The sequence below is a fragment of the Pezoporus occidentalis genome, unplaced genomic scaffold (assembly GCF_034315485.1).
Source record: "Pezoporus occidentalis ecotype Australia unplaced genomic scaffold, CSIRO_AGI_Poc_V1 ctg18, whole genome shotgun sequence".
Lineage (NCBI taxonomy): Eukaryota > Metazoa > Chordata > Aves > Psittaciformes > Psittacidae > Pezoporus > Pezoporus occidentalis.
Window position 1 is genome coordinate 10,497,135 of NW_026913640.1, and position 144,179 is coordinate 10,641,313.

At 40.7% G+C, this 144,179-nt stretch overlaps 2 protein-coding genes and 1 long non-coding RNA gene across 6 annotated transcripts; all 3 read left to right on the top strand.

The window, feature by feature from the left end:
• The first annotated feature begins 2,692 nt into the window (after positions 1-2,692).
• On the top strand, positions 2,693-77,547 carry CWF19L2 (CWF19 like cell cycle control factor 2). Of its 4 annotated transcripts, none has more exons than XM_062615347.1 (17): positions 2,693-2,838; positions 16,689-16,808; positions 18,696-18,803; positions 21,097-21,216; positions 23,598-23,691; positions 24,796-24,911; positions 26,441-27,147; positions 28,152-28,248; positions 29,813-29,902; positions 49,213-49,338; positions 50,588-50,725; positions 66,341-66,553; positions 68,280-68,396; positions 71,635-71,790; positions 73,139-73,219; positions 76,076-76,177; positions 76,960-77,547. In XM_062615347.1, the coding sequence occupies exons 1-17, from the start codon at positions 2,779-2,781 to the stop codon at positions 77,098-77,100; spliced, it is 2,586 nt and encodes an 861-aa protein (XP_062471331.1). In that variant the 5' UTR covers positions 2,693-2,778; the 3' UTR covers positions 77,101-77,547. The 4 variants fall into 4 exon arrangements, with proteins under 4 accessions (XP_062471331.1, XP_062471334.1, XP_062471333.1 ...); XM_062615350.1 differs by lacking the exon at positions 2,693-2,838 and adding an exon at positions 13,518-13,541; XM_062615349.1 differs by lacking the exons at positions 2,693-2,838; positions 16,689-16,808 and adding an exon at positions 17,457-17,618.
• On the top strand, positions 73,226-75,676 carry LOC134161969 (uncharacterized). Its single transcript, XR_009964152.1, has 2 exons — positions 73,226-73,965; positions 74,008-75,676. It is a non-coding gene; the product is annotated as an uncharacterized LOC134161969 (long non-coding RNA).
• A 36,372-nt stretch (positions 77,548-113,919) lies between the features above and the next one.
• Positions 113,920-114,365, top strand: LOC134161983 (vitelline membrane outer layer protein 1-like). Its single transcript, XM_062615380.1, is given in 5 exon segments — positions 113,920-113,976; positions 113,979-114,032; positions 114,034-114,159; positions 114,250-114,313; positions 114,316-114,365. Coding segments are annotated over 5 exon segments (351 nt in total).
• The last annotated feature ends 29,814 nt before the right edge of the window (positions 114,366-144,179 follow it).

Consider the following 144,179-nt stretch of genomic DNA (forward strand, 5'->3'; position numbering starts at 1 on the left):
ATTTTTCCAGTCAGGATCTGAGTCAGTATTTATGTCTCATTTTGAAAACAGCTGATTTGAAACTCCCTGACACGTGCACCTCTGGACCTCCCAGGTTGAGCAGGAACACATTTCCCTCAAAGAAATGATTTCTAAAATGGTGTGTTACCAGAATCATAGAATACTTAGGGTTGGAAAGGACCTTAAGATCATCAAGTTCCAATCCCCCTGCCATGGACAGGGACACCTCACACTAGACCATGTCACCCAAGACTCCACCCAGCCTTCCCTTGAACACTGCCAGAGATGGAGCATTCACAACTTCCTTGGGCAACCCATTCCAGAGCCTCACCAACCTCACAGTAAAGAACTCTTCCTTACATCTATCGGGCAAATCAAGGACAGGATGGGTGTTATCCCTGCTGTCAGCTTCCTATCTGATGAAAGTCTTTGGTTTTGACTTCTCAAAGGAAACACAGAGCATGTAAAAGCCCCACAAGAAATGAACTGAATGAGTTGTCATTTCACATGTGGAACAGCCTCCTCACAAAACATTTATTAGTAGTATTTGTCACTGAAAATTGAGAGTCTCTTTAGTACAGTTCTGAAGCTGAAGTGGAGAGAAGGAAAATGGATGTTTCTAACCCCCATACCCCTGGCCTGCTGAACTACAGCTGAAGAGAGCACTCACTTTTAGAGTAGCTGAGCAAGTTAACAAAATAACCCTCTTAGGGGCAGACAACACATGACTTGCTATTGAACATGGAAAAACGGGTGAATCATTCTTCGATCCAGCACTCTCATAATTTGTTTTCATTGCAAGCTGAACTCTCTCTTCCAAGGCAGGCTGTCAGGATCCTCAATGTCATGGGGGCTTTTTATTGCTGCCAGGGCACTCTTTATGACAGACAGCAGAAAGCTGGTTTTTTTTTCAGCTCAGGTACTCACTGCACAATTCAGGCATGACCAACTAATAACCCAGATATTGTCACTGCATTGATTTTTTGAGTAAGGTGTTCTACCATTTTATGGCACTAACTTCAGACACAATGTTTTTTACTAAGGCTGCCGCAAGTGGGGTCCCTGGTGATCAATACTGGGCCCCATGCTGCTCAACATCTTTGTAAGTGATCTGGATGATGAGACTGAAAGCAGCCTCACCAAGTCTGCTGATGACACCAAACTGGGTGGTAAGGTGGACATGTCAGAAGGGTGAGACATCTTATAAAGACATTGATAGAGGCTGGTCAAGTGTATTTGGTTACAGAGTGCTGAAGGCAAGCAGTGAAGGTTAGCAGCAGGTTTGTAACACAGGTCAGTTGGAGAGTCACCAGCTTCTTTCAGAGGAAGTGTAAAATCTGCCATTAAATAGGAAACCATAACTGACTCTGCAAGGTCAGTGCCTCCCTGCTGGAGTTCAGCAGAGATCAGTGTCTCTGAAGCATGGCTGTTTTATTAGTATGTTTAATGTTGGCACTGACAATGAGATAACTGAACAGAGGTGCCCAGCTGACCATTAAAATTGGTATACCAAGGACTTGTTCTTAGGCTCACTGGAGATTTCTGAGCATGTGAGGAACTCTCATACATAGTAAGATTTTGAACGGAATAAGACTAAACTTTCAGATCTGCCTGCTTCATCTGAGAAAATCCTCCTCTTGGAGGAGGAGAGGAAATAGTATTAAATTCTGTCACCCTTTCCCTACTTGCTGACTTCAAAATCAAAGTCAGGGCTCAAAACCCCCAACAGCAGATGATCATGTTTATAAAATAGCATTCTGGGTTTTACTGTTCTTCATTTTTTGAGATTCTACAGTGTACCTGCATTATGGTTTATCTCCTAAAACCAGGAGTACTGGAAATGTGCTTTTAAATGAAAATTTACAGTACTGCCTTATTAGAGATGTGGAAGGTTACAAATATTAAGAATAACACCAAATGCTGCATATAGCTAAGGACAGCATAGCATTAGTCAGTCCTACTGGAATGTCTTTTATATCTGTTTGCTTTGTAAATGGCTCCCCAAAGGGGCTTCACATGCTGCTTCTCCAACTGGTGACTACGAAGCTCCATCAGTTATCATGCTCTACCTAGTGGTGATCTACAGCAGGTTTTTCTTGAGATGATAACTGTCATAGCATAAATTGATCAAAAATGCAAATGCAATTTACATATTTAATACCGCCATGGAAATGATGATCAAATTACCATTATCCCTTTGCAAACACACTGTCGTTGTTTGCATACTGTCCATGCAAACAGCTAACAAATTACCCAAGCACTTGCTAGACCTTTACGGGAATAATTTCTTGCCAACTGTGAACACATTTGGTGTCAGACAGATTAATAATGCTCTGATCTAATCCCAAAGAAACCATGTCTCAGATAAACATTTGCTTCACCCGAGATACAGCAGCTTTGTCAAAAACACTGTTAGCCAACTGCAACTTACAAGTGCTTAAAGGTGACTTTGAATTCCCCTCCTCCCCGCCCCGGGCACATCCCCGCAGATGCGTAGGGTACTAGGGTACACGGTACCTGCTGTGACCTTAACCTGCGAGGCCGTGATACCCTCCGCAAGCTACCTTTGGTACTGAAGCTGTGATGGAAGTTGGGGAAACTGTGCCATGGGACCGACAGCGCTGGAGCCGGCCACTGCCGAAGCCTGCATGGGCAATGGCTCCGCCGCCTCAGCCGCTGCCGCCCCGCCGTTGTCCGGAACGCCGTTTACGACAGTTTTGCGGCTTCGCTGTACGGCGGGGTTGCTGCACGGCGGTTGGTTTCCGGTGTGGAGCAGCGATGGCGTCCGGGTGTGAGAGCGAGCAGAGCCCGGCGGCGCACAGGGAGCAGCGGGCAAAGGTGGGGGCACGGCACGACCCTTCCCCGGGTGCCACCTCCCCCAGGCCGGGGATGGGGCGGTCTCGGCTTGCGCAGGCCGCTGCCTTCAGCCCGCATCGGCAGCTGGCGGAGGGGACGCCCTGGGCAGAGCCCCTTCTGCCTCACCGGAGCTGGGCTGCGATACCGCGGGCGGCAGAGAGCAACGGGAATTTAGTTTTGAGTTAACCCAAGTTAATGTGTTTTGCCACTTGTAGTGATACTGATCCGCGTGGTGTTTTACTTACTGTGTGTTTCTGTGCTTACACCTTTGGAAAGAGCCAGGGTCGATCTTCCTTACACCCTCTCTTCAGATATTTGTATATATATTGAGGACACCATCCCCACTGCCCAGCCTTCTCTGCTGTAGGCTGAACAGCCCCAGCTCTCAGTCTTTCCTTAAACGAGGCATAAAAGGTAAATTGTCCTCCTTGTCGTCCAGGTCTGTCTTTTCTAAGGAGTCAGCATCCCTCCATTACAGCTCTTCAGTCATGGAGTAGTAGTAACTTGGAACAGAACTGGGACAGCTGGGTTTTGTGGAGCGGAATGTTGCTTGGTTATATGTTGCTGTAGAGTTAGACAAGAATTGGGAGGCCCTCTCTGAGAAGTGCTTTGTTGGTAGAGTTGTGGTGACTTGGAGACTTGTGCTAACCCTGGTGCATTGTATTTAAAATCTGACTATATGCCCTGTTTGGTACTCATAGGTAAAATGAATGATAATATAGGAAATGGCACATCAGTTAGATGACGTGACTTGTTTTGAAGTTTAAGGAGTGGAACTATATGGAAAGAAAGTGTAAGAGAAGGACAGGCTATGGAAAAAGTATGAGGTTTTGCTGATGGTGTTTTGAGTGAAGAAGGCCAAAGTAAGCAGCAACCAGATTTTACTGGGCAAAGATATTTTCAGAAAAAAAGCAATGGCAAAATGGCCTGAACAGTCTGAGGCTTACGTGGTAGTGGTGGCTTTTCTCAAGGCAACGCAGGAAGACACAGGATTGCACAGTTGTAGAACCATTTCCTGACAATAGAACTTCCCTTCAGTGACTTCAGAAGTGTGGGGTGATCCTGCTGTACTGTGCTTCCCCCTTTTTGACAAGCAGATGAAGGGAAATTTCTCTAACTTAATAATACTATCCTGCAGAAGTTTGTTGTTGTTTTTAAGATGTCTTTTGCTCTATGTGAACTGCTGTATGATACATTTAAGAGTGCTCCTTTGCTCAGTTCAATCTCTTGGATGTTCAGAGAATACTCTTAAGTAGGATAATGGCATCCTACATACTTTTTGCTTCCAGTTGGTGCCTTTTCTTCTCAGTTGGTGCCACTTGTACAGCAAGCTGTCTGGGGCATTGCAACTCTCTTAGAATCATAGAACAACCCTGGTTGGAAGGACCTCTGAGGATCACTGGGTCAGACACATTGTGGAAAGGGGACCCTAGATGAGATTATCTAGTGCTCTGTGCAATTGCATCTTGAAAATCTCCAGTGATGGGATTTTAATCCTTGTGATCTTCATGTGGCTTCCTCCTTGTGAAGAGAGAGCCTCCTTCCTCCTTATAACTGCCTTTAAGTACTGGAATACTGTGATGAGGTCCCCCTCTTAGATGCCTCTTCTCCAGGGAGAGAAGACCTACCTCTTTCAGCCTTTCCTCATAGGGCAGGTTCTCCAGCCCCTTGATGATCTTCATGGCTCTCCTTTGGACTCAAACCAGCCTGCCCAAGTCTTTCTTCAGTAGTGGGGACCAGCGCTGGACACAGTACTCCAGGCATGGCCTGACAAGTACTGACCAGAGTGGGAAGTTCGCATCTCTTATCTCTGTTAGTGATGCCTCTGCAGATGCAGCTCAGGATTGGATTTTCCTTTATTGCTGCAATGGCATGCTGCTGACCCCTGTGCAGCTTGTAGTCCTCCTGGACCCCAAGCTACTTTCAGCAAGGCTGCTTCTCAGCCACACAGATCTGAACCTGGACTGTGCTCTTTGGTTATGTCATCCATGATGCAGGACCTTGCACTTGTCTTCGTTAAACTTTGTACTGTTCTTGGTAGCCCATTCTTCAGCCTCTATCAATATGCCTGTAAGAGGTCTCGCCCTTTTGATGTGTCCACCTTGCCACCCAGTTCAGTGTCATTAGCAAACTTGGTGAGGCTGCTTTCAGTCCCATCATCCAGATCATTTATGAAGATGTTGAGCAGTGTGGGGCCCAGTATTGATCCTTTGGGATCCCACTTATGACAGCCTGAGTAAAAAACATTGATAAATGGTTGCTTTTTTAAAACCTTTTCACAGTGTCAGAAGTTGAGTAGTTTATTAAATAACCATTTTCCTCTTTTCTTGTTTGCTTCTATTTGCATGAACAGCTTAACATAAAACAAAAATGTTCATTGAGGATGTTATTTAAAAATTTTGGTATAACTTCCTCTTTCCAAATATCTGTGGATTTTTTTTTCTTACTATCTCTAAAGTACTTTAATTTGCAATAAAAGATGTAGCATTAAACACTTTTGTGATGATTTAATAGTAACTGGATTGTGGTATAAAATATGCTGCAATCTATGGAAAAGGCAATCAATTTGCATTTAACCTCTCATCGTGTTTAGGTAGGTCTCAATTTGGGGAGACAATAAACGTGAGAAAGGAGGTTTGGTGACAGTATGTTGGAGAAACACTGCAACAATGAACCAGAGCTACTCTCATAGAGAAAAGGTTGAAGTTGGGGTTGAGAGCACTTGTTCATGCAGAGGCTGTGCCAGGAAAAGGGTGAAGGTTGGTGCTGGCAGAGTTGAGTTGCTACTAGAAAGCATGGTATCTTGAGTGTGGGGGCTACACTTCTTCCTGTTAGGTTATGTTTCAAGAGCTCTTTGATGGTAATATGGCTTCATAGGTCCTAACTCTCAGTGTTAATACATTCTTGCAGGTTTAGATGCTGCTCATCAGCCTTGTTAAAGAATATTTAAAAACTGGTTTGGAGGTGTTAGGATGAAACTAAGTCTGGTGTGGTGTGATTTGTTTGCTTGTTTTTTTATCAATAGGATTTGCTTTATTACAATGTATATATATGGGAGCTGTGTTGAATTTTGTGATTTTCTTTTTCTTTGAACAAGAAACAGACCATCATTGTATTGTTTGGCATATTTTTAAAATGCCGTGAATACAGATTACTCCCAGTGGAAATCTTAAAACCACATCTGCAACTTTTGTATGATACTAAATAAAACCAAATGCAGAAGCCTAATTTCCTGGAAGAAGGCAGCCCTAATTTTCTATATATAGCAGTAGGCTCAGAGTTGACTTTTACCCCTCAAGGCTAAGACCTGGGGAGTAAATAGCTGCATAAGTATGCTACATCATTGCTCAGACAAGAGCTAATCAAGTGTTAGAAGTTACTGGGAAAGAAACAAAGAACAAAGGAAATGGTTACACAGATATATTACTGATTTTTGCATAATATCAAATAGCATATGCAGTCCATGTACCAGCGTTGCAAGGAGAACACAGCAGCCTTGAGAAGGTGGGAAGAAAGGTGCCAGAAATGATCTTGGTACAGACTGTCCTGGAAACTAAAGTTTTTAGGCTGGGGGAAAAATAGGCTGAAAAAAGTTAATATGAGTTGTGTAAAATCATAAGTATTACGGAGAAGGAATAGGGAGTTGCTCTCTGCTGTCTCTTTCAACACAAGAACTAGATCATAGTAAGGAATTTGTAGGTGGCCAGCTTAGAGCAGATGAAATAAATGCACTTTCAGATGATGCACAGTGAACTTGTCCGGCGTGTTGCAAATACTGACACTTCAGGTTTATACAAACAAGAATAAGCTAAAAGTTAAAAAATATATGTTAAAAGTTACTGTTTGAAAAGCTGCTGAGCATCAAATTGCTGGAGGATACAGGCATATTTTGGAGATGATATCTCACTTTGGGTTTAACCCTGTATCCACTTTCATAAGCTTCTCTGAATATTACTAAACATTTTTGAGTTGGGATACTAGTGTGTGAAGTTCTGAGAATGACAGAGCACTGAGAAATTCAATACAAGGAAGTGTGATGGAGTAAAATTTGTGAAATATCAGGTACTGTGGTTTTACAGGTGTGTTTTTTTTTTTTTTTTTTTTTTTGTACAGTGTTGGAAAGGATCTTGAGGCAGTGACATGGTTTTCTATGGGATTTAATCATTAGAGGTGCTTTGTCCCTGTATCCTTATATCATATAATGGTTTGTGTTCGAAGGGACCTTAAAGCTCATCCAGTTCCAACCGCTTGCTGTGTGCAGGGCCACCTTCCACTAGACCAAGTTGCTTAAAGCCCTATCCGACCTGGCCTTGAACACTACCAGGGATGGGTCAGCCACAGCTTCTCTGGGAAACTTGTGCCAGTGTCTCAGCACCCTCACAGAAAATAACTTAATTCCAGTATCTAATCTAAATCTTCCCCCTGTCAGTTTAAATCCATTCCCCCTCATCCTATCCCTACTTGCTTTTATAAAAAGTTCCTCTCCAGCTTTCTTGTAAGTCTGCTTTAGTTACTGGAAGGCTGCTCTGAGGTCTCCTTGGAGCCTTCTCCAGGCTGTACCACCCCAGCTCTCTCAGCCTGTCAGTGAGAAACTTACTCAGTATTACTTTTTAGCCTCTTACTGAAAGTGTGCACTCTATGAGTCTCTGTTACTTTTCCATGGTATTATCTTTCTACTTCTAAGCAACCTAAAGCTAAGTCAGACTCCATGACTTCCAGGGATTCTCTTGGGTGCATTGAGTAGCACTGAAAAGTGCTGTAAGGATCAGGGCTTTTTTTGTTGTTATTGCTCATGGCACTGTTGTCTTTATCATCATAGAATAGTTAAGGATGGAAAGGACCTTAAGATCATCTAGTTCCAACCCTGCCTGCCATGGGCAGGGACACCTCACACTAAACCATCTAGCGCAAGGCTTCATCCAATCTGGTCTTGAACACCACCAAGGATGAAGCATTCACAACTTCCTTGGGCAGCCCATTCCAGTGCCTCACCACCCTTACAGTAAAGAACTTCTTCCTCATATCCAATCTAAACTTCCCCTGTTTAAGTTTTAACCCATTACCCCTTATCCTATCACTACAGTCCCGAATGAAGAGTCCCTCCCCAGCATCCCTATAAGCCCCTTTCAGATACTGGAAGGCTGCTATGAGGTCTTCACGCAGCCTTCTCCAGGCTAAACAGCCCCAACTTTCTCAGCCTGTCTTCATATGGGAGGTGCTCCAGTCCCCTGATCATCCTTGTGACCTCCTCTGGACTTCTTCCATCAGCTCCTTGTCCTTTTTATGTTGAGGACACCAGAACTGCACACAGTATTCCAAGTGAGGTCTTACAAGAGCAGAGTAAAGGGGCAGGATCACCTCCTTCGACCTGCTGGTCACGCTCCTTTTGATGCAGCCCAGGATACGGTTGGCTTTCTGGGCTGCGAGTGCACACTGCCTGATCATGTTCATTTTCTCATCAACCAACACCCCCAAGTCCTTCTCAGCAGGGCTGCTCTGAATCTCTTCTCTCCCCAACCTGTAGCTGTGCCTGGGATTGCTCCGACCCAGTTGTAGGACCTTGCACTTGGCATGGTTAAACTTCATAAGGTTGGCATCAGCCCACCTCACAAGTGTGTCGAGGTCCCTCTGGATGGCATTCCTTCCCTCCAGCATATCAACCAAACCACACAGCTTGGTGTCATCGGCAAACTTGCTGAGGGCGCACTCAATCCCACTGTCCATGTCAGTGACGAAGATGTTAAACAAGACCGGTCCCAACTCCGATCCCTGAGGGACACCACTCGTTACTGGTCTCCAGCTGGACATTGAGCCATTGACCACAACTCTTTGCGTGTGGCCATCCAGCCAGTTCTTTATCCACCAAGTGGTCCATCCATCAAATTGATGTCTCTCCAATTTAGAGACAAGGAGGTTGTGTGGGACAGTGTTGAACACTTTGCCCAAGTCCAGGTAGATGACATCAACCCCTGTCCATCAGTTCTGTAACCCCATCATAGAAGGCCACCAAATTGGTCAGGCAGGATTTCCCCTTAGTGAAGCCATGCTAGCTGTCACCAAGCACCTTGTTGATTTTCATGTGCCTTAGCATGCCTTCCAGAAGAATCTGCTCTGACATTTTGCCAGGCACAGAGGTGAGACTGACTGGTCTGTAATTCCCTGGGTCATCCATTTTTCAATCATATATGTGTTCTTCAACTGTTTCTTTGTCTTGCAGTAGGAACTGAAATTTGAAGTAAGGAAAGGACATGTTGAAGGTTGGTAGTTTCCCTCCTGCCCCCATTTCTGCACCGGAGTTTTAGAATGTGTTAGCAAAAGAGTGTATTAAGCCCTACACGGACTATTTAAGTCCATGGGGGATAAAGGAGGCTATAGTGTTTCCTTTATCCCTATTTTGGCTGATAGAGAAATTTAGGAACAAAACTGTAAAATAAAAACATTTCCAAGGCTTCTTGTGTAGTTACTCTGTTATTTCTGTCAAAATCAGTTTAGAATTTTGTAGCATGGAAGCATAAGGATGTTGTAGTTGCCACATCTCTGCACTACAATACTCTGCTGTCAGCTCTTCAGAACTGGAGCTAACTTGCTGCCACCTTTTCGCTGATGGAATAACATTTCTGTCTTCCTTGAAGTTGAAAGACACTGTAACTTGGAAGGCCTACAGATGAATATATATTTTTAGTATGTATAAATATATAGGGTATAGATATATATGTAATATGTACTAATAGTTCAGACATAGTACCATTTAAACCAGCTTTGATAAAGTGGTTAAATCTTCTGTATTTAGCTTAAGTAATTGATATCCCGGTTAAGTATCACGCAGTTAGCAATAGTCAGTACTTAGCTAAGTTTGAACTCCATTTTTGCTTTTTATGTTCTGAACACAAGCAGGCATGAAAATCTGTCTTTTCCTCTCTGCATTCAGAAAAAGAAGAAAGCAGTAAAATGCAAACAACCTCCCCTTGAGGGTACTCTGCTTGAACTCTTACGCAGGAGAAAACTTGGAAATATATTGGTAGGGGGTTTTTCTTCCCTACTTCTTCCTGAAGAAGGAAAACCAGTCCTCATTTGAAGAAAATAGACTATTTCTAAAGTTTATGAACTCCTAAAGATGTTAATTTGTTCATTAAAATATGTATATTACCGATAACATCAGTAAGTGAGAATGGGTTAATGTCTTAAGTGTATTGTTTTTCTCTGCTTTGCTTAGGTTACTTTGATTATGATTAGACTGCCTGCTGCTATAGTGGTTAACAGAACTGGGAGAAAACTACTGCAAGGCTTTATCTCTGTGCCTTTTGATCATCTTGCTTGCAAAGGCAAAAAAAGAGAAGTGCAGGGACTTTTCATATGTGGCTAACGTCGCCAAGACAGTTATTTGGTGCTTACAGTCTTGGAAGCTCCTGCTTTTTGCTTTGGGAGAGACGCTTGGGAAGCTGCATAGGTCTTTGCTTCTGATGATCCAAGAAGTTTGCAGAAATTACTGACTTTCGCACTTGTGTTTCTGGAAAGATGAGATGTTCAACAAAATCGCCTTAAGGGACCTTTTTATTATAAAATATTGGAAATTATTAGTCTGTCTTCTGTTCTATAGAGTGTATATTTGGGGCATAAGATAAAAGGGAGCACTTTAACTGTGTCCTTGATACGTAGGACAGTGAGGAGTCTGAGAGAACCTTCTTTATCTCTTCAGAAGTAATTCTTCCCCAGTCACCCACAGAAGAATCGGATTAGATCACGCTTGCAGATTCCATACCCACAATAATCAAGAGATTAAATATATAGTAGATTTTGAAACAGTTATAGAAATAGATTTATTTAGCATCTTTTACCTTTAAAACAAGCTGAACGGAGTTGCTTCTTTTTGTTTTATTTACTAGTCATGTTTTTTACCAGTTATGATCTTCCACTTTTGAAGAACTAAAATACCCCCCAACTCATTTATTGAGATTTCTCTTTTACATTTTGGGAACATATTCTTTTATTTATATCCTCTGCCCTCCCAACTGCACTGGTAGAACCCAGCAGCTGGTAATGTTTATGATAATGATTAGTAATCAAATAATTAGGTGTTGATATGTAAATTGCCATTAAGCTCTAGAAATAGAGTCTTGTTTTGATGAGTGCAGTAGCTCATGACACTACTGTTTTAGTTTGCAAGTTTAGAACAAGAAAATAATTTGCTGGGTGTTTTGGGAAGTGCACAGATGTGTGCTTTTCCTAGACATGAATGCTTTTAATTAAAAATAACCCCTTATAATTCAATTTTGAATTATTTTTGCATCTGTGCTATGATGTATTTTTCTCCTTTGGTGTTGCTCTTCTGTTACTTGTTGGTTTTCACATCGCTTTCACTCAAGTGTTTTCCACTTGAGATTTTTCACTCTTTGGCCTCTGAGAGTGATGTGATTTGACCATTGCTTGTGCAGCAGATCCCACCTTTATTTGTTAGGGATTACTGATAGATTACAAGTTTTTCCTGATAGCGGTACTTACTGATTTAAAGAAGAAAAAGCTGAGTGTAGGTAGATAAGACCTCACTCAGTATTTCAAATGAATAAAATATATTCTTGAAACAATGTAAATGAAATGATATCTTGGAACAGGATCATTGCACAAACAAGAAACTGTGTGTTTAGTTTTACTTATTTAGGTTTCTGAAAAAAATTGATTAGAGATCTGCAAGCCCATTATTTTTTGAAACATCTTGTTTGATGCCTTTGACTTAGACCTTTTCCTTTATTGTTGGTTTACATGTTTTGATTTATTTTCTTTGAAAATACAACATAAAATAAAAAAAACCCCAAACAACAAAGTGTATCAATATCACTGAGTTCACTGTATTTGAACTCTAAACAAGCTGTGAAGTCCGCATGTTTTCCTGGTGAAGTACTTGTCAGGTATTTCCTTGTAAAAGCCTAACCATTGGGCTGATGCAGTGATCAGTTTTGCCTAGGTGATGGAATGCTTTGTCAGTATTTTACACTTCAGTTTTCAGTGGAAAATACAGAAATTAGTAGCAAAATATATCACTGGTAAAGGTTATAGAGCTGGTATTTGTGGAAATTGCTTCTGTGCTGCAATACTAAGCACCTTCCTTTTTGTTCTTTCCCTTTTAAATCCTTTATGAAGTGTTACATCCTTGACTCTCTCTGTCAAAGGGAATAAGCATGTTAGTATTACTATACTCATATCTTTGAGTGATGTTAGGAGAGTAACAGCCCTGAGAAGTGAATACTGCAGGTTTTCAGACTTCCGACAGAACACCTCTGTATGCATTTTTGTAAGCAACACCTTTGGTTTAAAAGATAGGTAATTTTAGAAGGTAAGTGATGAAGACATGTCTTCACTGTTATCTTCTGTGAGTCCTTCCACTACAGTTTCTGCTGCCACAGGAGTGGAGACATCCTACATTAATGTGAAGTGTCTGTCTACAGTTTCCTAGCAGTAGTAGCTATCATAGTGTATCTATTTATCTGTTGTGTCTGCAGGTGTACCAGCAGAAACAGTTACTGACTTCCAGATGTTTCTGACTGAAGGCTGACATCTCCTACAGTCTACTCGTCTGACTGTTCTTTAATGATTATTTGTCGCAAGAAGCTTAAGTAATTTAAGCGGTGATCTTTTCAGTGACCTGTGTTCTGTGCCTTTTGGCAGGTGAAAATGACAGTGGTGGCACAGCTGTGTATGGAGGAGGTGTAGGTACAGTCAGGACTCTATTGTGATTCAGGTGGAAGCTAAGCCCTTACTTGTATTGCCACTCCTATCCTCCTTCATGGATGTAACAATAATGGGAATATTGAGGGTAGAAAAACAGTCTAAGCATTCACAAAAATAAGTGTGTTACTGAGAGAATTGATATAAAAGCATCAAAACTGCAAGGAAGAGTATGCTTATCCTGAAGATAAGCACTCATGTAACCAGAGCTTCTGGCCCTAAGCTTTGGGGCGATGGAAGCTGGGAGGGTAATGCAGGCCACAGCAACCTTTCTTGTAGCTGAGCTGGTAAATGAGTAGAATGGATTGTATGATAGGATGGGAATTGATCCTGAAATTAGAAAGAAAAGCTAATTGTTTAAATTTTGTGTGCCTTCTGTTGATGTCTGACTGCCATCAGGTGTTAGATCTTTTGAACTTGTCTAACAGTAAGCTGTTGCTAAAATGAGTTTTTTCCCTGTGCTTCTTCCACCCTGAAGTTCACATTTTCTCCCTTGATCCTTGTGTTTAAACTAGCAGCCTTGATGACCTTTCCAGAGGGGTAGCTTAAACGCTTGATCTGCAGGAGGCTGCACCCTATTTTTGGGGGATTCACTGTGTCGGGGTGGTCCTTGAAGTGGCTTCCCCTGAGGCTGGAGTACAGTGACAGGCTGGTGCAGGCAAGGTGGTGGGAACACACAGGAGGGGGAGTGTGGAGAGGAGAGCTATGGGAACGGAGCCCTGGCCTTCAGTGGCAGGTAGCCATTGAGCAGTTTGTTGGATATTTTTGTGGTATCATAAAGTGTTAATGAGCCTTAATGTGAATTAAATTCTTAAGCTCCTGTGGGTTGAGAGATGTGAAACTATGAGAGTTGGCCTTCATAGCATAAACCAGTAAATCTGACAGGGGACTTAACTAGTTTTAATTCCTTTTCAGCGTAAGATGCTAGCAAGCCCTGTGTCATAAAAGACAAATAGAATAGAAAGGTAAGGTTTGAAGCTAGTAATGTGTCATAAAAGACAAATAGAATAGAAAGGTAAGGTTTGAAGCTAGTAATGTGTACAGATTTTCCTCCCTTCCCCCCTTGAAATAACTCCGTGTGTGTGTGAGGGCAAAGTATTCACTACAGTAACAAATGAATATTGCAGTTTGATGGTAGAGGGAGCTAGATAGGTTTTAGAGATAGAAAGGATCAGTATCGCTGATAACTTTCTAGTCTCATGTATAAGTGATAATTTAGGTGAAAATACAGCTTCTTTCACCTTTTAAAATATCTAGGCAGCTTTAAAAAAAAATTGCATACAGATATTGTTAGGAGTCTTTTATACTTTGTATTTTTGTCTAAGAAGAAACAAATTTTAACCTAATGCTTTTGTGTCCGTCTTTAACAATCTGGTGGTATTGCCACTAAAGATTCATCTTGCCCAGTCCTGTTTCATTTGCTATTCAGGAGACAATAGGCTGCAGTTTGATGATGATTTCTTATCATTCTGTGTTCTGAATATGTGTTTGTATACTTCAGCCAAACTGATGATACACCTCTTTTATTAGGATCATGTATCTCAATTACCTAAATACTTGCCTATTTTGTGTATTCTTAGATCTAATAAAAGATATAACATCTTCTTTTCTACCTTATTTATAATGTTAATTTCATTTTATCCAATATATATTTGTAACTTTAGTAACAGGAAGGAAATAGTAATTAAAAAAAAAAAATTCCTGTTATTGTAGAGAAAGATAAAAGCCTAGATCTTCCTAGGCAGGCAAAGAGCAGATCAGTTGTAGACATATTGACAAGCTGAGTTTGGCCTTTATTTAAAGTGTAAATAGATATGTATACCCAAGAACTGCTAAAGGGGTGGAAGGGAACTGTTTGATCCATCTGCAAGTCTTTTTCAACCAGAAGTGAAATGGAGTATTGCAGTATGCAATGAAAGCCTGCCCTTTACCCAGTGTAACTCCTGGCAATGTGCTTTGCGTTTACTTGCGAAGCAAGCATTTTTGGAGTTTGTTTTTGTTGCATTTTCCCATCTAGAGCTATGTTCAAGATCCCTTTATCTCCACTGTTTCATCTCTGTGCAGTTATAAGCTTAGGCTTTGTGTATATGTGACTAGTAGGCATTTTGTGAGGGTTACGACCTTTCACTTGCACATGAATGTGTCATGCTCAGTTACCTAATTTTAGTCACAAGAATGTATTTTTTAAGACAGAAGGGCCATTGTCAACTGTATGGACTAGAACAGAGAATATCAGTCAGTGATTTCCACATGAACTTTGAAGGGTGTTGTCCCAGATGGACAGATGTGTTAGGGTGGCCAGAGTCAGCCAGTGAGCTCTCTGGATCATGGGGAGGTAGCAGGAAACACCTGTTTTTTTTGGAGTCCTGTGTGGTTTTGGTGACCCTACATTATGCTCAACTACTATTTCACTCACTGAATTAAGGTCCTGCTTATTCTTTTGTTGTTTTCTTTATTTATAAACGGGAAAACTGTTCTGATATTGGAATAAATTTCCCAATGTGCTCTTAACTTATTCTTTCTTAATCCCTGCCTTTTGAATGTTAAACTTTAGTATTCACCCTTGTAGATTCTCAGCTTCATTCTAGAGGTGGAAGTCCGTGTCTTGGCCTCTTTTTTTGAGCTGAAACTTTTGGGTGGTTTTTTTGGTGTGTATTTTTTCCCCCTTCTTCAAAGTCCCTTCTTTCAAAATGAAGACATTTGGGTAGCAGCCTTGCTTGCATTTCAGTGCATTATCTTATCACCCGGAGCTTCTAAGAAAGTAGATGATGAGGGTTTAAAACGGTGCTTTGTTTGGGCATAGATGTTTTGTTTGATTTTTTTTTTTCCTTTTTTAACTTACTTTTTAGCATGCATTGCTGTTCATTGAACCCTTACAGTGTACTGGTCATCTTCCTGCAAGCCTTGTTTTCTATGGATATAAAAGCTGCAGGTTTCCTTCTTGGCTGTGTCAAAAAGAGAAGACTGGCCTGTGGCAGGGAGGCAACTGTCTTGTGCAGTGCACAGCCTTGCATCTAGAGTCTATTGCAGACAGCTAATAGCTGACCTGGAGGAAAGACTTCAACTGGTTGTCTAATCTCCTCAGATGTTGTTTGTTTGTTTTAAATATTGGTCTTTTTAAAATTGCATGTGATTTTTTGGCTTACGATTGAACACACTTTTTGGTAAAACTTGGACTTTGGGGGTGAAAAACAAACTGCGTCTTTAGTTTTTGCTCTGACTTTAGTTATTAAACCCCCCCTGCAAACAAACAGCACCACAAACAAACAAAAGTCAAAAGCAAGCTCAATCTTGCAAGACTTCTCACACAAAATTAGGGTTGTAGTAATAAAAAGTAGCTTTTCTCCTGTTTAATCAGATGTGATTATTGGGATAAAGAGTTTTCTAATGGCAAGTTATATTCAGCATTAAAGTTGCTTGAGAAAGTCATGTTTCTGCTGAAAGTAATTGAGGGGGCTTCTGAGGCTGTAAAGTTTGTTATTTATGTGGTTTATAAAAATCCTTTTCAGGAACTGAAACTCTCTGCAGCGAGTATTATTTTTTTTCAGAAGTAGTGCAAAAGTGTTTCTGGTCATTAGCTCCATAATGTTCTTTTCAGAAAGGAAAGAACATTCTGCAGCCCCAAATGCTAATTCTTTTATACTTGCATCGTCCTTGAGAGTATTTATATGGAAGTTCCAAGTTTTGCACTGGCTGAGATACTTTCAAAGGTGAATGTGCACTAAGGCAGGTTTGCTAACTTCTCAAATTAACAGGTAGTGAACTGTGCTTTGCAATGGAGTAGTTGCCTGGAGAATTTTTTTCAAAGAGAAAATCAGAAGTTCACTCTGTCATATCATATGCAGTTCACAGGGTTGTAAGAACAGAAGACTTCTCAGAATGAAGAACAGAAGTTTACTGTCTTCATGTCACTCGTGTTTAGGATGAATGGTTTGAGCTGGAAGGGATCTTAAAGATCATCTAGTTCCAAACCCCTGCAATGGGCAGGGACACTTTGCTCAAAGCCACATCCAACCTGGCCTTGAGCACTTCCAGGGATGGGTCAGCTTCTCTGGGCAAGCTGATTTTCTTTCATCTGGGTGGCTTACTTGTTTACAAATATTTACTTGTAGGAACATTCTGTGCAGAAAAAGAAGAAAAAGGATAAGCATTCAAAAAAAACTAAGAAAGAAAAGAAAAAAAATAAGAAACAAAAATCTGAAAAGAAGGATGACTTACTCGATAGTTCTTCGGTAAGTAAGACACTTTAAAATGCTTCAAACAACATTTTTGAAACCTGTGGCATTCTAGCCTCTGTGGGCACACATGGTTAGTAAAATTACTCCTTATTCTCACCATTTTCTTTTGGGAAAAATTGTGTAAAGTTTGTCTTTTTAATGTACTATTTAATCAATTTAAAAATTGCTGTTATAAGTGCTTGTGAATTTTATAATACTGAATTCATTCATTAGGATCTAAGGAATTTATAGTTTTTCAGCAGAGAGAAATTGAAGAAAATCTTCATTCTAAGATAAGAGTGGAAAAATTTGTGGGTTTCTTGTAGTCAGTGGTACATGGCAGAATGAGGTGTCTAAAACTGCAAACGCTTGCCTTCAGTTTTAAGCATGAGTTACTGCTGCATTTTTCCATGGAAACACTCAGCAGCATGGGAGTTGTATGTGGATCTGAAGGAAGGCTCAAACTTGTGCATTTGTATCTGTAAGCAGATGCCTTCATATGGAGAGGCATTCTGTCAACACACTATAGTGACTGTTAGAAATCTGGATGTTGCTTTCTGGCAGCATTGTGTCAAGCACCCTCCCAGTATTTCTGTGCAAGTCAGCACTGTGATATTTATTTTATTTTATTTTATTTTACTTTATTTTATTTATTTTCTCTTTGCAGACAGTCTCTCTTATTGAGTGAAGGAACATGCAGTATGAAATCTGTTTTCTAGGGACTGGTATCAGAGGTTAACTATGCTTTTCTGTGTGGGAAGTAACCTAAGGCACAAATGTCCCACATTTCCCATTGGAGTCATCAAAATCCTTCAGATCACATCAGTGAGTTCCAGGCTGTCACTGGCTGATACCTTCAATCCAAAGTCTGCTATTCCCATGACAGGTTCATGTGAATAGCAAAGAAACTGTTCAATACAGTCCTATTTGCTTCAAGTGTAAAATATCAGTGCAGTTTGCAAGTGTAGGAAGTTGGATATGAAAATAGGAGGAGATAGCATGTACAGTGCTTTATATTGTACTGCTACTGATTTTACATTTTAATGTAAAATATACTTTGTAATGAATTTAGATTTTTAAAGTTTTTGGGTTTTTTGTAATGTCATAAAAACAATTAGTTTGGGTTTTATTTTTATTCTGACATTTTTAACAGTGTTATGCTAATAAAAAGTCAGTATAAGCTAGTGTTACATACTGTGATATATGGTGTAATGTTTTGATCATGAAGGAGCAATCTCCTATGGGAATATCAATATTCTATTTTTATTATCATAGAATGGCTTTTGTTGGAAGGAACATTAGAAATCATGTAGTTTCACCCCACCTGCCGTGGACAAGGGCACCTTCCACTAGACCAGATTGTACCAAGCCCTGTCCCACCAGGTCTTGAACATTTCCAGGGATGGGGAAGCCACAACTTCTTGGGGCACCCTGTTCCAGTCTCACCAGCCTCATAGTGAAGAATTCTTATGTCTAATCTGAATCTACCCTCTTTCAGCCATTTTCCCTTGTCCTTATGAAAAGCCTCTCTCCAGCTGTCTTTAGGTACTTTCTCCAGCCCCCTTTAGGTACTGGAAGCTGCTTTTAAGGTCTCCCTGGAGCCTTCTCTTCTCCAGGCTGAACAAACCCAACTCTCTCAGCCTGTCTCTGCAGCAGAGGTGTTCCAGCCCTCTCATCATCTTTGTGGCCCTCCTCTGGTCTCGCTCCAACAAGTCCATGTCCTTCTTATGTTGGGATCCCCAGTTTGTCAGTATTTCTAAATAATAAGCAGTATTATATTAGTAATGCTAATCAGAATCAATATTGATTATCAGTATACTTGGTAAAGTATTGCACTTTATCAACATATAATAATATGTTAATGTGTTATTATTATTCTTTCCATTTAACTCTTATTTTTAGGATTCTTCAGTTGAATGGGTTGAGTCAAATGTGTCACAGTCATGCAACACAGAAAAGGCTTGGAAGGTCAACAAACAATCAGATGCTGTAAATGAACCCTCCCTGCAGGTGAGCAGTATGATAAGTACTCCAGAAATAAATTCAGCATGACCGAATGTGAAATGTGCTTAGGTTTCTTGACAGCTCTTTTGCAGTCCATTGAACAAAACATATTTTATAGACAAATGTCTTTGCTTAGCTAGGTAATGTTACATTTCATTTGTTGGATGACTTCTCTACCTAATAGTTGCTTAGTATTTAACTACACTTAAAGTTGCCTTGCACCAGTGCCTTTCATCATGTTTTGAGGCTCTAGCAACTGAGCTTGATTTTCTTGAAGAGGTCCACTTAAAGACCTTGACTAGCATTTTGTTTTTTCTGCAAAATTTCAGTGGCTGTTCTACAGTTGAACAAATTTTTGCTTCTGTGATGCTTAAACAGATACAAGGAAGAGAGGTCTAGAACTTTCAGCAACAATATTGATGGAATCGGTGCTTCTTTTGATTATCCTAGGTAAATCCTGTGCCCAGTAAGCAGTGTTTATTCTGGAAAATGGAGTCATTCTGAAGTGGAATGCTGTGATTTTAGTAACATAAATATAGTCACATATCATGACATTCTCAGTTGTGTGGAAATTATGATTTTTAATTTAGTGTTCAATTCCACTCCTGAAAAAAGTCCGCTTTTCTCATTCTGAATTTGTGCAACTTGTTGAAAGAAATAAAAAGGATCTCTGAATCATATCTATCTTCTTGGAAAAGTATAAAGTAATGCAGTACAGATCCTTCTGTATGTCATGATAATTTATACTGCCAAAACAATTTTATCCAAGCGTTTCATGTATAAAGTGTGCCTTGTCCTTTTCTATTTTTGGATAAAGAGTTTGCTTTTGAAAGCAATATCCTGGTCATTCCTCCTTCTTGTATTTTGGCTCACATTATGAAGAAGTCTTGTTTTGTTGGATTAAACTAAATTAGAAGATACGGTCTCAAAGTGCACCCAAGATGCTCCACAGGACCAGTCTCAGACTAGTCCAGAATGATTACTTAAAATAGAGAGAGAGAGACACAGACACCCCACTCCCCATCCTCCCAACTGCAGATCCGAGGCCTATATAGGAGTCACATCCAGACTCTTTTCATTGGTACTTGACAGGCCCAGAGGCAATAGGCAGAAACTCAGGAGTTTCTTCCTGAACATCAGGAAACAGGTTTTTACTGTGAGGGTGACTAGGCACTGGCACAGATTGCCAGGAGAGCTTGTAGAATCTTCAGCCCTGGATATTTTTACAGGCTGTCTGGTCATGGTGCTGGGCAACTGCCTCTAGGTGGCCCTGTTTGAGCTGGGGAGTTTGGCCAGATGACCTCAAGAGGTCCATGCACATCCACTTCTGTTGATCCACGTTGCTTACTCGTGTGGGCATAGACACTATTGAATCACTTGAAGATAGATTATTTTTCAGTTCCTTCTCAGAGGACAGCTGAGAAGTGGAATGTTGTGTTTCACGTCTGAAAATCTCTGGTGTTTGCCTAATACAATTTTTAAATAACAGAGAATTCGACATATAGCATCTGTTTGGATTGACGACTCAGATTTGAATGCTACTGAAGATACGAAGAGTCTTCTGCAAGGACATATTTCAAAATAGATGAAATCTTGCCATTTTGATTGCTTTACTGTCCACTGAATTGTTCCAAATACTTATTTTTGTATAGTAGTTGTTTATAGTGTGTATGTCACTGCTTTCTTTTGAGGCTTCAGGTTTTGTGTGCATAAAGGTAGTAGGAATATCTAAGCTTTTTATATGTTGCTTTTCTTCAGAGAGTGGTCCTCATTTTTAAACTATCATTGGTTTTGTAAATGCAGTTTTGTACCTGTTATTATGGGTACAGTTCACAGAATTTAGATGTGTAATTGAGGGTGCAGTTAAGGCCTAGATGCTTGAGGTATGAACTATGCTCAATTACTGATTGTAGATTTTGTATATGCTAGAAGGGTGGAAGAGGTCATGAACTCAGAATTAGCGAGATGAAAGGGAATTGATCTAGATGTACACTGTTTAGGCAAATAGTAAGCTTTTAGATGGTTTGCTTGTTTACTGGTATCTTAAATTCATTGTGAAGATGTATTTCAAATTACAGAAAGACATTTATGAAATTTGTGTAAGTGAATATTAAAAAAAATAAAGATTTGGCTTCCTAAAATCATGTTTGCTTTTCATTGAAGTATTTAATATATGTTTGTAAAACCTATGCTGTTTACTTTAAGTAATGTTTGTGAGTAGTTGCACTGGTTTGAGTTGTACTGAAGCCATGTTTTTTGTTAGAAGTATGAACACTGATTCTTTGTGTTTATTTTAAAGAGAGAAGAATGGATGAATTTAGACTTCATGTTGTTGAAAACCACTTCATCCGCAGCTGTCAGAAGTGAACGGCACAAAGAAAAGATCTTGGAACGGCAGAAAACTCAAGAACTTGAGCAGGTAGGAGGAATTAATAGAGCAACTTTTTTCTGCATCTTTCTAAATTTTGTGTGATGAATGAACCAATGAGTTGAATCAAATATGTAAGTCTTTGTATAGTTTCTGAACAAATGCCTGATGCATTGTGTGATAATGATTTTTAATTTAATTTGTCAGTTATTTGTTCTGTTTGGGATAGGAGGGGTTCATAAAGCAGGCTTATCTTGTGGAGAAAAGCCTTTGAGCTGTCTTCTGGGTCAGGAGAAAGATGATTTTGTTACTACTAAGTTCTGTGATATTAGAAGGGCTTTTAGGATGTTTTTACTTAATAACAGTGACAGACTGCTGGTCTGGCCTTATCTCCGTGTTGTGTGTGGAAGGAGCACCATTCTTCTGTGTTGTAAAGCTTACCTCATAGAATCATAGAATCATTAGGGTTGGAAAGGGCCTTAAGATCATCAAGTTCCAACCCCCCTGCCATGGGCAGGGACACCTTACACTAAATCATATCACCCAAGGCCTCGTCCAACCTGGCCTTGAACACTGCCAGGGATGGAGCATTCGCAACCTCCCTGGGCAACCCATTCCAGTGCCTCACCACCCTAACAGGAAAGAATTTCCTTCTTATATCCAATCTAAACTTCCCCTGTTTAAGTTTTAACCCATTACCCCTTGTCCTATCACTACAGTCCCTAATGAAGAGTCTCTCAGCATCCCTATAGGCCCCCTTCAGATCCTGGAAGGCTGCTATGAGGTCTCCACGCAGCCTTCTCTTCTCCAGGCTGAACAGCCCCAACTTTCTCAGCCTGTCTTCATACGGGAGGTGCCTCCAGTCCCCTGATCATCCTCGTGGCCCTCCTGTGGACTTGTTCCAACAGTTCCATGTCCTTTTTATGTTGAGGACACCAGAACTGCACACAATACTCCAGGTGAGGTCTCACAAGAGCAGAGTAGAGGGGCAGGATCACCTCCCTCGACCTGCTGGTCACACTCCTTTTGATGCAGCCCAGGATACGGTTGGCTTTCTGGGCTGCAAGCGCACACTGCCGGCTCATGTTCATTTTCTTATCAACCAACACCCCCACGTTCTTCTCGGCAGGGCTGCTCTGAATCTCTTCTCTGCCCAACCTGTAGCTGTGCCTGGGATTGCTCCGACCCAGGTGTAGGACCTTGCACTTGTCATGGTTAATCCAAATGCTGAAAGGCAGCCTGCAGCCTGATCAGCATGCCTGTACTCTGCTGTAAGCCATCTTTCCTACTGCAGGTAAACCTAATTTACTGTGTTAAAGTGTAGGGTGCTGCAGCTTGTTTTTTTCTGAAAAAAGAATTCAGAGCAGTTGCTTACCTTTCATGCTGCAGTTGTGAACACATGGGGAGATCAGGGTCTGGATGGGGAAGTGGTTGCTGTCACTAAATTAGTTCTGTTTACATACAGTTCCTGGCTGCTTCATTTGCTCATTCAGCTCCTTAAATGCAATGCAGTCTGATAGGAAAACATAGTTGCTGATCAGTAATAGTTACTTGTCCTCACATCTTATAGTAGGCCATTTGTTGCTCTTAGGTTTTCCAGTTAGTTCTGTTGTGGCTAGGAACCAGACTGACTTAGTGTGTATAGTATGCAGCGCTATTGTCTCTTGAGAATGGATTAATCTATTTGGGTTTATTTCCTCACATAAGTTTTTGCTGAGCACTTTGTCTGAATTGTTGAAAGATGAAAGAATGTGGAGATATTAAATCACAGAAATGTCAGCATGTATTATATGGTTAATGACAATTTATATGTATTCTTCATCCTGGAAGAATATGATTTTTGTAGACTCTCCCACCCAACTACTTGTTCTCCATGCAGGTTTATACTTCTGTGCTTTCTTCACCAGAATGTCTGTCTTTTTTTTTTTTTTAATACCCAAAACAATGTGGAGAACAAATGCATGCAGCATGCCAGCAGTGGTGATGAATTGAAGATAGACCATAAACAAATACAGAATTTAGTGCTGGAATGCCTAATCCTAATCCACTGCCTTTTCTTCAGTGGACTTTCTTGCCTGGTTCCAGAGAAATCAGTTGACCGAATCACAATAAGCAAACTTGTTTGAGGGTGAAAAGCAGGAACTGAGATAAAACTAAGAGCCCCAAACAGTGGTCCTTCAGATACAAGTGCTACACTGGCAGTGCTGTCAAACAGTAAAACTACTTCTGTGTATCTTAATAGGTACCAACTAAGCACATGTTTGAGAACTTTGACTCAGGATGGAGAATTAGGTTTATTTCCACTGACTTCAGATAGCAGAAGATATGAGTAAGCTGTACTATTCCCACACTTGTCTCTTACAAATATTTATCAAATATTCTAGAAAATACAAACCACATGCTATGCACACATTAAAATTATTTCTGTTTAGGCCATGCTGTCTGAGAGAGAACTCAATCCCTATTGGAAAGATGGTGGTACAGGTTTGCCACCAGCGAAGGATGAGGCAACTTCAGTTAAGAAAGGTAAACAGCAACTTTTATTATGAATATTAAATTTTTATCTCCAATCTCTGTGTTGCTAACAGGTTACTACTAATCTTAATGTAAAGGAATTATAATAATGTGTAATAAAATAAAATCTGGGTGAAAATTCCATAGTGAATATTGGGGTTAATATCATAGTATGCTGTTTTGCAGAATTACTTTTCACTGCATTTTAGTCTTGAGTGGTTTGACCTTCAACATCTTTACAGAAATTCTCCATTTTGAACTAATTAAAGGAAAATATGATTTAACCAAGACAAGATAAATTGTTGTCATCTCATTTGGTTCCTTTCATTCCATTACACAAATTATAATTTTAAGATATTCATCCACAGAAGTCTGAGTCACATTAAAATGAAGTATATTACAGATTCAGTTTGTGAAAAATGTAATTTCTGTGACCTTTTCAGTTTTTTCCTTACCCTGGGGCTATTCTGCCTATTGCCAGCAAGAGCAGTTAGAAAAATATTTTCTATAATGTCATGAAGTGTTTAGTATGCGATAAGAAGGGTGCTTGTATTCTGTCAACAGGGAACAGTGGGGTCCCTGGATTTTCTCTCTTTGGGAGCCTTTTCTTGCGGATAGGCTGTCCTGCAATCTATTAGCCTCATGCCCGCTTCTAGGAGTCAGAGAGATCAGTGATCTGTAAGAGGTGACAGGTATCAGTGAATCTGTGTTCCAGTGTTAAGATCTTTGCTAGCTTCTCAAATGGAATGCACATGTTTGTAAGTGAGGGGTAAGCCAAAGAACGGATGGAAGAAAGCCCTCAGAACTTCTCATATGCCACTCCTGTCTTGGAAACTGCTTGTTGCATTCTGTGATAAAATGGAGAAGCTTAAATTAAATCAGTGTACTACTAATGTCTATCCAGCATTGGCTTAAATTAAATCAGTGTATTGCTGAAGTAAATCCAGCATTAACGTATATAAACATGTAATTGTATTACTATATTCTTCTTATTTTTCTTTTGCATCCCTTCAATTTTTACATTAAATTAAGGCTTAATGTTTTGTACAGAGAAAGGTTAAATAGAAGTAACTATGGAGATCTAACGCTACAACCTCTCATTGTTTTCTACTTTAGTTACTGTGGTAGAAGATGCTGGATTAAGTTGGTTACAAAAATCATACCAAAGGATGAAGGAGCAGGCTGAGAGAGAGAAACGAAATGTTGAGGAAATTGTAGTTGAGAGATACGGGGTAAGAATCTTCAGCTAAATCTTTTTCATACTGTTAAATGCTTGGAAAAGGTTGCTTTCATCTAAAGGCACAAATACTTAACATGTAGTACAACACATATGGAAAGGAGTAGGAAAAAGGAGCCTCTAAAGCTTCTCTTGAGTGATGAAGAGTTTAAAGCTACCCAGCCTTTTTTATCTTTTTTGTTAAATATTTTTTAATGTATGGGATCCTACACCAAATTTAAAACGCGTGTCTTCTATATTAGGAGGTTCAAATGATCCCAGTTACAAAGTACCTGAGTGCTTCCAAAATTATTATATATGCTAGAAAACATATTTTGTTCTTGTGCACCTACCAGATAATAATGCACATTGAGAATAACAATAATGCCAGGATAATTTGGAGAGCTGTGTCAAATTTTACTGAATATGATTCTTCTGGCCACTTGTGTTCTGCTCAGTCCAGATATACAGAAAAAGCTGCTTGCTTCTGAAGGGCTTAAAAGTTTTCAAAATTTATTTTTAATAAAGCAGTCTGCAATAACAATATTAAGTCTTCAAACTTGCCCCTCCTACATATTATATTATTGTTTTTTAAAGCATTCATTGAAGGTGTGAGGTGTTGAATTTTGGCCATGGTGTTACATCTGAGTTTTCTGTGGGCTTTTTGGTAAGGCTAGGTTGGTTGTGGAAATGCTGGGTAAGACGCTATGACTCCATACTACTGTCTTCAAACTGAATTGTAGTCACTCCTGAGTGATGAACCTAACATAGTCAGTGCTGGTAGAAATTATTCAATACCAGTGCTTGAAAAGAATTTTAATGTTAAGAATCTTTCTCAAGAAGCTAGAGTTCAAACAGTGTGAACTGCTCTGGCTGCTGAAGTGCAGGACAGTGATCAAAAGAGATCCCTGTCTGACTTGCTTTGGTTTGTAATGTTTTGAGGGGAAAAAAAATAATTGGTGGATTTTCAGCTCAAAAGAGGGAAGAGGAACAGTCCCTATTTTGTATAATTGCCTAATGGATAGAATATTTATCCAGAAAGCCAGAGACAGTTGTTCAAAGACTGAAGCTAAAGATTTTGCACCGACTCTCCTCTGTTTTTAACAGTTAAACTAGATTGTAAAGTGGTTCAGTGGGAATAACCATTGCTTCTGTAGAATCTGAGCATCTGGTGAGCATAAGTGCAACGTTTATGAGTAAGAAAGAGGAGGCCTTTCTCCCTGCTCAAGCCTCAGGTTTCCAGCTTGCCAGGAGGAGACAGTTCTGGGGCCCTGGTCCCTGTTCTCAGGAGGGCTTTAGCACTTTAGAGCCACGGGATGGAAGTTAGAAATCGTCCAATCAGAAAGCCTTCCCAGCAGAGTATCTTAGACATGAGGTTCTAAACTCCCTTTTTCATGCTGGTCTTCCTTTCCACTCCATGCCTTGCCCATTGCACTGTGATTCATTTTTACAGAATGGTGCCTTGCTTGTAATACTTTGTAGGAAGCTTCACAACACCCCATGACCTGAAAAGCAGTATGACTGTTCTTCTATTCTTTGTTGCAGTCAATGGAGATATTTCAGTCACGATTAGATGAAGCTGAAAAGATTGCATCGAGAAAGGAAAATTACTATGGAAGTGGAAGGTGGAAGAAACCTTACTATTCAGAAAGTGAGAAAGAGAAGAAAGAATGGTATATGAAAAAGGAGACACGAGATGAAGATGGTAGGAACAGGAACACTTTTGGCAGCTATACTAGGGAGAAGTATGGCAAGGGATGGGCGCAAGAAGACAAAGATCACAAAAGAGATACGCCAAGAGAAGACCAAGAACGTGGACACAGTAGCACAGACTCAGTATTGAGAGGCTCCAAAGCAGAACAATATTCCCATGAAAAACGAAGTCAGGGAAAGAGTTCATCTCTAAGCAACATGAAACACAGATTTCTGAAACCCTCTGAAGATGATTTATCATCTTCACCTAGAGTCCACGAGTCACAGCAGTCCTCTTCCAAACTGACAGTTCATAGCTCTTTGAGTAGCCGTTTCCAAAAACCTAGTGAGGATACTGCACTGTTTAATAAAACGCACAGAGAAGATAACAATGAGAAATTAATGTCTGATCAAAAATCATCAGGTACTAAGGAACAAGTTCATGACAATAATAGGGAAAGAACTCCAAGTAATGTAAAAGAGAAGTTGCATCAGGAGTACCCAAGCAATATCTCTGGGAAGAAACAAACATTATCTGACAGTAAAGCATCCGGTTCTAGGTATTTGACAAACATCTTTACTTGTCTTTGCTGTATTTTTCATGGCAAAATGTACCAGAAACTCTGTCTTCTTTATGACAGTATTAGATCTGATTAAATGAGATCTTTTTAGTTAGGAAGAGGCTAGCCTTCCAGCTGAGACAGCTAAAATGGACCACTGTAGAAGTGATGGACCCCTACTTAACTTGTCTCAGCATATTTGAGAATTGCTAATGATTGGTTATTTTCTGCTTCCTTCATGCTGCAGTAAATTAATCTCTTAGGTAAAAAAGCCTACAAACTGATGTCTTAACTGTTGTTGAATTTATAAAATTGAACTTGAAATGTAAGAAAATACTGACTATAACCTGAAATAATTAATGCAGCAGGGATAGGTTTGCCACCTGTGATATGAACTCATATGCTAAAGTAGTAGCATTTGAAAAATAGTAGAAGGTATTGACTACAAAAGTGCATTTCTGTGGAAAAGAGGGAAGATTAATAGGAGTGGAAAGGGAAATGCAAACTAGTAAGTGGTAGGAAATACAACCAAGAGTGGTAAGGAGGGGTTGTCAAGAAAGTAAGTGGTAGAGAACTGAGCTTTTGTCTACTCAAGGACTCATGTTTTCCAGTATTACCAGCTTGCTGGTTCTTCCAGTGATATGAACAGTGGGATTATTACTGTGAATGTTTTCCTTCAGATCTTCCCAACAATAGGTAGGCATGTGCAAAAGTATTTTATAGTTAGGATGGTGTTATTTAGTTGCTTGGGAAAGCTGGATAAGTAAATATTCTTGGTTGGAGTATGTAAGGAGGATGATATCTGGAAGTGTTCAAGGCTAGGTTGGATGGGGCTTTGAGCCATGGGCAGGGTCACCTTCACTAGACCAGGTTGCTCAAAGCCCCATCCAACCTGGACTTGCAGAGATGGGGCATATATATCAGTACAGTAGGCATATAATATTTGATTACACAGGTAAATATGACTGTTTTTCTGTGGGTTTAGTGCTGCTGGTGTTTTACAGAAACACATCAAATGATGAGCCACCTCGGATCCTTACTGAAGAGGAGATGAACAAACTGGGAGCAAGGATTGTGAAGGCAGAACTCATGGGAGACATGGTAATGCCTATGAAAAAATTTAATGATTTACTGCAATTTTTCTTGAAAGCTGATAGTGATTTAGTTGTTTAAAGAAAAAAAGTATTCAAGCAAATAAAGTCCTGCAAACTTTATCAGTTAGGACTTGAAGGTACTGCTTTTACTGTAACTTCTGTTTTAAATGCAGTGGTTCTTGGACTAGAGTAGAGGTTCAGGTTGCCAGGTTTTGTAAACTAGGCAGCATAACCAAACCCAGTTGTTCTGTGGTTTTGTTATAGTATTTAATGTATTAAGCAGGTAGCAGGTGAAAACTACAAAGCTCCCAGTCTGTGTCACAACATAGACAGTGTCTGGAGCTTTTGTTGTTTCATCAGCTTTGTCACAAGTAGATGTTTGTGGTCCGTAGATCTGCTGTATAAGTATGGTTACTAATTATGATATGGAAATGCAAAAACTGAAAGTAATCACAAAGGCCATTACATCCAGCTCTGCAATGAGAACAATGGTTAATAATACTGTTAGTTTTATATATGCAGTTTTTCAAAATATGCACTCTGAATTAGCCTATGTAAAAAAAAATAAAAGCAAGCAAAACCCCAAACAAAACCTCACAAACGCCAGTCATAGCATACATAATAAATTAACTAATCTGTGCCTTGTTGCTCTTTAAATAATTTTTTCATGGCCTTTCTTTGACCAAATTGAAAATGCAGCTTGTTTAAACAAGTTCATCCACACACACTAGAATAGATGGTGATGTAACAGCATGTCCTGGTGGCCAGAGATTATGGTTGACCATGTAGGACAAATTAATTCTGAATCTACTTTTGTTACTGACTTACTGCTTGGTGTTGATCAAATGATTTAATTTTGGGGCAGCAAGTATTGGCTTGATTGTTGGAGTCCAATCAATGAAACGGCAAAGTGGTCAGAGTATAAATGGTTGTGTTTTGTATAGGCTGATAAGTTGTGACTTAGCAATTCTTAGCAAACCAGCGTATTCTAAAATGATTTTATTTACTTGATAAACAGATGAATGAAAAACAATTTACACAAGACTGTAAACAGTTCTTGTTTTCTACCTCTTGTCCATTTTAGTGCCAAAAGTAAGGTTTTAAGTGCCAAAGTTGAGCATGTGGGGTCAAGAGATAGGAAGCTGTATAGCAAAAATGTCTGAGGGATATTTCCTTAGTCTCATTACAAAGGAATATGTAGAATAGCCTGTAAAGGTATTGACTTGATGTGTTCAGGCTTCCTTGTTTTGCTTCCTATACACCTAAGCTTAGCTGTACAAAGCATTTGTTAGTATAACTGAATAATGTTGAAGCATAATTTTGGTGGGTATTTTTATGACAGTGTATGTTTCTGTACTTTAAATGCTTCCATTATGAACATTATTTTTTATTTTATGTCCAGTAAAGAATTGTGTGAAATATATTGAGATGCTTTCTTTAGTCTTTTGTGTCATTACAGTTTAAAAAATATAACCAAACCATGAAGAAATGGAATGAGTAGTTAATTCAGATACAAGGTTTCTATAAATTTTAAATGGTTAAACTAATGGAGTACTACCACTTCTTTGAAGGAGTTAGCTTCAGAACTTCAAGAAGAACTTCAGAACGCTCGCAAATTGAGAGAAACTCAAGGGCAGATTCCAGCAAATTCTGGCAGAGAGGTAAGGGGAAAATATTCTTCTTTTCTTTGTGCTACACAACGGTATAGTACAGGTAGCAGCCAAATTACAGAGAACACTAAATGTACTTAGGAAAATTACAAGGTGTGATTTTAGGTGAGTTACTTTTCAAATTGAATTGTACTTTTTGGTGGTAAACAAAACCTTCTCCATTGTTCTTTAGCAACTTCCATAGGAATATTTTTACTGGTAGTATTTTGTAAGTAATGATATATCTTCCATTAAAAATAAACCTTGTATGTGCCATGTTGACAGCGCTGGCTGTTACATAACTCTGATGTTTCTGAAGAAGTTGGTGCTTCAAGTATTGTTCTTTTTGAAGAGTGGTATTCAAGGAATGTGATCTTCTTCCATACCAACTTTGATATAGCTACAAGGAAACAGGGTTAATATCTTCATTTATGAACTCTGTCCTCAAGATGGAGAAGAGACTTTAAGGCAAAACCTAAAGTTTTAACAATCTTTAGTTTGTGAGAACCAGGACTGTTGCCAGTCCTGCTGTTTTGGACTTTCCATGGTTTGCCAATTCAAATAGTCCAGTGGAAGGTGCCCCTGACTGTGGCAGAGGGGTTGGAACCTTTAAGGTCCCTTCCAACCTGAACCATTTTATGATTCTATGATTCCCTTACAGATACAGCGGTGTTGTTTATGTTTGTAATTCTGTGAAGGTTGGGCTCTTGAACTGCATCATGCAGAACAATATCAACCTCTTCACAACTTGCTGTAAAGTTGCTCTAACTTCCTAGGCTTTCACCAAACCATGGTGGAATCCTTGAATTCTATTTGAAGTCATTTGGGTTTTAATTACTGCTAGGGCTTGCTTTCCAGAGGGTGCGGGTCTTCCTGTATATTTTTGCGGCTTGCTGGCTTTTATGAATATGCTTTGTCTGTGCCTGTTTCATGGCTACTTCTAGCCTGTATTATGTGATATCCTATCCTGTGATAGTTGCCAGGGCAGTCCTACTGGTTTTACAGCATCAAATTGAGTTTGCAGTACTGGGACACAAGCAGAATGTGTATTAAGGGTCAATTATATAACACCGTGTATCTGAACAACGTAGATGTTCCGAAACCATCTTGTAACACCAGGGGCTGATTTATGCAGATGTAGTTGATACTATACGATTGAGTCTTTCTATAACATTGACACCCCCCCCCCCCCAAGTGATAGCCTCAGTCAGTTCAGCCAGATGTGTTGCCAGTAAAATACTTGGAACAGTTCCCACGGAAGTGGTTTTCCAAATGGATGTCTCACTGATCCCGAAGTTTGATAGCTTTACCTCTGCTACGAATAACAAATAGGAAGCATTTTGTCTCAGGCAGGTCTATCTCTAGTACCTTGTAGCAGCATGGCCAGTGTTGTGTTATGAAAGGTCCTGAAATGTGGCTTTGCTTTATTTTCGCTTCTGTTGGGAGAACTGGGGAGATAAATCAGGAAGCATGGAGACAATTCTGAATACATCTCCCTAGGAAGGTTTTTTTCCTTCTTGACTAATTGAGCATGGATCAATTTCCCAATTCAGTTCATGTTGTGACTGAATGAAGACTCATGCTAGTATAAGGGGGTGTGCATGTATGGCTGGGGCTTGTACAGAGGAGACAGGATCAATTCGTTTGACATCAGTGCTGGTTTATTTTGTGTTAAAGTGATGAAGAAACTACAGATGAAGGGACTGTCAAGTGGTAGCTTAAATCCTGGTTTTATTTATTTGTTTGTTTGTAAATGAGAACAGAGGCAAATCTAGCTTTTATAGTTAGTTTGATTTAGGCAAGAATTCTAAAACAACGAAGCTGAAAAATGTTGTTTTTAAGTACAGCTTTTCAGATACTGATGTTTGATTTTTAAAAACCGCACATTGATCAGATGATGTATTTCACCAGTTACAGATCCTGGTAAGAGCACTTTGTTACTAGTTTACATTTTGGCTAAAGTTATCTGTGGTTTGAAGACCTGTGGTTTGTGATGCATTTAGATGTTGCAAGCAGGTATTTTAAGATGAAAGAATCCAAAAAGCATGATGTATGCATCTTTCTGAACCTAGAATACAAGAAAATTGTAAAAGACACTGAAGCAGAAGTCCATAGCTGTGTTGTGAGTAAGCCCCACTGGGTAATTTTATAGCAAAAATTTTCCTTGAGGAAAAGTTGTTTTCTTTTTTATTTTGATTTTTTTCTTTGTTCTTAGTAGTTAGGCTCATATTTCTATTAAATGAAGTGAACATCTATGACTAATAGTGTTACAGGTTTTCTGTGTATGAAGGTATCCCGGATTAAAATTCCGTGCAGGCTAAAGGATGTTTGGATTCTCTTGATACTGAAAGAAAATAGTAACTTTTTAGCCTCGAACCATTTTCAGTGGTATTGAAGTGTTTATTTTATGCATTACAAACCATTTTGCCTGTCTAACATTTGATTTGCTGGCCTTCTGTGTGTCCAAAGTGCAGAAAAGATGAAAATTTATTAGCTGTGCTTAACTTGTTTGCAGCTTTTGAGTAGCTTCATAAATGGAACTCTTGCATGAATTGAGAGATGAATTTTTTAGTAAATTTTGGGTGGGATTTTTTGAAGAGGTTAGTTTTAAATCTTTTTGAAGAGAGTTTTTATATAAATTCCTCTTGAAGGTATCTTGTTTTTTTGGTATTTCACAAGAAGTACTGTGGAATATTGTTTGGGGATATTAGCTCACTGAAGTTTTTCCACATTATTTCCCTCCCCCTCCCCCAATTTCCAGATCATCTAAAATATTTAAATTCTCAATTGTACTTTTTCCTACTTATTTACTGTAGCTATTTTTTAAATAAAATATCTATAAATAAATACAGGTGTGTATGTATAGATATATATATATGTATATGTGTATATATATACGCACATATACATGAAACCTAAATAGAAGTGATTTTTAATAGCCTCTGAACTGGTGTGCTATTGTAAGTATTTTCTTAGTTAATTGTGCTAGGAAAGCTAAGAAGCATTGCTGTTATCAGGCATAATGCCTAAGGAGATAGAAATTTTCTGCTCTACAGTAAGCAGAAGGACAGTGGGAGGACACCACAGTATGTATCAGGCTACCCTAAGTTTTTCCCTATTGAGGGAAAGGCCCTCAACAACAAGGCTTTGTGAAACAGAGCACAAGACTAAACAAGAAGATAACTGGGGCCACGAGGTAGTTATTAATATTTCTTCACAGCTCTAAATGTTTCAATATTTGATGTCCTTAAGCGCGTCATAAATTATTTTCTGTATTATTAAGTAAACATTTTGATTCTAATGTCTCTAGATTGAAACATGAAATTAGATTGGAACAACAGTTTAAGTGCTCTAGACACTGAACAAGCCTGACTTACGGCACATTGGATTGTTAGAGGCCATCTTTGTGTTGTAAATGGAAAGTCTGTGACTAAAGGCACTAATGCAAATGCACGGGTGTCTCAGCTGGTTTTGTGTGCTCAGCTCTAGTGAAAGACATCAGCTTGTCTGAATGTACCATCCTGACAAAGTCCACAGACAGAAGTTAACCGACATGGTATGCCTGCTGCACGCTGCCTGGATGTCTCAGCTTGGGTAGACCTCCTTGTTGTTCACTGCAGGTTACCTTAAGCATGTAGTCCTATGAATTTTAATATGATTATGGTTATATTGTCTGTTAAGTGAAATTTGGGGCCCTAATGGCTACTCTACCTACACACTTGAGTTGTATGTTGTCACAAGGGTGAATTAATATCTAGATTGTGCTTGTTTTGCCTTTACGCTTAGGCAGGAGACAACCTTCAGAGTCTACTGAAATGAAAAAAAAATGGGTGAATATGCAAAAGAGGCATCTGGGCTGCATGAAAGGCCCAAACCGGAATTAAATATTTTTATAGATAGGAGTACGTGATCTTCAGATGCTTATGTCATGGGCATTTTGAGAAAAGTGAAGTTACACTTTGAGCCCTAGTGAAGCTGTGTAAGAGTTGGCTGCTGTACCACAGGGTTTCTGATTTAGGATAGGTGATGAAAATGAGTATTTAATGAATTTAAGGAGACAGAAAATTGTGGAGATTTCAGCATTTAAAAAAACTTCCATGTGTTCATGGCTTACCTCTAAGTACAGTTTGTGTTTCTCTTATCTGAAAGTGTTACACAACTCTGGATATGAGTGCATTGGTTATGAGGATGTCACCTCTACCATTGTCAGTACCAGTCATAACTGATGTAATTTATGTTTTTATTGTGTATTATTACTTAACTGAATATATCGTGAACATTAATAGTCCTTTGAGGCCCATCATTTGCAGTGGTTTTTAGAGGTACAAAAGATGGGAGGTACAATTTAAATGAGTAAGAGGCAGAATATATAATATTTAAGTTAGAAAGGACCTTTAATGATCATCTAGTCCGACAGCCATTTAGTCCAAATTGAAAAGGCAGATTGAAAACAAGTGGAAGAAAAGGTGATTCTTCACAGAATTGTTGCTCCAGGAAGTTATGGATGATGAGAGCCTAAATAGGTTCAAAGAGAGATTGGACAGTGTTTATGAAAAACAAATTCCTTGAGAATTGCACAGAAATGATGTCTGGCTTTTAATTGCTGAGTTACAAATGCTTGGAGGCATCCTTTCTTTTTGTACTCTTCATTAGGCATTCACCTTTGGTTGCTACTGGAAAAGACATGTTGGATTTTGGTTTGATCCAGTATAACTGCTTTTATGTTTTAATCTGCATGTAGAAAGTGTTCTTTGTGTCAGTTCTAAATAATTTATGATGTGCATTATTTGTGTGCTTTGCTTTTTCTTTTTTTTTCCCCAGAATTTCGTTCGTCTTATGCTTCATTTAGTACGGTCCTTGCATAAGAATTAGAGTCAAATCTGCTAAATGAAAAAGAGTTTGCTTTTGTGTTGCTACAAACTGACTTAATTGTGTTTATTTTTTTAATCAGGAAGTATATTGACATGATGCAAAATTAGGTAAATCTACGCTCAGTCAATAGTGGTGGATAAATGAAGTGTATGCATCTTTTAAAACTGTTTTCAGTTTCAAATGAAGTATGACCTATAAGAAAAAAACTTCTCAACACTAAGCTTGTTACCATTTTCCATAGCAATTAATCTGCCTGCAGGAAACAGAAAGTAGTCTCTGCCAAGAAATTGATAGAGACAGTTCTTAATAATGATGAATTGTGTTTAAAATAAAAAGTCAATACCAAATTGAATGAAAGGTAGAAGGTAGTACTTTAAACACAATAACATGGTAGAGGATATATTGTCATAGGGTATTTAAAAGAAGAGAGCAAAGTTCTGAAAAAGTAAAAAATGTCCTGCATTTGAGAAATTGCAAGGCACACAAGAATGATTTCAGCATAGCAAATCTTCATATGAATAACTGAATTCTCTATAAAAGTTCATCAGCATTCAGTCTGATTAATTTAATAAATGTGTTTGAAACATAAGGAATAAAACAGTGATTGTGATACATATATATATACAAAAAATAAAAAGAAAAATAATATATATTCTACAGGATCTATACATTCCTCAGTGTAGAGCAAAAAAATCAGAGCAAAATCACCTGAAGGGTATGTAGTGCTTCTGTGAAGCCTCTTGGTCATGAAAGATACCTGTAGTGCAATAGTATTCAATTTTGGCAGGCATTGTATTTCACTTTATAGTAGGCATCTGACTGACGTGGTGCTGCTTCAAAGGAGAAAACTTTTTCTAGGTTACTTGTTCCAGCTGTAAGAGTAATACTCTTCAATCCATTGCTTGTGCATCATGGGTGGAGAAGATTTCTAATGCAAGGAAAATACAATTTAGCTAGTTTTATGGTATAAGTAGGGCTCATCTTTTAGTGAAAACCTTGGTAATATCAAGTGTTTCATGTACTTCAAATGTTTCTGTTTTATTTAGTTATTCTTCCTGAGTATAAATAATAATGTTGATTAGGTTTCCAACACCTCCTCTTACAAACTACATCTGAACACAAATTTTAATGTATTGAAGGTCGGATATTTAATTTGGATCCCTAAGATGCATTACAGTCCAGACTGAGAGAGAATTCTTAGAGAACAAGCTCAGTATAAATTGTTTTTTCTTTTTTGAAGAAGTAATGCTAACCGTTTTTCAGAAAGGAAACTGAATCCAGTGGCTTGGCTTATGCCTCATATCCTATTTATGATAAAATATCATTCATTGCATTCCATTCTATATAGTTCTGCATTAAGAGAGATAGGATGGAACATGCTGCATCTTTATCTAGAGGAAGTATTTGCAGCACAGTTATTACCTGAGACAAGTAAACCACATGACATGAAGAGTAGTTGAGAGGAATCTACTGTGGAACAAACCTGAAATAATGTTCTATTGGTTCCAATAATGATAATAGGGAAAAATGAGGATATTTATCATGTTTTCATGATTTGCCTTTTCAAAAACAGCTTAAAAATGACAGTGATTTCTTGGAGAAAGAGCCAGTTACCTGAAGGTAAAGTGGTGTGTATGTGTGTGCATATGTGGTGATGTATGTGTGCATGTAAAATTTAGAATCATAGAATCATAGAATCGTTAGGGTTGGAAAGGACATTAAGATCATCTAGTTCCAACCTCCCCTGCCGTGGGCAGGGACACCTTACGCTAAAATTTAGATAGTGATTAACACTTTGGATTAGGAAGTGAAAGAAAGAAGAAAAATAATCAGTGCTTCTGATATATATATATATATATATTTGGTTTTGTTTTTATTTACAAAACCCATGCCCAACATCACAGAATACCAAATGACCCTGAAAATTAACATTCAAAATCGCAGGTGTTCCAACATGTTCAGTTTTAGGTTTGGGAGCTGAGATTATAAACACAGATATTTTTCTGCAATAAAAATATTTGGCTTTTGAAATTTACGTGTAATATATATTAATAACACATGGTTGGGTTGCCTTTCACAGACATACCCACTGCAGTTGTAGTAATGTTTTTAGACCTTTAGACCTGATATATAAAGAATAATAAAGATTATTTAAAACCGCTTCTCAGGAAAATACAGCTGAGACATTTGTATGAAAAATAGAATGCTGAGAATTAATGATCCTCGCTAAATGCACAATAAAAATCTGTGCTTTCATTTGGAACTTCAGATGGTGGGGAGATACAGCAACAGATGGCCTGTTTACTCTCAGCTGTTTTCAGCTCATCATAATTTCTTAATTCCGGCTGTTCCATCACACTTGAATCTTGTCTGAGGAATGGTTGCACCATTCTTTCTTCTGCAAAGCATGTTTTCCATACAAAGAGTTGACTAGCTGTGACAGGAACAGGGAATAATAAAGTGGGTATACTTTTGCAGAACAGCTTTAATATCATCAGTGCAAACTTTTGTTGCTGTCAGTAAGAGAACAGTAAGAATTATTTATAAGACAAACACATATTAAGACAAAGTGGCTTAACTTCCTTAATGTAATTTATAAGAAATTGGTTTTCACAATTTAAAAAGTACTGGAGAAATTGTATCAGTAACTAGATGCCGTTAAATATCTTCCTGGTTTCAGTATATATAACAGTATAAAAGGACAGAGTGGATAAAGCTTCTTAGAGTTCAAACTGATAAAAACTTTGGAGTATGCTTTGACAGTAGAAGCAAAAGCCATATCAAAGTGCCATGCAGCACTTGTAGCTGGTGGTGCCATTTTCTCTAGCTCTATTTTTCTCCTAATACTTTGTTGAATTTCTGTGTATTTTTACTGCTGTATCTACCCTTTCACTGTGTTTCCTCAGAGTAAATTTTGGTTTTCCTAACAAATTTGACACCTCCCCAAACCCAAGAAAAAGCCAAAGCAAAAACCTTTCTGGAAAGCCTTTCTGGTGCAGTGGAATCTTCCAATCTGAAACGGAAGGTTAGAACCTCACTGATTCTTCTCCTGATCTTGGCACAGCCTTGCTAAATAAACGGTATTAAACATTTATGGACTTAAAATAGTTTACATGTAAAGCCATTTATAAAAGTGTGAACCCTAAATTAACAATTTTTTTTTGTATGTGTAAGCAATGAAACACAGTTATTGTGTTCAAAATTAGGTTTTGAAAGGAGAATTTGATCAACCAATGACTATTGGGACCACCTGGTCTTTAGTGTAATTACATGTTAGGTCTCGTTAGCTGTTGCTACCAATGTAAAGCAGAAGTATTTTATAGAAATAGGTTGTTTAAGAGGAGCACTTAAACTATGCACCCATCCTTCAAAAGGAATAAAGTATTTGGTTTTGGGCCAGCACATCTGGATAATGAGATATGGTTTGTGAGGTTGCACGTATGGGATTTTTAGAGGTTCTTCATCGGTTCTGCACTGACAGCTGTGGAGAGTGGGGGCTCTCCACTGGTGTGTGAAATGAAAGTGCCACTACTAACATCAGTATTAAATTTGTCATTCTGTTCTGCCTGTCTAGGTAGGAAGATGTTATAGGCTTCTTGCTTTTTTAAGTCTCTCACTTTCTTCTGATGTCTCACAAAATACATAGGAATGATAATGGCTTGAGGGTGTGGATATATGTGAGTAGAAGCTCAAAAGGATGCAACATCTAATTGTACTCATTCTTCCTCTGCTTTTTTTTTCTTTAACCCTTTTTTACATATGCTCCTTTAATAATATTTTTTTTCAGGCTGGACTGCTTCTCTTTCTGATAAAAGTACAGCTCCCTCATGTGTCTGAATTATTATTTTTATTTGGGTTAATCTGTTGCTTTCAGTTTTTCTGATACTACTGTCTCTGAAAACACTTTATATACCAGAGCTGCTTCTTACTACCCTCTGGGTTTTATGTTACATTTCTGTCTTGGATAAGATGAAATAGGAATTTGTGGACTTAAGAACCAGCATGCTGCAATCTTTTCTTTTTTTTGTGGTCTGAGTATATATGTTGTGTATCAGATGTTCTTGCTAGATAAACAAACTATTTGGTGATCTCATTTAACAGATTTTCTTACACCCCATGCCTACATGGCTCATTGGTGATCTGGTTAAGTGACTATCCATTTTGAAGTGTAGCTGACAACTTAAAATATCAAACTGCATGTTTAGACCTTTTTTTAAAGTTGTAATTGCAAAGTTATGTGGCTTCTTGACATCCAATATTATTATTGTTAGACTTTTCCCATTACTAGGCAGATCACTGGACACATTGCAAGCTCCTGTAAGTTACACATTACCAGTTCCAGTCTTAATTCCACATGCTGGCAATACAACTCTTAGTGAATTTGATCTCAGGTTTTTGTGTGTGGCCGTTCTACTCTCAGGATGCTATTCTGATCACCCTGTCTCAGAGATGCTCTAAGAAGGATTTTTGAGTGCAGGATGATTGAAGGTATCCAGTATAAAGAGGAGATGAATAAGAAAGCCAGGTATTCTGAATAATAAGCAGTTTAGCTAAATAACCTTTTTTTTGTAATACAAGGGAAAAAAAATGTTGAATTTAAAGGGCAACCAGTTTTATAATGATAAGACAAAATTATTTACATAACATATTACTAACCTGTGTCACTCACTGACCTGGGGAAAGAAAGGATAGAACCTAAACGACGAGTGGTTGTCTAAGTAACTAATGTGGTTTTTTTTTCGGTGTCTTTTTTTTTCTTTAGTCTCATGCTTTATAGATAAACCTAGCACTACCTGATGAAGATACTCTTATGTAAACTAGTTCATTTCTGTGTTACAGGCTGCATTAGATTTTCTAATGCTTCTCCTCACTTTTAAGCACAAGGTCATGATTATGGCAGACCAACCTTCTGATCCTGTAAAACCTTTTTTTAATCCCATTTTTGTTATTTTAATATGTTTTGATGTTGTAATAGTGATGCTTATTACTATGTTTACTGAGTCTGGAAATACTCAAATTTTAACCTAGACAGAAGTTTACTCTTGCTTTCCTTCCACATGCTATTTCTCTTAATTTTCATTGCAAATCAAAGAATATGAGTTTTATACAACGGATTGCTGCTACAGACTTGTGACCGTTTTAACTTCATCTTGCTGTGAGAGCTAGCCCTTGGTCTTGTTATAGAGAATGGTCTACCTACTGATTTTATAAGCATTACCTCAAGGTTTACAGTTCCATTATTCACAACAAAGGGCAGAACCTGAAGTATATCTTAGATGCTTTGAAGATGATGTTACATGGGGACTCCAGATACTGACTACACTGATTCCTCAATTGTGAGACATGCCCTTATATCAGCACTGAAGGAGGCAGACTGCTCTTTCTAGGTGAAATTGACTCATCCTTTTGATAATGGTGGTGATCATGTGTAAATGCAACCTGAGAACCTACCAGAAGGGTAACAAAAATGGGAGAAGAAAGAATAATGGAAGAGAACAGGAGATAGTGAATGTAGGAAATAACAATGTGTGACACTCTGAGAAGTGCTAGATGTCTTCTAGGCACTTACTTGATGTTATAAGGGTGGACTTCTCCAGTAGAGGATAAGTCAGTATTCCAAGCATTTCCATTTGCCATAGACTGTAAGAGAAAGTAAGCAGGCAGTATGCCTGGTCCAGCATCTTAATTTGTCCATAGCTGGTATTTGGTTGTAGAAGTTTGTTCCTTGCTGAAGACAGTTGCAGAGCTTTGTTACTCCTTCATTAGCTTATACCACTTTGATGAAGCTGTCACTAAACGTTTGCAGACAGCTCTCGACTCGCGTGGCCTGCAGCTTTCTGTTGGCTCAGTAATTAAAAAAGACATGTTTGTTTCTATTAGCTCTAGTTGCTGTCCCACAATATACTGACTCTTAAAAATATTTTATTCTCTTTAGCTATTAACACTAAAACCCAGTTCCAATTGAGTAGATCCTACCTCAGATGTTTGGCCTGCTTACTCCCTGTGTTCAGCTACTCCAGTGTCTGTTCCTCAAATTAAGCTGTGCACCTGGTGGCAGAGCTTTTCCATTTCCTCCTGCTGGATTATGGAACAGGCATCATCTCTGGAGAGTTCAAAAATCTTTTTCAGAACTGCATTTTATTTATTTATGTATTTAATTTAAAACATTTATCTTTTAAAACCAGACTTGTCTGCTTGCTTTTGTTCAGTTGGGTGTTAATTGCTGTGTAGTGGTTTGTATGTTTGGTGAGAACAACTGTGTACTTTGCATATCTAATTGGCCTGAAGTAAAAATTCGTGTTACTTAAGTAATGGCAACAAACAATTCCCCTGTCATTCTGTAAATACACACCATCTTTGTTTGTTTCAGACTGTAAATTACAGTTTGTGTAGCAGTCATCACAAGATTATTGAACCTTTTCTCCAGTTTCAATATTTAATAATATATATCATATTTAAAGTACATTTTCATACCTATGTTGCACTTACAGAAGCAGAGATAATATTTATCTGATTATATTTATTAATGAATAATTAGATGACTATCACCAATATTTCTGTTTATAAGATAGCTTAGTATGTTTAATATTTAATAATATTTATACGATGTCATTAATTCAGAAACTTGTTTAAAGTAAGCTATGTAATGCCATGCTACTGCATGAAGAAATACTGCATTCTCCAGTTATTAAAACCAAGCTAAAACAGAAGAAAAAAGTCAGGTTCAAGTGAATCTCTACATAAACAGAAAAAGATTATTATTGCCTCTTTTATGAAAGATTATAACAGTTCCTGGAATATTTGTAAAGCTTCCCTGGGCAGTTACACAGTTTGGTAGTAGTAAATAAAGTAGTTACTCCATTCTTGTGTAAAGAAAATATCAACAGATAAAACATGACTTTTAAGTACACTCTTTCAGTTAGATTGGTATCCATGATCCTCTAAATCATAGAATCATAGAATAGTTAGGGTTAGAAAGGACCTTAAGATCATCTAGTTCCAACCCCCCTGCCATCAGCAGGGACACCTCACACTAAACTGTGCCACCCAAGTCTCTGTCCACCCTGGCCTTGAACACTGCCAGGGATGGAGCATTCACAGCTTCCTTGGGCAACCCATTCCAGTGCCTGACCACCCTTACAGTAAAGAACTTCTTCCTTATATCCAATCTAAACTTCCCCTGTTTAAGTTTTAACCCATTACACCTCGTCCTATCACTACAGTCCCTAATGAAGAGTCCCTCCCCAGCATCCCTATAGGCCCCCTTCAGATACTGGAAGGCTGCTATGAGGTCTCCACACAGCCTTCTCTTCTCCAGGCTGAGCAGCCCCAACTTTCCCAACCTGTCTTCATACAGGAGGTGCTCCAGTCCCCTGATCATCCTTGTGGCCCTTCTCTGGACTTGTTCCAACAGTTCCATGTCCTTTTTATGTTGAGGACACCAGAACTGCACACAGTACTCCAGGTGAGGTCTCACAAGAGCAGAGTAGAGGGGCAGGATCACCTCCTTCGACCTGCTGGTCACGTTCCTTTTGATGCAGCCCAGAATACGGTTGGCTTTCTGGGCTGCAAGCGCACACTGAAGCTGGCTCATGTTCATTTTCTCATCAACCAACACCCCCAAGTCCTTCTCTTCAGGGCTGCTGTGAATCTCTTCTCTGCCCAACCTGTAGCTGTGCCTGGGATTGCTCCCACCCAGGTGTAGGACCTTGCACTTGGCATGGTTAAACTTCGTGAGGTTGGCATCAGCCCACCTCACAAGCGTGTCAAGGTCCCTCTGGATGGCATTCCTTCCCTCCAGTGTTTCAGCCGAACCACACAGCTTGGTGTCATTGGCAAACTTGCTGAGGGTGCGCTCAATCCCACTGTCCATGTCAGCGATGAAGATGTTGAACAAGACCGGTCCCAACACCAATCCCTGAAAATCCTTCAGAAAAGTTTAATGTTTCTGTCAGTCATGGCTTTTCCCTGCAAAGGTTCTTGCCCAGTGTGCCACATTTGTTCAGGTATGGAAGAATACTGGTCTTTATTACACTTGTGTGAGCTTGTCCATTACAAATTTTAGATGCTCCATTGCACTGTAATTCCCAGAATCAGCCTTTGGCATATGTTAAAGGTTTCTGTTGTAATTGCAACCCTCCATTGTTTTTGTAATGAGACCTATTTAAATGATACATTGCATGCTGAAGGATTTGGACATGATGTATTGGAATTCTTTTTTGGGAGCTCTAGTGAAGATCATCTCTCATGGCAGTTTGCTTGAAAACTCTTTTTACTGATGTTTCAATTTAAAGAAGATTCCTAAAGTTTATTATTTTTTTAAAGAAGGGGGGGAGGGGGAAGTTGTTGAATAGGAAAAGCTTATATTTGGAATGAAAATAATTTATTATTCAAATGTCATCTTCTGATACTGCTGTAACCATTTGAGCATGGGTTGTTTTGTTTTGTTTTTTCTACTAGAAAGCTCTCTGCATCTGATGTGTTTAGAAATAGCTTCAGTAATTATTGTTAGTGAGATCCTCCTCAAAATCAACTTTTGTCTTGCCCTTTTATGTGAATACATTTAACTTTCTATATTTATGCTGTGTTACATTCAGTTATATTTAGTCAGGATTTTTACTTCTGAAAGATGGCATTACCTCTAATAACACCTTTAATCTGAATAATCATGCCTGAATCGTTTGGTCCATTGGATTCATTTTGGTTTGCAGTATTCATTTACTTTTAGTCTCTAGTATGCCTTCAACATTAGTCTTCATGCTGTCTGTAATCCATTATTTTATCCTTTTATCTGCCCTTTTTACTTTCGCTTTGATAGACCACTTCCTTTTTTGCACTTTGTCTTCTAAAGCTAAATATTACTATGATTTTTTTTTTCCTTTTCCTTTTCTCTGGAATATTAAATCTAAATATGTTATGGTCACTCTCATATGCCTCATGCCAGGACTTTGGACGCTTTGAAATTAGGAAAAAACCCCAAACCCTCACAAAACTCATAAAACCCTTGTAGGGCTCTGACTCAAAGAGTTTAATATGTATTGTATCCAGATGTTTTATTCTGTGTGATTCCATGTTGAGTAACTGAGAGCCTGCTGAAATCCCTCATTAGAACTTTCTATTACTATTTTCCTCTATAGTTCCATTGTACACATCCGTGGTTCTTTTACTCCATCTTGGCTAGAAAAAAAAACCCAACCCAAAACCCAACAAAACCAAAAACCAAACCTCAATCCCCCCCATGATGATGATTCCATATTCTTCATAGGCAACTGTATTGTTGTTCAACAGTCGTTAATGTTCAAGAGCCTTTCTAATATGCAACTTGCATTTCTTTTGCAATTTAACCCTTTTTGTTTTCCTCCTATTCATCACATACTATATTTTGACAAAACCTCTTCATTTTTTTCAGCCTACCAGCGTGTGTTCCCTAATTTTGTCTTCATTCTCTTCTAACTTTTTATGTGACCTCTAGTAATTCTTGCTTTTTTCCAGTTTCTCTTCTGTTACGTTACATCTTTCTTGAAGTGTAATGCCCCAAATAGGATGTAAGGCCAACTGAAGTCTTGCATGTGGAGAAATGGAAGCACTTTGCAGCTTCTTTGGCTTTCCTCTTCCCCATCTCCTTCAACCTTTAAAATTGTTTCTACTGTCTGTCGCAGTACTGAGCCTTGCTAAGTCACAGGTTGTTTAAGCATAACAGTTTCACAAAAGTCTACCTATTCTGGTTGGTTGTTTTTTTTTTCATATGCCAAAATAAATAACGAATTCCTTAGCAACCTGCATTGGTTACCTCTTTGTTAATATATCCAGAATACTCCATTTGCATTTATATCCCATTTAAAAACATGCTGTACAGTCTTTTTTGCTCCTAGTATATTTTTTTTCTGTAACCTGTTATCCTCTTTTTCATCTAATGCTGATTGTTTTTTTTTTGTTGTTATGTTTTCAGGTTAATAGTGCTTTTAATGCTGTAATGATAACTAGGTCTCACACCTGTCTGAGCAGCACAGTGATAACACGAAAACCCAGTCGTGCCCCCCTCTGGCAGTCTGCATCTCTAGCCAGGTTTGACCTTTAGCACGTAGCAAGAGTGGGGCAGAAGCATACAGCTTTTTTCTCATGTTGCAATGAATTACCTCTGCACCCGCTCTCAGTAGAGAGAAAACACCTTATCTTGTACAAAACTAACATCTGAGTCACATATCAGGTGGCTGCAGAAAAAGTAAGTAGTGTTGTATGTGAATTCTCTGAAAATACCATTGTTGTTATTGGAGCCAGACCAGTGTTGAACATCTTGGTTTCCTTTGTAAAAAGAGAGTTGCCTTTGGTGATACAGAAGAGAGAAGTTTGGCTTACCTAGACAGCTTTTCGGTCCATAACTACTGCCTTCATGTGATGACTTTTCATGGAAAAATATAGTTAAGCTGTTGAAGCTAGCATATTTCAATATCTACAGAATTCTCAGACTTCACTGGGGTTTTTGGGACAAGCTTTCATTAGGCAAGGGTAACAGATGTAAAGCAGACATCAGTTGTTTGTTGGAAAATAGCTTCAAATTGAGGTTAATAAAGTTGTTTATAAGATCTGACAAATCTGATAGTGCAATCAAGAAGCTCTCTGGCTTTTTAAAGGTTTTTCTTTTTTTTTTATAGATATGCTTTTAAAAAGTTAAATACTTATTTTTTTCTGGTGAAGAATTTCTGCCTTTTTAAAGTATTATTTGGGGGGAGGTCAGGGCATATGCATATATCCTTATTTAAGTCTGAGAATAAGTGGGAATGTACTGTTGTCCCTGTTTTGGAAGGAGCTGAGCTGACCTGGCTCTTGACAGGACATCCATCATCTGAATGGATGTCTGTCAGCTTGAAAGCTGAAAGGTGGTAAATTCCATTCCAAATGAGAAGGTAGTTGGTGGGATGGTATGCCCTGAAGCATACCTTCATCTGCTGATGAATGAGGGCTGGGCACATAAAAGGGAGCGATATGGAACAGCACGTGGGACATGAGTACTTCACTGGTAACAATTTTGTAAGCTGCAACTGTGAGTTTTAAACTGTTGTGGTTTAAACCCAGCCACACAGCTCATTCACTCACCACCACCCCCCCCCCTTCCTCCCTCTTTCTTTCTTTTCTCCCTTCCCTGCTCCCGGAGGAATGGGGAGGAGAATCGAAAGAATTTAACTCCCATGGGTTGAGATAAGAGCAGTCCAGTAACTAAGGTATAACACAAACCACTGCTGCTGCCACCAATAATAATAATGATAATAGAAAATAACAAGGGAAGAGAATACAATACCACCCACTGAAACGAGTCCGACCCCAAAAGAGAGCCCGTGCCCTTCTGGGTAACTCAGTTACATACTGGGCATGACGTGCTGTGGTATGGAATACCCCTTTGGCTAGTTTGGGTCAGTGGCCTGTCTCTGCTTCCTCCTGGCTTTCCCGCCTCCCTGGCAGAGCATGAGGCTCAGAAAGTCCTTGGCCAGACCAAATATTTGAGCAGTAACTAAAAACATCGGTGCTATCAGCACCGTTCACAGACCAAAAGTCAAAAACACAGCACTGCACCAGCTACCAAGAAGGGGAAAAAATGACTGCTACTGCTGAACCCAGGACAACCTAGAAATGGAGTTTGCAATAGTTGAGATGTAAGGTTTAATGAAGTATTCAAGGAGTCATTTGGGAGATGGATATATTAATTCTACTCCCTCGTGTTTTGTCTGAAGGATTGTAATCCATGAGAGTGCCTTCATCACTGAGCTATATGATAATGCTCTATTTTCATACATGCTGATAAATTCTGTCTGGCTTAATGAGTCCTCCATGTCTATTCTTCACTCCTGCTGTACAGCTGTTCCAGGCTGTTCCTGCTTTCTCTGCTTGATGGCTAGAGAAGTCACGGGAGATAGTCTTGTAATCTTCCTGAGCTGCAGTGAAGTTAAATGAGTGGATGATATTCCTCCAGATTATTTTTACAAAAGGGTATATTTTTCTGAAATGAATCTGTGATTGCAGCCCTTTTTAACAAATTCAAGAGTGTTAATGAGCCCTGGATATGAATGAAGTCAACCAGGGATAAAATGAAGGGATAAGGGTACTTAGCCCAGCATGCCATTGTACAAGGAAATTGAGGGATCTTCTCTGTGCTCAGATAAGTGATGATGATTTTACTATCCATTCATGTGTCACTGGCTGACAGATTGATCTGAAGCCAAGCAATTGGCAGCTTGCTTCTTGGGTTCTGATAAAGAAAAATCAGCATTACCAGGAGTTTTCATATTGACCTTTTGTATCTCTGTCTACTGGTAAGGACCATACTGTGAACTTCTTTCTTTCTGATATCCAGCTTTTAATATGTTCACAGCTGCTCTGTTTTTCATCTTTGTAATATCATCTCAGAGGAACTGTCAGTCATAGCTATCAGGGGGTTTTTGTGTGTGTGTTTTTCTTCCTCACCCTTCAACTGAAGTAGAGATTAGGAGCGTAATGCAGAATGGACACGCACTTTTTTATATAAGTTGTGACATGGATCTTGTGATACCTCTTCAGTTAACAATATGCTTGAAATCAAGTTTGAAATGAAAGTTTAAAAAACTCAAAGCAGAAGACTAGTTCTGGGTCCTGTCTTCTGTGTAGTTTGGGTGCTGGAATGTGGTGCTTTGTGATCTCCAGTATTGCAAAAAAATCCCCCAAAATTATGTTCAAAATGCTGACAGGGATAATGAAAGGAAAATAAGGAAAATAACACCATTTATCATTAATTTCCTCTTAGGCTTTATTCAGTTTAAATAAAAGATGTATCTCAGACAAAGGATTCCATTGACTGATTGCACTATTTCTAGATCAGGTGGCTCCTACTTAGAGTTTTTGAACTCTTACACCAGTTGTAAGATGGTAAAATGTACATTTAGTGCTGTCTCATTAAAGTGCTTCTGTGGTCCTCCTGGGTGACTTGTCTCAGGTTCCACCTTCTGGAAGCTTCCATTTTGGTTTTGAGCTTCATTATTATTTGTCCTTGAAGATCAGCCAGCTCTCTTGGGCACCTTTGTTTTCTTTGCCCTGTTACTTGCCTTTCTCACTTCCCTTAGAATCTTAAGCTCCACTATCTCTTGGTTGCTGCAGCCAAGGCAGCTGCTGACTTCCGTGAGCCTGATTAGGCTGGTTTTTAAAATTTCTTAGTGGAAGATCTGGTAGAGCAACACTCCTAGCCAAGTTTGTCAGCATTTGTATCAGTACTTGCCCTCAATACATGCAAAATCTGGGTTGCTTGTGCCCTACTGTGCTGCTCTTCTGGCAGATGAACTGGTGGTTCTATTCTACCATGAGGACCAAAGATTGGTGTGTGAAAGGTTTCCTTGTTGCTATGTCCTGAGTATGCCTCTTACATCTCCAGAACCTCAAGAGTTTGGTTTAGTCAGGGTAGAAGATAATTCCTCATAATTCCAAAATTTCTTTTTGGTATGTAGAAGCAGTAACTATGTATGAAGGAAATTTATGTGAGACTGAATATGTTTGCCATCCAGAGGCATTTAAATGACTTATTTGACATATATGTGAGGTGTCCCTGCCCATGGCAGGGGGGTTGGAACTAGATGATCTTAAGGTCCTTTCCAACCCTAACTGTTCTATGATTCTATATCAGGTAAACGCTTGTTTTTCTTTCTGTATATTTTGGCACATCAACAGATGATTTAAATGTTGTTACTTCTGCCTCAGTCTATAATTTAATACAACCTAAATAACCAGTGCACATCTACTCATCTCTCTTCACCATAGAGAGAGGTACTTGTTGAGCTGTTTGTATTTCCTCTTCTGCATACCCTATAATCAAGATTAAAATATTATCATTATTACACTGTGATGAAAGCAATCTGTATCAGTGGTAGGTGCAGTATAGGAAAAGTCAGATCTAATGGAATCTGTTGAAAATCTATAGCTAATGTTTTTTTGTTAGCTGAGTTTTGGAAAGAAAAAAATACACTAAACCACACAAAACACAACACAACACCCACAGACCACAAAAAGCCCAGAAGTGGTAACTTGCTGAAATTTCCAATGATTTTCGGGAATATCCTGTTATAATGGTGGCAGTGTATATTAATTCAATATTATCTATTTGAGTCTTCAGAAGCATTGTATTTCTTCTGGGGATAAGGCTTTATGGGAAAGTACCAAGAATACAAACTTGGTTCTTTTAGGAAAAGATTTGTTAACTCTGCACTTAACTAGCTGAATATATGTTTAATATTCTGTTCTTTTTGAAAGTGGAAAAGGAACCTTGTGTGAGGTAATAGTGTCTGCTTTGAATTGTAATGAACACACAAAATTTATAACACAAGAATGTTATTTACTGTTTAGAATTTGAAATATTTAATTTAGTGTGGATTAGGTGTTTCTTTTGGTTTTGTCTGTGTCAACTCTTTTAAAATATGTTTTAAAACCTGACACAGCCTTCAAGACATCAAGAAGCAGAACAAGTGGTCCTTGTCAGAACAGATCAAAGTGGAAGGGCATGGCCTGTGACCGCACCAGATGAACCACAGGAGTCCAAAGGAGGAAGGAGAAAGCGACAGATGGTAAGTTTTACAAATGTATTAAAGTGTAATTCTAAAATGATTTTATAGTTTTATGATGAGTAATATGAGTGTCTTACCAGAATGTCAATAGGTAGTTAAAACGTTCCTGTCAGAAGATGATTGTAATTAAGTGTTAGAGTATGTATTTATTAAGCATAGATTAAGTTTATTTTCAGGCTGTGTTTCCCTAGGGATGACTTTAGGATGTATTTAAATACACATTCAAGAAAAAGTAAGTTTTTCAAGTTCTCACAGTCTCTTCTCCAAGGAGTTTCTATTACGTAAAGTTATGTAAATAATGAAGATTAGCAGAGGTGAACATTTCCAAAATATGATTTTATTGAGATATTCAAGTCTCAGGGGCTAATTTTCTTCTGCTTTTATTTGATTCTGATCAAAAATACTGCTACTGCTGATAATAAAAATTATTACCTAATCTTTGCAACAGTGGTTTTGAGGAGGAACAGTGAGAAGTTTGGAAACTGGAACACTGTTTGCTTGCAACAGTGAATAACCTAATATTTTGATCTTTTTGCTGTAAGAGGAGATAACAATACTTACATTTCTAGCAAGCATGTTCTTGATTAGTAGGACAGATCCGTTTGTAACACTGCTATGGAGGAGTGAAAGGCACAAGAGGGTGAGGAGTAGCTTGCCATCCTCCTATTGTTTTCTACTTTGGAAAAATATGATCTTGTTTTATGTTAATGAGCATTCCCTATACTCCTTCAGGATTTAATTTAGTCCTGCTCTAAAGGACAATCTCTGTTCTTTTGTACACTCTAAGATGGCAACATTTCCCAGCACAGGTACCACATTTATCAAGTTTTCAGTACTGTGATTGCTGTGTTTCAGTAGTGTCTGTGACTTGACAGTTCAAAAGCTTCTGTAAATAATGAAGATTACTTTTTGGAATAGTCTGTTTTTTGTGAGCTGATCTACTGTTTCACTTTTCTTTCTTTGTTTTCATCTTTCCTGAATGGTAATATTGTAGCTCTGGTAGCTTAAGGATATGATAGATATAGCAATTGTAGGAAGAGGCTATATTTTTATTTCAGTGTACTGATGCAACTGAAGAAAGTGGGAAATGCTCTTTTCCTTAAGTGAAATGAAGCAGCAAGCCCAGTTGTTTCAGATGTGCTTAGCTTGATTCATGATTCTTTAAACTTCCTGAAATTAGTAGGATCTGAATTTTATAGTTGATCATTCTCACTAGTTTAATATTTATTTTCAATATGTTTGCTTCTAGATCCCTACTCATGTAGATAAAGAAAGAGTAAGGTATTTTCAGGATGATGATAGTATGAACCTGAAGGATTTGGTCAAAAATGAGAAGATGAGGACAGCAGAGGATCAAAACTCACTGTTCATGCGTATGGCATCAAAGGTAAGGTGTTGTGTGTTTGGCTTTTTAATTAAATATTTTATTATTTGAAATGTCAGGGAGGACCTGAGGCCTCAGTGCTCTAGGTATGTTGCTTTTGGTTGAGAACTCTGTCTTGAGTAATAATCAAGTCTATTGTAAGATGGTCCTGGTAAATGTTATCAGTGGTGGCAACCTGCATGCACCTTCATAGAGGTGATTATGTTGTTCTGCCTGTAAAATTCGACACTTTTGAGGTGACTACTCTTAGAGTGTTGTATATCAATAGGTTACTTGTGCCCAACAAAGCAGGTTTTCCCCTAATTAGTTACAAATACAAGAAGCATTTTCTTAGTGTGTAGCATAACTCTTCCATCTAGGAGTTATAAGAATCAATGAGATTTGCAGAAAACTAAAATTCCATCAGGACATCCTGGTTAATGAGATAATTTACGCTCACAGGCCACACAGATTTATACACCATGGTTCCATGAGTGATTCTACTTAAAAGAGGGTCCAACTCACAGATAGTGCAATGCAAATGGAACTGTTAATTTCTGTCATCCAAAGTGAGTAATAAAAATACGCTTTCTGTGCTTGGTATTGAAGTGTTTGACAGAGGTGATTTCCAGTAGCTACGACACACTTTCTCTAGCATGCTTCAGATTTTACTGGGTTTGCTGCTCCAGTATTTTGTGCACTGTTGAGCAGGTTTTGAAAAAGCTTATTAGCATGGAATGAGTATCATCACAGACAGAATTAGCTTCTTCCATTTATTTAGAAGGCAGACAGGGTCCTAGAAAGTAGATTTTGGTTGGTTTGTTTGTTTTCCTTTTAAAAATCTCCTCCCTTAGCCAATACTTAGAACAATCGGGAAGACCACGACAGTGCCCAGTAAAAAATATTTAATCTGATGCTATAAACCATGTGGCAGGAAATCCTTCTGTAGAGATTATCAGAATTTAGTGTGGTTTATGCATTTTAATTCAGCTGCTTCTGGGAGATGTTCTTATTCACTGGCATACTCAAAAAAATGATGCCCTTGGGGATCAAATTAAATAAACACATCTTCTTGGCAGTATTTGATTTCCTGATTTACCTTCCCTTCAAAAAAAAATGCGCAAGCACATAAAACTTTGCTTCAAGACGTGTAATAGTGCAAACTATTAACTAGAATTAACTAGCATATCTGCCATGGAAACATTTACAAGTAAATGAAAATATAAGGACACGATATTAATGTGTCTTTCTGAAATCGGTATTAATGTGCTTAATCAGTCCTGTGTTTGGTCTGATGTTTTCATGTGACTACTTCCAATGAGCAGTTTACGGATTGCTTTTTGTGCTCTGATTCTTTTCAGAGACGTGAAAATAAAACCAGGCTTATTTGAGGCTCATGAATTTGGCAATAGTAAATGTTTGCTGTGCCCCTATGAATACACAGTGGAGAGTGCTCTCAAAAAGAGAACTATTTTTTTGCTTGGATTTTTCAAACTGAAATGAAAGGCCATTGGGGCTTTTCTGAGAAATGTGTGTGCATTTATGTGCTTGGCTTGCCCCTGAAATTTCTAAACTTTGTGAAAAAGTATTATTTGTGTGTTCATGTATTTGCTGATTCCAAGCTTCAAACTGGAAATAATGTTTGACTTTTTGAGCATGTTCAGTGCTCAGTGCTAATTGCACATGTATGACTCTGGGGAAAACATTCTAAGGGGGTGGACACCCTCCCAAAACAGGCTAAAATTATATTTAATTAATTAAAAATAAATTGAAGGGTGAGTGAACAGAAGAATAAAGAATTTCTGGAGGTTAAAAGAAAAATCAAGTCCAGAACCCAGACATTATTTAAAAAGTACTTGTCTTATCCAAGTAAGGAGAATGGAAAAGAGTTTGAGCTTTGCAGGCCTAGAAGTAAGCTTTCATAAGAAAAATGATCTGGAGAGAATCGCTTTAAGTAATTATTTTGAGTTTGCTAAAAGCATAGAACTAGGAGCTAAACTCATTGGAAGCAAAAAGCCTCCAGGAATGTAGTGTTGAAAAAACCTGATCAAGGCATAATTAGAGCGTTTAGGAAAAATATGTGCATACAAGAAGAACTAATGAACTGTTTGTATTAATGTCCTCTATAAATGAGGTCAGAGAGATTCTTTTGCATGAGCAATTATTTACAGGGAATAAGTAAAAAACTATCTCAAGTTAACAGTGTCAGTAAAATGAATTTTAGCCCAGACTTACAGAAATCCATTAGCTTAAAAAGAAACTTGAATTTGGGATGAACAATAGCAGATGTCTAAAACTGAATGGTCCTCCTCCTTAAGTTGTCTGAAAGAAGTCGGGTGTGACATGAACTGCTGAATATAATCTTTATTCATCCTGAGGAACAGAAGATGGCAAGTGTAATGGCAATCTTTAAGAAGAAAACAGAGGGCAGAAGTAAATAGTTATTTTTTATTTTAAAAAGAGGGTTGCCAGTGGGTTAATAACATAATTATTCAGGGCTGTCAGACACAGAGGTCATTCTAAATTGTAGAATTTCAGAATAGAAAGCTGGGATTTTTCTAACACTATGAAACTTTTATCTGAATTGATTCTTAAGGCGTACTTTAGAGGGTTGCTGGACACACGTACGTATTTTAGTGGTATGAGTCATCTGTCCTATTTTGAATGCCGTCTGAAAGACATTATGGGTATAAAAGTTATTAAGATATCTAGCTCAGACGCAGGAGATTATGCTATAGACCTTTCAGATAAGGAGAAAGAGATCCCACCATAGGTATCGAGGCAATAAATTCAGGTGAAAGACAGGGTCAAATAAATGCAGAATGATGGTAATCATGAAGCCGAGTGAAGCCATAGCTGTGTATCTGCCACAAGAGGCTGTTACTGCTTGTTTTGAGAGTCATTGCAAGTCTGCAAACGGTATCTCAGTGCTGGTGTAATTAAAAGGAGAAACAGAATTTTGGAGATTGTGGCAAAAGGAAATTTAGGACCAACCTGAAACATATGGTACCCATAGCCTCAGTGCTAGCCAAGCCTGTAAAGCATACTCTGTCATAGAATGGTGGCAATTTGAAGTAAACCTAACTAAGCAACATTTCTTCAGCCTGGGAGGGGGGAATGACTGCTGGTACACTAGAACACAATTACCATAATAAGTTATGTGACTATTTTTGTTTCTCATATGTGAAGTGTTCCCAGGGCAGAGTTTAACATGAAGGGTTTGGGGTATTTTTCACTGAAGGAGGAAATTGTAGAACTTGCACTGTAGCTAAAGCATGAGATGCTGAGGAGGCCTGAATTGTGAGGTGGAAAGAAAAAAAGATACACTGACTGTGAAGTACAGTTTCATTGGTAAATATTAAGTAAGGAGATCTAGACAGGCTTTTGGTGCAGGATTTCCACAGTGAAGTGCTGAGAGCTGCAAGTATGTAACAGAAGTGTCAGTTCTATGTGCTTTGTTTATGCTTTCCCCCATACGTTTTAGCCATTGCTGGAGATTGATTTTGTAACATAAAATGATCACAGTGGTTGGAGTGAGCAGCTGAATTTAGTTATGTTGTATTCTAGAGGCTTTCCTTTGTTTGGTTTTGGTATTGTTTTATTTAAGGATAAAATTTCTTATTAATGTTACAAGAGTGTATTGTGTTTCCTGGCTTATGCAACTGCTTTATATTGTAGTTTGGGAAGGCTCTGAAGGTTCCTACTGACTTCAGTAAACTTTGGGTCAGATACTGTGTACCATATGTACTGTTTTTCTTTTTGTGTTCTTTTTTTTGTGTTCCATTACATTATTTTATTAGAACCAAACCTCTTTTGTCAGTTTTACTGGGATAACAGTACACAAATTTGACACAGATGAATTACTTTCTCTTTGTATATTCATTTGAGAAGTGGAAAAAATATCCACAAAAAATGAATCTGCCATCTTTCAGAAGAGCTTTGGGAGAAAACTGCTGGACGTCTGTAAATGATATCCTACCCAGGATAGGAGAAGGGAGACCCTATCCCTTAAATTCTGTTGAATAATTTAATTTATTTTATCAGTCTGAACTGATTTTGTTGAGTGCTTGTTATGATTTCCTGGGAGTGGCTACTGGGATAGAAGTTATCTACTGCAGATGAGGGAGTTGCTTTTGATGAATAAAATTTAGGGTATATTTTTTACCACAGTCTTCCCGTAAGGATCTCTACTGCACTAATACTTTTTGTTACAGTGGTGGTTTTGCTTCCCTGAATTCTAATGTCAAATCTGGTGGCAACATAATTTGTGGGAAAACAGATATTCAATGGGTGGCTCATCCTTAGGTTCAGTTGGATGCCTCTTTTCAGCTTAACGGAAACCAAAATAAAATTTGTTTGAATTGCTGAAAATAGTATTCTTTTTTAAAATCCATTGTATTTGTTATTTTTCTTAAAATTGCTGACTGCTCAGTCAAGTAAAAAGAAGAGTTAGACTAAAAATTTAAGGAGCTTCTGCTGTCATAATATAGTCAAATATGTCTGTGTTTTTGTCTTAGAGCATCTCTCTTATGGTCAGATGATATTTTTCCGTACTGGCTGTATCTTGTTCAGTCCAGTGAGTGTTCAGCATTTGTCAGCAAGGTGGCTCTCCAGTACTTACAGCTCTTTGGTTGTGCAGTGTCATCACCCTTTCTTGCCACGTTTAATCCAATATGAATCCATCAATTTGAACAGAGGATCCTAAATCCTCTCTGCCTTCATCACCTCGGTCTTGGGTGATGGGGTTGCTTCTTCTGTGCCAGCCAGCAGTGTAATTCCCCACGCAGTTGTGGCTGTGGTTGCCACTAAGCGTATAGACTACAGCACTGTTATTTCCTTCATGGATTTACCCAGGGCTTTATCACTTTCCCAGCTATGCCAAAAAGAAGATTCCAGAAACATAGCTGTTGAGGATGGAGGAAATTACACTGCTCTCCCAAATGGGAATGGAAGGAGAAAGATGGACCAACAGGTTTTCTGGCTTTTATGCAGCCAAATGCTGAGCTACATGTGAATGATACTTTCCCAATATTTTGCATTTTAATGCTATTTTAAATTATATAAAGGCTAGTTGTCATGAATCTCTGAAGAATTTTACAAAGTTGCAGTTTTGTAAAGGGACATCATAGAATGGTTTGGGTTGGAAAGGACTTAAGATCATCTTGTTCCAACCCTGCTGCCGTGGGGCAGGGGCACCTCGCACTAGACCGGCTTGCCCTAAACCCTGTGCAGCCTGCCCTTGAACATTGCCAGGGATGGGGCAACAACAGCAATGGGGCAACCTGTGCCAGTGCCTCAGCACCCTCATGAAGAATTTCTTCCTTATATCTAACCAAAATCTCCTGTTTAAGTTTGAACCCATTGTCTCTTATCCTGTCACCACAGTCCCTTATGAATACTGTCTCTCTGCATTCTTGTAGGCCCCCTTCAGATACTGGGAGGCTGCTATGAGGTCTCCCCTAAGCCTTCTCTACTACAGACTCAACAGACCCAACTCTCTCAGTCTCTGTTAGGAGAGGTACTCCAGCCCTCTGATCATCTTTGTGGCCTCCTCTGGACTCGCTACAAGGGGTCCACATCCTTATTTTGGGGGCCCAGAGCTGAATACAGTACACCAGGTGGGGTCTCATGAGGGCGAAGTAGAAGGGAAAATCAGCTCCCTTGACCTGCTGGTCACGTTCCTTTTGATGCGGCCCAGGATACGGTTGGCTTTCTGGGCTGCGAGTGCACAGTGCAGGCTCATGTTGAGCTTCTTGTCAGTCAGCACCCCCAAGTCCTTCTCTGCAGGGCTGCTCTCAATCCATTCTCTGCCCAACCTGTAGCTGTGCATGGGATTGCCCCGACCCAGGTGCGGGACCTTACGTTTGGCTTTGTTGAACTTCGTGAAGTTGGCATCGGCCCCATCTGTCCAGAGTGTCAAGGTCCCTCTGGATGACATCTCTTCCCTCCAGCGTATCAACCAGGCTACACAGCTTGGTGTCATTGGCATGTCAGCTGCACCACAGGATCAGTCCCAGCACTGATCTCTGAGAAACACCACTGATCACTGGTCTCAACATGGACATTGAACCTTTGACTACAGCTCTCTGTGTGTTGCCCTCCAGCCAATTCCTTATCCAGCAGGTAGTCCATCCATCACATTCATGTCTCTTCAACTTAGAGACAAGGATGTTGTGTGGGACAGTATCAAGGTGGGGATATTGAAATAGGAAGATAGAATTCAGAAAAAAAATTATTTTCTTAAATGGGACTTGGAGGAAATGTCGGTACGTAGACCCAAAATCTCTATCCATGAAACCTCTGTCGAATTGTATTGGCCAATGAAGGTCTGTATAATGTTACCTCATGCCTGACTCCCTTTCTGTTTCACAGACTAAACTTCTGTTGTGGTCAAGCCATTCTCATCCTTAGAAGTCTTTTTCCAGTTTGTAAAATTTCCTTTTCTCAAGAGCTCCAGGAGATCAGATGGAGGCACTGTGCCACCTCTTAGCTATTTGTTTACCTTTTGAGCCAATGTTTTAAATTTATATGAAATGCAAGTTCAGATTTACCATTCCCCTGTTGCTCATTGTTCTTTTTCTAGTTGTGGTTCTAACACAACCTTGTGGTACTTGACGTTCTTGAGTCCTGTTACTTTTGGCTTCTGTTCAAAGCATGTTGATGTGGATGTCAGTTTTCTTGGAGAGTCTGAAATACAGCCTCTCCAACAGGCATCCTATGCATGCTATTTTGTCAAATTCATGACTCATGAAAAAGCACCAAATCTTTCATTTTCACTGGTGAAAAAGATTTTTTTTTTCCTTGTTTAAAGAAAATATTAAAAGCCCAACACTAATCTTTTTAACATATGAGGAATAAAACCCAGGCCTTAAATCTGATTCTTTCACTTCACTGTTACGCTTAAAGAAAAAAAAAATCCACCTTTTTGAAGTGACTGCATTTTACTTTTTACTTTCTTCAGCTTGAAATCAGTGCTGCAGAAGCATGACTATAGGATACAAGAAAAGTCAACAAAATATTTGAAAACTGGTATTTTTTTTCCTGACAATTTTAGAGTACAGAATGAGTGTGAAATCTTAGGTTATCACTACTGATAGCTTTAAGTACCCTGTCTGTAATTCCTTCTGCCCTTGACTGTTGTAAGTAGTTCAATTTTCCCAAATCCGTGCTGTTAAGACTTAGGTAATCCTTTTACTTATGTCAATAGATGCTTGTGGGTGTACAAAGACTGATTTCTAGAACATTACTTCAATAGAAATTACCTTCTATTTGTACGGATAAATTTTACTAAGGCTTTTTTTCTTCTTGTTGAGTACATTTCACTAAAAGAAAGCAAGAAAGACTAATTGGTGTTGTTCATCAGGCCATTTAAATTTTGTACATAAACTGCTTTTATTTAAGAATCTCTGAAGTCATCCATAACATGAATTTAAGCAGTGAAAAAATACAGAACTATGCTAGTAATGCTGACCTTCATTTATGGATTTAGTAAAGAGATACGCTGGTATTGTAAGTTTGCAAAAAGCAGATTTGCATGTTGCCTTTCTTTGATTTTGAAGGCTGTAAAATGGAAGGTTGTTTTAAGCCTTAATCATTTTTATTTGCTGTGCAAACCTACCTGTTACATCATAGAAAGTTAGGATTGGAAAGGACCGTAAGATCATCTACTTACCACTCCGCTGTCGTGGTCAAGGGTGCTTCACCCTAAAGCATATCTCCCAGTGTTCTGTCCAACCTGGCCTTGAACACTGCCAGGGATAGGGCATTTACCACTTCTTTGGATAACCTGTTCCAGCGCTTCACCATCCTTACAATAAAGAACTTCTTCCGTATATCCAACATGGACCTCCCCTGTTTAAGTTTAAACCCATTACCCGTTGTCCTATCACTACAATCCGTGATGAAGAGGCCCTCTCCATCTTTGGATTTCCATCACCATAACCCAAAATAATAGTCTAGAAGCATTTAGAAACTAAAGTGAAAAATGCAGCATGTTGCAGCTGCTCCTATTATGTAATGAACCTTTTTTATTTTTTCACATGGTGAAGCTGTTCTAGCACAGTGTGTAATAAATGTGATAAAACTCTAACAAAGCTCTAGTGCTCTGTTGCTGTGAAAAAATATGAAAACCCAAGATAAAAATAATTCTAAAGTTTTTGTTCTGCCTTCTGCTACATTTCAGTTCAATGCACAAAACACCTTTCTGTGTATATTGTGTGGACACAAAGTTAAAGCTCTTCCTGCATGTAGAAATAAATCAACAGCAGTGACAGCTGGATTAGGCAAGAAAACCTTGGAACAGGAGAAACTGTACAGATGCAGCCCGTAACAAATGACTGCATGAGCATTTGGCATTCTTCCTGAATTGTGTTAAAATTACAAGAGAAGTTACAAATTAATATTTGTGCTGGACAGGCTTTTCTAAGCATTAAAGTTATGGCCAGGAATAACTTTAAAGTTAAATGCTAATGAGAGCTTTAATAGCAGAACTCTGTGACTGAAGGTGTTTTGTTTGGCGTGCATTTCATTGACCTACAGGTAAAGTTTTGTCTGTCCTAATAACTAAATATAGCAAAATCTACAGCCTTCATTTCAAATAACTGAAACAAAAAGGAGATTGGTCCCTAACCATTGAGCAGTACTCTGCTCTAAATTTGTTGCTTGACTTCGGCTGCTCAAAGGTAGTCCTGAACTACCTTGCTCGTCAACATGATTCATCATGTTTACCTCTCAGTGCCATAGGCCTTAAAGCATTTTGTGGATTCGTACTATATGTTCAAAATATTATTTATTTCACTGTGATGGTAGGCTTGGGAAATGCCTATATGCTGAATGTTATGTTGAATTAAACCTACAAATTCAGATGTCTGTGCTCATACAGAGATTGGAGTTACCATAAAGCTAGCATGATAAAATTCTGCCTTGTTTTGGCTTAAGCAAATGATATTTGAGATCAGAAAGACTCTTTTCTGAGGTGATTTTTGTTGTAAACTCTAGGTGCTAAATGCTAAATAAATTTAAATGTGATGAGATGTATTCATGTCGCCCAGGTTCATATTCTAAAATAATATTTATTCTTCTTTATTGCAGCTTCCCAAAATATATTATGAGTACAACATTCCACAAATATTAACAGTGTCATTTCAAGTTGAAGACGTCAGTGTTGCCATGACAATTTAAAACCAAACTGATACGTTTTATAAAATCTATAGACTTTTTGTTTTCACAAATTTGCCAAGCAGATGCACTTTTATTAGCTTATGTGGAAGTAACTTCAGCTATGATTGCGTTAGCGAGAAAACAGGAAAAGCAGAAGTTCAATAGTTGCATACAAAATGGAATAAGAAATTAAACAGAAAAGTAAACATACAAAAAAGCTGAAAATAACCCACGCTAGAAAGATGCAGGTATGTTTTGCTACTGGGCTAATTGTGCATAATGGAATTTCCTGTTTCATCCCCAAATTTCAGAGAAAATTTGAAGAGAGGGGAAAAGTATACTCAGGGTATTATTACATTGTACTAATCCCTGATGATTAGGAGTTCTGTTTCTTGAGGTTTCCTGTAAGTATTACAATGATATTAAATTCTTTAGTAGGGCTTCCTTTCCAAAGGGCACACCAAAAGAGCAAGTAATAGCAGCTGAGGGAGAGATAAGAGATACAGCACACAGCACACTTCAGATGGAGTGTGTAGGCATCCAGTGATGTATAAGACTCCAGGGGTTTTACTTTGGAATAAGAAAACCAGAATTGGTTTAAAATTCAGCCATGAGACACAGTTCCAGTGATCTGCACACGTGTTGACGGAAGAATGAGGGTGACCCTGGAGTGTGCCTTGCACAGATCTACAAGGTTCACTTAGGAGGTAGCCCTGTGCCAAGGTGCCTGATGGCTTCAGTAATGGAAAAAAAAAAATTACACCCCCCCCCTTATTATTTGAATAAAATGTTATATCATTAAATTATTTATGTAATATATTCATGTTATTCATGGTAATTATCATGTTAAGGATTTAATTGGCAAATACAACATTGTAATTTTTCCCTCTCTCAAATCATTCTCGTTTATGCATAGTCAGATGCTCATCTCTTTCTGGATTCCTGTGCTGAATGGTTAGAGATCGCTCTCCTTTCCTGGGGTTTTGCCACAATTGCACTGTATTTGATCTGTCCACATGAGAGCCCAAAGGCTGATTTTTATCTGCTCTTGAGAGAAGCTTGGATGCCTTCCCTGACTGCTCTTTAAATGCTTGTGTATTTCAGGCCTGTCTTGGCCAGAGCAAGCAAAATTGTGATGCTGTCTCTATTAGTTAAACCACAACTGCATCCTGGTTGTGGAAAATATGGTCCCTGTCAGATGGATGGTGGAAATTTCACAGTTGCACAATTACACTGAGGTGTAGGAGGCTATGTAATTTTTAATTTTGCCTGGTGCTTTGAGTCCTGAAGCCACCTGCGTGTTCTCTGGTTAATTGGTGCTTGCCAGAAGAAAAGGGAAAGTTAGAAAATAGAGGGTGCATACAAAGGAAGAATGTGGCAGATGAGCCCAGAACAAAAAAGTTAAGTGGGAAGAGAAGGGGACTGCGGAGATGATCTGTCTTAGTAGTACACCAGCTTAGGTCAGCTCTTCATTTTGGCCAGTGTCTGGTAGAAACAAGGACTTGAGGTCCATTGCCTTTATAGATGTCTGAATTTCCTGTGTTAGGAAAATTCAGTGATGTTTTGTAGGATATAGCAACTTAAAACTGATTGATCAAAGTGACTTCTTGCTTCTTTCTGATCTCTGCAGCACTTGCAATACAGTGAGGGCAATACTGGGCAATATCGAGCATGATAAGGGAACTAAATACACAACTTCCAGAATGCATTGGCTTCCACATATAACAGCTGTGAGGCTTCAGCTGATGAAGAACAGCAGCTTTCCAGCAACTCTAATAGATTAATATAGTTCCATCTTTGGTTTTGTACTAGCTCTGTCTTTTGTATAGAGAATGATATGTGTGAAACAAATCAGTTTTGAAGTGATTATTTGCTTTCCTTCTGGCTTTTTGGCTAATACTTTCTTCTTGTTCTTTCAATTTTTCTTTAACTTTTTTTGAGAAATTTCATTATAGCCAAATAATGCAATTGGCAGAATACGCTGGGCACCTTACTGTAAAAGAATATAATTTTTTGAAAGGGAATGTCCATTTTCTTCCCAAATAACTTTTCAAAAAGGTCAATGTTTAGAGTAGCGCTTGATGAGTGTTCTCTAGTCTGCCATTGTAGCAGCTACATTGTGTTTTATTTCAGTTCTGACACACTGGTGTTTGGCATTTGTAGGATTCAAGGGATAATCTTAATCAAGGAATTATGGCCTTAAAAAAACCTCCAACTTTTTTGCATTGCTACTGACAAGGAACGTATTAGTGATATTCATTGCTACTATTCCAATATTGCATATTAAATGTCATTAGTGGGTTTTTTGTTGTTGTTTTTTTTTAAGACAGAAAACATTGGTAAGTGGATTTTCCCACTTAGTTACATTCGTATCATATCTTATTTCAGTAGGAACACTCAATTCTTGCTGGATGATATTTTTGTCTGTTCTTAGGTTTCTGTATTCCTGAACTGTCTTGAGGTATGTTGGAAGGACACTGTGGTAATAGGAGAGTTGCAATAAAATTCTTACTCCTTTCATAGCTGTTGTTAATAGAGCTGAATTTAACACTCCTGTTTTAACACTTTTTTAATATCATCTAAAAGATGTGATAATACATGGCATGAAATGAAGATTCAGGGATGGGGTGACCATCTGTAACTTGATCTCTTTGTCTCAGAACTGCAGTATAATGGCCCTGCGCACTGATGCGTTAGACTCTACAACTTGAATAAAAGTCTCGTAAACTTCTCCTTAAAGGTATAAAAAGGGGGGAAGGAATAATCCCTCATTTTTCTTCAGCAGAGGAAAGATATGGAACTTGAAGAACATCCAACTGGGCATGGATTATAAATGACTAGGCTTTTTTATTGCACAAGCAGGTTGAAATGCTTAAAATAATTACTTTTTTGGTTTTTTTTATTTATTTTTTTTCTTAGACCCTGCTTATTTCAAGCACTTATTTAATGTTTTTGAACCTGGGGTGTTGTTTTCTTGAACGGTCTTGCATTCCCTATTAACTTCTGGGTTTTGTTGGTATTGCAATAGGATCTATAATTTTTGTGCTTGTAGAGACTCTATGGTAGAGGTAACCTAAACCTCATCTGTGAATACTCCTTCTCTAAATGTCTCTTTACTATGGCTTCTCTCCCCCAAATGCTGCACTGCTGCCTACCTTTTTCTTCTTTCTTTACTTCTGCCAATAATCTTACGTTTATTTTACTTCCCTCCCCAGTGTGCTTCATCTGATTCTGTTGACCATCATATATCTTAAACCAGAAGTGCAGTGTTGTCTGACTGCCATGAACTATAGCTGTATGAAGAAATCTTGTACACATCTTTGTGTGATAATTTCCACTGACTTCTGTAGCCTGATGCACATACCTTAGGTGGGATCCAGGCTCCGTTAAGAGTTTAAATTGAAAGGGCAGTTTATGCACATGATTACACTCATGTATATAGCCTGTTTAGTAATATTAGAAGTAAAGGTGTTATTTATTTTTTTCTACTGTTTTCCTTTGCTTTTGAGAACTTTTAATTTTGAATTCTGAAATACTACCATTGGATTTCCAAGAAGCACTAGGAAAATACTGGTGCATCTGGGGAATCTTTTTCATCATTCTTTTGGGTGACTCCAACTTTTGCCAGTAGCTGGTTGTCTGTTTTTCTTTCCTTTTCCTTTTTTTTGTTGCATTTGTAGATTGGTTTTTTAAGCCTCACTCTTAGAGGACTCAAATCATGTATTGGATCTTCTGACCTATTCTTAAATTTGAGTCATTGAATTATGAGTATCTTTTCACATTGTGTCAAATACGATGCAGAACAGTATGACTCCTGAAGAACAGCAACATAATTTCTTTTTGGTCTTACTGAATTACCATTTGAAATGTAGTGATCTTCTGTTGGTCATGACTGTACCATGAGAAACCAAATCTGGTCTTTAGACAGCACTTCCTTTATTAAAGTTTACTGCTTTTGTGATGAGCATTCTGAGTTTTGTCCCAAATGTCTAATAGTATACAGCATTTTACCCAGTGTTGAAGAAAGGCATAATCCAGCCTGTTTAATAAGATGAGTACTTATTTCATCACAGTAAGAGAAACTTTAGAGTGTTTTGAAAAGTACTATTATTTAAAAGAGGCCATGGGTAACAAACCAGGAATTTCCCTGACTAGTTCTAAGTGCCAGTGGAGCAAAATAGTAATGACATTCTGTGCTGCACATGATAGTCCCGTTAACCAAGGTGTTTTGAATTTCACTCCTTCGTTTGTTTGTAGTCTGCTAGCTGTCTTCTTTCATGTGTATTTGCGGACTTTTTATTAAAAAAAAAACCCAAAAGCAAACCCAAAGCAAATAGTAAACCTTTGCTTCTGGTAATAACAAAGTGGTGCCATTCTCTAGGTAGTCTTATATGTGTTTTTTCTACCAAAGCTCTAATTTTACCTTTCTTATGTTTATATGGCAAGAGAGCAGAGACTTTATTTTTGGCACCCAAACCACTAAATATTTTTTCTAAAGCTCAGGAATCCTGTTTATTTTAAATATAGAATTACAGTATTACAATAAAACAGAACAAGAATGGAGTTGAACTATTGAACTGTTGATTTTAGTCTGCAGTGGCTTCCAGTAGGAAATGCATAAGCAGTTAAGTGTATTATAGCTACATAAAGTAATATTAAGGAGGCTGCTTCTCAGTTGTTTGTTAATGAAAGTACCAAGGATATTCAAAATAAGCTGTTGGTCTGTGTTAGAAGATTGCAGTATCCAGGAAAAGCAAGAGCTGTTTGTGGTTTTGGAGAGGCGAAGTTACTTATCTGTCCTACAAAATAATGTGTTGCTTAATAAAAAAAATGAGATTTTCTACACAAACTGTGCCTGGGATATTGGGAAGGTTTTATTTTACTTTGAGACTGTGCTTCAATTATGCTAATATGTCTTCCAGATGCCTTCAGCTGACATTAGTCCTTTGCTAGAGCTACCCCGGTCAGTATTCTAAAATACGTTAGGATTTGCTGTGAAGGCTCCTCTGCCATTTCCTTAACAGTTCTTGGACCAAAACTACTCGCACATGAATCTGCCAAGACTCTAAAGGACCAGCACCTCTAATATCAAGAAATCTGTATAGCACTAGCTTCCCCCCCCCATCATTTTAGTAAAGAGATTACTGAAACTATTCAAGGGAAATTACAGTCAAATATATCATAAAAGTATTGCAGCAGTGGGATTTCATTTCAGGATAAAAACCTGAAAAAAGCCCTTCTGAATGCTTTTTGCATTTGCTTTAGCTGTATGTATTGAATGTTTAGGGTATTAGTGACATAAGTTTAAAGTCATGTAGAGCAACCAAAGCAGGAAATGGAGAAATGCTTTCTTAAGTCCTTTAAAAGTTAATCTTTGCAACCATGACTTGTGAAGTCTTTATTTAGACAAAATGTCATGGGGTTTGTTTCTCATAAAGCTGAAAGATTGATAAAGCCTAATGCAATATATATATATATATATATATATATATATATATATATACACTCATATATATGTTTTCTATGAGTTAATGAAGCTTAGTGAAATCTACTGATATTTGCATGTGTCCTGTGACCCCCATACTTTTCTTGCTTTCTATTCAATATCTCTTGCTGCTATTGCTGTAAGCCTTCTTACAATGTCCTCTGTCACCTTGCGTCACCTTCAGTTCCTCCAGTTCCTGTCTACTGACTTCATCCCTCCTAAATATTGTCCAGGTGAGACTTAGACAGTTTGTGTAGATTTCCACTGTTAAGATCCTGTAAGATACCACTGACTCTCAAGCTTGTCATCATAAGAAATCTGGTATTTTCATAGTTTAAATGTGGCACAATTAATTAAAATGTAGCAATTAACAAAAAAAACCTTTGGATCATTCAGCCTTGTGTCTGGTAATGTGCTAATTGTGTTCATTACCCATATGTAGCAACAGGTGCATTGAAGAAAGACTAAATACTGGAGACAAAGAATGTTTTCTTCACAAAATGGCTTAGTTTTGTTCACTTGGTAAGAGTAGCTGTTGGCCTGTTTTCACAGAATATGAATGAGGTGCAGAGTCAGGGTCTAGTTCTTTCACAAGAGATGATTTAATGGATAGTGATAATAGGAGAGAAGGAGGAGGGGGAAGACTGAAAATATATGATAATCTCTGATTTAAAAAATGGTGCATCTGTTTAAAGCTGAAGTTATGCCAAGATAATATTGAAATGTCTGGCCCTTAACTTGATATGGAACATAGTAATTACTTTTCTCACTGCTGTCAGACATCTATATTTTAATATGTATGCTGTCTGAGATTGTGTATGACTGCTCTCAGGAGAGATACCTGATGACTGCATATGCTACAGATGCCATATGGAAGGAAACAATCCTACTGCTTACGTATTTCATGCTTGTCTCAGTAAAGGATACTGCAAAGAGCTAATTATTTTTTCTTGCTTATTTTCATATCCACGTAATTTTTCTGTGTATCTTTTCAGCTCATGGATAAAACTGACAGGGAGTACTACACTCTGGATGACATGTTTGTTTCCAAAGCAGCCAAAAGAGTGCGCAGTGGGGAAGAGGAAGAAATACAAAGAAGAAAAGCAATACGTGAGCACCAGCAGCTTGCTGCACGCATGGAAAAGTGCCCATACTGCTATGATAGTAATGAACTTTCTAAACATCTTATTGTTGCAATTGGCACAAAGGTAAGAAAATAGCAATTTAGCACAAATGTAAAAATAAAGAAAGAAATAAAGGAAGGCAGTGTTGGTGCTGGAGTGCCTAACGTTAAGAATGAAATGATTTATTTTTCCTCACCTTCTTTTCCTTGCCCTTCCAGTTGATTTCACAAATTCCTCAAGGGTGAGGGAGAAAAAGATATAAATCTGTCATGAGTTCTAAAGGTAATCTTTGATATCAGAACTTCACACTTGTGGATCTGTGGAAGACAGGAGCAATAATGAAAGATCTGAGTTCAGAGATTAAACTGTAGGTGGATTTGTGGGAGACTAAATCACACTGCACTGGAGGAAATTTGAACTGGTGAAGAACTGTATCTTAATGATATCAGAGAAAATTAAGTGGAGAATTCAATTTTTAAGCCTAAAATCCATTGAAACAGAAGTTTGCTTTGGGGAACCTTCCTGTTTCTGTGAATGCTTTTAAAAGTTCCATAAGAATTTGGATTTACAACATCTGAAATGCTTCAGTGTAGTTTTTTTTGTCTTTGTTTCTCCAAAATTTTCCTTTATCATTGATGTTTTTCATTTGACTTTTTATAGGCCAAGAAATTGAATGCATAGATACATATTATAATGCACTGCGTTTGTATTTTTATATAGATAGATGATATGTATAATGTGTATAGATGTATATCTGTCTCTATGTATGTGTATATGTATAATTATAGAACCAACTAGGTTGGAAAAGACCTTTAAGATCATCAAGTCCAACCTTTACCCCAGGACTGCCAATTCTACCACTAATTTGTGTATTTATATGTATTTATATATCTAATATCTATATCTGTATATTCAGAGTGTCCTGATTTTGGCTGTGATAGAGTTAATTTTCTTCTTAGTAGCTGGTTCAGTGCTGTGGTTTGGGTTTAGGCTGAGAATTATGTTGATAACACACCAGTGGTTGCTAAGCAGTGCTCAGGGACTCTTCAGCTTCTCACACTGCCCTGCCAGGCAGGCTGGAGGAGCACAAGAACTTGGGAGGGAGCACAGGTAGGACAGCTGACCTCCAGTGCCCAAAGGGATATCACATATCATATGACATCATGCTCAGTATAAAATCTGGGGGGAGAACTGGCCAAGGGCTGGGAGTTGGCTGTGCATCGGTCAGCAGGTGGTGAGCAGTTGCATTGTGCATCACTTGTTTTGTGTATTCTAATACTATTATTATCATCATCATCATTAATTTATATTCCCTTTCTTTTCTGTACCATCAAACTGACTTTATTTCATCCCAAAACTTCTACTTTTTTCTAGGTTTTATCCCCTATCCCTCTGGTTGCGGGGGAGAGTGAGTAAATGGTAGCTGTGTGGTGTTCAGCTGCCTGCCAGGTTAAACCACAACACAGCTATATCTGTGTGTATGTATTTCATTAAAAATACATTGGATGTACATCTAAATTCAGAAATTATTGTAGTGGATTAAACAGTATGATTTCATAATAGCTAGGATACCAGTTGGTCTATGGGGCTGATATTACTGCCTTGGTGTTGCCTCTGGATACTACTAGTTCACTGGAGCTACTGAAGGATGATTGGATCTTTTTAAAAACACTGAAATTACTAATACCATGTTATAATTAGAAGGTAATAACTTCTATTGGTTTGAATTTAGCAAATGATGTACCTCAGCAATGGGAAGGTTTTTATGCTAGAGAAATGAACACTTCAGTTTTTTGTTCACTTTTCATAGGTATACTTGTCTCTGCCAAGCAACCAGTCCCTTACTGAAGGTCACTGCCTGATAGCCCCTCTACAGCACCATACTGCAGCCACTCTTTTGGATGAAGACATCTGGGATGAAATCCAGGTGAGCTCAGAAACTGTCTCATGTTCTAACAGTTTTGTAAAATAATGTTATTTTAAATAATAATAGACTTGTCATCAGCATCTATTTTAACAAATTCCAGCCTGGCAGCTCCTCTTGAATTCCACTCTTCTTGAATTCCATTCTTGCATTATGGATGGAAATCAGTGGACAGATACTGAAAAGGGAAGACACAGGGTAAACACAGAAGTTCCCATTTATAAACACTATAAAAAGTTGCCTGGAATGCTGCAGAACCTCTGTCACTGGAGGCCTTTGAAACCAGGTTAGAGGAATATCTACCAGAGATGATGTAGATAGAGCTGTTCCCTTACAGAAAGTGGAATAACTGGCTTAACAGTTAAGATTTCCTTGGGAAAAGGATTATCAGGACAGAAAGATCACTTATAATGTAACACAAGTTGGAGGTCTTTTGTTTATGAAGCTTCAGGCTTTTTAAGCTAATCTTGGGTTTGGCTGGATGTCAGTTGAGAAAAAACTCTTAATTCTTCCTCAAATCAGTGAGATTGTCCTAACTTTTTTGAAAAGAAATCTTAGAATGAAGTGCCAAGAATGATGGGTCATGCTTTCAAACTCTCTTATGAAGGCAGTTTGAAATTATTGAGGAAAATCAAGGGAGGCATGTAACAAACTTCTGCCTAGGAGATTGTGATTGTCAATCTTCTTTTCCCCCAATCAGAATTATTGCAAGGGGAAAACAACTTGCAACCTTTTATATCAAAATGTTGGGGACTACTTCAGACTACAGAAAGACGTTGTTGGTTGCAGTTGCTTAGATTAAAAAACAGAGTAATTCTTGAGTTTGAAATTATTTAAGTAATGTTGGTCTTGCCTCAGGACTGGCAGATGGATTCTCTGACTTTCCAGGTTTGTTCCCCACATTAATTCTCATGGCAGATGTAATTTTTATCCATTGTTTCCTAGTAAATTATGCTTCACCCAAGCAGGAGGGGAGAGGAATACTTTTGTATATGACAGAAATGTCTGAGAAAGTTGGATAAGAAGCAAGTTAAGTCCAACAGGTGGGATCAAGAGGAGCAACAGAGCATGGGAAAAAGTGATGAACATGTTTTATCTACAGCTTCTATTTATCCCAACTTCTTTTAAGTAAATAAATGATAGTTTTTCTAAATCTGTATGAGAAAGAAAATAGCATAAAGAAAAGCTAAGCAAATGCAGTTTCTGTATTCAGCACTAGTCTTTTCCTTGCTAAAAAATGCAGCTAGTTGGTACAACCAGTATCCATTGATGCTGTGACAGTTTAAGCATTTCTTTGCAACAGAATAATTTGGAAGCTGATGGACACAAATTTCTTTTTTTTCTTTTTTTTTTTTTTTTTTGCTTATATTTATTTCAGTAGGAGGAGTCTGGAAGGCTTTAGCATTCAGACAGACTATAAGTATACAGTTATTCAGTGACGAATTAACATTCTGATGCCAGAGCCATATTTGATATTGCTGTTGAGGGGAAAAAATTATCACACTTCAAATATAAAATGTTGTATTGAGCAGATCTTTTAGCTAACTATTTTTGCTGGGATTTTTTTTAAGATAGGTTGGAATAAAGCAAGAAGGGTTACTATATATTGTGTGCCTTCAAGCGCTTGAATGTAACATTTGTGTGGTTTAGACTTGTGCTCACTTGCCAAAGTAAATATGCATGTAAATTTTTAATATGAAAAGATAAATCTTTACATATTCTGTATTGACTGAACTGTTACATGTATCAGTGTGTGCATCTGAGCATGATCCAAACACTCATATTTGCTCCTATGAATGATTTTGTTGTTTCCATTTGGCCCACTCAGAATTTGGAGGAAAGTGCGATTTTTTTTAAAAACAGCAAAATGCAATCTGGGAAACGTTAGCTAACATCTGCAGATATTCTAGGCATTTCAATGGCTTTGAATTTCAGTTGATATTACAGGGTAGCAACTGTCTTTCCCAGCCTTTGGTTTATTGTTTCTCTTATCTCACCACAGGTGTTTGCTTCCTTGTATTTCAGATGTAGAGTTCTGGGGGCCAGGTTTGAGGGGCCCCAGAGATATTAATTCAGAGTTGTCTGTCACTTTGTGCAGTTAAGTCCTATGTTAGTTGTGGTACAGTGATATATGAACTAGGCAGTATCTTCCAGCTGTGTTTCATCAGTTGTGTTAGGTGGATGGTGGTAGTGTCTATGCTGTGACATAGAGCACCTTATTTGTGAGGAAAAATTCATGGCACAAGGGCTTTGGAGAGCTTAAATGACCTCTCTGCTGTGAAGAGAGGTTGAGAGGGGTTGTTCAGCCTGGAGAAGGCTTCAGAGAGATCTTAGGATAGCCTTGCAGTACCTAAGGGGAGCTTTTACAAAGGTATGTAGTGATAGGACAATGGGTGTCGTGGTTTAAACCCAGTCAGCCACACAGTTTCTACTCCTCCTACTCTTTCTTTCCTCCCTCCCGCCCCAGTTCCTGGAGGGATGGGGAGGAGAATGGAAAGTATGTAACTCCCACGGGTTGAGATAAGAACCGTCCAGTAACTAAGGTATAACACAAACCACTGCTGCTGCCACCAGTAATAATAATGATAAGGGAAATAAGGGAAGAGAATAAGATACCCCCTGCCGAAACGAACCCGACCGAGAAGAGAGTGCCCTTCTGGGTAACTCCCAGTTTCCTCCCTGGGCATGATGTGCTGTGGTATGGAAAACCTCTTTGGCTAGCTTGGGTCAGGTGTCCTGTCTCTGCTTCCTCCTGGCTTCCCCTCCTCCCTGGCGGAGCATGAGCCTCACAAAGTCCTATGCCCAGTCTAAACGTTTGAGCAGTAACTAAAAACATCGGTGTTATCAGCTCTGTTCCCAGGCCGAAAGTCAAAACCACAGCGCTGCACCAGCTACTAAGAAGAAATAAAAATGACTGGTACTGCTGAACCCAGATCAGGGGGAATGGCTTAAAACTAGCAGAGGGTATATTTAGATATTACCAATTTTTTTACTGTGAGGTTTCCCAGAGAAGCTGTGGCTGCCCTGTCCCTGGCAGTGTTCAAGGCCAGGTTGGACGGGGCTTTGAACAACCTGCTCGAATGGAAGGTGTCCCTGCCCATGGCAGGAGGGATAGAACTAGGTGATCTGTAAGGTCGCTCCCAACCCAAACCATTCTATGAGTCTATGAATTAATATAAAATATTATACCTGAAAGCTTTGAAAAGTTAATTCAAATGATTTTTTTTTCTTCTTTAAACAGATGTTCCGAAATGCATTGGTGAAGATGTTTGAAGCTAAAGACTTGGACTGTGTGTTCCTAGAAACAAACCTGAGTCTGAAGAAACGGTATCACATGGTATATGAATGCATTCCTCTTCCAAAAGAAGTAGGAGATATGGCTCCAATCTACTTCAAGGTATGTGCAAACATTTTTTCTTAGGTCATTTGAATGTATGTATCATAATTCATCTATTTCTGGAAAACTTCTTGATATTCGAATACTTTTTTTGAAAAGATAGATTCTTTCTATCTGAAAAGATAGATCCCATTTCTTGATCTTAAAACAAGCCCTGTGAGGTGATTCTGTTTCCCAAGTTTTTCACTTAGTCAGTGGAAGAGCTGTATGTTTCTGTGCAATTGTCTCCAGTCTGACTGCACTGACAAATAGGTGAGGAAGATAAGAGGATAGTAGTTTCTTGAGGTGTTGTAAGCATTGCAGTACTTCTCACTTAAGTCCTGTAATATAAACTAAAACCACCATACATGTGCCTAGGCAAGCATAAAATGAGAAAATGATGTCGACTGTTTTAAGAAATACCAATATATAATGTTCCACCCTCATTTGATTTCACTAAGCCCACGTGTTACATGTGTCTTAGGTCTCCAGTGACCATTAAACAGCATGGTAGATATCTTTTCTAAAGTTTTTCTGGTCTCTTGCCCTTGACTCTGTAGGGAAAGGTTACATGAAAGCTTTTGCTGGAACTGAGGCCTATTGGCTTTCAGCAGCTGGATCCTGATTAGCCTTTTATAAGTAAATTATTTTACTGGTTCTTTGAAATATTATTTTTGTTTTCTGGAAATGATGTGATTTTTGATGAAGTGGAGCAGTCAGTATGAACATCAGTGTAGTAACTTTTACCATATTTGAAACCCTCCAGCTGGTAGATGTCATTGCTATGCTTCAAGCACTGGTAAAACTCTTGTTTTCCTAAAGGAAGGACAAAGTACAAGACTTAATGCAATTCCATTTGTGTAAAAGTTTATTTCAGAAGTGTCCACCATTAAAATACAGAGAAAATGAAATTTAAAAGATAGCTACACTAAACCCACTTCCCATACTATGGAGAATACAGAGGCAGACTTTGAAGGTTTTTAAGTGCAGGCTTCTAAGCTGGATTCTCCTTTTGGTATTTAAAAAAGGAAAATAAAAAAGACTAATATTGTGTAATGAATTCACAGGAGGATTTGTATGAGCTTAGAAAAAAGAGAATGTGACCTTTTAGTTGGAACTTTTTGGAAATAATTTATGTCAGGCAAGAGTTAATTTTCAGGAAAAAAAAAGGAGCAGAATTAAGTGAGTTTGAAGATACTATATGATGCCTTTTTAAGTTGTGGAAATTAGAAAGGTTTCCAGAAATAAAGTTACTTTGTTAAGAGATAATTGGTACTTGCAGTGCAAAGGACTTGACTACATCAAGAAGTTAGTTCTTTGCTTGCTGTATAAAGGACTATTTTCACATTTAGATAAAATGATTTTACAGAAAGCTATAATGGAATCTGATGAGGAGTGGTCCATGAACAAGAAGTTAATTGATCTTTCTTCAAAAGACATTCGGAAATCTGTAAGTAAAGAAATGTATTGAACACTGAATTTCTCAGCAAATTCTTTTAATCTTTTTTCATTGTTAACTGTTTCAAAGAGAGAAGAAAGGGAACACAATTAAATTAGTGCATCAGGAGATAGCATAGGTATGATGAGAGTTAAGAGTCTGACTGAACTCCTAACTGACATTAGGGAAAATAATCCCATTCATTTCAACAGTTGATGGACGGAGCTGCAAGCATTGGTTAGGAACAAAGCTGGCACCTTGAGGACTTGTACCAGCATAATTTTCTTGATTAAGAATTAAGGTAGATCAAAGATCTGCAAATTACTTTCCTGGAAAAAAAGCACCCCATTGATGTATCTTTTTCATTGACCTAAAACAGCGTTTTGTGTTGCTAAGTCTAAGAAGCAAAAATATAAATAGCATTATGAGTCTTTTTTTTCTAAAACAAGAGAACAGAGCTCTGTCTCCGGGGTACTAAACTGAAACATCTATGTATATGCAAATGTTAAAGGTCTAGTGCTGAAACTGTTCCGTATTTTTAACACTAAAGTGAAAGATGTGTGGTATGTAGGCTTTACCACAAGTAGTTTACTACTATGTAGCAATAATACTTAATTTTTGAAAGAGTCTTTTAGTAAATACAGCACCTTTGCACTAAGAAATCCTAGCTTAGAAGAAAGAGGAGATGGGTTTAGCTATGAGACGTGAAGCTTAGTATGACAAAGAGGGAGACTAGATGCTAAAGGGTAAGGGATTGGGTGGCTGTATAGTATTACTACATAGTGGCTGTATAACAGGAGGGGTTTTGCATACTGTGGTGAGTCTTGAACTAAACTGACAGTGGTAGCAAATGTAGCAAAAAGACAATTTCTTCTGCCACATAAGCTGAATGTCATATAAATGTAATGGGAGTCAGTTACGGGTCACCTTGTTCAAAGTGGTGAGGCTTCAGCTGGAAAATTCAGGTGTGGTTTTGGGCTCACTATTTTAAGATGCTTAAAGAAGGAGAGTAGAGGTTATAAAACTGAAGAAGCTGGTTTAGGGGTTAGTGCAGACTAGGAAAGAAAAGACTGAAATGGGATGTGATAGTAGCTTTCTGTATATAGGAGGTTGTTTTAAAGAAGATAGTACTTAATTGTTCTCTAGCACTATTGGGTGCAGACAACAAGGAATTCAGTTAATATGTAGCAAGGACTTAGGGAACACTTTAAACTTAAGGTGGATGTAAACATAAAATAGTAAGGTTTGAGTATCTTTTTCTCATTGGTGTTTCAAAACAGGGAAAGCCAACATCTGTCACAAAATAAGGTATAATTTTTTGGCACATAGTAGGGCATCAAGACATTTGATATCTAGAAGTTTCTTAGCTATACATAATGTGACTACTGCATTGCCATTTGGTGGTAAACCACATGAAGATTAAGATGCGACAGTTTCTTTAAATTGCATCTTTAAATGCATCTGAGTGTAAATTGTTATACATTTGTGTGATTTTAACATTTTTTTAGGGTAAAAGAAATCCCTGTAGCCTTCAGGAAGATATGAGTATAGCTTAAGTGACGGAGATAAGGTTTGGGAAGTTTGGATAGTTGTATTGGGATATGGGGGTGCATAGAAGAAGGGTCAGACGAGGCTGAGATGTCATCTAATGGGTGGATTGTGTGCAGAAATTGAGACTGTGGTGTCCAGAAGCAGAGCCTAAGCATTGGACCCTTGCACAGCATCAAGTCCCTCTGCTTCTCCCTCTCCTCCCTGCAGTGAGGGAACTGGGCAATGGGCTGGGAGAGGGGACACAGCCAGGAGAGCTGACCTGGCAGCAAGCATTGTTCAGTGACAGCCACAACACTGGCAAGTTATCAACACTGGTTTAGTCACCAGTCCAAATCTCAGCGCCATATGGGCTGCTATGACGAAAATGAACTATCCCAGCCAGACCTGACACTGCTAGACACAGATAAAGCTGACATATTTCTTAAGGTGTCAGCTGCTGACCCATTTTTCCTTATTTATGATTCTTTTTTAGTTCATTTAAAGTGTTTTATGTTTCTTGCCTTGCTACATCGCCCCTCTGTGTTAAATCTGAATTATTTTTAGAGTGAATTTTCAAGCAGTATATCGAACATGTCTTTTGAAAATTGGACTGTAGCAGAGGAATTGGTTATGAATTTGTGACTTTGTAAATCTTATTGGGAACATCCTTAACAATTAAAAGAGTGGAAAATAATGTTGCAGTGAAAAGCAGGAATTACTTAAAATATGTAGCAATAAACTAATCCACTTCTCACTCTGTCAGACTGAAGGGTCTTTTGTTGTGGCAGGATAACCAGCATCTCCTCTGTAGACCTACTGAATTATTGAATTATCTTATTTGGCAAGTTAATGATAACTTCCAGTCATGTAGTGGTGTTTTTCCTTCCCTGAGTGTCAGTGCTTCCCCTGGGTAAATATTTCCTGTTACCACAGAACACTTTAATAAATGCAACTTGCTGGTGGTTGTCTTAAAATTTCTATTCAACCCATTCATTATAGGAGTGTGAAGTCAGGAAGGCATTTACTCAGTGTGCATGCTGCTATCTGGTCCTTCCCTGTCTCTTACCTGGTGCCGCAGTGGTGGCCTCTGGAGGTTTTGCCACCTTGTAATCATCTTCTCAGTTTAGTGCCTTTTCACCTAGTTTCTGTGTGTTCTTTCCCCTTACCTGCTTGGTTTTTGTTTCTCTCTTGCAATTTTATATTGCATGTCCTTTGTTTGAAAGATGTTTTAAAAGAAAATGTGATACTGTAAAACCACTTTCAAATTCATTAAGTTGTGGGGGTTAACTAAATATTTACAGTCTTCAAGTGTCTAAAAATGTGGTTTTGCATGTATAGGTTCCTAAAGGTTTACCATACTTCTCTGTGGACTTTGGTCTTCAAGGAGGATTTGCTCATGTCATTGAAGATCAACATAGTTTCCCTCATTACTTTGGAAAGGTATTGTCATGTAGAAGATCAATTTACCAATTATACTCTGTTTTGTTAACTTTAGTTAAAGCAGATGCTGCCAGAACAGTCACTTTGACATATCTTATCCTAGTTCATTAGCTGGCTTTTCTTGTTAAGTCATTATAACTTTGCTCATTGATGAGTAAAGGAGTAATCTGATAAATGGAAAATACTCGCACCTGTTTAACAGTTTTTGTGGCCATAGTGTTCTCATGAACTGGTTCCTGCTTGTCTGAATTAGGGTGCCTACACACATAGACTCATGGACAGCTCCTAGTAAAATATTTGTGTGGTTAAATTACTCCACGTGGTATAGAGAGTATAGTATATACAAGAAGAGCTGCAATAAATTCTTCCTTTATTATGTCACAGCAGTAATTTATTGACAGAATTAATATTGCAAAAACATGAAGAGTAATTGGGGGGAAATATAACTTCAAGAGTTAAGAGCAAAGTGGGCAGCTTTTTTCTGAACTTTTCTTACAACTGTACTAATACATTAGCAGTCTTGCAATGTTAGGATATTTATTCAGTGCATTGCTCTGCTCTACTTACAAGAGTTTTGCTGAGACAACTGTCTAACAACTACAGTCCTAATATTTTAATAGGTATTTTTTTCAGAATTTCGATTTATAATAACCAGCACATGAAGAAAACAATGAAAAATAATCTCACATTTTGAAAACTCATATTTCTTTACTCAATGGTAAAATAGCATTAAGTAATATTCTAATTTTGTATTTATCATTCTCTTTCTTCTACTTGTGAAGGAAATTATTGGTGGCATGTTGGACTTGGAGCCACGGCTCTGGAGAAAAGGAGTCAGACAGAACTTTGAGGATCAGAGCAAGAAGGTGTTGCAGTTTGCACAGTGGTGGAAACCATATGACTTTACCAAGAAGAAAGAATGAATGCATCCCTGCAGTCAAGGACTGTATATAAGCCATAAATGTTATGAATTATATGTTAAGAATAACATATGTTAACATATGTTAAGAATAACACCAGTGTGTTATGTATTGCTAATATATTTTAAAACAGGATATTGTTTAACTGCTGATTACCTGTTCCTGATTTGGACACTGGACACTGTGGGTCTCATCAACCTGCAAGCCTGACAAACCATAATTGTACAGTGGTTTTAGTTTTTCATTTTTTAGCTGAGCCAAAAGAATAAAATCCATGTGGCCAGAAGGAAGATTCTGGTTTTGGAGTTTTACAATCTTTGAGGCAACTGTTTTTTTTTCTATATTGTATTCAGCATAGAACCAGTGCTCAATTATCAATGTCCTTTTGTAGAAAATGGTGTATATTTTACAAATATTTTGATTCATACAAATACATTGTTGCAGAATGAAGCTGAACAGAAACACTTTTTTTGATTTTGAGTCCTTGTATTCTTTAAGTTGAGGTCATTGGAGTAATACATTCACATAGGATGCGGTTGATATACCTGCTGCTGCCCCCTGGACAAGAATGAATGCAGTATTTTGTACTTTCAATATGAAGTAGTATTTTTCAAGCTTGTCTGTTGCTCAGAGGATGATAAGACAGTCCCTAATTGTGGCAAATGACAGCTTTAATGGTAACATTTATTTTTGATGACAATAAAAAATAAAAAAAAAGAGAGTGGAAGAACATTAATGGAAAACTCTCCGATGTCCTGCAAAGAAAATAATCCCAGGGATTTCCCCAGGTGACTCTTCTACCCCAGGCTTACCCTCCAGTGTGGCAGGTGGTCCACCATAATACTTTTCCAATAACTATATTGTTTTCATCAGGACCTGCTCAAACTCTCTGCTGAGTCTTCCTGTTTGTGATGCTCTTAGCACTGATTGGAGCAGTCTTTCATCAAAGGCAAGAGTTGCCTGTTAATTGATTGTTAAGCTTTGTGCATGGATATCACTGGGAAATGCCTGTCCATTGTTAAGGGACTACTGTCTACCGTGTTATTCACTAGGCTTTTCTTTTTCTTCTGTCTAAAAGTTAGCAAATGGGGGTAGAGAAGCATGAGGGTAAGAAGGATGATTTCTTGCATCAGTGTTAATCACTTCGGTGGGAAACCAGACATAGCAGCTTCAGGCTTTGCAGGTGCAGAGCTGGGAGAAAAGGACAAGGACAGAAGGACACAGATGAAAACATTGCCACAGTGTCCTCCCAGTGCATAAGGGAGAGGGTGCAGACTTGAGAACAAAGCACTGCAGTGCTACAGGGAGAGCCTCCAGATGGCAAGTGGCAGGCCTGTAGCATAGGAGAAGTTAAGAAATTGTGTAAGTGTCTCAATGTGCATCCTGATGAACCATTGCTCTGTACAGCTGTTAACTACTGCAAACTGCTCAGATTAAGAAGTGGAACACTAAATATTACGTGGTTCAATAAGTGTTCATTTCTAGTCCCTTTTACAACTTTCCTGAAGAGACAGTACTTTCTTTTTTCTTCTTTTTTTCTCTCCATTTTTGGCAAATAAGTCTGGTAGAGATAGAAATCTACCATGCTGTGAATTGTTTTCTGTAGCATCTTTTGTAAGATGCTTTGTAAATTTGTGTCAGTGCAAGAGAAATAACTTAAAAATAAGCTATCATGATAATATCAGTGATTTAATATCTGATTTATACTATTTTTTACCAACAAGCCGTGGATAAAAGGGCCGGTTCTACTGTTCTCCAGTAAGTTTTGATCTTCCTTAGGATACTGGGGAAACTACAGAGCAAATAGGACATGAAATAGTAACTGCTGAGTCTGGCACCGGTTTCAGGGAGGGTGTGCTACTGCACCAGCGTAGCACCATTACTGCTGGTCCATCAAAGCCTGGGTGAGGTCTGAGTAGGAACTTAGACTCTAGAGCATTTTAGTCAATTATGTTTGCCATCAGGTTCTCTAGAGAGAGCCAGGATGGATGCTATAGTCAAGTGGGTCATCTGCCTCAGGCCCTGATAACTTGAAGATTCCCAGCCTGGGTTTTTCTTGGGGAAAATGAGCTAAACAGGCTCCTGTGAGATGTTCACTTGTTTGCTTTTTCTCAGGCTGTTCTGTTCAATCTCATATTCCCAAGGCTCATGTGATTGCTGTAAAAAACTGCCTGAAGCATGAGGCAGCTGTTTTCATATTAAGGACCCACATTTTGAAGTTGTTATTTTTGCTTAAATTGAAGGAAACACCACTACATTAGCTAAAAAATTAAGTAAGTGCAAAAGCTGCCACCGTATCTTTATTATATTCTTAAAGTAAGACGTTCTGCTAGTTGCTGGTGTTCTTCAGACAGGTAGCTCTCATTTATAGTAGAGTCATAGAATGGTTTGGGTTGGGAGGGACCTTAGAGCCCAACCAGTTCCAGCCCTGCTGCCACAGGCAGGGACACCTCCCACTAGGCCAGGTTACTCAAAGACCTGTCCAGCCTGGCCTTGAACACTGCCAGGGATGGGGCAGCCACAGCTTCTCTGGGCAACTTGTGCCAGTGTCTCACCACCCTCACAGTAAAGAACTTCCTAATACCTAATCTAAGTCTACCCTCTTCTAGTTTAAAGCTCTTACCCTTTGTACATAACTCCACCGGCTTTTCTCTTCTTTTGTGTTTTCCTTTGACATAAGACTCTGAGGTGCTGCATTTAGTGCAGTTTTGGTGTAACAGTGTTGGATTGTTGCTTTGTACTTGTTAAAATACCTGGCAGAGAACAATGTGGATTTTTGTTCCTTTGCTATAAAATGAAAATAGCAACATTCAATCTTAGGTTTATTTCGGCTGGTTATTCTCAGATTGGTCATGAATCTAAACAGTGAATTATTCCCGGAGTCGTAATCAAATGTGATTTAATGGGATTTTACATATTGAGTTAAAGTAACTTGGTTTAAATTTCATACAAGTTTTGATTGGAAAATAAGTTAAAATAAACAGAAACTCTAATGGCAAGAGATCACAAATCTCTTGCAGTCTATGAAAGAAGAAATATTTTGATGGGTCCCTTAAAGGGTTCTGTCTTCAGCTGAAATTTCTTCAGCATTTCCTATCTTCTGCATCTGTATTTTTATCATTGAGTTGTGTTTTCTCTTTCTGGATTGCTGGATGAAAAGATACTGCTGTTTGGAAGCAAGATTGTTAGTATCCTAGCTAAAAGTGCCATTTTTAACCCTCACAAATCAAGACGGTCTAATCCAGTATGAAGGAACATCCAAGCTTGCTGGCGTCGCAATTCTCAAGTGCATATTGACGTAGCTGTGTGATAACATTAGTTTTTTAGATGTTGCATTTGTTTATGTTGTTAGAAGTGCGAAGGAAGGGTAATATGCTTCCTTCAGGAAAGTCATGCTGCTACACCCCTTTACTGAGAAGTTGGTTCTAAAAGAACATTTAAGCTTTTCTTGTGTCCCAGGTTGCAAAGCCAATAATGCAATCCCAAGACTGCCCAAGGGAAATCTTTGGAAAAGAGTTGTCTGTCATTGTAGAAGCTGATGAATTTGTAGTTTTGAACACTGTGTCCTGCTTGGTGAGCAGTCCTGCACAATGTGCCTGCTACCTCTGGTTGTTCTGAGACTTATGATAAAGTGTCTGTGAAGTACTAAAGCTATAATTTAAAAGTACTTTGTGGTTGCAGGATATCTTCAACTACAAACATCATCACCTTCCTTGGTGTCCTGCCTCTTGGGTGTGACCTAAGCGCTGTACACGGAGAGCTCAGAGGCACATCATGCAGCACGGAATGAGTATGTTGGTTACGTTAGAGAAAGCACAGTCTGAGCTCTTGATGCGTGGGTAGATGTAAATCATTCGTTCCCCAGTGCTCAGGCTGTATGTGCCTTTGTACGTGTGGTCTGTGTGCAGCCGGTGGCCTGAAATGGCTCTGGTGCATAACATTCACGTAATATTCTGTGTTGGCCTAGTCAATAGAGTAAATGGAGCTTTAGGTAGTGATTCCTCTTATGCTACAGTAGATGACCTGATAGGTTAACTGAATAATTCACTAGGGTCTAGTCACTGTGTTGGTTAGAGACCAATACCTACTATTATTAATTCGAGTATGTAAAAACAGTCTAAATTTGGCTGAGGGAAGTGCTTGATGGAGGTTTAGCCATCAACATGGCTATCCCTATATTGTATTTGTCTTTGTTCCATGTGGATGCAAGGAATCTCTCAAATGTTGAGAGGTACCTTTGTGTTGAATGGTGATTTTACAGTCAGAAATCAGAGGTTTCTTTTGCTTGGGTTTTCGTTTCTAATTGGAAGGGATCAGAGCACTGAACTTTAGTCAGCCAGCAAAGAAAACTTGGTCAAAATCAGTGTATTTCAGTGAAATAGCTCAGCTTTATTGAAACAACTTACTGAATTAATTTTTGTGGCCGATGTTCTTAACAGTTCTTTGCTTATTGTGTGTTGAAAATTAGTGTGGTACTCCCCTATTTAATATTTTTAGCCAGTTGCATTTAGAGTGAGTGCTAAACAGCTGCCCATGTAAAGCAGATCTGGAATGCTTGAGGTTAGGTCCTAGCTTGGCCCATGCTGGTCTTGGGGCAAGTTACCTACTTTCTCTGCCCCTTGCTCTTGGCAAACAGTGAGAGGACCACCACAAGCAGCAGCAGTTTTGAGAGACTTGGTTGAAATTATGCACAGTGAATACTTGCAATGATTTGCAGTCAGGTTGGTTGAATTTAAAGCTATATACTGCTGGCAGTTCCTGAGAACTCGGGGTGGGGGAATGTTATCTGTAATTACATCATAGATTCAGGATTTTAAAAGCCGTAAATAAGTTACTACACTTGTGAAAGCAGAGAGTAGAGAATTTGGCTGTTCTCTTTTACAAACAGCACATGCTTCTTGAGAGATTTCTTTGAACCGGCTCTCCACTTTTCCTGATGCGCAGTCTCTTGTGGGAAGCGTTTGGGTTATTTTCCTTTTAGAGCAAGCCAGAAACAGATGATACAGAATTCACCTCACATCTGTGTGAATTGTTCTTGTCTCTCTATGTGGCTGTCTGGAAGACTGTGGATAAATGGCATTTTACATTTCCTACTGAATGCAAAACCTTTTAAGGCTTTTGGTTAAAACTGAAAAAGAGCGAAGCCCTCCAAGGAAATCTTAATCCTCAGGACTTTCATCTTCACAGCTCTTTGCAAACATTAATTTCTTATATCTGAAGGCTTTGACCAACACGGCTCCCTCTGACAGCTGCAAAACTGCCTCTGCTTTGAACCAAGTGAATTTGTCTTCAGACCTGGGCACGTCCCCTGCTCCAACCCAGTGCTTGGGCTTTGGGTTGCCGAGAGTGCCCAGAAGGTCCTCTGGGATCCCAGCTCCATGACCACCACTGAGATCCCATTCACTTTAGCTGATCACATCCACTTTGAAGTGCTCCTTGTCGACGAACACTGTTTTAAATGATTTATGACTGCGAAGTCTTTTTAGCTTCCAAATCAAATCTTGGTGTGAGCTGCGGTCTGTGATAATTTTGTTGTCTTCCTCTCCACTAATGAAAAGCAAGTTCAGTCTTGTAGTTAAACTGCAGTTGTCTTCATTGGAACATTTCTGTACAAATCAAACAGGAATACAGGTAGATGAGAACAGTAATATGATTCTGCTGTCTTAAATAATTAACCTTTAAAAGGTCAGTGAGTCCCTACCTAACAAAACAGCAGTGCTGGAAAGACTGGACTCTCTGGGCTCCACAGCTCCAGGATCTGGAGGCTTTCAGAATAGGCTGAGGAACACTGTTTGGGAATGGTATGAGTGGGATGACTGTTTTGGAGCAGTGGAGTGCACATTACTGAGTCCCCCATGGCCCATGGTTTTTAGGGAATTTGTGCACCTCTTTTGCTTGACAGTTCAGTTACTTTGTCAGGAGCATAGGATTAGGAAAGGGGTATTTTTGTCACCAATTCCAGGGGGCACGTTGCCTGCAGTACATTTTCTAATTTGAGGGTGCCACTAAGAATGCTTCTGCTTGGTACAATGGTTTGCATCTCTATATGTGGATTCCACTTAGTGAAGTAGACTGGCACTGCCTGTTCCTGGGGTATCGTTGGAGACCTTGTACTGTTCCCTTTCCTTAATAGGTGGGGGTCTTAGGGACAGGGCCGGCTTATTGGAGACTGGATTTGTGGTTATTGATCCTCTTCTCAGAGAAGAGCATTATGAAAGAGAACAGGTCTTGCAAATAATCTAAACACGATTACTCACCTTCTTAGGGAGCGTGCTCCACATCTGGATCAGCTTATTAAGGATATTTACTAACGAAGACCTAGTGTGGTTACACAGCAGCCAATTATTTTTTGCACCAAGTTCCTGCTTGTTTAGTGACAGCAGGACCTTTTAAAACTTCAGGCCTGACAACTTCGTGTTAAATCTGTTATTTCAGTTCAGCCTTTAACAGCACGTCTAAACCCCAACCTGAATCCCCAAATATAATCACATTACAGACCAATTATTTTGCTTGCTGAGTCACTTTGTCAGTTTGACAGCATGCCTGGCAGAAAATTTCAATTCCTTTCAATTCTTTGATTGAAGAAATTAATTCAGAGTTTTATTTTGTTTGGAGATAATCAAAGTCTGACTCTCCCACTGACTCATACTCCCCACTGATAGTCACTGGTGTGGAGATACCTCTTTTGTGGTGAAGGTAATGAGCAGTCATGCAAACTCCTTCCTATTGCCATGCTGGGGTGCAGATCCCTGATCTCCCTGTATTTGAAGACCTGCTTCCACCTTATTGCTTGTACTAGCCAAAGTTGACTGTATTTCTCTCTAGCAGCCATGAATGGCCAGTGACACAATTTGTCATAATGAAGGGGTTGATCCTTATGAAGGATGTCTTCCTGATGGCTTATTACTTAAAACAGGGAATGCAAAGATGTGTGATGGAGCTTGGGAAAGAATCTTTTAGATTTGATCAAGCTGGTCTTGAATTTTGAAGTTGGCAAATACTCGGTGTTTGAACTTCAGAATTTTTGGTTGCTTAGAAGAGTTGGATATCGGCAGCTTGTAGTGAAGACTGAAAACTGTTAACAGAAAAATACTGTCACAGGTCTCTGATATGGTTTTCTACTCATTGTAATGGGAAATTAATAGTATTGGCATTGGGATTCTGAAACTGTTTCTCAAATGCAACAAATATATTATGGTTTAGAATTTACGATATTGTATTGCTATCAGCACAGTGCAGACCGGACTGGCTGTTGTGCTGGCTATTGCCCAGTCACATAACTGGGCCACCCATGTCATAAAGAGTTCAAGCTCTAGCCAAAAAAACCCAACAACAACACAGAGCAGAGGAAAATTCATACAAAAATATGTCCAGATGGAGCTTTACTGCCAGAAAAGGGGTGTAATTTTCACTGACCTCCATGTGATTTGGGCAGGAGAAAGGTTGTTCTGACATGCACAAAACCTGCGCTTTGTGCTGGGTAATTTTGCACCCTCTTGTGGCCATGAGGCTCCTTTTTTAGTCCTAAATTCCCTGGAGTAGGTCAATCACTTATCTGCAGAAGCAAAACACTCAGATCCTGAAAGTCATCTGTGTGCCCTCTCCCTGTAATCAAGTAATCCAGGTTTCCAAAAGGATATATTCAAATAAATTTGTGCTTTTATGATTTTCTTCTCTTTCCTTCCACAGTGCTCCCACATCAATCTACCTGTGACAGTTTATGCTGAGCAGCTCCCGCAGGCAGACAGGAGTCCTACAGGGCTGCCTTGTCACCTTTGACAAGCTTTGGAGTATCACAGAAAAATGGTCCTTGGGAATTCAGAAAAACCTGAGCTGCGGTTCTGTGTCTGCATCTTCAAGCATGTTCCTTCTGCTGGGACAAGCCCTCTGAGAGGGGAAGTTGCTTCAGTACTGAAATAATGTATGTATTCTTTCCAAGGCAGGAATCAGTGACAGATAGTGCAGGCCTGGATAACTCAGTAGGTGTGTATGTTTGTTCCCCACTAAATGACAGAGCTGCTTGAAACTTTGTACATACACTGTCCATACGTGGAAGGAAACTTGTTTCAAATGCTCATCATCATCCTCTGGAAGAGAACCTGGTGTGCATTTGTGGATGGGAGGTGCATTTCAGACAAGACACCTCTTGAGCCTAGTTTTTATGACAAACAATTTACCTTTCCTTCTCTGCAAGGCCGCTGAAGACAATGTTACCTGTGCTGGTAAGTAACCCTCAGCCTTTGTTTCTTCTATAACTTCCAGAATTTTTTTGGAAATGAATTCTGCAGTTTCCCTAAGAAAAGCAGCAAAAAGTCTAGGCTTTTCACTGCTCAGTGGTGAGATGTCACCTTAAATTTAGGGGGGTGACTTAGCACTAGTATAGAGAAGGTGTCTGCCTGTTACAATCGGTACAGTGAGCAGAGTCAAGAGAGTGATTCAGCCCACTGAGTGCACGTGGTATTTTTGGGATGAGTCAGTGGACTCTAAGCTGTGTCCTGACTGGCTCTCCATGGGCTGTAATGAGAGCTTGGAAACCTTCCTTACATGTAGACATCTGCATTGTAGAAATTCAAATCCACAAAGGCTGGATTGTAACCTGTATTTCCATGCAGAAAAATATAATAATGATTTTATTCTGCTATATAGGAGCTATATCCTATAGAATAGAACTTTACCACCATGAGTCTTGTAACAGGCATCTGAATAGGACTGAATTTCTTGTTCTAAGTTACTGGCCAAATTGTGTCTTCTTAAAGATGGGGAAGTTTAATATGTTTTATGTATTGAATGTTTAATGTTTATTGATATGGTTTAATGTTCTAATGAGGGATGGGGACTGCGGGGAGAACCAAGGGCTCCTCTTTCTGAAGGTGCAGGATCTTAAATGAGGCCAGCCCCTACTAACTTGAGGGTAAGTGTTCATATAAAGCAGTGGTTATATTTCAGAAGTCAAAGGCATTGGGCAACATCCCAAGGACTTGAAGAAGAAAATGTTTCAAAAAGCAGACTGAAGAGAAACCAGGGACCTACAGTCTTCTAACCTGTACCTTGGAACTGGAAAGAAAGCAAGTAAGCATTTAAGGGTGATATACATGGGTAAGGAAAAACACCCAAAGGATTTTTGAAGTTTCTCAAGACTATTTTTTTCTTTGAATGGCCTGCAGAGAAAGCAATAGATATGTGTGGAATTTTAATGATTCTGTAACTTCCATATACAACCGATGAGGATAATGAAAACCTGAAAAAGTTGGTTCATTCCATTATTCAATCCATCTCTTTGGTCTTATATAGTAGTGGAATCCAGATTCCTATGATGCTATTAAATGTCACATGGTTGTTAGGTTTAGGATACATGATATGTAAAGCCTTAAAACAAACCTGAAAAAGTGAAGAACAGCAAGGAGGTAACTTTGGCAGAAAGGAAGTTGTTTTCAACTTGTGTTCAAATCCTCAGTCAAGACAAAGGACCTCAAAGGACCATTTTGCTCAAGATGGGATGAGGCACTGTGGGTAGCAACATGTGATGCTACTGGAAGGTAGTTCTGCCTTCTTTCACATAAAACCATGGTGACATATTAGAAGTGATAGAAAATAATGAAGGATTGGCCAGAAACAGTCACATCCTTCTTCTCCTTGTCCCCCTGCCCTTAATGAAAAACAGCATGGGAAAAGCAGCATACCCTTTTGTGGCTTTTTTTTCCCCAGTTACAGGCTGGGCTGAGCCCTGTCCCTGACCACTACATCTATCCTATATTCATGTTAAATCCTTTCCTGAACCACCTCATCATGCTGTGTGTCAGAGCTGCAAGGTCCAAGCACCAGCAGCTGGAGAAGGGACTGTGGGTCCCAGGTCCTAGGGGTTTAGCTGTCATCAACTGGAAACACCTTGTGTATGAGAAAAAAACATGACAGTAACTGGAAAAGCCTGAGTGTGTTAATATTACCATAGTGAATTTAATCCCGTGTCCATACATGCTTATATTTGTCACCAAACTTCGAACTGGACTAGCTGGAGGAGACTCGAGGTCTGAGCTGGGGACTGGGTAAGGGTCATGGGGTCTGTGCTTGAGTGTCAAGTAGACTGAGAGTCTGTGCTGATTCTTCAGGGGTCAGTGGGTGTAGGGTACCTGTGAGATGTGTGAGTGTGTGTGTCTGTTTTGCTAATAGCAGCAGCCCGGATGAGCTGATGGGTAGGAAGAGTCCTGTGTATGGTAGGGGGGCCAGGCTCAGGCATGGACTCAGGTGGACTCAGGAGCTGTGCTGACATCTGAGGGATCTGTGAATGGCAGTCAAAGCATGTGTGTTCTCATTGGCAGGCTTCAATCCTGATGAGCCAGAGAGGATGGATGGGATTGAGCAATCCGTGCGTGTGTGTGACCACTGTTGGTGGTTGTGGTGATGCTGTTGTCTGTGGCATTCTGCATGACAGCCTGTGTCAGCGTCCTCTGTGTGTGCCTGGGATACACTTTCAGCCCTGCTACTGGCCAAACCTTCAAGCATCTGAGATATTTGAAGACTACTTTGTAGCTGACTGACATTCCAGAAGGCTCCAAGTATAGGGTATCAAAGGCATGGACTTAATTAAATGACTCTCTTAAAACAGTGGCCATATGGTATCCTGCTTTCCTTGACTGCAGTGACATCTGCTAACAATAAAACAAAAAAACAAAGTCATGTCAAAGGTCGTGTGTTATTTCCCTGAGTTTCAGAAAACACGCTTTCCTAGAGCTCCCACAGCACCACATGCAATGACTCATTGCCTCTGTTTATTCCTTAATTACAAAGCTCCTATGTGGGGGTCTCGGTTTTATGACAACAGATCTCATTGCCATCACTTTCATAATGACTCTGCTCCATGGCACGGGATTAGGCTCAGGGCAAAATGTACCATGGGGTTTCCAGTGATTGAAACTTCTGTCATCCACAGCTTCAGCACCACCTGACTCACAGTTGAGGATAAATGAGTGGAAAGTTCTGGGGGTACTGCTGTAGATGCCAAGCAGGAGAAGCAATAAACCTGTAAGGTTTAAGGCAGAGCTGAGTGATGCATGGTGATACAGCCAGAACCACATAAAGGGAAAGGCCACCATTTTCAGGTATGTTCCATTATCATGCCCTTCCCACAGTGCTGCTGGACCAGACAATGCTGGTTTACAACGTGTAATTTGAAAGCCATAAAGAATTGTTGTAATTATCCAGTCGAGTGATGCCCAGCCTTTAGCTGAAACCTGCTTAGTAAAATAACCTTGTTTTTCTGACTGCCTCTAGTTACAGCCTAAGGTGTGCTCCTACCTGTGGTAGAGCAAAGATGAATAGTTTTGGTGGTGATATTGCTTCTGTGATAGGAGGTCCTGCCAACCCAAAGGGAAGTTAATCCCAAAAGAGAGGCACGGCAAAAAGATGAAGCTGGTCTCAGAGTGCTGGGAAAGCTAATCAGAGGGGACAAAGGAGCACCTCTGAGGGCCCTGAAAACATGCAGGGTGAGCTTGTACAGAGAAAGTACAAAAATGGTGTGTGGAAATGAGAAGGAAAAGGGAAAACTGGAAGAGCAATTCAGAGATGGAGCTGAGGGTGAATGCTTTCCCTTTTAGTTTCACTCCTAATCTGTATGAAAATTAGAAGAGACAGAAGAGTTTTGAACAGGCCTGTCATTTCTTCTAATTTGAGGTGAAACATTCTTCTGCAGAGTCCTCTCTCCTCTTGGGGGTTTGCTTCTGGGAATCAGTGTGCCTAACTGAGGTGGCTTTAGGCCTTGCAGAGAAAACTGCAATTGCATTGTTTGCTGCCTTACTACAAGCAGAAGGACATGCGTTTGTGGTGGTTGCTGAGCTTGTGAACTCCCGTTTTTGATGCTTTTGGTTTCAAAGGTGGCATGTATTAGCATTGAATAAAGTGTTATCTTAATTAATCTGGACCTATGGATCATAGTGCCTCTGAAATGCTCTTTCTCCACCAATTAGTGATTTTAACAGTGGGGTTGGGTACAGCAAAGGCTGCTTTTCCCTGGCAGGGAATACGCTCTAGCTTCTTCAATGTGATTTTCTGCAAGAAAATCAAATCTCATTTTCTTTTTGAAAATCTCATTTGGACAACCTTTCTTTGTGGAACTGAACCACAAGGAGTTTCTTTAGACCCTTAACTGAAGACTGCTTAAAGAAATAACTGACACATTCAGCCAAAGGAGCTGGAGGTGACTGTTTTCTACCAGTCTTTTAACCAAGCTGCTGTGGGTTGCCCAATACAGAGGCTGCAGCCCAGCAATAAAGGTTTCCTGGCAAGTCCATAGACAATACTAGCTCTCAATTTACTTTTTCCATGCTGTTCAGGACTACATCACCTAACAAGGACTTACAGTAATCTATCAGTTATGTTTTTATATTAAGAAGCTTCAGCACATCTTGATCTGTGCAAAGGATTAACTTAGGTTTTTGTAGCTATTGTGGCAGCTTAAAATAAATTACTGCATGAAAATTAATGCTGGAGGCCCATGACTCCTAATGGCTGCTCTGTGGCTATTTTTGTGGTCACTGGTTCACTGCTATTATCAATCTCGTATTTTGGAGGTATTTCCAACTAGCTTGTTGAAAATTGCATCAACCTGATGTTCAACCTTGTCCTGGGTTCAGCAGTAGCAGTCATGTTTTTCCTTTGTGTTAGCTGGTACAGTGCTGTGTTTTGACTTCCAGCCTGAGAACAGTGTTGGTGAAGCCGATGTTTTCGGTTGTTGCTAAGTGATGTTTACCCTGACCAGGGACTTTGTGAGGCTCATGCTCTGCCAGGGAGGAGGGGAAGCTGTGAGGAAGCAGAGATGGGGCGCCTGACCCGGGCTAGCCAGGGAGGTATTCCATACCACAGCACGTCATGCCCAGGGTGGGGGGTAACTGGGAGTTACCCGTAAGGACACGGGCTTCCGGGTGGGACTCGTTTTCTTGGCCGGTGGTATCGTATTCTCTTCCCTTGTTATTTTCCCTTATCATTGTTGTAGTTGATAGTAGCGGTGGTGATTTGAGTTGTACATTGGTTGCTGGACTGTTCTTGTCTCAACCCGTGGGAGTTGCACTCTCTCGATCCTCCTCCCCGTTCCTCCGGGAGCAGGGAAGGGGAGAGCCCCGGTGCGGGGGGGGGGGGACGGACGGACATGGACCTTGATTGTTGTCAGCTCGGCACCACTCGCTGTGAGTGAGTGAACAAGTTACCTGACTGGGTTTAAACCACGACAGTTCTTTTTGGCGCCCAATGTGGGGCCCAACACTGTTCTCAAGCTGGAAGTCAAAACACAGCACTGCACCAGTTAACACAAAGGAAAAACATGACTACTACTGCTGAACCCAGGACATTATAAAATCATTCTTCTTCCGGGTCACGTGATAGAGAGGGCTTACAATCGAACTGTAATTTGGGATGTGCATTCTCCAGAACCCCACTGCACCCAAGAAAGCTTGCGTTTCTTTCTTATTAGTTGGTGGAGACATTGCTGTTATCTTGTTGATCACATCTGTGGGGATCTGTCTATGTCCATCTTGCCATTTTATTCCCAAAAATTGAATCTCCTGTGCAGGTCCCTTGACCTTACTCCGTTTTATGGCAAAACCGGCTTTCAGCAGGATTTGGATTATTTTCCTCCCTTTCTCAAAGACTTCTTCCGCTGTATTGCCCCACACAATAATGTCATCAATGTATTGCAGGTGTTCTGGAGCTTGCCCCTGTTCCAGTGCAGTCTGGATCAGCCCATGGCAAATGGTAGGGCTGTGTTTCCATGCCTGGGGCAGTCGGTTCCAAGTGAACTGGACACCCCTCCAAGTAAAAGCAAACTGTGGCCTGCACTCTGCTGCCAAAGGAATTGAGAAAAATGCATTGGCAATATCAATCGTGGCATACCACTTGGCTGCCTTTGACTCTAGTTCATACTGAAGTTCTAGCATGTCCGGTACGGCAGTACTCGATGGTGGTGTGACTTCATTCAGGCCACGATAGTCTACTGTTAGTCTCCATTCTCCATTAGACTTTCGCACTGGCCATATGGGGCTATTAAAGGGTGAGCGGGTCCTGCTGATCACCCCCTGACTCTCCAGTCTACGGATCAGCTGATAGATGGGAATCAGGGAGTCTCGGTTGGTGCGATATTGCCGCCGGTGCACTGTTGTGGTCGCAATTGGCACTTGTTGTTCTTCAACTTTCAGCAACCCCACAGCAGAGGGATCTTCTGAGAGACCAGGCAAGGTGGACAGCTGCTCAATTTCCTCAGTCTCCAAAGCAGCAATACCAAAAGCCCACCGGTACCCTTTTGGGTCTTTGAAGTACCCTCTCTTGAGGTAGTCTATGCCGAGAATGCATGGAGCCTCTGGACCAGTCACAATAGGGTGCTTTTGCCACTCCCTCCCAGTCAGGCTGATTTCAGCCTCCAGCACAGTCAACTCTTGGGATCCTCCTGTTACTCCAGAAATATAGATGGGTTCCACCCCTTGACAGCTTGATGGCATCAGGGTACACTGTGCACCGGTATCTACTAGAGCCTTATACTTCTGTGGGACTGATGTGCCAGGCCATCTGATCCACAGATGAGTTCCGCTTAGCAGACTGCAGCAGCGAGTGAGTGAGTGAGATAGCTGGTGCTTGTAGGAGCTTTTTGAAAACCTGAGGAGTTATAATGTCCTGGGTTCAGCAGTAGCAGTCATGTTTTTCCTTTGTGTTAGCTGGTGCAGTGCTGTGTTTTGACTTCCAGCTTGAGAACAGTGTTGGTGAAGTCGATGTTTTCAGTTATTGCTAAGTGATGTTTACCCTGACCAAGGACTTTGTGAGGCTCATGCTCTGCCAGGGAGGAGGGGAAGCTGTGAGGAAGCAGGGACGGGGCGCCTGACCCGGGCTAGCCAGGGAGGTATTCCATACCACAGCACGTCATGCCCGGGGTGAGGGGTAACTGGGAGTTACCCGTAAGGACACGGGCTTCCGGGTGGAACTCGCTTTCTTGGCCGGTGGTATCGTATTCTCTTCCCTTGTTATTTTCCCTTATCATTGTTGTAGTTGATAGTAGCGGTGGTGATTTGTCTTGTACATTGGTTGCTGGACTGTTCTTGTCTCAACCCGTGGGAGTTGCACTTTTTCGATCCTCCTCCCCATTCCTCCGGGAGCGGGGAAGGGGAGAGCCCCGGTGCGGGGCGGGGGGGACGGACACGGGCCTCGATTGTTGTCAGCTCGGCACCACTCACTGTGAGTGAGTGAACAAGTTACCTGACTGGGTTTAAACCACGACAGAATGTTGGTTAGAAAAGTTATCCAGGAGTCAAAAAAGATGCAGATGCTTTAGTCAAACGTAAGCTCTCATGAGACATAACATTTCTTCTCATAGCTATTGGAGTTCACATGAAAAGCCTTGGGGAGGGAGACAAGAGCGGAAGCCCCACAGCTGCTTGATGTAGTTCGAGGCTCTAGGTAACTTCCTACACTAGATGCATAATGAGACTGTGCCTTGCCTGGACATCTTACAGCCCAAAGAAAGAGAGGCATACACTAAAGAAAAAAAGGCATAAAATAAAGAAAGAGCTAGGGGAAAACTGAGTTTTGTGGGTACCAGGCCAAACCCTCTTTGCTCAACTGTAGAATTTTCTTGATAACCTGGAGCAATTCCAGGTGCTTGTATCTTTTTTGCTATCGTTCTGTTGGTGTACAAATAGTGAAGTAATGGTCTTTAATCCCCATTACAAGAAAGGCTTGATATAAGTGGTCCTAACAGGTATAAGCAAAACGAGCACAGTTTGAGGTAAGTGAATAGTGAAGAGTTTTGATTCATTTTTGTTTTAAACTGAGTTTCTCAATAAGAAATGTGTAAACTGACTGGGGGTTTCATGCTTACTGGACAGCGAAATCAGTCTGCATTCCGGATCTTTCAGGATGTATATAAAACTGACGTAAGTCAACATCCGTTTGCACAAAAACCAGACAGGCAGTACACTATAAGGTGGGACAGATGAGCACACTGGGATTAGAAACTGACAGTTTGCTGGGAGGTTGCTCTAGATAAGGAAAAGGGCATGTCTCCAGGGATATCATATTCAAATCCATATGAGCAGAGGAGGAAGAGAGTGGGAGAGGCATGCCAGCACTGGGCAGCTGTGAGAGGGCCCTGGCTGGCCCCACCGGAGGAGCACAGGGACCTTGTTGTCTTGTTCAGGGCAATGGATTACCTCAGTGACACATATTCTGGTAATTTGTCCTGCTTTTCTCTCCTGTCAGGCCATGGTTTTATTGCTTTTTTTTTTTCTCTTAGCTTCATCACACTAACTACAGTGATTAATGAATGTGTCATGCCAGCAGGGCTGCTTCATTATCTGGGCTCCAGGCAATCCAGCCTGGACACCAGCTCCCCAGACTGCATAGTGTGGAATTCTATGGGCTGTTTAATTAGTACAGGAAATACAAATGGCAGATTAGGTGGAGATATTGACCCTGAACTTTGCATCGGGATTTTTCAGCCCAAGACAATGACGCTAGCATCAGAAGGGGTTTATGTTCTTTCTCCCTATTGCAGTCACTGGGAGATGGTATCTGAAAGTGCTACAAGGAGCAAAAAGAGGTGTAATAAAGGCATCGGTTTAGGTTTAAAACATCTTCTGTACCTAAGTGGAAGATGCAAGATGACACTAAATAATATTTAGGCCTGTTACCTTATTAGACATGACAGAAGTGCATGTAGACAAATCTGTATGAGCAGACAAAAAATATTTAGAGAAGGGGAATTGAGTGATCAGACAGTAGTTGTTTTTTGACAGGCCTTTGCAGTGAGCTGGGAAAAAAAATAGCTGCATAATGAGACTTTGGGATATGTACTACAACTGCAGTTGAGACACAGATTTTAGCAAGAGGATGAAATTGTAGCACTTTCTTGGCGTCCTGTTCTTGTAAAACCAGATGTTACTTCCATGAATGTGAGGCTTGGAAGCACAGTGAGAACAGCAAATGGTGCTGTCTGCTTTCTTGATACAATCAATTTTCTATTTCTTTTAATATACTTAAAAATCATGCCAAAGAGAAGAATGAGCCTTGTGATGCTTTGTTCTTCCATTAGGATTCTCCTGCAACAATACTACTACTGCAGTTGGTACTGGGAAGCTTACTAAAGGTATCCTTATCCCCTGAAATGGCAAAAGGAAACCCCATCCTCCCCCAGCACCACCAGATGCATACACATCACAGCTTAGATAGAAAAACTGCTTGGCTAAAATATTCTGGTTAAAATGTGTTATTGAACGGCTGTAAAGAGCAGCAGTGCTGGAGTGTGTCTCTCCACAAGCCAGTGAGCAGGTAGCCTCCCTAGAAACATGTCCTTTCATCTCCTTCAGTAAAGCCACCTCCAGACCTTGGCAGGGATCAGCTCCTTCACACACATACAAAACAACCTGCTCCAGGCGTTGGCAGAGTGGCATGGATGGTGTGATGTCCCTCCACTCTTCTTTCCTAAGGACGGCAGTGTTTGAAAGCTACATAAGAGTCTGAGTATCCCTAAATCAGCTTCTGAATCCTGCCCAGGGAAGGCAGCTGCACTCCATGGAAATATCCCTGCAAACCCTGTGGTTGGTGAAGAAGGGCAAAAGAAGGAAACCTCCAATACATCAATGAGTGCTAGAGAGCATGGATCTGAAGTCCCAGCTGAGGCTGACCTCTACTTTTGCTAGAAAACCCAAGGTAAGGTATGAAAGGAACAGAAAAGGTAAAGAATAGAAAAGAAGAACAGAGAAAATATTTACACCAGAAGAAATGAGAGACAACGCTGGTTTGCATCAGTAGAGATTACAGCCCTGTTTTAACTAATGAACTTCCCTGAGGTAAATTACTTGTCTTGAATAAGAATTATGTGTCTTGAAATGACACTTGACAAGGGGAAAAGTGTCTATTATAATCTCATTTAATAAACTGTTCAGCCCACTTAAATATGCTTTCTATCTGCTTGTCCACTGGAAATGTGCATTAGCCTCCCTTCTAATTACGCGGATATAGACAGCACTGTGATGACCCCATAGAGCCACAAGACAAGAAATTTTGTTCTATTGCTCAAAGTACACGTTTGTTTCTGCAAAGGGGCACAGACAGGTCAGAGAGATGTAGCTGTTTGTACCCTCCCTTGGATTTACTGGAATAATTACTTGCTTGTTCAGATTAGCCATTACTTCAGTACAGATTTTATTACAGGTCAAAGACACAATGGTGGAAGCAAAAACAAATCTCCTACCAAAATAAAAAATAACAGATAACATCAGATACAGTATTTCTACTTCAAGGAAAATGTAAGTAAATACTTCATTAAAGCTGTCTCAGAGGAAATGAGCAGACTTGGAAGAACTCTGAACTTCAGGGACATTCACTCAATGTGGAGCCAAGTTCAAACTTTTGCCGCTGGAGATGCATTATAGTTTTTCTGAAGGGAATGTAGTGGGCTCAGAGGATGAGAATGCTGATAAGCACAAGATTGCTTCCAGGCTGCAATGTCTCCCAGTGAGGCTTATTTTCCAGTTTAATCTGAAATCCAACACTTGCTACTTTTAAGGGGGAAACAAGAAGGCAGTTTTGGGGCTGACTGCTGTCATGGATATAGTTTGAAATGCCCAGTGCCTAGAGATGAGTTCATGCTGACATGCATATTTTGCAAAGCTTTGAAGACTGCTATTTTCCAGATTAGTATTAATTATTTCAGTTTATATGATCTATAGGCAGATTTAAAGCCACTGATTTCAGAGTCTGCAATATGGCTCCTACCACATGTATTATGTGGCAGCGATGTCCAAGGCTGCTAATGCACAGGGGGAGCCAAACCTTGGAATGAAAATGGGGAAGATCGAAATGATCTGTGTCTTCTTTCAGTACTCTCTGGAGAAGCACTAGGAAAATTTGCAAGATGTTTTCTGTCCTGCTTGGTTTTATGACTTGTATTTATTCTCTCACTCCAGGAAGGGTGTCGCAGGTGTTGTTACACCCGGCTGGGAGACAGACCTATGACTTCTAAGTGCACTGTCACCTCACTTAGCATGTGAAAACGATGCCTGCAAATGTGTGTGCTTGAATTGCAACAGATTAGAGCATGGAATGTCCTTCCGCTCCTTGGTTGCACAGTGTCAAGTGCCACAAGGGTCCTGGTCCGTTACTGGGTTTCTGTCACCAGAATAGACAGTTAAAAGGAGACAGAGCTCCCTTAATAGTGCATGTGCTATCAGACTGAAATAATAAAGTATAAATGCTGCTCTAAGCAGCTGTCATAGCCATACTCTTGTTCTCCATGTGGCCCTGCACTTTGTGAATGAGAGGTTTGAGAGACAGCAGGCATTATACTGCATATAGCACAGAAAGAGGATCAAAGTAGAAAGTTCTGCACAAAAATCTAGTGTAGAAGTGTGGGAGCAGTGGCAAAGCAGTGCTGAGAGTAGAGAGTGAGGGTTGAGGGCAAAAGTAGGTCTATGTCTTTGTAGACTTGCTCTGGACAGGTATGAAAATAGTGCTGCCTCTGCTCTGGACTGGGTACTGGGCAGCTGTGATGAATGTGGTGCTGGCTGGTGACACTGCTGGGAGGTAATGGCTGTGGATTCAGGCTCAATGCCCTGTTAACCACAACAGCAGAGCTAGCTCATGGCTGGATATCCATGGAAAATGTGCCACTGCACTCAAGGAAATGTTTCCAGTTGGTGCATGTCTAAGCTCTGTGGAGACCTTCATGGTTTGTACTTCACTGACTGGAGTGTAAATGGCACCATTGAATTGCCTTTACTACCTGTTCCCTCAACAAAGATTTTAGCTTGAGGGTATTCCCTGTTGCACTTCTTCACTACAGTGTCACTGCATTGGCACTTCTCTGACTCAATCAGGTGCAGGTGAGGGAGGAAGTGTTGCTTTCAGCTGGAATGATGTTACCCCTTGGGTAAATTATCAAGATTCCCAATTACTCACAGCACCCAACAGGAGATAATTAGAATAAAGCTGTTGTTGTATCTCATAGGCAGCAGGAACCTGGTAGAAAGAAGTCATCAGGGATGAGGGGCTGTGTGGTCTCCTGGTCTGGAGAGTGGATAGTTCATGGATAATTGGCCAGTCTTGGTAAGACAGGACTTTCTAAGCTTGAGGTGTTAACTGGATTTCCTCATAAGAGTGGCAGCAATCATAGAAGTGAAGAGGGTGTAGAGGGGCTGATGCTTTACAGTGCATAGGTATATCCACAGAGCTGAATCTTGGGTATGTTTTCTGTCTTGAACATTCACAGCTCCTCCTGTTTCCTCTCTGTCCATCAGTCTGAGCTCTAGCCCCAGATATCCTGACACTGCAGGTAAGAGAAGGTGGATCCTGGCTGCAAAAAAACTGTTCAGCTGATGTTTTTGTTGCTTCCTTTTGGCTGCCTGAGAATGCAGCAGCAGAGGCAGTGGCACCAGGTCAGTGGTCCGGTGATATTCCAGCAGGAAGCAGTGAAAACAATTCACACTCGTAATTAACTCTGCCTGGGGGAGGAAGCAGAAGCCTTCTGTGTTTCTCTAACTTCAGACTGGGGAGCTAGAAAACAAACAAGGAACTAATCTCAGCTTTATGTTTCCCTCTCCTGCCTCTTATTAACTTTTAACCCTTACGGAGTGATGAACCTATTTCTTGAGTCAAAGAAAACCTTCCCAGCATTAGGACTAAGGCATGGACTGGAATGAAAATGTTGGGATCAGTACCAGCAGTTAAATTTGTATTGCTGGGGTGCAAGGCCAATGAGTACTTTTGCATAAATACACTCATACACTGAACTTCCCTGAGTATCCAGTGATGTCTCCAGCATCCTTGTTAATGATCATTTTCTCATCTCTGAAAGCTCTTTCTCTTCACCCCCTGCTTCTTTTTCTCTTCTGTTAACATACAGTCCTTCAGTCAGCCAGGGAAGGTACCAGCTTGCAAACCCAGAATGAGTTTTTCATTATGTTAGATTGGAAAGTTGGAGTTTGAACTTCTCGGTGAGTCTGGCAACTTCTTAGCTGGCTGGCTTTGACAGGCAGTTGTAGGGTCATGTTATGTGACATATCTTTTATTGGAAGGCAGGATAGCCTTAGACTCGGCAGAAGTGAAGCCATGATGGCTAGTGTAGAACAAAGACCGGTTCTGTATTTTTGCAAACATATAAACAAAAAAGAATTAACTGTTAATTTTTTGACAACTGAATCCTCCTCACTATGATAAAAAAGTACTGCAAGTGACAATGATAAAAAAGTCTTTGAAAACAATGCAGGTGCTGAAGATAATCAGAAATATGGTCTTCCAGTAAATTTAAATGGCATGTTATCCATCACTGCTATGACCTCAGCACTTCCAGTTTACAGACATTGTTTAGACCTCTTGAATACTTATTATCAGTTCTAGTTATTTACTGCTAATACACTCCGATTTCTTTTTCATATCTCTTCTAAAGTAATCTTGACTTTTACCTAACCTTTCCTAAGATTCCCAACCCCCAAGAGTGGTTGGAACCATCTGAGCACAGATTTTATTCCACTATGAGCACTGATGTAAATAAATAATTTTAAAATGGCCACATCTGCTGTGATATTCTTTTGTACAGTCAGATGGCCCTGCAGATTTTCTGACAGGCTTCTGAATCTTTGATGTGAAGAAACATTATTAGTGTTAATTCTCCTTGCCATTTGTTCCTCAAAGTGCTTTTTATCCTGCTGTGTTTTTACATGCAATCTGCCACCAGATATGTTATTTCTATTTTTTTCCATTTGGCCACGACTTCAGCTTTCAGTGTGTTCTGCAGTCTCCTGTTACCTTATGGTTTAACACTGCATATTTCCTTTTACCCTTCCTCAAGTTCTTGTTCATAAGCTGTATGGTCATGTACTCTAGTGTTTCCTTTGCAGACTGCCTTTTGTCAGGAAGAATGGAGAAGGACCCTCTGCAGGGTCTGTGTCCATGGTTCGTTTGTGGGCAAGGGACAGAGAGCCAATAGGTCTTCTGAGCACTCCTGAGGACTTGGTGACTGAGACCTGCAGCATCACCTCAGCCCTGAGATGGCAGAGACAGATGTGCATCCTGCAGCTGTGAGCCTGCCTTGGGCCAACCAAAGTCTCTACTACTTTCTATTAGATTACTCAGAATATCTTTAAGAAATAACATGCCGCTGAGGAACGTCACAACGCAGTTTCAGCTGCTGCCTGGGGAAGCAGGAAGACAGGTCAGCAGCTTTCCTGGGGACTTGTCTGCCTCTTACCCAGCTGTTCCCAACTGATCCATGAGCAGAAATCCTGGCTGCAGCTGGGCAGGGAGAGATGCCCCTGCAGAGAACTGAAGATCTGAAGAGAGGGGAGGGTGCCAAAGTGAATTGAAATTAACTGGGAATTAAGGGCTTCTCTTTGTGTATGAAATCTGCTCAGAAATGCTTTGCAGGTGGTGAGCCCTGGGGACTTCATGACTAGCTGAGTTTTGCTGGTATTTCATACCAAGCAAAGCCATAGCTATCCTGGCACTATGTATTGCTGCCAGCTCTTGCTCACTTTGAAGAGTGAAAACACACAAATTTGATGAATTTTTCCTGGGGAAAAAATCCTTAAAACCTTTCCTGGATATGACCATGGGAAACTTGATCTTTCTTTGAAGTTGGCTCTCCTTTGAGCAGGGTGCTCAGGTTCTGCGAAAAAGCTGCCTGCTGAGATGTTGTCTGGGATTGAACTGGTATAAAACCAGATATATTACAGCGTTACTGACCTAACTGCAATGGCAAAACTCTTCTCTTGACTTGTCCTCTAAGTTAATTCTGAACACATTTCTCTCCTGATTTATGCTCTTCTTTCCAGTTTACCCAGTGACTTCTCTACTTGCATCAGTTTCCAGACACTATCTCATCCTTTCCTTTCCTTACACTACACAGATTTATCCTTTTGAGCTCTTCATTTGCACCTCCTTCTGATATTTGACTTTGGACATTTGAAGAACTAACCCCCCGTAAGTGTTGTCTGCAGTCTCTAAATTCTTCTTTAATAACATTCCTCCAGTCTCAAATCTGAGTTTTAGGTATTCTTTAAGCTAATTTACAAGAGCCTGTTTGCTGATTGCAAACAAGTGGAAGAAAAGAAAACCAACAATGAAAATACATCAAGCACAAAGGAATTCTTCTTGTGAGACTGGATATTGAAAGTACAAGGGCAAAAGGGAGATCATGGAAAAGGAGAGCTTTTTTACTGTGAATGTGTATCCCTTGGTATAGCAACAGAAGGAACAATGCATAATCCCTCTTGAAGGGGGTATTGTTCCCCAGGAACCTCCATGGGCACAGCAGGGACAGAGCTGTGCTGTTGAGCCCTTTGTCCTGACAAGGAGAGCAGGCAGAGGCAGCTGCAGGAGGGTTGCATGATGGCTGTTCATCTTGAGCCTACTGAAGGGGTAGTTGCTGGGTAGCTCCCAGCAATTCATACTCCAGCAACATAGGGTGATACAATCTTTATAACCATCGCTGCTTTCTGCTGTGTGCCATCTGACAGCAGCTGTCAGGGTGACGGGAGCCACTGCTCAGTATAACAGCAAGACAGGAAAACTGGCCATGTTTGCTGGGAATGAACTGGGACAGTTGGGCACCTTCTTGAAGTTCACTGATAGGAGAACTGGGCATAGACTGAGTGTAAAGTAGGTCCTTGCTTGGCCAAGCAAAGGTGTGGCCAGAGAGCTTTTCTCTTTTCTGGACTGATGGCTCTTTCCTCCTGTCCCCTGATGTCAGCAGTATCCCCTTTTGTGTGGGCTCCACTAGCCACTGCATGCACCAGCCTCTTCCATCTTTCAGCATCTGTCTGGAACACACCGGTACATGAAAGGTGACCTTTATTTGGTGGGTATGGGAAATGCCTGTGGTATAAGGACACTAATTTCTGACTTGCAGCTGGCTAGGGCCACTAAGATGAAGCAGATGACATGTATTACGTGTCACTGATTTTTTTTGTCCTCACGTGGGAAACAAGTAATAACCCCGGTTTGGCTTTGTTTCTTTGTATCTCTTGCTTTGTCTCATTTATTGTTCTGTTCTTATCATGAATTCTCTTACCCTGACCAAGTCTAATTTCTACAGAAAAGCTTGATGAAGAATGACCAAGGTAACTTCTGGAGAGAAAGTCAGTTGCAGGGAAATGCCAGGCCAGGTCATTATTAATGACTGGCTATGAAATAAATAACAAGCTTATTAACTTTGCAGATCACAGCAAGCTAGAATAGGCTGCAGGTACTTTGGAGGACACAGCCTGAGCTTGACAAATGGTCTTGTCAAATTGGAGAAGCAATTTGAGAAGAATAGGATGCAGTTCTGCAGGGACACGTGTGAGCTCCCACCTTATGCAGAAATAAGCAGTGCATGAGGATAACGTGCATTAATGTTGCTCTGCAGAGCGGGGCCTGGGGGTCACAATGGATCAAAGGCAAAACATGAGTCAGCGGCGTCAGATCGTCTCCATGCCAAGATATATGGACTGAATTACAGCCTGCAAGACAAATGGAGTGAATTTTGTTCTCAGCATGTGCGAGCCCCTGGCAGCGATGCTCTGCTCAGCTGAGGGCACTGAACTTCCAAGAAGGATGTGGCCCAGCTGGACAGAGTCCAACAGAAAGCAACAGAAATGGTCAGCAGTGTGGAATACGTGACCTGTGAGGGATGAGCATGAGAGCTGGGAGCATATAAGTGAGAGATGGGAGGACTGAGGAGAGGGAGTCGTGGGAAGAGCAGTCAGTTAAGGGTCTGCAGCCAGTGTTGCTATGGGAGGGTGTGTGAAGGGTAGAGCAGGGAGCAATGGGAGAAAATCTATCCCAGGTTTTCCTGTCTCCTTCTTTACTGGGCTGCCTTCCTGCCATGTAGAGCCAGACTGGGTGCCGAGGGGGGCTGAGGAGGGTCAGTATAGGGATGGAGGGCTCTCGTGGCTGTATGGGAACCCCTGTTCAAGAGGTATAAGGCGTATGTTGGGGAGGTAGGCATTGCTTCAGGGACTGAAGTACGAGTGCTGTCACCTGGGGTCTGCAGAGTATGAGAAGAGCAGCAAGTCCCTGTGCCGGTTGTTACAAACAGCTCTTGGTCACTATGGGGGGGAAGCAGGATAAGAACCTGCAACAGTACAAAATATTGATGCACAGAGGAAGTGAATGACCCTGTCTCTGTCTGGCCAAGAGAAAGATCAATGGATGAACATTGCAGCAGGTGGAGATTGGACACTGGGGTGCACTTGATAATAACTGTTATACCTAGGTAGGTTGTAAGATCTCCATCACTGGAGGATTTCTGGTGATGCTTGAGGAAATGTGCATCAGGGGTGATTAGAGTGCAATGACTGCTTTGGGGTAGGAATGCACTACAAGACCTCCTGAGCATCTTTCCAGACCCCTTTGCTCTGACTGATTTTTGTGCAAGTCAAGTGGCTCAGAACAGGGAACGCATCCTGACCTTCAGCTGGTGAGCAGGAGCAGTGCCCCAGGAGCTGCTTGCTTCTCTGCAGGCTGCATGTGGGACCCAGAAGAGAACAGCATGAGAGAAGAGCCTCGTGGGGAGCAGAGCAGCTATCCTAGATATGGCTCTGCTCCCTGACCCAGTGTGCTGTCCATGCTCATCACAGGGACTCTGCAGTGAGAGGCTCTTGGCTGAAGCATTAGTTGCTGAAGGTGTGAGCGAATGGACTGGGGTGGGAGGGATATGCCAGTTCTCCCTTCCAGCCATGCATGATCAAGGCATATTTGTCTGCAAGCCTGCTGGGAACAGCTTTCTCTGGGGCCTTGCCTGGCTGCCTGCCTTGCTCCCTGCGCTGCTGTGCTCCCAGGCAGCACAGCCTCCATCAGTGCCACAAAGAGGAGTGTGAAATGGCAAGTGATACGCATTTGTGGTACCTTCACACCAGCAAATGGGTGAAGGCTGCTGCCAAAAGCTTTGCTATAATGTGTTTATTTTCTTTGTAGTTGCAGGGTAAAATTGGGGGAAAAAAAGAATATGAGCAAAGGCTGTTGGACAGCTGGGATCTAACTGTTTACACAAACTGTTGATGGGGAATGTAAGTAACCAGGGTCATATATGCACTACGGCATTTGTTAGATTAAGGGTACGAAAACATTGATTAGATCATGTATTATTACATGCCTTATGTTTTACTGTTACTGTAAGCCTGTACTGAATCAAATTTCCCAGCTCCTCTGCAACTTGCCAGCAGAATGGAAGTACTAAATAATCTTGAACCTTTATTAATACAAGCTGGATGAGAGTTGCAGATAAGAAACTGTTGGACATCAAATTCCTGCTGCCTGGGGAGTCCTTTCCCTGACCAATAATGTGAGCCTAGCAAAGGGTAAATATTCCCCAAGCAGCAGTGAAGAAAACAAACAAGGAAATAAATCCTGCATAGCACTGACATGCAAGAAGTACCGCAGAGCCAATTTTCTAGGGAAACTTGGCACTTCTCTCCAGCTACTGCATTGCTCATGGAGTTGGGTTAGCCCACATGTGCCTGCTTGAGCTCTGGCACAGGTCTGGCCTGGGTTGTGATTAGGAAACACTCTCTCAAACTGGCATCAACTCTTCTCTAAGGTAGGGATGGGAACTGAAAGGACATTCAGGGACAACAGGAAAAGAGTAGAAATGGTGGTTTACTTGGGCTGAGTGTCTCTGCCATTGCCAGATCTGGAGTAATTAAATGAAGGCACAGGGCTTGCACTGTTTGTGTGAACTGGAGAATGTTCACTTTTGTGTGGCTGTTCTGCGGGACTGGAAGGCCTCCCCACTCTGTGCCTGGTGGTGCAGCAGCGGCGAAAACCAGCATGGGAGCAGGGGCAGCAAACCTGCAAAGCAGCAGTAGCAGCCAGTGTCGTGGCAGCTCATCTCCACTGCTCTCCTCTAATGAGGTGGTGGATTTTCCAGTTTGGACCATGTAAGTGCCAAGTAATACTGAGCCTCCAGGGAAATCCTTGTGCTGCCACCAACTGCAAGGACTTGCGCGTCTTATTTGGTGAGGCTGCTCTAAACCCAGAGAGCTAATGCGGAAAAGCTTCTTCAGACCTTGTAGGCAAGAACAAGGAGTCTGCCAGTACTTTGAACACGGGATAGTTTGCCACCCACAGCTATCTGCACAGGAACTTGTTGCTGGACATGCCAGGTAAAAGCAGAATAAGTCATCATCAAGAGCCATGATGGGCAAGATGGTTGTGGCCCCAGCCTGGGATCACAGTGGTTGTTGCAGAGGGAAGAGTAGGATGGCTGGATGGTGGCTGCTGCTGGGGAAAGATCTTTCGGTTGTTACTACCTCCATCTTTCCCATCCTCTCTGGCAACAAGCGCAGAACTGTATTGCCCCATGCCTGTCCCATCCTGTCATGTTTTGCCAGCAGCAAGGTACAGGAAAGTGACAATTAGTGTGGGGAAAAGTGTGGCCCCTGTCAATGTTCCCAAGTGTCCATCTAACCTTTGCACCAGCAAGAATAACAAACCTTCATCTATTCCTCTCTCTCCCAGCTCTGCCTCTTCCTGCTAGTCTTCTTTTCCCATTGTAAACATCAAAGCATACTATATCCTCCTCCTTGGGGTCTCAGAGTTGAACTTTGCTGTGTTGCTGAGGAGATTTGAGTCATCTCTGATACGTCTTATCAATGCATGTTGATTTCCTGAAAAGGGGTAAAACCCAAGGACGATTTATTATTATAGTTTATTATCACAACTTGTCTAGGAAAGATGTTTTCAACACCTGGTGAAAGATTTCTGAAGCCAAGCTCTTTAATGTATCAGACCAAGCATCACAGCATCGCATCTGAAGTGTGTCTGTGACTATGCTTATTCTTTCTTTCTTGCTGCCTTCTCTCATTTTTCATTGTTCTGATATATCTGAAGAAGGCATTTTCAGGGACTAACATTTGAGTTCTGTGTTAGCTCCAGGTGAAACTGAATGCCTTGAAATACCCTGCACAAGGTATACTGTGGTTGATGCTGAAGCCTCAGATTTTCCTCCTACACCTTCCTGTCCCCAGCCCTTTCCTCCTCAGCCATCCCATGGGATGGTCTCAGATGAGACCTTCCTGACATGGTCTCAGCCAGCCATTACTCACCTGCTGGGAAAGATGTTCTGCGGAGCCTCTGCAGACATCATTTTCCCTGAGGCCCATCCAATGCCAGGTGCATTGATAGCTCTGCATTGGCAGCTGTGTTCTGCTTGTTGAGACAACAAACCTCCTCCGTGGATAAATCCTGATAGTATAAGCAAGATCTCTCTGGCTGGAGGTGAAAACAAGAGAGCAGAGGCAGCACTGCCCTGCAAACATCACTTAGCCCAGGGACACAGAACTACAGTAGGTACATTTTCATGTTTTCCTCTCTTGCACTCCTATAGCACCATCCCCAAGTGCTTTTCTTGTCCTCCAGGTAACCCAGCCTGCTTCTTTGCTGGTGCAAACTCTCCTCCTGCTTTTCCTCCCACTGCTTTCCTGAAGAACTCAACCTCTTTTTCTCCCCTGGAGAGATGAGGGTTGTCCACCCTTGCAGAGAAGCTGCACCACTCACATGTACAAGGCCATGACTGTACTTGAGCTGCTGCATGGCAGGAGGGAAGAAAACAAACTGTGGCCCACAGCAATGGCTCAATGGCTTTGATACCTGCACAGTAAAGAAGGGTGCTTTTCAGGGCTGTGTCACCTCCTCTACTTTTGGCAGACTCCACCTGGGAGGAAGCAAAGATGTAGTGACAGGAGACTGAGGAAAAGGAAAACGTCACCTCAGTGTTATCCAGGGGTTCAATAAAATTCTGTATGTTTTGATTGCGTGTTTCTCTAAAAAAATCCATTAAAACTGATGCTGACACACCGCATGGTTTTAACACCCATCCACAAAGCCAACTCTTTCCTGAGCATTTCCTTCTCATCCAGGCTGCAAAGCTGAGGTCCTGGACCTCATCTGATAAAAATGAGGGTGGTGCCTTGCCCTTGTCTCCGCTTTCATCAGCTTGTCCCTGGATGCCAGCAGTACATTCATTTCTTGCAGCAACAGAGAGACCGTAACAGCTCCAAGCAGCATGTGAGGGGAGAGCCCAGGCTTGATTTGCATTGATTTATGCACTAAGCTTTCCCTTTGTCTGAGGAGCTTTTAGCTAATAGGTCCCTCACTGGCAGGAGCCAAGGTCTAATTACATGATAAAATTGTGCAGATGTGCCCTTAGAAGAGGCACACGCTGTTAATAGAGTATTTTACCACGGTGGCTTGTCCCAGTTTGGAGGGGAAAAAAGGTCTCCTTTTAATCCTTTTATTTATTTTTCTTTTAATATCTTTTGGGCTTGTAGAACTGTATCTCATGTAGGCACACATCTAAAATGAAGAAGACCTCAGCCCCACTGCTAAAGCTATTATGGCCTGTATGTCTGGGCCTGTATTTCAAGAAACAGGGGCTTTGCCTTTCCATACGTGGCCATGGGTGAGGAAGTGACGAAAGGATCAAAACACTGAGGAAATTCCCCAAAGCAGGTGTTACTCAAGTGACATGTGTAGTTACATTTGTCATGTTCAAAGCACTTCAAAGACCAAGTGCAATCCTACTTTGAGGGGTGGGTAAAGATGACAGGAATAGAGCATTTGAGAAGCTGACAGCTAGGGTATTTGTATAGGAAGTTCAGAGGGTTCATGCCTTCATGGACAGGATTATTTTTGTGAAAGATTTTCTGGAGGAATATCTATGGATAAAACCCATATTTCAGATGCACAAAATTACAGGACCTGCAGAGAGAAATCTAGATATGAAAATTATGTTCTGGGAGGTGGCCCCGTTTAGTGCTACCCTTTTAATGATGTGGTTGTTCCTCTTTTCCTTTTATTTCCAAGTCTTTGGGCAAGGGAAAAAGCAGAAAATGTTGCAAGGGGGGCTGGATCTTGGCACATGCAGGGAGCAAGGGTCTAGATACGGTCAGTCTGGGATGACTGAGCAGCAAAACAGGGCCTGGGGACTGAAGCCTGAGCTCTGTGAATGTGAATGCTGGCTAGGGCACCTCTGTCCTGTCTCTGGTCATTCAAGGCAGGTCACTTCAGTCATTCATAGATGGTTTCCTAATTACTGGTTATTTTCTGAGTTGTTTGTTCTGAGTCATGAGTGTCTCAGCTGTGGAATGGAGTTTTTCTACAAGCAGTTGTAGCTCTGCCTTGGATTTATTTTGCATATATATATATTACATATATATATTACATATATATATATGTAATACCTGAAACCTTGAAATCTATTCAAGGTAATCTGTCACTCAGAGTGAATGGATTCTTCTGTCTGCAGTCCACTCACTTTGGTGCTTAGACTAATACATGGAGAAATGTCATTCCACCTTTTCACAAGAACAACTAATGTTTGTGGAGCCCTTCTCAGTGAAGAACACTATGGAGACTCCCAAAGCAAATAACTAGACCTTTCCAGATTAGGGTTTTAACAGGGTGTAAATAATAAGCAGATCATGCCCCAAACAGCTACCATTGTTTGCAGGTTATGACCAATTCTTGCTCTTGATGTCTATGACAGAGGTGAGGCAAGTGATGGAGTTTTGGACCAATGCATTTGCAGAAGTTGAAGCCAACCAGATAGGTTTAAGACCATGGAAGAAATGCCTATTATTAACTAGGAAGGAATACCTCCATGTTTTTTATTCAAACTACACCCAGGTATAGGATATCTGTGGTTAATCTGGGCCTGACCAGCATTTCCCCTGTTATCTGCTCCTGGCAGAGACTCCAGAGCAACTCCTCAGGGAAGTTGCTGATCATGTATAATTTATCTTCCAGTTAGTCCAGAGCTTCCCACATGGTGTGAGTCCAGATCCCAAGCAAAGCTTTTGGGTCCAGCCCATTGTGGTTCACACCTTTTCATGACAAAAGAGAACTGAAACACTGTCAAGATCAGGGCTGTCTCCCATCTCAGTTGTCCACTGGTGTGCAGTGAGGGCTTTGGGACCTTGATTTGAAGGCTGATACCTGAAGGTATGAGCTTCTAAGGTGCCACAGGCTCAAGTACAGCAAAGCCCTTTAGCACTTGCTGAACTTTAAGAATATAAATGAAGTCCAGGAGATTAATGCTGTGCTTAAAGGCTTTGCTGGATCAATATATCTTGTAGCATCAGTTCCAGAGGTGGATGGCTGTCAATGACAGGGTCTGTTTCACAGTAAATTCTCTGGATCACCATGACTGCCTGTGAAAAGCTCTTGAGAGAGAGGTCTTTTGTTTGAGTTGTCCCATCAGTGCTAACGTTCAGAGTGCAGTGGCCAGCAGTAACTGCCCATGGTAATTCCTAATGACCATGAAGTATTTTTGCCCCATTCCAGAATGGAAGGGGATTGTAATTCCACATGTGGATTTCCTGTAAAAACGTGAACTCTCTCCCATGAGTCTTCATGTTAGGATCATGGAATCATAGAATCATTAGGGTTGGAAAGGACCTTAAGATCATCTAGTTCCAACCCCCCTGCTGTGGGCAGGGACACCTTACGCTGATCACAGAATCACTGAATCATTAGGGTTGCAAGGGACCTCTGGAGATCATCTAGTCCAACCCCCCTGCCAAGGCAGGGCCACCTAGAGCAGGTTACACAGGAACATGTCCAGGAAAGTTCTGGATGTCTCCAGAGGGGGAGCCTCCACAACCTCCCTGGACAGCCTGTTCCAGTGCTCTGCCACCCTCAGTGTAAAGTTGTTCTTCCTCATGTTGAGGTGAAATTTCCTGTGCTTTAGTTTATGGCCATTGCTTCTCCTCCTGTCGCTGAGCACCACTGAAAAAAGTCTGGCAGCATCCTCCTGGCACCTGCCTTTGAGGTAAGGCTTTGAGGTTAAAGCTAATCCTGAGAACTTTTCCCGATGTATTTTCAGAATTAGTTGCTAGAGTTTTTGTATGTGAAGTGATCTTTACTTGAAGATACAGTCATGGATTTGCAGTAGGTGTAAATTGACATCTGGTCTCTGGCTGTCAGTAAATCTTCACTACAGGAGGGTCTGTCTGTTCCTTTCTTTCTTTATTTTTTATAATTAGCAATTTGAATCAATGGTAAAAAATCTCCAAAGGTGGACCCAGTTGTAGCAACATTTATTGAGCTGTGTTCCACAGGAGACTGTTCTGGGTCTGGAATTACTCAATATTTTTATTAATGACTTCACAGCAGAAGAGAGTTTGCTTATTAAATTTATAGAAAGTTTGCTTATTAAATTTATAGATGGCATCAGCGTGGGAGATGCTGAAGACACTAGGAGATGGGGATAGAATTCAAAATAAGCAAAGTGTTACACTGATGTGAGAATAGCCACCTTCAAAGAGTAGAGAGAGAGGCAGCAGCTCTACAGGAAGAGAGGTGTTGATCCCTCCCTTCTACCTAGTGGGGCATTTTAACTAAGCAAGTAGAAACTTCCACCTTTCAAGTGTTGTGCTGCCATGGTAAGGTCTCTGTTGAAATGCTGTTCCAAACAGGTGTGAGCAGATGAGATCAGCAAAAATGATGAGAGGTCTAGAAAACACTGTATGCAGGATTAAGCCTTCAGAGTCAAGTGTCAGTGCCGAAGGAGACGATGCCTTGGTTTCTCTGTCACCCAGTGGTGTCCTGTACCCTGGGTAGAAATGGACTGAGCTGCCTGCTGTGGCTTTATCTACAAGACCCAGCTGTTCTATTTGCAGCTTCCCCCCATCTCCTTTGAGCATACCTGCCAGACAGCACCCCTCTCCATCCCTGGCTCCCATTGTACAATCCTGCTGGAGCAGATATTCCTACTTTTTTAGCTACCATTCTCTGATCCTGATTTGTTAACCTCCTTTCCAGCCGATTATGGCCCTTAATGGAAAAGAAATTAATGTCTCAATTCACAGAGTATAAACAGCCATAAGACAAGAGCAAAACAATTTCTTCATTACTAGCAGTGGTTTCTGACTCTCTTTCTACTTGACAGGTTTCTTAATGATATTTGAGCTACTTGCTGACCATCCTATGCAGGTGGAAATCACAATGAGCTCTTAATGACAAGTGGCCTCTTTATGTGTTTTCTATTCTTGTGTGGGTGTGATGGACAGCAAGTAATTCTGACATTAATTTAGTATGAAGGAAAAGGGTATGGATCCTCTGTAACAACTCTGAGTGTAGCAGATCATGACCTGAGTGTAACACAACCATGTCTCACTATTGTGAAAATGATGTAAGCTGTATTGGAATGCCTAAACAGAAATGTCCAACCATGCCGAATAATCCTTTTTCAGACCTTGGCATTTTTGGTTTATCTTAGCTAGAATGCTGGGTACAGTTCTGGACAATGAAATTCAAGGAAGCTGCATATAGAGAAGAGCAAAATAATATCCCCAAACCACCCCCAGAAACACCATACCTACAAAATGATGTAAGCAGTAGGACTGAAAGAACTGGGATTATTTAGTAGTAGACAAGACTGAAGAGGGATGTCTTCATGTGTGTAAATGGTTGTGAAAGGAAGACATGAATAAACTATTATTATGAGCAAGATAAAAGAGTAGTCTTACATTTCAGCAGATGTTAGGAGAGCCAGTCCAATAGTAAGGACAGCTGAGCACTAGACTATCTTGCTTCATGATCTGTGATGTGTTCATCCCTGAAAGTTTTTAAGCACAGGTTGGACAATCACCTTTCATCCTTCAGGAATGCTTAGGTGTAGACTGATCCTGCCTTAGGGCTGCACGCATAGATGAGCTGTCTTGTTACGTTTCTTCAGGTTCTTTGTCTTTGCTTCATTTATAGACAGGATTGGTTTGTGGCATTGCCTGGCAAAAATAAAGAGTTTTGGCATGCTGACTCCCATTCAGGAATTGGGGACCAAAAGAAACTGAAAACTCCCACTGCAGGGCAATTAGGTTTTCACAAGACTGTGTTAAAACAGTATTATTCATTGTAAACAAGAATTACAATGAGCCAGTAAAGAATAAAGCTATAGAAAGAAGACATGCATAATTCCTAAATAAAGTAAGTTAGTTCTATTGTTAATACAGAAATAAAAATATGAGAAACTGTAAAGATTGTGATTTATGTGTTGAAAAGCAATAATGATGCTAAGCCTAGTAGGTAACTAAGTTGTCTTATGTTTCCGAGGAAAAGTTTTATGTGAAAGATGGAGGTCATGGACAAGCAGGAAACTGCCTGAAAACAAGTAAAACAAGTTCACAGCAAGAAGAACACCACCTCAGAGTGGGGTCTTCTTTATACGCCATCACTAATGCGAAACTGTCTCCTCCTACATCTGAGAAATAGCTATACTTAGTCTGTTGTCTGCTATAAAGCTTTTTTCTCTGCTCATGCATCTAGAAAATCCTGGGTCTTGTCTCACTTCTGACGTCTCTCACTTGCATTTTTCCTCCTGTTCTATTTTCTATTAATCTGAGTCAATTTTGCAAATGAGAAAATGAGGACCAGACAGCACATAACTGAATATGTTCTCTTAAACATTTGCCCATATTACTGAACACTAATTCTAATTCAGCACTATTGTTTTTAGCCTACTAAAGTCTAAAAAGAGACTGAGGTTATAAGACTAGTCCAGATGGGATCATGCCTCCTTGTAGTCAGCAGAGATGAATGGGTATTTTTAGGGAAAGGTTCATGTGAAGGTATCTGTTTCTCTCTATTGTCGTCATATTGTCTCTCTCAGCAGCTATAAAGGGAGCCCATGGTGATTATTTGAGATGAAGTTATCTTCGTGGTAGATGTCTACATTCATTAAGAATCACACCTCTTGTTTCTAAATAATACAACCCTCTGCTTATAATAGATTATTTAATGCACTTTCATGTTTCTTTGGCAATAGGTGTGATTTCTGGGGTTGTTGATGTACTGTTTTCACGAGACAAACTTTTGCAGGAAGCAGTTACCTGTGAGTGTCCCATCTTCATCCTAACCTGCAGATGAGGGAGGTTTAACAGAGCCAGATTGTGTGCTTTGCACCTAATTGTAATGGCCAGTTTTGACATTAGATATGCTGAGGAGCATGGCTATTGAGAGCTGATTAGTGGCAACCAGTCTCTTGGTAACAAAGTGGGAAGAGTATAAAATGGCTTGGAGCACACAGAAACACACAGTCATTCAGCCCAAACTGTCCCTCTGTACTTTTCAACTTCTTTGGTAGATGCCATCTACCTCCACACCTCTACTTAATTCCTGGGCACTTGCTGCCTTCAACTTTTCTATGAGTCACTCAAAACACATCGCTGAGAATATCTTCATGGGCATTTATTCTGCCATATTGTTTCTGTCGACTTCTCTCTTCCAGTTAACAGAATCAAAGGGTCAGAGAATATCTGAGGTTGAAGAGAGATTGTCTGGTCCAACCCTGCTTAAGCAGGGTCCTAGAGCTGATTGTCCAGCACCATGGCCGAATGGCTTTTGAATATCTCCAAGGATGGAGACTCCGCAGTGTCTCTGGGAGCCTGTGCCACTGCTCAGTCATCCTCATTGCAAAAAAGTGTTTCCTGATGTTTAGATGGAAGCTCCTGTGTGTCAGTTGGTGCCCATTGCCTCTGGTCCTGTCACTGGGCACCACTGAAAAACACCTGGCTCCATGCTCTTTGCAAACTCACTTCAGGTATTTACAGATTTTGATAACCCCTCTGACCCTTCTCTTTTCCAGGATAAACAGTCCCAGCTCTTGGGCTTTTCTCATAGAAGAGTTGTTCCAGTCTCTTAATCATCTTCGTCACCCTTTATTGGACTTTCTTCAGAGTGTCCCTTGTACTGAGTTGCCCACGTCCCTTGTGCTGAGAAGCCCCAACTGGACACAGCACTCCAGGTGTGGCCTCACCAGTGCTGAGTATAGGGGAATGATCACCTCTCCTGACCTGCTGCAATGCGTTGTCTGATGCAACCCAGGATTCCATTTGCCTTCTTTGCTGCAAGGGCACATTGCTGGTTCATGATCAAGCTGGTGTCCACCAACACCGCCAGGTCCTTTCATGCAAAGCTGCTTTCAGCTGGGTTTCCCACAGCATATGTTGGTGCCTGGAGTTGCTCCTCCGCAGCTCAGGGCTTTACACTGCTCCTTGTTGAACTTCATGAAGTTCCTGTCAGCCCATTTCTCCAGCCAGTTGAGGTCCCTCTGTATGGCAGCACACTCCTCTGGACTCCTCCCAGTTTTGTGTTGTCAGCAAAGTTGCTGAAGGCACACTCTGACACATCACCCAGGTCATTAATGACAATATTGAGCAGGACTGCACCCAGTACTGACCCTTTGGGTACACTGCAAGTTGTATGCTTCCAGCTAAGCTTTATCTCTGGGCCCAGAGATGGATCACCACTCTGTGGGCTCAAATGTTCATCCAGTTTTCAATCCACCTGAGTTTCCTTCAGGTTTTATTCACTTGTAGAGAAAATTAATTTACCAGAAGTTGCTTTCACCTCTTTAGCCCAGAGGACCTGCTGGCAGCTTAACAGATGGTCTATGAGCAGGTGTAGTCCCTGGACTTCAATCTAAGATGCAAATTCTCTCTTTTTAGCTCAGAAAGAAGATTTCATATTATAAGAAACATCCCCATGGCCAAGTGACTGCACAGGTAGAAGCAGGAATCCATATTAAGCCTCTGCCATAAGCACAGCTTGGAACACATAGGTCTTGCTATAGCCCTTCAGCAATGGTGCATATGCCTGCAGCTACAGCATGTGCTTCATGTCAGCTGTTGAACTCCCAAGGTAGCTCCTCTTGGGCACTGTGAGTGGGTCAGCAAGTGCTCTGTCACTGCCTGGGTGGAAATTACTGTTCCTATGGTGTTTGTCAGTGGACTATTGAGAAAGGCAAGCTGCCTTAGCAGGGTATAAATTCCCCTGTCTATATGCCAGTTCTCTTTCAGCAGATGCAGAGTGCAAGAGATGAAGCTCCTCATGCCAGCTACCCTCATCCTGTTCCTCTCTGCATCCCAGGCACAGGGGAACAGGAGCACACCTCCGTCCTCACTGTGCACAATGGAGGCCACTGGGGCAAACTGGGGGAGTCAGCAATTTTGCCACTACGGCTATGCCAATGGAGCTGAAGGTAAAATTCTCCCTATTTCCCAGAATTTCTTGTCCCTGTGCCTTGGTCCACAGCTCTCCACCTCCCAGGATGGTCTTGTCCAGAGTCTGAGGGCTTTCTGCAGCGGTTTTCCTCTTCCTGACTATGGCACTCTGTACACAAAAATATGAGTCTTCTGGAAAACTTAGCCTAGAAAATGGAGCAAAATCTGCAATATATGTGGTTTGCAGACCAAGGTAGAGCCCTAACAAGGTGGCAGAATGACACAGTACTCAAGAATGTGAAGTTTTTCTGCTGTAAATGAGCACTAGCTTCATCTTCATCACTGCCTACACATCCCATATCCCACAGCTAAGGAAACATGAGTAAAGCTTGGCTTTAGCTTTACACTGGGACATACCTGTGACGTTTGATTTCTTGCATCTTGCTGAGCCTGCTAATGCCTCAAATGATGATGTCTTTAACACCTACCAGTACGTTAGCATAACTTCTCACAGTTATTGAAGTGTATTATGTTCACAAGAATCATCATGCCATCTAACTGCTGGCAGATAACCGAAAATTCCTGATTTCTGACAGCTGCTCAGAGCTGAGGAACAGATTTCTCCACTTCTTTTTTTCTTTCACTGGTGAGTTTCTTTCAGGTTTGCTCTGCCCATGTTTCTCTTGTTTGAAATGATATTTAACCTGTTGACATGACAGACAAGGAAGAAGGAGTGTTAATCTCAGTCTACCTGGGATTTCTGACCAAAAAGAAAATGATCAATGAGAACTAAATGGGATGAAAAGGAAATTTGGATGGACTCACAAGAAGCATCAAAGGTTTGGTATCATCACCCACTCCTAATTTTAATTGCTTCAAGTCTTGTACATGTTTTTTACAAGCAATCTTTTGTCTCGTACCTGTGCTCCTGCCTTAGGAAACATGGCTGGAATGTATGCTCACACTGAGCATTCACCTAAGTGTAGCTATGGTGCCATCTGGCTGGGCTGTAGCACCCTAAATCTCCCTTGTTCCTTCTTTGTAGTGTGCTCCACTGGCCCTCCTAGCTGTTAATGCAAAACTCATTTTCGCCGGCCTTGTTTTTTGTTTGTTGCTTCTGGTCTTTATGTCCTAAATAGAATGGGGATAATCCAAACTAAAAATAAAGTTCATGTCATTCATCCATTTTTTTATGATCCAATTTTCTGGATACGCTTGAAGTTATTATCTTGTCCTAATGGGCTAGATGTAAAGAATGTACTCTTGATTTAGGGAAATATCGTGCCTGGAGATCATTATTGTACCTTGATGTTTGAGCCACAGGGCCTCTGTGGCAAGAGTTCAAGAAAAGTCATTGCCTCTTTGAGCAGCTCTTAGGAAGTGTAGCTGTTGCCTTTCCCCCAAAGCAAAGAATTCTTCATGTACTTGAATCAAGGTAGGGGCATGGTGTTGTCATTCTCTAGGTCACCGTTTGGCCTGTGGGGGTGTCATGTCCAGGGCGACAGCCATATGGAGCAGCACAGAGCTGATGAATGGAGGTTCCTTCTGCCAGTTGGCGTCCCCTGCTTTCCACATACACTGCAGCCATTACCACTGGCTTTTCATCCATGTGAAAATGTCTTCCTGTCACTTACCTTGAATAATACTTGAATAATATCAGTATTCTCTTCTAACAGAAATAGAATATAGCAGGCAAAAGAATAGAACAAACATGGTATGTATTTTAGATAAAAGGGTTTATGATCAGTGTCACCATAAAATGCAGCAATATGACATTGCATGTGCTTTTTGCTCAGCATGTGAGTAAGCTGTGTGAATCTAAGTTGTGAATGCAACCATCTATGCATGGGGAAAGAGGTTTGGTGGTTTCTCTGTTCTCCAGGTAGAGCTGGTTTCTAAGAGAGTTAATTCTTGAAATGGCCATTATTGCTGAGGTGAAGTGCCTAAAAGAAGGAATTTAATTCCTTTTGAGTGACTTTTAGTCAAGAAGCAGTTCTTGTTTTCTTATATGTATGTGTGTGTGTACTTAGACAACTGAAAAACTTGAACTTCATATCGCACATTTCTTCTCCAGAGGGTAGGCCAGGCTGGAAGACTCTGAACATCTGCTGCTTCTCTGCAAATGAATGATTCAGTTAAATTTTGAGGCTGCACTGAGGAAGAATCATTTGCATCATCAGAAAAACTGACCTTTTATGCTTCCCTCTTGTGCCACGTGTAACATAGCTTCATATTGGTGTGTGAATAGAAACATTCAAGAGCTGTTCCAAGTAACGTTCAGAAAACAGAATACTGCCTCCTCATCACATACTCTCTCGTGTATTTCACCAACTTAATAATCAAATAGGGATGTTTTTTGCTATCTGAATACTGATGGAATACCTCCATCTGGGCTTCCTTTGGTGGTCCACTTGCAAAACATGGCTCATATACAGAAAAGGTGGGTCTGCCATTTAGAACAGGTCTCAGGCATTTATTGCACTCGGGATGGAGGAATCAAAACATTCAACTGAAGCAAAAATGTAAAAGCTCCACTGATGTATGCTGGAACTGATGTGGCTGAAACTGCACACAGCTGGAAAGTGTGAGTAGCTACATCTGCATGACTTCAAGAAAGTCACTGTGTGTCCCTGGAACATCTAGGAGTCAGTAACACACTGCCAAAGAACTGACAGACACTTCTTTGGGATGACACTGGGACCAGTGGCAAGACCAAGCAAGAATTATCCCTGCATCTATTGATAACGTGGCAATTTTGGGGCTGGAGTACTAGTAGGCTTGGGAAAGGCAAAGAGGAGTTTTCCACCCATCCATGCACATGTGGCACAGCTACCAGGGAGGCCAACACAAGCAGCAGGTCTGTAACTTTTCAGAAGTGATATTTAAAAGCCGATTCTATTGAATAAGGCTGAATCAGATCCAGAGCAAACCTGCTGTTATTGGTGCCCCAGTGAACCAAGCTTTGAGACTGCTTCTAGAAAGCTGACCTTTGAAATCTTACCCTTTATAGCTGCGTTGCTCCTGCTGCATGAGGAAAATAAAGATTCCATTCATCACAGGTGTTCTGAAGCTTAAGTTACTAGATTTTGTGAGGCACAGAGGACGTTTTAGCTACGTCCTCTATGATTATTAATGCTTTACATGATGGAGATGTGCACCATGCAGCTTGTGCTCAATCTGGCACAGTTATCTTTGCTAGTCCTTAAAACCAACCCTAATTAACTAGCATGTTTGCCAGTGATGAAACAACTCAAAACATCTATTTTAGAATTTTCTGAGTATAATTATTTGGAAACGTTGTAATAGAATGTAAGCAGCAGAAAATATTAACCTATGGGTCATGGAAATTAAAACAGCAGGGCTTTGGAGAGGTAATTCACGAACGACTGAATTCTGGCTTGCATCCTCCTCCACAGCACTGAGCTTGTGGGCAAGCCCCTATCCCACTGGACTACATATCTACAGTATTGTGATTAAATCCTAACTTTTTTCTGAGAGGTTGTTGCATGGCTTGTACCTGCCTGCATTGTCTCTGTCTCTGCAGAAATGGAGCTCACCCAAGGTAGTCTGGGCTCTAGCAAGTGGTGTTAGAAACTTGCCCTGGCAGGAAGTGGGGGTAGAAAGTACCTCTCTGGCTCAGTGGAACCTGGGGAGAATGAGTGAGCTGTCTGGCAGTTCAGACCAGATGTTTTAAGACCCATGCTTCTGAGCAGATAATGTGTAACCTTTCTTAGAGATTTTTGCTTGTGGTGCATATTTCCTGTGCTTTCTATATCCTGGCAGAACAAAAGTCGGTAAACCTCAGTCACTGCACAGCACATTACAACACAGACTGACTCTGTGCAGCTTTGCTAAGGTGGCTTCTGCAACAGTTCAGCTAGCTGGATGACATTAGGCTGCACTAACAACTGGGCCTCTCCAGCACAAAATAACCATTTCTGTTTGATCCCTCAAAATCAGTTCAATGGCAGCAATGGAGCAGTGGCAGTTTGGCGCATTATTTGAAGAACGTAAACTACCACAGTGGACATCAGTGGCCCCGTTAATGGCTGTGTAGCTGGGAAAACAAGTGAAAGTGCTGCAAGAAAACTTGCATGATCTCATTAACTTCATCTGTGGAAAAGAATGTTTCTGAAGGTACATGACAGCATGAGAGGTTCGGTTACTGCAGGAGTCTTTTCAGGATCAGACCCTGACCTGAGGTATCTCCTTTGTATTCCTGCTGTTCTCTTTTCTCAGGGGGAGAAAGCAGCTGTTTTGTGAATAACTTAGTGCATTGACAAAAATATATGTGACAGGCTTTGTTGAAATCCAGAAAGAGTCACTCATGCCCTAAAGGACAATGTCTCTCAATGCTACCAAAAGTATTTTAAGCCATTGCACTTTTTCAAATAGTGGTAGATTGAAAAATTAATCCCGCAATCTGATGCTGTATCTGGAATGCCTTTCAATCCTTGCTCCAGCTCCGTTTTCATATCAGTGAACTTTTTGTGGTGAGATAACCAAAAGTAATTTAGAAAGCAACTTTCCTTCTCAGCTTTTGCCAATACTGTGGTTATCAAATAAGACCCGCTCTGCTATTTCTAGTTTACTGCTGTAGGATCCGCAACATCACTGGGAGTGCTGTCAATGGGAAAACATGAAATAAATTCTAAAAGTTGATTTGAACTTTTTTTTTCTGAAGAGAAAAGACAAAAATAAATTATGACTGCTGCCTGCTGCAGAGTTTGTGCTTCACTGCAACAGCAGCTTCTGTGTGCTTCCTGGGAAGAACAGTGTTGAGGGGACAAAGCGCATCTTGATTTCAAAGGACACTTTCATCTCAGGGATAGCAGTAACTAAGTGAAGAAAATACCACTTCTATTTCTAGGTGTTTGCAAACAAACAGCTGGGAGCACCTTAGTGTTTATGAAAAAAACATAACTGTGTATCTTCTCCGGGTGTCACACTGCAGTCAGTGAAGTTACACGTGTATAAAATAGGGAGTAAGTGAGAAAGACATAAACTTATGAAATCATTACTGTATGATCTATCTGACGAAAAACTTCCTTTCAAGTCTAGCCAAATGACTGCAACTTTTCCAAGTGGGATTGTCACACCTATGCTATGGTGTTAAGTAGTTACCCAGCAGCACCTGCTGAGTCTCACTCCTATTAATTAGAGGTGTAAGAAATCCAGTGGTGTCCTCCCAGACTTTAAAACCCAGTTGGAAGTTTATCAATGAGTTATCTTGGAGGGGGCTCACCTTGAATGAGATACAGTGTCACACTCTGGCTTGTTAAACAGGCTTTTATATAAGTGTTATGGTTTCCATAGAAACTTAAGTAAATCTTTCCTCCAGCATAATCCCAAAGGCTTTCACAGACCTGGAAAATATGTGGTGCATAATCAAATCATTTTTTATGCTGCCAAAAAGAATGCCACAGTTGTCACCCAGACAAGTTTCTCACGTGGGGCAAAATAAGTTTGAATCCGGCATCACAAAATTGCCTTGCAGCATTCAAACATTTTCTGGAATCCTATTTCCCTGGGGGCTGGTTTTGGTTGGGATAGAGTTAATTTTCTGTATTTTGAATCTTATGTAGCAAGGCAGTTTGACTGAACCTTGAGATCCTGAACCATTTGTCATAAAGTCTTCCCGTCCTCCTTATACTTCTGTATGTTTTCCATTGAGTCCCTGCATACTAGTTAACTGATCTATCACGAGAAGGCTTCAGCTGCAGAATTCATACCCAATAGAGGAGTTTTCACAGATCATCTGCAAATATGTAAGGCCAATAAATGTTGAAGCTGGTGTTGTCTGCAGAAGCATGTAGTAACCGTGTCATTGCTAGTCTGGAGGTTTATGGTATTTCCAATTTTGAGCAGGAACACTGCTTTGGCTGGGTGCTCAGGCCTGCTAGAAGTCAATGACAAGAACACATGAGCATCTTTTTATTTGAAAACAGACTTCTTTTATTAAGTGCAGTGAGAAGAGCATTTAACTGAGACAGGATTAGCCTGTACTTTTTAGAATGTCCATGAGGAGCCTAGCTATGAGACTGTTCCCATTACTGCTATCTCCCTAGAGCAGTGCCTAGGGAACACTAATTGCTTGCTATAGAATTATAGAATCAACTAGGTTGTAAAAGACTTTTCAGATCATGAGGTCCAACCATTACCCCAGGACTGTCAAGACCACCACCAAACCATGTCCCTGAGGGCTTTATCATGTTGGCAATTCTTGAAGTACAATTAGTTTTGTGTAAGGTATAATGGAAGCCACATGAGGTAGCTGCTGTTTCACAGAAGCTGCAGTGCAGGTGGACACCAGGGGGTCCATTGCTGGCTGGGTGGGCCATGGAAGGAGGATGTGGGGTCTTTTAGGAGAGGGAACTTTGGACTCCAATGAGAAACAGAGTGTGAACATGGCACTTACCTAAATAAAACCTACTCTCCTCAGTCAATGGAAAGATCATAGAATCATAGAATAGTTAGGATTGGAAAGGACCTTAAGATCATCTAGTTCCAACCCTGCCTGCCATGGGCAGGGACACCTCACACTAAACCATGTCACCCAAGGCCCTGTCCAACCTGGCCTTGAACACTGCCAGCGATGGAGCATTCACAACTTCTTTGGGCAACCCATTCCAGTGCCTCACCACCCTCACAGTAAAGAACTTCTTCCTTATATCCAATCTAAACTTCCCCTGTTTAAGTTTTAACCCATTACCCCTTGTCCTATCACTACAGTCCCTAATGAAGAGTCCCTCTCCAGCATCCCTATAGGCCCCCTTCAGATACTGGAAGGCTGCTATGAGGTCTCCACGCAGCCTTCTCTTCTCCAGGCTGAACAGCCCCAACTTTCTCAGCCTGTCTTCATACGGGAGGTGCTCCAGTCCCCTGATCATCCTCATGGCCCTTCTCTGGACTTGTTCCAACAGTTCCATGTCCTTTTTATGTTGAGGACACCAGAACTGCACACAATACTCCAGGTGAGGTCTCACAAGAGCAGAGTAGAGGGGCAGGATCTCCTCCTTCAACCTGCTGGTCACACTCCTTTTGATGCAGCCCAGGATACAGTTGGTTTTCAGGGCTGCAAGCGCACACTGAAGCCAGCTCATGTTCATTTTCTCATCAACCAACAGCCCCAAGTCCTTCTCCACAGGGCTGCTCTGAATCTCTTCTCTGCCCAGCCTGTAGCTGTGCCTGGGATTGCTCCCACCCAGGTGTAGGACCTTGCACTTGGCATGGTTAAACTTCATGAGGTTGGCATCAGCCCACCTCACAAGTGTGTCAAGGTCCCCCTGGATGGCATTCCTTCCCTCCAGCGTATCAACCAAACCACACAGCTTGGTGTCATCGGCAAACAACTTGCTGAGGGCGCACTCAATCCCACTGTCCATGTCAGGGACAAAGATGTTGAACAAGACCGGTCCCAACACCGACCCCTGAGGGACACCACTCGTTATTGGTCTCCAGCTGGACATTGAGCCATTGACCACAACTCTTTGCGTGTGGCCATCCAGCCAGTTCTTTATTCACCAAGTGGTTCACCTATCAAACTGATGTCTCTGCAATTTAGAGACAAAAGATGACTTGTCTATTTATAGTGAGACCTCACAATGGACTTCAAGTGCCATGAAAATCTTAGAGTGCAAATAACCCTTTATCATGATGACTGAACTCTTACCTGCTGTCAGAAAACTTGCTCTTCTGCTTATTTGTTCTTATGAAAAGCAAACCCCCTTGTATTTTACCTCAACTTTACCTTGTTTAGCTTTCTTCTACTACCTGTCTCGAGGCTCTGGCTAACTCTTGCTTCTATGTATGTATATCCTTTGTATGTATATGCTTGCTATATGTATATCCTTTTCTATGTGTATTGTTACCTTGTAGGTGTACACAGCCTGTTATTATTGTTCCTTTTATTGCCAATAGAAATTTAACTCCTTCAAGTAGCTCTGTGATTTACTATTCTGGATATAAAGCCATAAGAGCTATGTGGAACTGATTTCTCTTGATTTTGAGTTGTAAAAATAGTTACAATATTTTAAACATTATTTTAAGCAACCCTAAAGCGCACAAGCTAACCTCAGTTCAGTGGATTCAAAAATTCTGTAATATCAGTTCTGTAATATCAGTTGCCAATACCTATCAATACCAATCTAGAGGAGCTGGAATTATGATCTTGTGAATTCAGAATATTTTCCCAATCTGAATGAACTGGCTCATAAAAGTTGAGCCTGGAAGTAAACATTTCCTTCTGGAAAGATGGAGAGGGTCCTTTTGAGCAGCCAGCCCAGTGGTTCTTAGAAAATACAGGGAAGGGAAGGAGCTAAGACTAATAGGTAGTTTTACCCTGAAATCCTAAAATACCTTTCCCTTCAGTCTTATTTCTCAAAATGCGCATTTCTTATTCTGAATGAGGAACGATAGAATCATAGAATGGTTTGGGTTGGAAAGGACCTTAAGATCATCTAGTTCCAACCCCCTTGCTATAGACAGGGTTGCCTCACACTAGACCATGTCACCCAAGGCTCTGTCGAACCTGGCCTTGAGCACTACCAGGAATGGAGCATTTATCGCTTGTTTTGGCAACCTGTTCCAGTGCCTCACCACCCTCATAGTAAAGAATTTCTTCCTTATATCTATCCTGAACTTCCCCTGTTTAAGTTTGAATAATCTATAGTTAATAATTACAAAGCTTCTGGATTACTTGTAAGGCTAAAGGAGAAAACATTTGGATGTCACTGCAACTGATATGTTCTGGCAAAAGTAAAGTGATGCAGCAGACAGTAACTCACTGTGAGATGTCACCCCCATGTCAGCAGTCATCACCTCAGGAAAACACATCCCAGACAATCAACAGCTCAAGAACTTCACTATTTTAATCCCCATTACCCAACCCAGAATTCACATGCAGATCCAAAGGAGTTTGTGTTTTCTGTGAAATATCTTGTTAAGGCAGGAGGAAGGAGATGGTCGTGCATGCAGACTACAAGTTGTAAATCTATTTGATTGGTATAATCTCTTTATGTGTCACACATGACATTCAGGTGCAATAAAATCATAGATTTCTGTTAAAGAGAGAAAAAGAGACAAATGTCTATTGTGGTTGTAAAGACATAGAAAGTGTTACCTAACTCCCAGGCCGCCTATCAAAATCATCTAACAACTCTGAGGGGTATGGCTGACCCATCTCATTGGTTTCATGTTCATTACATGGAAGTGTTGTTTTAAAGGTCAGCCTGAGAATTCAACACCAGCAACGAACTACGTTAATGCCAGTCATGCTACTGGATGGGGAAGAAAGGGAGCAGGAGTGAAGAACAAAGGGAATTAGGTCTGGGCAATAATACAAAGTTTTGCCATTACAGCTGTCTCTTGACAGCAGACAATAGGCATTTTTGACTACCAGTGCCAGAAGTTGAAAACTGCCATTAATGAATTTAAGCCAATTAGCTTAGTGATGCTAGCCCTCTGTCAGACAGACTCCCTTCCCTGTCCCCACCCCATGCCTGCCTGGATGCAGAAATCACTCTCTGTGAAAGACAACTATTAGGTGCTGTCTTCCAAGCATGTGATAGTCAGAAGCTCTGCAAACTGACACGTGGGCATGCCTGGAGCATCCACACATTTCTTCCTCCATTGTATTTCTGTTGGCGAAAGGTAGGCATCTGAATGTTTCCAATGGCCTGAGTCAAAGTCATTAGCCCTTGATCACATAACAAGTCAAAGCAGAAACTGATGTACTCCAAGGTCCATGGTGGTATTATTACATCGAAGTATTCCATTACCTTGCAACCTATTGCAGCTTTCCGAGATATTTCTTTATGTAAAATTCCCATTGATGTCTTGGCAAAGAACAAAAAGGATCTGCTTCCTTTTCTTTGTGGTCAACAGAGTGAAGAGTTAGGCTTTTTAAAAACCAAGTCATTCATTAACTAATTGCAGAGGAAACAGTGGAAAAAAAATACAGCCACATAAATCTCCATAGCAAGAAGAGAGAAAAGTGTTTTCCATATTTAATACAGCTGTAGGTGAGCTGTCAATCTCTCTTCCTTGATATAATAAATATGAATATATTACCTGCCTCCAGTTGAAGGAATAACCATGAAAGGAAAATAGGCAAACATCAACAGACACCATCAAGTATCTGGCCTGGGTTTAAAATTCTCTTTATATAAAAATAAAATGCAGCTGTAAAATAATAATTAAAATTGCCTCAGTTCTACTGACAGGACAAAGAAGTTCACAAGGGTGAAGTACACATAGAAAAACATTGTCCCATAATGTGTGTGATGAGTCAACCTCCACTGCACAACGGCAGCTTGACGCCTGTTGAGATCATGTTCAGAGCATTTAATTTATGTGATTATTCAAAATGTCAACAACAATTAGAGATCCTGACATTAGATCAGAGTTTGACAAATATCTCACCCAGACAAAGCAGTATTTTGTCATGGACACTGAACTGGCATGCATATGCCAAAGCTGCTGCTTTGTGCTAGAAGTGGAGCAGATCCTAGTTGAGCTTGGGTCTGCTTTAGCCCAACCAGCTGTAGACGTATCGAAATATCCCAGCAGTCAATTTTCCTTCTTGGCAAAGTCTGGAGAGCCAAGTGTTTGCCCAGCTTTGGAGGTAGGCTGAGGGGAAACATGTCTGAGGTGTCGTGAGATTCTTAAGTGATTTTTGCCACTTCTGGTGAGCTTCCTGCTGCTGTGGCTTTGCTCCTAGTAGCACTGGACTTCCCTAATATGAAGCTAACCTGGCTCCAACTTCGTAAGTTACAGGCATCTTGAAGGAACCATTGTAGATGCTCCCACTGTGGGAAACCATCATGATCTCTAATAGCCTAGAGTCAATACAGGAAACCATGGACCAGTGATGGGAGTGAGGTAATTTGTTTGATGGTATCCAGCAAATTGGTGGAAGAAATTATGGCATAAAAGCTGTATCCTCCTGAAGGCAAACCAGGCAACTATAATTTAAACTCCCTGATTACCCATGTTTTTCCCAAGGACAGCTTAAGTTCTTTTCACATCAGTATTTATAACATGCAATCTGCATTGTAATTGTCCTTTGAGGGACTAGGCTTCAAGAGATGAATAAAGAACAGTAGTACAATGATGTAATTTATATAGTATATTACATAATAATATGTAGTACATCATGTAGTATGATGCACAATATATATATATTTCACATAGAAACATAACAAGTATCCTGTTTCCATTAGCCCTGAAATCTGTGTCCTTGATTTCAACACTGGGAGAGATTCTGCAGGAGCAGCAGCAAACTGGTATTGATAAAGACAGTCAGGCTCTCTGCTGCTCCTAGAGACATGCAACAGGCTGGTGAGACTGCACTGCCTGCCAGCATCGTCTCTGAATACAGCTAAGTGCAGGCCACAGCCAGGGACTGTGGCTGCTTTGTGAGATGTCCGATAAAAAGTATGTCTCAGGGACACAGCCTTATGAACCTTTACCTCAATTTCTGCTACACAGCATTAAATAAGAGGAGCCACTGTCGTGTGGAATAGGTATCCAAATTAAACAAGGAACAGAAAGCTCAGCAGAAATAAAGTGCTTCTCTAGCATCACTGCAAGAACATGCCACCTCCTGGGATGTGAAAGAAAGGAAAAAACATCAACAAACTCCATATGCAGCACTTAAATCCTTGCTAAAGACCAGAGGCATGCAGGCTGAAACGCAAATGCCACTGACTCTCTCCTGAGTTTTTGAGCTACCTCCTGAGAAAAAGCTATTAATCAGAGTAAGCTGTAGTTTAGATCTCATCCTTCAGCTGATCCAAATGGCCAAAGCTGGCTGACACTTCATCTCATCTGGAGGTGAGGCACTGCCACCAGCTCTCCTATCACAGGACTTTCAAGATCTGGAGAGAGGTGCTGGTCAGACCTTCAGAAGTGAAAAGGGAAATTCTTGATCCACCTTAGAAAGGAAAATTACTGTCCCAACTGCTGAGATCAAAACAGACCTGTCACTGCCTGCAGTACTTTCCAGCTCCCTTAAAACCCCTTAGACACTGGGGCACACATATCAAGTACTTCCAGAGCACTAAGGATATATGCTTTCCTTCTCTTTAGCAATGACAAGCACAAAGAACCCCAGTCTCTATTTATCTTAAAGGAAAAGGCCTCTAGAAGTTAAACATCTTGTGAAAGACATGTTCAGAGCTATATCCAGGCAGCCTAGATGACTATTTACCATGTTGTGGCTTGAAGTGAATATTGCTTTTATGACCAATTTTTAATTTGGCATCAAGGTTCTTTCTCTAACTGCCTGTGAGACAAGAACTAGCTTTAGATTAAAGCTTAGTTTGGGGAAGATTTGAAGCTTGGATACTTTCTTGGATACTTTTCAGCAGATTCCTTGAGCTCTTTCTGTTAATCACCATCAGGGCACTAAGTCCTGTGCCAAATTCAGCAAAGCTTTTCTATAACATTTTTCTCCTGTAGATCCTGAAAATCACTTCCAGGTGATCTACAAAAGAAACTCTGCTAACTGTATTCCCAGTCCTTTTAAGCACTCACTCACAGAAAAGGAATCATTTGCCCATAGCTGGAGTTTGAGATATACTATCCATTGGCTCACTCACCCTGTACCCTCTTTACTCTCCCTCAGAGCCCTGAATTATCAAGACAATTGCTGTGTGCCATTAGTCACCATATAGAGCACAGGGGCTGTAAGATACATGTATACTCACCCAGGTACTACAAAGGCAAAAAGTCTCCAAACTTTCTGCATGCAATTGCTGGGAAGAAGAATGTGTTGCTGGGAAAGAGGAAAAACCCCTCCTGAAAATCAACCTTATCTGCAGGAGCATCTGTGTGATGTGATAATTCTGCCAGGTTGTTGCCTCCACCCCACGCACTGGCATTTTGAAAACAGGAGCATTGGATCACTTATACCGGCAGCTGTGATTCATTTGTCAGCAGTGACTCTGACTGCCGGAGCACAGTTGTGACCTATGAGCTGCCTTGTCAATGTGTGAACACTGGCTATTTAAATTGACAGGAGAGAAGCAGCAAGTATCTTCTAGCAACTTCCCAGCCCACAGTGAGACTCCTCTCTATTTTCCTTCCAGCTGGGGATAGGGGATCCTGAAAGAGGATGTACAAACACTGTGAACAAACAGAGCATGGTTCAAAATCCCTGCCTTGTCTTGAATCAGTTTGCTTTGGTTTATCTGAGAGCATGAAGAACAAAACAGGCACTGACGATTTACATAGCACATAACCCCTGCAAGCAGTGATCCTGCCAGGCTCACTAGTTCAACAATACCAAAGAAGTATTGAAACAAATTCTTCTGAATATTGGCTACAAACATGATTTATACGACTGGCAGCTGCAGGGTCATTTCATGTGTCTATATTTAGAGGATTGCTGAATTCTGTCCCATCCAAAAGCCAGTCTTAGTATGTGCTAGCATCTCTTCTCAAGAAATATGCTCCCTTAGGTACTATTTCTTTTGTATTTTGGTTTATCATATTAGGTAAAGACAAACAACAGCTTTTTATTTCTCTTTGTGTATCCACATGCCCTTTACATGGTGTTTGAGTGATGCAGCAGTCTGGGCTGTGTTGTCCCCACCCTGCTAAGAATCTCCAGTGCTACTAATGTACAGTCACAACAAGAACACGTAATACAATGGAACATATGCAGGACAGGAACATATGTGTGCCCAGGGTGAAATGTGAAGCAAACAGGGCATTAACTGATGAAACCATCAGTTCAATTCAGCAGCTATTCTGATCAGTGGTGACACGCTGCAGATCATTATCACTGCCTGGCTACCAATACAGAGCTCCTTTGCAGAAGGCTGATGATGTGAAATAGGCCTATAAGATATGACTGGAGCAGAAAAGTTGAAGGAATGGAAATTGTATGGCAATGCCTGATTCGGACATGATCAGGCCTGATTGGCACTAAGAAAGGATTTTACAGACTATGGTCTTTGCCTAGCTCTTCAAAATGCACTGTGGCTTACCTCTCATTTGTATGCAGAGTGCTCTGCTCTGTGCTGCACCTCACAGCCCTTTCTCCCTTTAATGAAGATCAAGCTTCCCTTCTGGTCATTCTAGCTGAAAACACTAGCAAGGGAGAGCTGCGTTGACACTTGGTATGTGTTGTCAGTCTCCACTGAATGTACAACCATGTCCGTACCCCTCTCTTGCTCTTCCAGCAAGCTCTGACTGCTTCACCTTGCTGCTGCTCCGCGAGGAGACTCCTCTCTTGCCCCACTGCCATGTCACCCACCTGCATGGCTGTCACTCTTCACCTTTGCTCTTTTGTGCAACCTACTCTACTCAGACCTCCCTGTACACTGAGGCAAACAAGAAAAGCCCTGCTGTCAATCGGACATCAAGGCCTCATATCAGAGATGAGTATGTGGAGCAATCAAAATATTCTATGATGCTCTGCCTGTATTTTACATCTCTGCTTCTCAGTCATGGGTTATTTTACCAGCCATTACCCTGTCCACAGATTGAAATAGCACGTACTTACATGTGGACTTTAACAGCTCAGTGTTTAATTTCTCCTGTTAAGCAAATGTCATCATCTTGTTTTAAACTAAGTTTGGCTCAAAAAAAATGTTAACTGCATGTATATAGAAAACTCTTATATAGTGTTTCAGGGATCTGTGATATTCTGTCTGCAGCATGAAGGTTAAACAGTGTTCATGAAGAATGTGTGCATTAAATGGATGAAGTACCAACTTACTGGCAGGCTGCAAGGAGCAGCAGGGAATGGGACGTGGTCACAGTGTGGGCTGTGTCTGGTGGGATGCTCCATGGATCCGTGCGGCACCCAGCATGCCACAACGTTTTTGCCAGTGTTCTCAAAGTGAGTCTAAAACCGCTCATAATAGAAAAGTTGCAAATGATGCTGGTGCAATATCTGGCAGAGCTAAGAGCTGTGCAGCCATTCAGAAAAATCTAGACAGTGATTTACCTTGTCCTGTGCAGGACTGGCCTTTTGAGGCTGGCCAAAAGTACAGCCAGCCCACATGGCTGAGGTAGCTGTGGGTGCTTGGAGTGTCATGGGAAGGACTGGGGAACATTCGCTGAGTGGGGAGTCCTGTCTGCCTCCTGAATGGTGAAGTGTGCATAAAGGCAATGTCATGTAGATGCTGCTGAGCCGGTGGATGACTTGGGGCTCTTCACACAAGGTCCCACCAAGAAAAAACCTTTGCTGAGGTGCTGCAGGAGCAGAGAGGATCTGCAGGCAACCAGCATTTAACTGCTATTAGGGCTGTCTATGAAGAAAAGAAGGGAGATGAGTGGTGCATTTGAGTACTGATCAGCTGAGTGGGGCCAAGGTTTTCACACCAAACCTGCAGGATGGGGGGCTGTGCCCTAGAAATAAGGAACTTGAGAAGAGGTTATGGTGAGCATGGGTGCAGGGTCAGCCCTCTCTGACACTGAGAAAAAAGGCATTTTCTGTGAGCCTGAAGAAGGGGGTTAACAAGTAAGACTGGGCCGATGATTTTCTCTGTGTATGCATGGCATTGGGAGACCACATTGAGGACCTGGGAATGGCTCAGGGAAAGGATTCAGGTGATTAGAAGCATCTGAGCTAGGCTCTCCTTCTTTCCTTTGAGTCACTGGAGGTGCTTTTGGGGAGTGACATGTTGCATCCTAACATGGCCTTTATAAAAGTAGAAAGGCTGCTGAAAACACAGAAAAGACCCACAAAAAGGGCATAATATTTAGAGTGAGCACTGAAATTGGTGACCTTCAAAGATTTTGGTATGTTCATACTACTGGAAATAAAAATGAAACATCATAGAATCATAGAATAGTTAGGATTGGAAAGGACCTTAAGATCATCTAGTTCCAACTCCCCTTCCATGGGCAGAGACAACTCCCATGATATGAGATTGCTTAAGGCCCTCTCCAAACTGGCATTCATCATCTGATAGTGACCTGGAGGAAGAAAATATCCTGGAAAGACAGGAAGAAAATGTCAGTTAGCAAATGGCTCATTAAGCTCAGGGCAGAGGAAGGCATAATGAGACCCAATGGCTGGATGCTGAAGATGGACAATGAGTGAATTAAAATGAGTTGCTAATCTGAACTTGGCATGGGTAGCTATTGGAGTAGGCAGTCAGGGAAGAGGTGGGCTCCCAGCAACAGGAGGACACTTCTGTCTGGTCAAGCACAGATTGTTAGGCTTAAGGATGAATACAAGAATATCATGTAGTACCTGTGACACCTGTGGAGAGGTGAAGGAGCCTGCTGTTCCCTAACGGGCTTAAACTCTCTGGATCAGTGACCAAAAGGATTAGGATCTCATTTCGTCTTGCGGCAGTGATTGATTGTTTTTTTAAACTCTCTAATTTAGACATATGAATCAAGAGAGGGACATGCAAAAAGGCTGGTAAGATACACTGCCTGTCACTGCGCTGAGCTGGACCCCTACAGGAGTTACAGAAATGCAAAATCTAGTCATTAAGTTAAATGAGCCCTACTGAAGTGTCAATAGACAGATGGGTCCAGCTTTTCAGGAGGGAAACTTGCTGTCAGAGCTGCCATTTTCCAGTAAAAATCACCATCATGTGCCTTTTACAAACACTCACCCACCAAATACCTGCTCGTATCAAGAAATGGTTTGAGTGGCAGTGAAGAAAATAGGGCAGACTGATCAGAGGTAAACAGCTGTTCTCTGGGACATGAATACAACATGTTTTTAGCATGCAGCTGATGCAAATGATGCTGGCATTCTGTGGAGTAAAGCTAAGTTTTCTGCTTGTTTTATCGAGAAAATCAACTAAGGATTTTGGGTGACCCAAGCCACAAGGTCAGAAAATAAACTGCCAGTGTTGTGTTTAACTGGCTTATTGGTATGGATGCCAAGAAGCACTCTGCTCATCAGTTACACAGAGAGTGAATGATTTCACATGATAATGCCCTCTCTCCATCAGTGTCCTACAAACAGAGTCACAACAGCATCTTGCAGTCTTGCTTGGATGCTTTCCATTGTGTAAGAATCACAGGAGAAATCTGCACTAAATCCTCACTCTTGGCATATGGGAGGACAGTGGTTTTTAACCAAGACCCCAAACTACCTCTTAGTACAGCAGCCAGTGCTGATGCAGGCTTTTGGTATTGAATCTTATTTCCAAGTGGGTTTGTGTCAGTTTGAAAGAATGTTTTAAGACAGAACAGTTCTGCAGTAATTACAGCTACAGCAGCTTAATTTACAAACTCCTGTAATATCGGTTGACACATGCTAATAGTGGTATTTAATCATGGTTCTGATATAAGATTTCTACTGCTTTGGTACACTTGGTGCCTTTCATTGCTAATTTTATCCTAACCACCCTCCGTTTTTCAGAGTCAATGGAATAGTTTATCTGATCCTTGACTGTCTGGAAATGCACCATCATTCTCCTGGGAGAGTGAAATGTTCATCTCAAAAGCTTTGTATTTTCCAACAACTTTGTGCTTTGGGAAATGCTGAATAAATGTATTGTAGGAAATGCTTTGGGAAGGGAAGGGAAGCTGAAGGGAAGTCCCTTGAATTGACAACTGCTCAGGAACTTAGACTGCTCATGAAATATTGAGCCACGGCCATGCAAAGTCCCTGTCCACATTGATCCGGAAGGGAATTGGTCATTCCTGGACATCCTTGAGAATCCAGGCCTGAAAGTCTAATTTGGGAAACAAAAAAATTAGAACTCAGACTTCCTTTTGCATCACAGTTTTCCCAGGGGAGAACCATCAGATGCACTTTTGAAAGCAACAGAGGGCAGGCAGATCTCCATAAGTTAACCACACCTGTTATTGATGCTGTAGTTATCCAGCACATTCTTCAAATTACTATCAATCCCCCCTAAATAGATCAAATTAAAATCTCTACAACTTAAGCCCAAATATGTTGATTTTAATAAACCAATTACCATCATCACTTACAGCTGCTGTCCCTCCTGCAAGCAACAATCCTTTTACCAAGAGGAGTAATTAGGCAAAGTATACATGTCCTTGCTGCCTGTGATGAAAATATTAGCTAGCCCAGAGCATGCACAGAGCAGTGCTGTGTCCATGGGTGATGCTGGGGCTCACACTGGTGAGCCTGATGTTCAGGTGGATTTGGCTCCCCAGGATGCACAGGGAGCCCCAGGCCCAGGAGGGAGGCAGGAGCAGGGGTGAGTGATTGGATGTGCAGCACAGCCCTGAGGCTCCTGCTGCTTCCTGGGCCTGCCCCAGGCAAACCTGGCCCTGGTGCAGTGTTGAGGGGGAGCCTGGTGTAGATCTAAGTCCATACAGCTCCTGCTCCTGCACACATTGCCAGCTGCAGGAGTCAGGTCCCTACCCACACACTTGGGCTGGAGCAGGGGTAGTGAAATCTTGCTGAGACTAATAGAGCAATAAAGAAGAAATTGTGTACCTCAGAAATTAACTGTATGGTCTGAAATAATTTGAATACAATTAAATTGCACTTGGAGCTTTCCTTCATATCCCTCACAAGCCAGCTATTAAAAACTTTTTATGGGAACCTTTGGAAGATTCGATGATATAAACCACTAAATCCAAATATTATAATGCATTTCCCCCCATGCCTAGTATGAGCACCTTATTAATAATGCTGCACCCACTGTAAGCCATTTCTACCTTACTGTTTTTGTCCAGTCCTCTAAATTATTGCAATCCATCTATTGCTTAAATTTCCTGTAATGGATTGTAAGAAGCCCTCTGTGCAGCATGCTGAGTGAGTGATCAGAAGAATTGGATTTTTTCCTGCCTTTTCAACATTTTCATGCATTATCTTTCGTGACTCATGTGCTTCATTTTTTTTCCAGGTGTGCTTCAGGGGAAAATGAAAATAACCCACCTCCAGCATATGCTCAGCCTCTCAGGAGAAACTGCAAGTTTTTGTTATTACTCTAAACAAGATTTTCTGCTGTGGAAGATCCACTTAGATCTGTTCTTGTTCCCTGTATCCTCTGGGCAGGAAATCTCTTCTCAGAGTATTAATGGCTTGCTATTTTTTTCCCTATGGAAAAACAACAAACAAACAAACAAAGAACCATCATCAACAATGATGTTCATAATCTAAGTTCAGTTACCAGAGGAAATACATAGATTCTCATGTGAAAATTTCTCTATATATTGATATATAAATATATTGAATTCCATTCCTGTCAGCATAGCCATTTGCAGAGCTGCATTAAACAATGAATTTCAATGCCAGTGCTGTAAAAGTGTCAGTCAGCATCTCTGTTGCTCCTGGGTCTGATGGTAATACATTGGCTAAGAAATCTGGACACGTTCATTTTGCCAAGGGATTGTGTGCTGCTGGAGGTAATGCACATCAGATGACATGTCACACTCTCAGAAGAAGTGCAGAGGCGTTAAGCCAAATTCTGGGCTGTTTATAGTCTCCTTTACCAATCAGGATGTCAGGATGGGGACTGAATACATAAATACTGGAATAGGATTTGTTGCATGACAGAAGCTCTTGGAGAAAAGAAATAGGTTAGACATTTTGCCTTATTATGTTCCAAAGAAAACTGATTTTCTGTGTTCACAGATTAAATGAAATAACTATGTTTCAATGTGGAATGATAGAGAGATTTTAGGGAAAATGTGCTTCAAACATCACATGCTGAGGGTTGTAAGGAGGAAAGCACTAAACAGCAGCCTGCTGTGTTTTGTGCTGCACAGGTTTCTGAATGCTCTTAACAGCCCTGTGAAACTCTGCAAGTGTTTTAGAAACAACTGTCTCCAATTAGCTCTAGCTCTGGGCTCACATTTGAAAGCTGGTTTCAGGTCAGTGGTAACTTGCCTGAACAAGGAGTGAGGAGAAAAAAATCTCTGCTGGTGAATAGGTGAGAGCCAAAGACATCACTGTGATTTCATTGCAGCTGTGGAGGCACTAATGGAGCAGGGAGGGAGGACTGTGGTGGGATGTGGTTTTGGGTTTAGCTGTGGACAGCATGAGTAGCAGTGAGAAGATACACCAGCTTTACCTTTCAATCTTTTTGCCCATCATGATTTGACTAATACTTTAAGTATATTTTGCATTCATTTCTCAAATAACCAGAAGACATATGGTGCTAATGAGAACTAGGGAAGGTTTGTTTTTTTAATGAACAAGAACAGCTGGTAAGCAGAACGCAAAATTAAAAATGGGGGGAAAAAACTGAGCCCAGGGGGATAGATGCAGTTATTAATCACAGCAGAATTCCTCAGCTCTCTCCTCTGATGAGAAGAATCAGGTGGAGTGGGACGCCGGTGACCTGGAACCAAGTACGTGATAGCATGAGGTGAAAAATAAACGACTGTCTGATACACTCGACCATGTAAATGCAGTCCACGGCAGAAGTGATGCTCTGCCCTGTCCCCATGCAGGCAGCTTCGTCAGCCGCCACTCCAGCTGCCCAGACCTCCCTCACCTCATGGTCCTTCAGTCAGGAGGGAAGCCTGAGACACCAGTGTGGGTACAATCTGCAGTGGGGCAGGTGAGCCTGGACCAGCAGCAACACATTGAAAACGAATGCATTCAGAAAGGGGAGACAGTTGCTCCAGTTCCTCCAGGAGTAAACTTGCCATTTCCGAGTGGTGCTGCATTGCTGGGAGGGTTTGTGGCAGATGCTCACAGCTTTCTTTGAATGAAAACACTCTATTTTCTGCTATTTAAGCGTGTCATCCTAACCAACACAGAATTCTAAGGGAGCATTCCTAGGGTGCTCTGCCTGAGGGGCTGGAAAGGCAGTCATTTTCTTAACACAAGCTCCCATTCTGCCCAGTAGCACAAAGGGTTTGCTGAACTACAATGCTATTTTTTAAATCAAGCCTATTTTGCCTAATGACTTGAGGCAAGATAGAGCCCAGCTAACAATGTAAGTGCTAACTTCACCATGAAATACATACTTTTCAAAACTGCCATGAAGCAATCTGCCCCTTCCAGTCAACAGAACTTGTTTGCAATGCATTAAAGCCTGTTCCTGCTAGTAACCGCCTGCTCATAGTTACTGTCAGCCTGCAGCTGGAGTACCCCATACACCTTCTTAGACAACATCCGAGTCAGGACTGAGGTTGCTATGGGCATTACCCATCTTGTGATTCAGGGACCCCCAGGTTTTCAGGGGTCCTGAGCACCTTCAGCTGCATTGGCTCCATGGCTGTAGTTGTCCCTGTGCTCTCTGCCAGGAAAACATTTTATTCATAGATGCTGCTAAATATTAAGGCAAATCAGTTTGTCTTCTGGTCTCTGCACGTCTGACCATAAAAGATAGAAATTATCTGGCCTACTTTTAGGTATTCATATGTGAGTCAGTCCATAGTTTCTCCTATAGTCCAAGGGCAGAAAAAGAATGTGTAACTTGTTTCTTCCTGATACAGACATTGTACTTGTTAGTAGCTTTAGAAACCTTTCCCTACTGTGGCCTATGACAAAGGACAATCCCACCCTCTGTGTGCTTATTGGAGTACCCTTTAATTCCAGTTACTGTGGGAGGGAAATACAATTGCAGTCCCACTTCTCTGCTCCCATTGGCAGGCTAAGGACACTTAGGGACTCTGGTGGTGCTCTCAGAAGACAGTGTTGGTCCTTTAGGCACTGGGAATGGTGGAAAGAAGAGGCATGGACTTGTGATCCTTTATTTGGCTCCAGTTCACATCCACTGAGACCCACTTTATGATGTAAACCAAAGTGCAGGAAAAGGGGCAACTGCAGTGTGTGTTCTTGGTTGGAAACAAAGCACTGGTGTGGACACACCTTAAGAGCATTTAATGAGCTTCAGCATGAGCACTACCCATTGCTGGTTTCTATGGCGCTATTGATCTCACAGTTATTATGCTGAGAGATAATGATGATTTACACAACACAGAAGCAGCCTCTTTTCCTAAAAGCCTCTTTTTTTGGCAAATTCCCAATCCCTCTAACTTCATCCATTTCATCCCTTACCTTCCAGAGTCAAACAGATGCTGCAGTAACGTGACCTCTCTGAGAAGGAGTCTGTGCCATGTCTTTTCCTCCTCCAACAGTGGAGGCATCTTTCACTCCTCTGAGTTTTACTGAAGGTTGCTTTTTGTTATTAGTGAGTAAAATGCACATTGTTATAGCTACCACGGGAGCAGACCAGTCAGTGTAACAAAGGATTATGATTTCTTTACAAGGTGAGATCATAAGAATCTGGCCGTATGTGAGAAAGCCCTTGTTTGAACATATTATTTGCACCGGCATCAGAGAGAATCCTCGCAGCTGAATGACAGTAATTGGCTTTTTATTTTTAGTGAAATATAAAAAAGTCTTCCTATATGAGCTGGATGAATAATGGGAGTGCTCAAGCCCTCTAAGGACACTCTTTGTTGCTGCCTTGCAGGATTGGGCTCCTTTTGCATCTGGAAAAAATGAAAAGATTACAGTGGGAGATGATTGCTGCTGCTAACAGTGGCAAAGAATGAGTGCAGCAGTGTTGGGTTTTGCCCCCTGCATGGTAACAACCTTTCTAGGAACAAAGAGATGCTGTGTTCCATGGGATTTAATGGAAAAGGCAGGGGGTGTGAAACTTCCAGGCATAGCTGAAGATACTGGGTTCACAGAGAGAAGGAAACTCTTCCAAATCTATTTGCTTCTTATGTCAACCTGGGAAGGCTTTGATGGACGTAAGCATCAAGCATACTGCGGCAGCCCAGCTTTGTGCCTAGAAAGTGCTCTCCTGCTGTGTGCTCAGCACCAGCAGTCTGCTCAGGAAAACACTGTTTGTGCTGTGAGATTCCCACTAGCCCATTGTGGGGGATGCAGACTTTGAAGATCTGACTAAGGCAGCTCTATCTTATTCACTTCCCAATGATGATTATAGTGGTGTTTTTTGCTACATACTGTGCCAAGAGAAAAAGGTCTCTTGGTGTGCCTGAATGTTGCACAGTGTACCACAACATGGTGCTCCCCCTGCCTCTCCCAAAACCCCCATCTATCTCTCAGCAGAGACAAAGAAGCTCAAGTAAAAGGGGTGTTTACACTGATGTTATTCAAATGAGCAACATACAAATAAAATGATATTTAGGCATTGCCTTTGCTTCTCAGTAAATTTCTCCAGGCAAAATTACCCACAATGGTACTTAAGCCTCCTTTGGGGGTCCATAGCTGCTGGCAGTATTTTCTTTCCTGCTTGCTGCATTTCAAGGAGAAAAAGTGTTCCTTACTGTACTAGCATAGCCCACAAACCTGCCAAGGCTCAGATGTGAAACACTTGTCTTAAGAAAAACCAGGAGGAGGAAGAAACCTGAAAAATGGCAAAAAAAAACCCAAACCCACGTAAAGGGAGATATTTGCAATTATATAAGGTCCATCCCTCTGATTTAAATGTTTCCAAAATTTGTTACAAAATTCAGCATTTGAATCAAGAATGAAAGTTCACTGTACTGAACAGTTGCTGGATAACATGTTTGTGAGGAACAGAAATATTCTAGGACCAAAAATCAATACTCAAAGAGGACTGAATAGCTCAAGCTATGGGTGAGCATATGGAGGCTGCTATGAAGAACGCAGCACTTTGAAATTCATCCAGATCAGTAGAAATGGAAACTAATTTCCAACTAACACCTTTTCTGAGGCCATTATTTAGAACCTGTTAAGTTAGTATGACCTCTCTTTCCCATTTCAAGAGGACAAATGCTTCTATTTCCTATTTACAGGGTGTTTGTCACTGGGGCAAAAAGCAGTCTTAGTTATTAGACTGGGGAAAAAACCTCTAGCCACAGAAATAGAAACAGTTCCTCCAAGGTAGGCCAATTGCTCAGCCATGATCATGCATTGGAGAACAGCATCAAGTGTAGTCAAACTTACATGAGCTTATGTGAGTACAGGGTTTGGTCTGCTTTGTGTGAGGGTCAAAGACATGAATGAGAGGTGTCACAAAGCACCGTCAGGAGAGAGTTTGTCTGGTTTGCTTTTGTATCAACTTCATTGTGCGGATGCAGAAAAGGTTTTCAGTCTCACTACCTGGGCAAAGGACAGCACAGGCATCAAATACAGGTGACCAATTTGATTTATTATAGGATAGAAAGGCAGGAGAATAATATTGACAAAAGAGGTTTTAAAGAAATGAAATGATTCCAGAAAAGCTTTGCTTTTCCTAATTAAAAACCCAAGGGATGCTGAGCAGGGACTTACTTCAGTCACACTCTTTACTCCAGAGCAGTCAGTGGTCGAACTCTGCAAAGACAAAAAACCCATCACCAAATGCAGACTGTAGATCTGATGACAATTGTGGCCTATCAGCCACTGATAGTTTCAGCTTATGCTGGAGCTGGGGGATTTTAACTAACTCCATCTGGGAGCTAACAAGTAGTGAGCAGGTCTGTCTTTGCGTTCTTTTTGTCCTGCCGCAGTATGATTAATTTACCCCCTAAATGACACATTCTGCTCAGAAGATCAGATGGCAAGTGTTGGTTGGGAGCAAATCCTTAGACCTGTAGCTCACCTGTGCTATTGCCTGGGCAAGTCAGAAGTGCCAGAAACAGCAGAATTCCAGCTGTGACTCAGGTGGTGATGCTTTGGAAGGAAGCCCACTGCAGGAGGGCTGGCCAGCTGTCAGCCCCATGACCTGCAGGACACTGGGAATGGGAAGAGTGAGAGATCCCTCCCTGAGCTGTTCAGCTCCAATGGGAAGATGCTCATGCCAGGTACAGCTGAGCTCACAGGCAGTGGGTAAGGTCACTGGTGCATCCTGGTCTGACATGAGTGACCATGCCATTAGCTGTTGTGAGGCACATCTACTGCAGAGCACATAAAACACACGAGATTGTACAAGACCTCACTAGTGTGTTTTCCTTCTCTGTGGAGGCTCAAGCTGGTACTTTCATATCCAATGAGAGATTTTTGCATATTGGGTCACTTGGTTTCTCTCTGTGTAGATGAATACAAACATAGTAAACTCTCTTTGCATGCCCCATTCAGGAGAATACCATAACCAGACATTTCCAGGGTCTGTAAAGATTTAGAGATAGTGGTTGCTATTTCTTTTTGCTTGCTGAGAAGCTGCTTACATTTCCATAGGGCTCTCATTGCCTCGATCTGGACCCAACCGTGACAGCAGGCAGTCTATTCTGTAGCTGTTGGTTGAGCCTTTTCCTAAGTCTTTCTCATTTACTTTTGCACAGAGGAGCTTCAAATCTCTTTAAGCTCAGTTTACCTGCAACAGATGAGAAGTGGCCCATACCCCTTGTGCTTCACTGGCTGAGATGAATTCCTGCACACACAATGAAGTCCAATGGTCTGTGATGCCTGAGAGACCTCCCCAGCTGACTGAGAGCTCTCTCATCCTCCCCGGGTGCTCCCAGCTGGAGGTTACACTGCAGCCACCACAGCAGAATCCTCTAGCACAGTACAACCTGCACAAGAGGAGGCTAATAACAGCTGGCTGCATTAGTTCCTTCCCTGAGCACACAGGAAAAATACCTCCCTTTCTTTGCAAGCTGACTGTATGTGCCATAGATTTTATCCATCATATTCTTGTCTGTATTATCTGCATTAATCTAGTACAGCGTGGGATGAAAATGTGCCCCTGAGACTAAGCATGTACGTAACTTTAACTACCAGCTGCCAACAAGGATGCAAAGTTATCTTTTCAAACTACGTATAAAACCCTGTGGATAGTGACATTAAGTAGCTATCTTGTATGCAATGCAGGCATTACAGTTGTGTTAGTGTGTTGACACATCATTATATTTCTCAACAAGGCAAATTAGAGTAATGATATGAAGTTTTGTCTTGAGAGCCTGAGGATTTTTTATCGTTCTAGAAACCAGCATAAAGACAGACTGTAAAATGGGGTGTAAATATTATAATGAGTTATTTCTTCCTGCTTACTGAGAAGCAACAGACATCACTGGTAGAAGCCAGCATATCCCATGTGGATTGCTTGAATTATATTTTAGCAACTGCTGCATGTACTGATTGTTTTTAGTTTATAAGAACCAAAGAAAATGTTACAAATACTCAACGGAAAACATATATTTCTTACACGGCAGCCATGGCTAACCATTCCCCTCCAAAGTGGGCTCCTTTGTGCTGCTTTTCCTGTGAAGACACCCATGCGGGATATTCCTTTGCTATCTTTTGCTTTCTTTTTTCTGCCACCAGTTTTGATGTCACTGTTCACACGTGCAATAACAAATCTTGGAACGCTTGTTTCAGGGTCTAGCTGCTGCATAGTACCCTGTGCCTGTAAGGGTGGATTCCCGTGTCCTTCAGATTGCTCTGGCACTGTGCTGTTGCCAGAGTCACTGTGGTACAACATTGGGCCTGAACCTCAACCTGCTCCTGCTCCTCAACCCCAAGAGGCAGCGGTATCATTTTCTCTGTGGTACCACAGCCTTTATCAAAAAGGTGGCTAGGATTGATGAGGACTGCAGCTGCCACACTGTTACCCTTTTCAGGCACCACTTCTCCCTGCTAGTGCTGTTTTCAGCACATCTTTTCTGATTAGCCAGCAGGTATCCTGACTGACCATAACACACCCCACAGAAAGAACATTTCCACATGAAAGCTGAACAAGCAAATGTAGAGCTTAATATTCCACAGGAGCCCTCATTCCCTGTGTAAACACCTGCTTGGTTTTCCTCCTTGTTTTCAAAGAGGTATATTCAAACACAAAAATAATCAGGGCTCGCCTCCTGAGCTCTCCTCATTCACTGTATCATGAACATTCGTAGTTTCAGTGTTTATGTTTAAGCTTCCAGACACTGGCCTCTGCTTGGACTGCACCTCACATCCCAGTCAAGGGAAGGGCACCCCTGCACTCTGATTTTCATGCCAAGAAAGCCTGACTTCAACAGCAGGGCACAATGCTGTGTGCTGTTTGCTCACAAAGGAAGCCAGTGGGGGTTATCTTCTTAGGTACATTTAATAACATATGCACTTAACAGTAGCTGCTGTTCAATAAATGCTACTGATACCAAGTATGACCTTCCGCATACTGCAGGACACATCACTCTGCTTTGCACCCAGCAGTTTGCGTTTGATCACAGTAGGACTTAACATTTTGCCACAAATAATGTTAAAAAAAGCCATCTTCATGTGACACTACAAAGGGGGAGAGAACCATTTTCCTGGGTCATTTGTTCTGTTGGTTAACCATCTTTGTTCTGATAATTGTATGCCTTATTTCTAATTTAAATGCATCTGAAATCAGTATCTAGCTGCTGCAACACATTCTTTTCTGTGCAAGATGAAGATACGAGGTACTGAAGATCCCTGCAGTTAGGTAGTTAGGTCACCCTCAAGCGTCCTCTTTGATACAGGAACCACAATGAGTGCTCTAAGCTTTGTGAAGTATTCTCCCTAGCTCTCAAGTTAATTTAATTAATATTTAAAAAAAAAAATCTCTGATTATTTGCCAGATCCTTGAGTTGAGCAAATAATTCCAGTAGCAATTTCTGCAAACAGGGGTGATCTGAGCTGCCAGCTGCTGCCTGCTTCTCTGTGCTGCTGCTGCCACCCCCAGCAAGACCACCCTGCTCTCCAGCTTGTGCTCTGACTCCTCATTCCTTGTGTTTCAGAAACTGTGAAGCTGTATCTCTTGCTGCTAGATACAGAGCTTGACGCTTGACTGTTCCCAACATTAAATTTTGTATTTCACTTGCTGATAGTTTAAGGTGAAACCAGGTAAGCATCTCAAGAATAAGGTCTTGACATCCAGGTTTCTCTCTGTATCCGCTTCCCTCTTTAATGGACTGCAAGGGCTCCTCTTTGTTAATTTACTTTTAGATTCTTCAAATCTGCCCAGACAATCAATAGGACAGAGGTCATCAAGAGGAGTGAAAAAGTGATGTGGCAGCCCTGATGTCATCCCAGGGTTTGGGTACTCTGTTGGCAAAAGAGCTCAGATTTATGTCTCCCACTCCCTTGGTAATTGCTCTGACCACCAGCCTTTTCTATCACCTTCAGCATAAAAGCAGGGAATGAGGCAGTCATGTACCCAGCAGAAAGATGACAACTGGGAAGCAGAAGTCTGTTTTGAGGGTGCATCTCAGGCTCCCTTAGGCACCCCAGTAGAGAGGCAACAGAGGGAGTTAAATTTATTTCAGACTAGACCATAACATTTGCAAAGGAGTATCTGAATTCCAGTTGTAGGTGCTTTCCTCTCTTCCTCATTCCCTGCAGAGGAGTCTCAAGAGGCCAGTCCAGGTTTGCATCCCTGGGCCAGGTGGCCAGAGGTGCTTTAAGCCTTCTCATGCAGCTGGAATCAAGATCGATCCCCAGTTTAACACCAAGTTCCTCCCGTAAAACAGATCTGGCAATGTTTCTCCACCCAGAGGAATGTTGTAAAGGATTTGAGATGTGTGAACAGGGTGCCAGTTATGTTTCTTAAACAGCATTTGCTTTGTATATAGAGAACCTTTCAGCAACAATATTAAATTGTACTTAACCCCCCCAAATAGTAAGTATATTCTCACTTAATACAATTATTAGTGATAATAAGTCCTTAATTAATGGTAATTATAGTTGCCAACCTAACACTAAATTCTCCTCTTGTGTTCAACTGTGTAGCCCTGGGGAGTAAAATGGTGGTTTAGTGTTCTGAATGAACAAAATTTGTCCCATAGTTATTTAATCTTGGGTTTGAAACGTCTTTTTTGATCTTTTATTAGGTCATTTCTTTGGGAGACAGGCAACTGCTCCAGAGATGAAAATAGAAGAACACAAGTGAACAAATGGCCAACGGCACTCAGGATTCAACCGTTCTTGCACGAAAGTATTGTGTTTGTTGTGCACACTGGCATGTCTCATAAACACCTTTGGATAGAACTGCTAAGGCAGATCACAGCAAACCATGACAGCTGAAGCATTTGTATTGTGTGCTTTTTGCTTAAAAAAGTTGGAATTGTAGAATTTGATCGCATAATGCAACAGAGCTCTGAAGTTTAAGGATGTTGGACTGTGTTTTAGCAAAAATGAAACAGAGAATGCAGACCAGATTTTTAGATTATACAACATAAATGCAGCAGGTTTCAGCTGTGGATGTCAATTTTTTCTCCTAATGACCAGCTACTAAAAGACTTTCAAGGAAGAGCTTTCCTTTGAGTGCCAGCCCACATTTGATTTGCTTGCCCTTATAGTTCTATGAAAATTACTTTTTAATCTAGACAGTTAAGATCAATACATGAAACACTCATTCCCTGTCTCTTTGAAAAGTGTTTTCTAGTACTGTTCACATTTCTGACTTACCCAAGGTCTTCTCAATGAAAAGCTAAAAGGAGTCTGTATTGAATTAATTAATTAGAAGCAGCCTGTGATGTGTACCCTAGAACTGTGGTGCACACTGGGGCTAGTTATCAAAACCGGGCGAATGTGGCAGGTGAGTGTGTGTCTGTTGTAAATGAGATCACTTGTAAGGATTTGACTGGCCTGAATTAAGAAGTTATTTTATTTCAGGCACTGCAGGTTTTGTACAAGAAAACTTTCAGGTTCTTTCCATCACAGTTAAATGAAGTGTGTTGTCTGTACAGATGTATTATCCTCTTTGGAAACTGCAAAAAAACAAATACTAGTGAGCACTTCCTTTACCTTTCAAGCAGTAAAATTGGACATTTAATGACCTGTAGAAAATAGCCCATGACAAGAAAACAGCCACTGACACCTGAAATTTCTATGAACTCTTCTAACAGTAAAGCAGAACAGAAAGGTTCCAGGTTTTATTTTGCATGTCTTGCAATTCCAGAATATTTATCTCACCATTTATGGGCTGTCTGGCTCTTCAGAACTAAATAAAAGTCAAAGTTATTCCAAGCAAAAAGATATTTGCCTTAAGCATCCCTTTTCTTTCTCCAGTAAAAACTTTCAGTGAAAAATTCTCATTAGCAGTAAAAGACAATACTTTTGTTTACTACTTGTCATCCAGAAGAGAAATACTCCAGCCTGCTCCTGCAGAAAGCCAGAAGAGGATATAAGGGTCACTGGATGGATATCAATATTTTTGCCATGTTAGTTAGACCTGCCTTGGAGGAACTTTGACCTGACCTACTGTGGAAGTTCTTGTATTTTTATTTAATATAAAGCTGCATTGAACAGAACAATAACTGTGGGGGGTTTTATTGTAGTTCTGCAGATTATGTCCAAGCTGTTATGTCTTTATACCCTTCCATGAAATAGAAATAAGAAGTTGCTGTAGCATA

Bases quoted from the DNA above. Each gene is read 5' to 3' on its own strand.
- CWF19L2 (XM_062615347.1), top strand. From the start codon at position 2,779: ATGGCGTCCGGGTGTGAGAGCGAGCAGAGCCCGGCGGCGCACAGGGAG. The intron at 29,903-49,212 runs GTAAGGGGAAAA...AACCTGACACAG, and splicing joins CAGCAAATTCTGGCAGAGAG to CCTTCAAGACATCAAGAAGC. The intron at 66,554-68,279 runs GTAAGAAAATAG...CACTTTTCATAG, and splicing joins TTGTTGCAATTGGCACAAAG to GTATACTTGTCTCTGCCAAG.